Source organism: Phyllostomus hastatus, unplaced genomic scaffold (assembly GCF_019186645.2).
Source record: "Phyllostomus hastatus isolate PE091 unplaced genomic scaffold, TTU_PhHast_1.1 phas_scaffold_216, whole genome shotgun sequence".
Classification (NCBI taxonomy): domain Eukaryota; kingdom Metazoa; phylum Chordata; class Mammalia; order Chiroptera; family Phyllostomidae; genus Phyllostomus; species Phyllostomus hastatus.
The window spans coordinates 15,740,804-15,878,947 of NW_025334018.1; the positions used below are offsets into that span (position 1 = coordinate 15,740,804).

A 138,144-nucleotide genomic window follows, 5' to 3' on the forward strand; every position below is an offset into this window, starting at 1 on the left:
GGTTACCATGGGGACCGTCGAGGGATCGCGGTGCTTGTGTTCTTGTGACCCTACTTTCCTTCACGATGGCCCAATGCCATCCGCATGACTCTTATTACAACATATTGCTATAATTGTTCTGTTTAATTATTAGTTCCTGTTATCTCTAACTGAGCCGACTTCATACGCTAAGCCTGTAAGTATTCACCATGTACATATAGAAAAAAACTTTGTACGCATGGGTTTGGTATTATCCTCGGTTTCAGCTGTCCCGTGGAGCTCTCGGGCCATACCTCCCGTGGAGAAGGGGACTACTGTACATACAGCGGACTGTTTTTTAGCGTCAGGAAAGGAGGAAGTTCTGCCACATGCTACAATGTGAAGGAGCTTGGAGGACAGTATGCTAAGCCAGTCACAAAAGGGCACATACTGCGTGGTTCCACCGACAGGAGGCACAGGAAGGGGAAGGTGGCTGGCGGGGGGGGGGGGGGGGACGGAGGGAGGGGAGGCCCGGAGCTGTTGGCGGACAGGCTCAGTGTTTCACTCTCACAAGCTGAAAAGAGTTACAAGGATAAATGGCGGGATGGTCATACAACACTCTCAATGTGCTCAGCACCCTGGAACGGTGCATTTTATGTAGATTTCACCACAATAAAAAATATGTGCTTTTATTCTCCTTCTCCAGCAGCAAAGCCTCTGTGAACATTTCTTTTGTGTGTGAGGACAGTGGACAGGGCAGGCTTGGTGTGACACTTCTGAAAGGTCACCACTCTGCATTTGCTGCCTGACTGCCGGCGGGCCCCGCCCAGACCCCAGGGCGGGGTTGCCGAGTCCCTGTCGGGGTGAGGCCACAGAGTCCGGGCCTCAGGCTCCTGGAGGAAACTGGATTCGGCTGGAGCTGCGCAGAGAGTGGATTAGCATTCACCGAGCTTCCCCTGTGAGCCCCAGCGAAGCGCTCAGCTGGTGCCAGGCATACAAATGACACGTTTAGGCCCTCCAGGAATTCGCAATCAACCTCCGCCCCTACCTGCCGGTGGCCCCTCCCACTGTGGAGACGGAGAGCGGGGGTCAGGGGAGGAGACAGTGTTTTGCAGTTGTCTGCCTGGATGCAGGCTCCTGAGACTGTCCAGACCCCCTCCTGAGCCCAGCCCTGCCTCTGAGCTCCACCACGAAGGTGCTCCTGTACCCAGACCGGCGTGGGCAGTCAGCGTGGCCTGTTGGGACCTCACAGTGCAGTGGGCGGCGAGAGCCCAGGCCAGGGGGACAGCTGGGGCAGAGAGACCTATCTGGGTGCCCTGCTTCCAGCAGCATCCTGGGGGGAGCTAGGAGGACCCCCCCTTTGAGCTGACTGAAGGGACTTGCTTTGGCTAACATCCCTTCAGGGTCCCCCAAAAACAGAGAATCTTCATGGGGACCACCCAGATAGTTCGGGGTCCTGAAAAGAGGGTCTCCTCTTTCCTGTCGTGCATGCCCCGACCCCGGGCATATGGCAGAAAAGTATCTCGCCACACACTGTGGTTGGAAGTTTAAACATAAGGTCCCACCACCAAGCAGGCGCTTTCATTCCTTCAACATTTACCCAGCCTCTGTTTCATCCAGGTGTGTCAATAATTCGATGTCCGTTCTCATCCTGGACAGGAGACAGAGACCTGTCCAAGCAGAACTTCCAAGAGGTTGAAAGCATGCGTCTCATACAAATACAGAGTGACCACGTGGCAAAGATGTTCCTGAGCGCGTCCATTAACGAGAGAACCGATGCGATGACACAGCTGGCTGGGAGCGCCCTCCAGGAGCTAGGGTGTAAAAGAAGGGCACAGCGAAACGTTTTTGGTGAAGTTGGAGACAGATCTGGCATATGTATGACACAACTGGGGTGACCTCTCCTACCGGACAGAAACCATCTGGATCTCTGCCAGATGAGAACCTCCAAGTCCGCGGGTAGCTCTGCGGTCTGAGCCCCTCCTTACTAACAGCGAAGGGCAGAGGGGAACAACGAAACCGTCCTCTGGCGCTGTCCAGTAGATAGGTAACCATGCTTGTAAAATTTGAATTTTCCTGGCAGCCTCATTAAAAAGGAAACACGAACAGGTGAAATTTATTTCGACAGGATGTTTTATGTAACCCAACCTGTCCAAATATTGTCCAAGTGCTCAGTAGCCGTGTGGTTACAGCGCGGTTCTAGAGAGTTCACTAACCTTCGTGCGGGTCTGTTACGCAAAGCTTCACTAAGACTCCGAAGGCAGAGAATGACACAGGCATTCTCTTGGCCTTATCTAAAGCTCAGGTAATTTTTCCTAGCACAGCTACCCAGGTCTCTATGACCCCGTTGGCAGGGGGTCAGGACAGATGAGTCCAAGCTGAGGGCCCCAGTAACAGGGTCTGTGCCAGGCGGTCGGGTGAACACCTAGCACAACAGACGCCCCTGGGCAGGGGCATCAACGACACAGAATTCTGCTGGCGGAAGGGGGTGGGTCGGAGAAGACGTCATGGAGGACGAGCGGGCTTCACTCCGGGCAAAGGGAAGGGTGGGCGTGCTCGGGCGTGTGGAGAGGGAGGGACGGGGGCCCAGGCCTGAGAGCCCAGCTGGGACCGGACGGGCGAGGGTCTTGGGGAGTCACACAGAGGCATCATCACCCAAGAGGGAGCCATAAAGGGCTTGCAGAAAAGGAAGGGCGTGACCAGGCCTGTCCTTCAAGGAGCCTTGGCCTTGGGGCTTGCCGGCGGGGCCTTCCAGGTTCCTACCCTCCAGCCGCCCGGTTGTGAATGGGGATGAGGCTGGCGTCATGGCTGGCAGCTAAAAATATTCTCCGCACCTCAGGTTACAGCTGGGGCGTCCAAATCCAGAGGGAAGAAAGCAGGGGGGCGGGTGGCCTCTGAGGTCAGGACAGAGTGGAGATGACTTTTATGGGCCGGTGGTTCGGTAGCTGACACCCTGGCAGCCTGGGGGGCGGGCTGGTAAGGGTCAGAGAATGCCCAGCCTGGCGTCAACTCAGGCGCTGGCCTAGGGAGGCAAGAGAGAGCACGTGCTTGGGCCGCTCTGCTCGAGTCACCGGGAGGGACACGAGGGCCGGCCTGGCTCTCTCCGGCCCTTCCCAGCTGAGGAACCTGGCATCCCTGGGGCACTGCCTCAGATGCTGGGCTCGGGCTCCCGCTGCTGCAGGAGGAGGGTCCAACAAGGGCAGGCAGAGCCGGAACAGGCCCGCACAGCACCAAGAACCAAGAGCTCTGGAGTTTTCTGAAACATCCCCTTTCCTTTGTCCCCCACCTCCTCACGGCCGGAAAGGAGGAAGTTGCCAGGCCTTCCTTCCAGGCGACCCTACCCGACAGGCACGGGCAAGCCACTTCGGGTCGCGAGGAAGAGGAGAGACCGAGCCAGGACCGGGAGACTCTGGGACGGCTTTTCCATCCAGGGTCCCTCGGCGGGGGATGGGTGCGTGCATGCGCCCAGGACTGTCCCCAACTTCACAAATGGGGGACTGAGCTCAGCCACGTCAAGCCAATGGCCACAGCCTGCACGGCCAGGCCAGGGGTGGGTGCAAGGCCGGAGTCCCAGCCCCTGACTCCTGTCCACCTCGAGTCCCAAGTCAGAGCTGGTCCGAGCTCTAGAGAATTCCACGATGAAGCAAAAGCTCCAAAGTGAGGAAGACTCCTTGGGCCAGACGGAACAGCAGCCGCCAGGGGCCAAGGGCGCCCGCTGTCTTCACAGCCGGGGCTGGGCCCCCGTCTCACGCCTGGAAATCAGTTCTCCATTCTGGGGCAGGGGTGGGGCTGGGTGCAAAATCCTCGGAGAGTCTGATGGGAGGGCTGGACCCTGTTTCTAGAAGATGCACATCCACGCACACATACACACAACTTCGGCTTGAACTTGACGGGTTCCCTGGGCCCCAAGAGTCAGCGAATTCTCTTTACGACGCAGGAGTCTCCGCGGGGGCCTAGTTGGGGAAAGGGAGAGAAAGCGCTGGGAAGAGGGGAGGGACAGGGTGCTGCGCAGCTGGTGCGGAGGGAGGGAGGCGGCCCGCGCACCTGCCAGGGTGAAGTTCACGGCGTCAAGTCCGGTCATCCAGAGACATGGGGGCCCTGGGGGGCTAAGAGAGGCTGCCCCCCTCCCCCCGCCAGCCAGTCCTGAGCCTTCCGAGAACTGGGTTTTGTTCTAATAAGGGAGGTGGTATCCAGTGACACCACTCAGATTCCTAAACCTCCTTTTGGAGCGCGGATTAAGGTCCCTTTCCCTGAAGTCAGCAGCGTCCACAGTTAGAACCAAAGCCCCGAGTGGTCTTGGTTTCAGAGTCCCCCGAAGCTGCCACCTGCCAAGGATGGGGTGGCGTCAGGCTAGCCCAGCAACCCAGTTAAAAATAACGATTACATAAAGAAAACGTTCTCAGGAAAAACAAGAAAACAAAAAAACCCAGCTAATCTGGGCCGGGCTGGGCCAGGCTGGGCTGGGTGGCATGCCTCCTCCCGTCCCCACCTGCCTCTGCGGTGACAGGACCTATTCCTTCCTTGAACTGCGCCCCCAGTTCTGTTCATCCACGTGCTCGCCCAGCAGACACCCAAACAGAGCGCTTGGGGTTCGCCCCGCTGTTCTATTTCCAGCCTGTTCGGTTCATCCTAGGTCCCACTGCCGGGACCCATCCCTCTTCCTCCCCCTCCTCCCCTCCCAGTCTCTCCCTTCCCGCTTTTTTCCTCCTCCCGCCGGTTTCCCCTCCCACACCTCCAGCTTCCACTCCTGCTTTCTCCCTGCTCTCTCCTCCCCTCTCCTCTCCTCCCCTCCCCATGCTCTCCCCCTCCTCCCCTCCTCCTCTTCCTTATCTCCTGAGATCTCTCTCTCCCCCCCTCCCCCCATGGTGCTTCCTCTCACCTCCCCACCTCCTCGCTCGCCATTCCCAGGGGCTCCCACTTGTGTGTGGGGAACAGACCCGGGGCGGCTCCTGACCCCAGGCCCCCGGGAGAGAGGAGTAGGTGCGACAGAGGCGCCCCCAGCACAGGCGGCGGTAGCCTTGGGCGCCGCAGCCTCTTTGAGGGCTCCCCTCTGACTTCCCACTGCTTTGGGGAGCGGGTACACAGGTGGCACTGCTTCTGAGTCACCGAGAGGGAAGTGGCAGTGCCAGTGAGTCATCTCACGGGCACTCACGTCCCCCGGCCCTGCATCGAGCTGGACACAGCCACCGTCCTGTCACCCCATAGTGAGTGGCCCTAGCGAGGGCATTCTGGAAAAGAGCTTCCAGTACTTTCTGTTGCAGAAGCCAGGCCGGCCCACCCCCACCCCCTGGACCGTTTCTCCAAGTGGAAATGGGGCAGGACGCGCACTGAGCGCGTTCCCCTGCCTGAGTCTGGCTCGCTGCTCCTGGCAAAGTCTGCAGAAGATAAACAATTCCCCCACTTCACAGAGGGAGGGCCCTGCTCAGAGAGGTTAAGTCATTTACCCCATGTCACACGGCTCATGAGCGACAACGCCGGTGGCAGTAAATCAGTAAGAGTGGTGCTGAGGCCCAGCTCCTGCCCGTGGCCGTGGGTGGCCATGGAGCCAGGGGCGGGAGCACAGGGGGCCGGAGCCAGGCTGGCTGGGTTCGGGTCAACACCAGGCTGTGGAATCTACCGCCCGGGAGACGTCTGTCAAGGTCATCCCTGGGCCTTGGTCTCCTCATCTGTACAATGGGAGTGGCTGCAGGAGCCCTGACCTCCTGGGTGTGTTCGGAGGGTTCATCTGCAGAGAGGGCTTAGCACGGTGCCCCGCCCGTCTCCTGCTGCTCGTTCCAAGGCCCCAGCTCTCTGGCTCCAGAGCTCCCCCAAGACCCGTCCACCTGCTTTCTCCTTTGCCCTTCACACCACCCTTGCATAAGAGCAAGAAGCGGATGCCCCCGTCACAGACGTGGAACCTCCAGTCCAGCGGTGTCATGGGACTGGCTCGGTCCCCGTGGGAATGACCCTTCTGGCCTCTCAGGCCACTTAACAGCAGGGTTTCTGCCCAAGAGGGCGAACCCGAGCAGCCACACTGGCGCCTGGAGAGCTCGGGAGAGCACGAGGCTCCGGAAAGAACACCCCCATGAAGACTGAGGAGGAGGAGGATGGAGACGAAGAACCCAGGACACGAGCCCCTGGGGTCCCAAGTGGACTCCGGTGCCAGTCCAAAGCCATTAGCACCAGGAGAGGGAGCCCAGCCTGGGTCTCAGAGGCTGGGAGGCTGAGGGGAGTTGGGGTAGGCTTGGCTGGCACGCACTGGCCAGGTGGTAGAGGGTTGTTTTGGACAAATTATGAGACCCAGACTTGGGCTGGAGTGGCAGGGATGAATGACAGAAGTCAGCAGCAAGCTGCTACTTCCTTCCTGCCTGCCTTTTCCCTTCCTTCCTCCCTTCACTGTTGAGGTCCTGAACTCTGAGCAGGGGCTGGAGACAGAAGTGTTGCCCCATGGAGCGTCTATAAGTGAGAAAACAAGCAACACACCATCGCTGTGGTAAGTCTAGTGGAGGTGCTGGGAGAGCTTAAAGGAAGAGTCCAGGAAGGCTTCTCAGAGTAGGTGACAGTTGAGTGGGCTTTGAGGCATGAATAAGAGCTTGCCAGACAATGGCCTCAATACTGGAATATCAAAGGGGAACAAAAAAGAGAGGACCTTCTGTCTAGAGGCAACTTCTATTGTACACCCTTTCTGATTTCCCTTTCACACTTTGTTTTCTTTCTTGTTGATGAGGGCCAGGCCAGAACTTCTTGTAGGGCCCTGGACTCTGACTCACACAAGGAAGCCCCTGCTTTCTTTATCCTCTGAACAACAAAGTATGTACTCTGTTTGGAGCTCTCTGGTGCTCAGGGTGCTAGGGTTTCCTGTAACAGAGAACAAGGTTCTCATTCCATAAATTGAGAGGAGGTCTAGTAATTCCATGTCCTAGGAAATAAAATACACATGGGTCCTCATTTATACTAGAATGTGGTTGACTGATACAAGATACTTTCCTCTGCATGGATTAGAAAATGAAGAGAAGGACCCTGGAAGTGTGTGTGTGTGTGTGTGTGTGTGTGTGTGTGTGTGTGTTTAAGGGTCAGTAAGATGGTAGCAGTTAGTGAGAGCCCCTGGCAAGGGGAGAGAAAAACCCAACAGGAGAGATGAAGAGAACTAGAGACCAATTTTCTAGTCCTGTCCAGGGAAGCCCAACCTGTCGCAATCCAGCACACTGAGGCCTGGAGGGTGAGTGGTACCACTGGAACCTTCTTACCTACCCCGTAGGTTCCACATCCCGCCCCCAGGCTCCCAGGAGCTGGTTGCCACCTGCAGTGGGGTCCTGAGGGAACCGAGGTCCCTGATCGATTTGCCAGGAGCACAAACAGTGTCGGCCCTCGGGGGAGGAGGCGGTCCTGGGGCGCAAGGCTGGATGCAGCAGGGGTGTCAAGAAGGGGGCTGGTTCTGACTCCTGTCCCTTGGTCTTGCGTGGCCCAGTGCACTGAGAGGATGTCACAGTCTGGCCACCAGGTTTGAGGATCTCGGGGCAGCCTCGCCAGGGGGGTGTTGGTGGCCATGGCATGGTTCGGCTCTCCGTAGCAGCTTGGGAGCCACCACCCCAGGGAGGCCCGTCGTGGCTACAGCTAGTCCAGGAGCAGCGTCTCGGGGCCTCAGAGCCTCCTGGGCTCACCCCTGCTCTTCCCGAGGGGCACCTGGCCCGGCCCGGGGCCCTGCGGGTGGGGCTCAGGGTTTTTGTTTGGTTCCCTTTGTCCGCTCTGAACATGTGATCACCGCTACTGAGTCTGAAGTAACTGACCTTAGGCCTGGGGCCTCAATATGGGCACCTGGAAGGAGGTGCTGGGTGGGGGGGATCTCTAGGGACATTAGGAATGCAGTGGTGCCTGGGGTGAAGGGATCTCAGCTCCGTCCCTGCAGAGGTCCCCAGAGGCCCCGGGGTCTGCGTGCCCAGGCTCAGGGTGCTGCTGGGGGGGCGTTCCCCTGCCCCACCCAGAGTCCTACGCGGGATCAGGAGGCTCTGCGTTCAGGAAGGACTGCCTGGGGGTGGGGGGACTGGCCTAAGGGCCACGCTGGGCCAGGCGAGTCCTAGCTCCAGGTTTTCCTTCCCTCCACCCTTACGTTCCTCTCTCCATCACTGCCTTCAAGGCCCCTCCCTCTTCTTCCTCTTTCCTCCCCTTCTTCCTCATCTCTTCCTTTTTCCACCCCTTTCTCTGTTCCCTGGGACACTTCCCAGAGCACTTGCTGTTCTTGGAGCAGCAGGGCCCCAGGGGGAGCCAGGATGAAGCGGCTCCCTGGGGGGCTCACCGTGGGGGAGGGGGGAGCCTACAGGAACCTGAACCACCAGGTACCAACGCCAGGTTCCAAAGGAAGAGAAAGGAAGAGCTCTGGGAACTCTCCTCCCCGCCCCCTTGCCACCCTCATTATCCCGACAGTTGCTCGGGCAGGAAATGCATAATGCAGAGAGGAGAGCTTTCCCGTGTTCCCCCACGGCTCTCAGGAATGCCCTAGAAGTGAAGTGCAGAGCCAGCTGCCGCCCGAGCCGGGCGGGGAGGAGGGAGGCTGGCGTGCAGCAGGGCCCTCTCCACCTGGTCGTTCATTCGTGAAAGATCGATGGGGCCCCGGCACCGCGCTGGGCCCAGGCTCTTACAGGGAGGCAGGCCACAAACAAACACGCCGCCACCATTCCAAGGGGTCTCCATGCCCTGGGGAAAATGAGCCAGCTGCGGCGACAAACAAACACACGGTGGGGGAGGAGAGGGGGGGCCTACAGAGGAAGTGACATGTGAAGCCAGACTTGAAGGGTGAGAATGCAGCCCGGTAAAGGGGTCGGCGTGCATAAGCCACGAATGGTGGAAGAGATGGTGAAAAAAAAAAAAGGTTCAAAATGCTGGCAGGCTGGGCGGGAGGTGGGGGCGGAGGACTGAGGGAGGGGCAGGAAGGGCCCCAGCGAGCCTGGAGCCTGCTGCTGGGCTGCCACCGAGGGTTTCAGCAGGGGAACTGGACCGGTTTCCACTTTCAGAAGCCCTGTCCCGGGCTGCTGGGTGGACCTGGGGGACCAGGTGAGAGGTCCTGCGCTGCTGGGTGGAGCCTGGGGGAGAGAGGAGAACAGGGGATGAAGGGCGTGCGAATATATATATCAGAGCCAGGAGACACAGCTTGCTCATGGGCTGGAATGCGGGTGGAAGACACGGTGTTTCTGTTTCATCGACTGGTCTTTGGGGCGTCTGCCCCACTGGACGGTGAGCCCCTGAGGGCAGCGACCCTGTTGGCCTCGTTCACTCTCGGCTCCCCCGGACACGGTGCAGGCATTTAATAAAGACTGAACGCATGGGGAGTGAGGGGATCGATGAATGAGAGGGCGGGCCTAACGACGGCACCCCATGTTCCGGTCAGCCTCGGGGAGGCTGGGGGTAGCCCACACAGAGGGGGGGCCTGGGGCAGAGAGCTGAGGTCCAAGCCCAGTGTCAGGGAGGCAGTGGAGGGGCCAGTGAGGGGCCCAGAGAGCAGGGAGGGGACGGGGGTTGGCTGTTTGGGTCACTTTCGTCCCTCCGGCATGGAGAGCGGGAGCTGGAATAGAGAACAAGCTCGATATGGGTTTGTTGGATGGACGGACGGACGGACACACGGACGGATGGGGGGATGGGGTTGAGAGCCGAGTTCTGGGCTGGAGCTGGGCTTGTGGCTGTCCCCAGGGCCTGGAAGGCGTTTAAGGCCGTGGGAGTGAAGGAGGTCACCTGGGAAAGAGCGTGGAGAGAGAAAGGAAGGGACGCTCGCTAGCCAGCCCGTCGCCCCAAGTCCGGTATTGCTGATTTGGGAAGCAGAACCTCTGACTCGGCCAAAGGCCGCGCCCTGCAGCTGTGGAGTGGCCCCAGAAGCAGGCAAACAGGGCAGAGGGCAGGGCCGGTTCCACAGCCCCGTGGGGAAAGGAGAAGCTTCCGGCACCAGCAGAGGCCTCTGCCCCGTATGACCTGCAGCCACAGGTCTCCCCTGGCTCCCTCTCCTCGGACTACGATGCCCAGCAGGCGCTACCCAGGTGAGAGCAGGTGCCCGAATCTCCCGCCGCCTTTGCTGGCCTCTGGAGCAACACTCGCTGTCTGGGACCCAGGTGTGGCTACCGCAGGCCCCGGGGACACAGCCAGCTCACGTGTCCCCCACCGTGTGGGTACCAGAGCATGCATGTACGGTGGCTTGGAGCTGGGACAGGAAGGCGGTGCTCACCGTGATTACGCTGTAGGGGAAGGCGTGCCAGGTATAGGTGGTCAACCCAGGCCCAAATCACCCAAGTCCCTTGGGACTGGCCACACCACCAGTGCTGGCCCCCACCCTGGCCTCCACCGGGGCTGGCCGGGGAGAGGCAGACAGGGAGTCTAGCTGGGAATTCCACCCAGAGTTTAGGATTTTGAAGAAAAGCATGCTGGGAAAGACCTTTTCAGAGTTGTTCTGACCTGGGTTCTGGGCCTGTCCCCACCACTCACGAGCTGGGCGGCCCCCCGTGCGTCGAGACCTCTCCGAAGTGGAAGAGGTCTTCTAACTCCACCTTCCACGCGGAGCAGGGATTCCTCCCACAAACCCGGGCACAGCATCCTCCCGTGTTTCTCTGAACAGCCAGGGGCGGAACCCCTCTGCCCGCAGGGCAGCCCGTTCCTATCTGATGGTTTTGTCAGAAAGCACCCCTTTCTCGAGAGGCCTGGAAGGACCCGGCAGGTGTCGACAGTGTCACCTCCGTCGGGGAGGAGAGCGGGCTTGAGGGAAGGTGGCAGGGGCTGCCCTGTTCGTTTGCTCTGCGATGCCGTGTGTTCAACCTGCTATGGCAAGGACGGCAAGCAAGCTTCCTCGTCTGAACCCCGTCTGCTCTCCTGACACTCCCGCCCTCTGGGCCCAGGTCTGCTGCCCGGGACGAGAGACCAATCTAACCGTCTCCTCTCGGATGCTCAGCAAGTACCTGGGCGGGGGTCTCGTCTCCAACGAGTGTCCTAACTTGGTTTCCAGACAGGTCGCCACCGGTCGTCCCCTTCAGAGCAGAGACAATGCGACGCAGCGGGGTGCAGAAGGGAGGAAGCAGCCGCTCCCTGGGCTGGGTGTGACCTCCTGCTAAGTAATTAAGGAAGCCTGGGGAGACAGCCTCCTCGCGTTTGTGTCGTGTGTGGGGTGGGTGGGGCAGGGGTGACTGGGTCCTGCCGCTCCCTTCCTCGAGCCTCCGCGTCCCGTCTACACAGGTGGGAAGCCACACCTTGGCTATGAGGATCCACTGACAGTGAGAACGTGAAAACCTTAAAAGGCACTCACCCCCACCCCAGGGGTTACGACTTAGGTGCCCGTTCCATTCACGCAGCAGCTGAGCGGCGGCCCCTAGAGCCAGGCTCCTCGGGTTCAAGCCCAGCTCTGCCGCCTGCCTACGGGCTGTGTGACCTTGGAGACGCAACCTGACATTGCGGGGCCGTTTTGTCCAGGATGACGACACCACGCAGCTCGGAATGCATTTGGAGGAGCATTAGAGGCCAGGCCCGGAGTACCATAAACATCCGCTGTTTGCTATTATTACCCCGTCTTACTCCTCCATCGGGAAGTGAGGGCGTCACCAAAATGAGGCTAATTCACGGCACCTGTTTGAAAGGTGCGGTCGTTCCCCCACACCGGTCGTGGTTATTGGGGTGAGTTGTTCCCCAACCCCCTCCCCCATATTGGTGAGCAGTGACTCGTGAGGCAGGCACTGTCTCTGGGCTCCCAGGTCCCGCTCACTGAACTCTCCCCTCGGCCCCGGGCCATAGCGGCATCATTACTGTCACATCCCCATTTGACAGATGAGGAAGTCGAGGGTCACTCAGCTTGTCATTTGCCCAAAGTTGCACCACTAGGAGGTGACGGAGCCAGGGCTCGAACCCGAGTCTCTCTGACTACTGAAGTCAGTCTCGGTCACCAGGGTCCTGCCCTTTTAACCAGCTCCCCAGCCGGGGCTCCCTTCCGGCCGTGGGGACCACAGGAAGCCAAGCCCGGTCCTGCTTGACAGAGGGCCTGCAGTTTCTGGGAGGGGGCAGGGGGGGCGCTCCTACTTCTCACTGAGCTCCCTGCCCTCCTGTACCTGGCCCCTGTCCCCTCCAGGGATCTGATGGTGTCACTGGGACTCCAGCTGCATCTCCTGGGGTCCCTGCAGGGCCACCCTGGTGTCTGGTACCCCAGGGCTGCTTATTGGTTGGGTTCTCGGCCCCTGATCATGAAATGGTTCCACATGATCTCCAAAAGGAAAAAGGGGAAAAAAAAAAAAAACCAACCCAGCCATTTTGGACGTGGGCCCTGATGCGTAACATCATCATGGAGCCAACCGAGTGTCCTGCCCCATTATCGCCTGCCAAGCTTCTGCGCGGCGAGCCGGGCTGCAAATGGCTTTCTCCTGCCGGAGGGGGCAGAAGCCCGGCTTGCCCTCTGCTGCCGGAGGAGGAGAGGTTTTATCTTTAATTGACGACTGGCCGCCTGCCACGCCTTGCCTCTGCGGGCCCAGGCTCCGGCCCGAGTTCCCCTCACGCTTCAGGAACAGGCTTCCCCTCGCGCCTTCCCTGCCCTCGGCCCTGCCCTGGTCCCCACTCTGCCCCCCAGTGTGCTCCTGTCCTCTCTTGCCGTGGTGGGTCGAGGAAATGGCAGAAACCTGGGGACGAATGGCTGAGAACTCCAGGAAAAGGGTGGGGCAGGAGCGAATGCCTTCTTGCATCTACTGCAGGTCGTGTAGAGATAAAGGGCCCTGAAATAGAGGCTACCACCGTTATCCCCATTCTACGGACAGGGAAACTGAGGTTCCCAAGTTGTCCCAAGGGACCCACCTAGGAAGTGGCAGGCCAAGACTTTAACCTGAGGCCCGTGTGGCTGGCTCTCTTGTGTCTGGAGTAGGAGTAAGAAGCCGGGAGAGAGCAAGGAGAACAAACATGCACCCAGGCCTGAATACGTAATTCTCCGGGCCCAGCGCAAAGTGAAAACCCAGGGCCCCTTCTTCAGTCGTCACTCGCCACTTCAGGATGGCGACAGCCCAGAGCGTAGGGGCCCTTGTGAGCAACGGCCCTGGCTCCCCGCCTGTGAAGCCAGCCCTGCGTGTGCCCCTCTGAGTGTGACGTTGAGGGACCACGTCTGACTGCCCCTTCCCACGACCCCAGCGTCCCCTCTCCGGGCCCTGGAGGCATTTGTTCGCCGGTCCTCCGTGGTCCCGCTGCGCCACCAGTGCCTTGGCAGCCGCGCTTCGCCAGCCATCCAGCATCTCAGCGACGCTGGCGTCCCTCCCCGGGGCCCTGGCCCACATAGAAACGGTGCGATTTCCGGAGGAGAGGAGGGGCCCCGGTGCCGCCGAGGCGGAACACGGTGGATCTCCCTACACAAACAGCGGCCTCGGCTTCCACGGGACGGTGGGGGGCGGGGTCCGAACGCTGCCTGTGGGCGGGGGTCCCCGGCTGAGCGCGCGGCCTCGGCCAGCTCACTTTTCCTCCCAGGGCATCCGTGCCCAGCTCTAAAGGGACCCTTGCTGGTGGGGGGCGGGGTTAGGCCAGGAGGGCGGCGCCTGTCTCCGGGGTTGGGACGGAAGCCCAGGGAGGTCCCCACGGACGCAGAGCCGGAAGGAGAGGCGGAGGCAGTCACGGGTGCAGCAGGAGCGGCGGACGCCCCGGGTGTCTTTATTGAGAGTGGAGCACGGCATGACAGTCGAAGGCATGCAGACAGGGCGGCGGGGCGGCGGGCCCCGGCCGCGGCTTGCCTCGGACACACGGGAGGACACAGCTTTAGAAAAGGACCGACACCGGGGTGGGGCGGGGCAGGCGGGGAGTGCGGCAGGGGGGCAGGAGGGCTGAGGGAGGGGCAGAGGCCAAGGTCGAAGGGGTCACCTGGCCTCTGCTATTGCACGCGTCCTCTGGCCACCGGCCAGGAAGTACAGTATTGCAACTGGTCTCCGCTCGCCCAAGGCTTCCCCTTCTCAGACCCCTGAGCCTGATGGGCAGACCGAGCCCTTCCCTGCCCGTCTGCCCAGCAGCATCTTAAAAACAAGTGGACGAGAGAGACAGAAAAACCCAACGTAAAAAAAAAAAAAAGACAAAATGCCCCCTCAGTCAAGGTCACAGGTAAGGGGGGAGTGGGAGAAGCTGCGGAGAAGCCCCTGGAAGTCCCCCCACAACTGGGGCGTGGGGTGGGAGGTAGAACCCCAATCTGGGGTGGGGTGGGGCCAGTGGAGCAGCGACCCTGGGGGGCAGTCTGGCCTTCCACAAGCCACCGGCCCACAGAGGTCACACCCCCAACGGAGTCCAGCCTGGGACCACCCAGCTGGACCGGCAGTTCCAGCCCCACTTTTCCCGGGACGCCCCACACATACATACAGCAGAAATGAGGAGTCGGTGGAGGGGAGGAAATGGGGCCTGGGGGAGGGACAAGGGCTTGGGGAGACAGCCTAACGAAGACAGACCACCAATAGCACGTGCACTACACACATGAGTATAGTATGTATGAATATAGATACTATATGTGCATATATATCTCTTCAATGTACAACAGAACAAAACGGCAGGCCCGGCTGGTTCCAGGCCCCGAGGGCCACACGGGAGGTTTTCCGTCAGTCTTGTGCAAACAAGGGTATCTGCGTCTCTCCCAGCGAGAGGTTCTTGCCTAGGCGCCAGAGTCCCCCTGAGCCTCTGGCTCCTGTCTGTCTGCCTGTCTCTCTCACGCTGCTGCCGCTTTAAGAGAGGGTGAGCACTTCAGCCTGGGCATAGTTGGACGAGAGGGCGTCTTGGCAGGTCTCTGTGTTTAAAGAGCACAGGTGTGAGACACTGGGACGCGCGCTTTCGGCCCAACACTGCCTTCTGGGGGGGCAGGGCAGGGCATTCAGCAAAAGGAAAGGAGACATACAGAATGAGAAGTCAGAAGGCAGGCAGCTGCCGACCCCCGGTCTGTGGGCGGGCGAGCAGGCCAGGAGCACAGCCGGACAGCACGGGGGCCCAGGGCTAAGAGGCCAGGAAAGGCAGGAATGGGTCGGGGTACGGGGGAAGCCCCTTCATGGTTCCTCTGCCCACCCAGCTCCGGGCCGATGGGCCTCCCAGGTGATGTCACAGCTCATCTCCACACGTGCTGAGGGAGCGAACTCCGGGAACCAGCAGCCCGGGTCTTCGAAGCTCCGCTGCAGTGGAGACAGGGGCCCCAGCTGTGCAGCCTGGCATGAGGCGGGGGGTGGAGGGAGGTTCCTGCTTGGCTTTAACCCACAAGCCATCACCGAGCTGCCGCCTGCCCCACTTGGGCTTCCCCCCACGGCTCCATCTGTCACCGCCACCTGGGGCCCTGCCATTGTTCCACGGGCTGCCACAGCCTGCCCAGCCCCCTTCCCCGATCTGGCGGGAGCACGGGGAGGGTCAGGAGAGAAGGCCAGAAAGCAAAGCCCTTGGGAGCCCTCTGGGCATTCCCCGCCAGCCCACGAGGTCAGTGGCCCGGGCCTGCCCTTCCCCCACCCTCCCAGTGCAGGGACAGCTGGGACAGGCAGGGAGGCTGCTGCAGGGGCAGGGACTTTGGAAGGTGACGCTCTCTGCCAAGATCAGAGGCCCTCCTCTCCCGGGAAGCCTGTGAACCGCAGCCCCCATCCCAACCCCCCCCCCCCCAACAGCCAGGGCTCTGGGCTGAACGGACACCTTCCCCTCCGGTTCCAGCTCACGGCCACTCCTCTCAGAAGCCATAGGGGCTGAGAAGTGGCCTCTAGGGTCGCCAGGAGCCCTGGCACAAGCGGGGAGGTAAGGCTAACAACTCCTACCAGGCTGCTTCCCTGCTCTGCAGGAGAGGCTGAGCCCCAGCTATAGAGGAAAGGCTTCTAGAAGCCAAGCACAGGTCCAAGTCAGGACGCAAGGTGAAGGAGACACAGCCCTCAGACTGTCGAGGAAGGGAGGACCTTCCGGGAGGCCCTGCAGGCACGGCCTCCCCAGGCAGAGCCCAGGGTCTCTGTGAGTTCCAGAACCTTCCGCAGCGCCCTGGTAAGGCCGAGGTCCTGAGAAGTGGAGGCGCAGACAGCCTACTCAGCTCTCCCGTTTGCTAGGGTCTGGGTCTCCCCCACGGGGGCCACAGGGCTGGGGGGGATGTGTGGGAGCCTCACTCCCCAGGCACTGGGGGCCCCAGCCTGGCGCTCCTGCATCACGTCGCCCAGGGACATCTGTGCCTGCCACAGGGGTGCTGTGAGCACGCCCGTCCCCGTGGGAGGGGAGGAGGCGGTGGGTGCCGTGGAAACCTGGGCTCCTGACAACTGCAGGGCCGCCGCCGAAATAGCCACCTCAGTTCCCCGGAGAGAAAGGCAAGCCAGAGCGGGGCGGAGAGCTGTGGGGCCCGCGCTGAACTGGACACCTCGCTCACCACACGTCCCTGTCGCAGCCAGGCCCCCAGAGCCGGGGAGCCCTGCGGGGGCCGAGCTGAGGCTGTCCTCACGCAGGAGCAGCTGGGCCCTCGCACTCGGCGAGGGGAGAAGCTTCCTGGCATCTCCATCCTCATCCACAGGGCTTTCCTGTCCCCGTCCCTTAAAGGGACCTGTGCCTTCTTCACGGTGGTCGCATGGATACCCCTGTATCTTCCCACCTCTTAAAGCAAGTGGGAGGCGGCCCTGGAGACTGCAGCAGGGCTGGGCCATCCCAGCTCCCACCTGGGATGGGCCTTTCTGGAAGGCACATTCCGGTCTGCCTGAAGCTAAAGGACACGCAGACCTGGGGAGGCTGCCGGCCCTCCAGGAGATGATCTGACCCTTCTGCCCAGTTCGCCTTCTGGTCTGGCCCCCAGATTTCCCAGCATCCTCCCGAATACTGTCCTGCCATACCTATCCCTGCCCACCCTGGACGAGGCAGCTACTGCCTTTACTTAGTCATTCCCTCCACGAAGTTGCATAATCTGACTCTAAAAATGGCCAGGCGCACGGCTCTGCTGTCAGGTCTCATTCCCATCAGGTGGAGGGCAAACGACGCCCCTCCATCGCCAGGCTTCGGAGGGCCTGCCGGGGTGCCCTGCTCCGTGCACCGCTGGGGGGTGGGGCAGGGTGGGGGGCTGGGGCTCAGCCCTCCCTGGGAGTGGCGGGGTGCCCGTGCAGGAGGGGCGGGGGCGGGACGGCTGTCCCCACACCACCCTGCAGCTGCCCCTGCCCAGGGTGCACCCCGATCCCACAGTGACTCACAAATCTGTTGTGCTCCTGGGCTCGTTAGGTAAATGAATACACTTAATTATAGAAATTAGATGAGTCTCTGGTTCTGGCAGCAACACAGAGCGCAGAGGCTGGGTGGGAGCGGCAGGCGACTCAGAGGCTGGGCTGGGCGTGTGAGGCAGTGGAGTGGGGGGGGGGAACTGTCGTGGAAGCAGAGGAGGGAGCAGCGCGGGGAGGGTGCTGAGGCGCGGAGGGGCGCAGATGGGATGCTGGGCCCGAGGCCTGCTGGGCGTCACCTGGAAAGGAGGGGCTCCCCAGGCCGGGCGGCCTATCCTGGGGCTCGGACTCCAGGGACCCCACCTGCGCCCCAGGCCAGAGCTGGAGAATAGCAGCCTCTTTTCCGAGGGGCGGGGGGCACTGCTCCCCTCGGGAGAGAGGGCCCCTGGACACCAGCCAAGATGCCCCACGGGACAGCCTTATGCCTTGCTGGTCTGGGTGTGGGATGGACAGACAGACAGACAGAGATGTTTGGTTGCAGGCTGTTTGCTTACTGGTTGAAGGCCACCGGGAATGGAAATGTGTTTGCTGGGATTAAGGTGGGACCCTGTGGGGGAGGCAGGGCTCAGGGTCACAGGTCCTGGGGGCGTGCCAGCCCATCCAGCTCAGGATGGAGGCCGAGAGTGATCTCCCCCTGCTCTCGGGCCCAGACCCGAGCATTCTGGGGAGCTGGGTGCTGTGGAGGAAGCTCAGGGGCCTAAATTCTCTCGCCTCTGGCCCAGGTGTCTGGGGCCCCCGGAGGAAGGGGGCTGGCAGGCATGAGTGCGCTGCCTGTGAGTGCGAGCCCAGAGGCTGGAGGGCCGAGGCGCGGCTACGAGGCCGAGTGCCCGGGGGGTGGGGTGGGGAGGGGGTGGGTGGGGAGGGGGAACAGGAGCTTTCTCGCAGGGTAGGGCGAGCTGAATCTCGTTGCCAGTGGAGACAGCCCCAGGCTGGTTGCAGCCGCTGCTGATAGGTTGTTTAGACTCCTGGACTTTTCACAGCCTTGGTGAAGAAAAGGCACAGGGGTCAGAGGGCGGGCTCCTCACCCGAGCAGCTCCGGGACATCCACGCTCCAGGGAGCCCCGCAGGGCAGGCCTACCTGGGAAAGGCTCCCTGACTTTCCCTGGTCTCTGGGTCGCCTGGGCTCCTCAGGACGGACTCCAGGACCGCATGCCCAGCTGACCTTTGCCCTGTTGTGTCCCCAGCCGAGTGCCTCTCCAGCTGCATGCACCCTCCTTCCCCAGCCCTTGGAAACCTCAGTGAGCACCTGCCACCTTCCTCCCAGGGAGCTCTCACTCTGATGGGCGTGCAGCTACAGGCGGACAAGGGGGTCCGCGCCAGTGCCTGGCAGAGGCCCGCGCCCACCCACTCCTGGTCCTGCGTGAAGCCTGGGCGCGGAGAAGTGAGCACGGCAGAGTCTGGCACAGGGAAAAGTTGCCGAGCGAGCTGCACGGCCTGTTTCCCGGCAACCCACCTGTTCCCTCTCGAAGGTTACTCTAATTGGCTGAGCTGCACGGTTGTTGCCAAGAAGCAGTGTGGAGGCATCTTGAAAATAGAGCAGCCAGGCCCCACGAGCACCCAGAGAGCTTTGGTGGTGGGGCGCAGGTGCCACCTCGCCCGAGTGTGACCCCTTCCCCAGGGGCCACCCGCTCCCCATACCTTGCGGTCCCTCCCGACTCGCACCCTCACGGCCTCTTCCACTGCGCTACCACCCCGGGGGCCCCTCACAACGCTGGGGCGCAAGCAGGCCTGCTCGAGTCCTGCGCGAGAGCAGGGGGGCCCCCTCCTCACACTCTGGGCTGGCGACTGTATGCCCCAGCCAGGGCAGGGGCCGGGACTGACCAGGACACAGTGGAGCCTCTGCGTGTTTGGAGTAGGGAGCAGGGAAGAGAGAGAACCCCGGAGCCAGAGGACTGGGGCACGCAGAGGCCAGGGGTGACCAGGGGTACACGGGAGAAGGTGCAGCAGTCTGGGCACAGCCACTTGCCGCCCTTCGGCGGGGGGCCTCTCCTCTGGGCCACCTCCTTCTAGCTGCCAGGTCGCAGCCTCCGCTTCTGACAGCCAGCAGGGCTTAGGCTGACACCCGCCCCTCAGGGCCCGGCCAGGGTCTGGGTGCGCTGGGGATCCTGTGGGAGCGGAGGCGCCGAGAGGGCCAGGGCCAGGGGCCTGGAAAGGTGGCTCTGGAGGCTGCATGGCTGGACAGGCCAGGAGACACCCTTGGGAGGACCAAGATACCACAGGCTGTTCCTACAGCAGCCACTGCCCGTGCCTCAGTCAACCCAGACTTGGTCCGGGATTTGGGGACAGTGAGAGGCGGCAGGGGGAATGGGCTGGAGGAGGGCTCGTTAGGAGGTGGCCCAAGAACCAGGGCACGGCTTTGTTTTGGGGCAGTCGGGGTGGATCCTGAAACCAGACAGGGTGTTTAGGGAGGTTGGGTCCCCGGTCAGGGCAAGAAAGACAAGGAAAGTAACTGGGGGCTGGGTGGAAGGAGCACTTGGGCCTGAGGCCCCGGCTCCAGCCACCACCCCCACCCCCTGCCCTCGGCCGTCCTTGGTGGTTCCTGCCCCTTGCAGGCCAGGAACCCCGGCTCCAGCGCCCGGGCCTGTGCACTGGTGGCACTGCAGCCTTCCGGGACAGGAGGCCATGGGCGGCGCCCCCGAGCTCTCCAAGTTCTTCAGAGCACTCCTTGGAGGGGACCCGCTCTCTCCCTACCCCCCACCCCTGGTCACATCACCCTGTGGCTCTACTCAAGTCACATCCCAGCGGCTTGCAGAGCTGGGTCAGCCCCTCTTGGGCTCCAGGCCCCCCAGGGCAGGACGGAGGAGTGGGCCTCCTCAGCGCTGACGGGACTGCTTACTCGGGGAGCCTCAGCCGGGCGTAAGGGAGGCCGAAGGAAAGGCAGGCTGTGACCCCGGGAAGCGGGGCCTGAAGGTGTCAGCAGGAGCCAGAGGGGCGGAAGGTAACAGACTGGGGGGTGGGGTCCCCTTGTGGTCAGGGGCACCTGTCTTCCCCGGGGGCACCTGGGGAGCGGGCTGGGGGTACCTTCTGAGAATGCCACAGGCCTTTCTAGGGAAATCGGGGGCTGGGGGTCCTAAAAGTGGGGGCTCGCCCAAGGCAGAGGAGATGGAGGCCACTGCCTCGGGGGCGGAGGGGACCTCGAGCTCTGTGGGGGACACCGAGGAGCCCCAGCTCCGTGGGGGCGCGCCCCCAGCCCTGCCTGGGGAGCCGTACCTTTCCGGACGCTCCCGTCGGCACAGGCGTAGTCCCCAGCGCTGAGCAGGAAGCAGGCGGCGGCCTTCTTGTTCCTGTCGCGCGTGCCGGAGCGGCGCAGGGCCCGGCGTTCCTCGGGGCTGGGGGCGGAGGCCAGCGGCTGGGTGAGGCCGGCTGCCTCCTCGTCGGACAGCACCGCGTTGGCCTCGCCGTTCTGCTTGGAATCTGCGGGGGGGGCGGACGGAAGGGCCGCCGCGTGAGGGCCATGGACCCTCCTCACGGGGTCACTTGGGTGGGTTCGATCCCAGACCAGGGTGTCGCTTCCCCCTGAGGAGGGGACCCAGGGCGGGGACCTGGGCCTGGGGGCAGGGGGCAGGGGGCAGGTGCTGGCTTCCCTCCCGGCCTCGGCCGGGCGTCCTTCCTGGGAGAAGGTGCCACGAGCAGGGAGGCCCAGGTCGGCTGCGGCTGCCCTGGGAGACGGGCCGGGCGGGCGGCGGCAGGCCCTGCTCCCTCCTTGGGTCTGGCTCAGGCTGACCCTTGACGAGCGCACTCCCTCAGAGGATGCCTGGCTTGCTGGGGTGCTGGGGGGCCTTGCCACGGCTGTCCGCCCAGACCCCCTGAAGGCGGTTCCCCTTGTTCACCAGGCATCTGAGCTAGAGAGCCCTCTGAGCTTGGGGCTCCCCTGGGTCTGGGGGACCCTGGGGTGGAGGAGGCCCCATTCAGCTCTGGCTGCTGTGGGCTCTTCGCCCCGGGCTCCCTCAGGCAGCGGCCCAGGCGAAGGGGAGCCCTTGGATCTGGAGAAGGGGGGCGCTCCTCCAGAAGGCAGCGGCCGGGCATTGGCCCGTGATGCCCTGACTGTGGCCTCGCGGGGAGGGCCCGGCTCAGGCGTGGCCGACGGCCACAGGTCAGCGAACGCCGAGCGCTGGCCTGCGGACCTGCACACTGCGACACCGGGTTTCCCTCTGAGCCCTGACGGGCCTCGGGGTGCGGCGGAAAGTCCCTGGGGCACCGGCCCGGGGATCTCTATTCAGGGGTAGGGAGGGGGTAGCACTTTGGTGGGGGGGCGGAGGGGAGCATGATGGGTACGGAGTCCCAGGCCCCGAACAGCTGAGGCACGAGTGGCTTCGGCGTGTGTGATGGGCACCCACCGACAGGCCACAGGTGAGAGTGTACCCGGTCAGGCACCTGCCCCGGTGGACAAGTCCCACTCTGCCCACAGAGCCTAGCCAGGGGCTGCTACCTCAGTGTCCTGGCCCACCCCTAAGTCCCCAACGGCCCCCCATACCAAGAATCCCACTTCCCTTAGGAGGCTGTTCCACACCCACCAGTGAGGTGCCCCCTCTGACCGAGCTCCACCTCGCCAGGGGTTAAGTGAGCCAACCTCCTTTCCCGTCTCCTGACTCAGGTGGTAGGGAGGTTCCCGGGGGGTCCCTCCCGCCCTTGAGAAACAGGGTTCAGACACGCGGGCCCTCCCTGTCCAGGACGCGGGGACCAGCTGCTGCAACCTTTCCCAGCCCTGCCTGGGCCACTGCCTCTGGGGTCCCCTCGGTGCCCCGTGAGTCCCTGAGCCCAGGACTCGATCTAGACTGTGCCGTGCAGAAGGCAGCTTCCCGCTGCTGTTACGTCAGCACGTTTCTCGGGCCGAGAGATGGCAGACCCGACCGTGTGGAGAGCTGTGATTCCTGTGTCCACGCCCCTCAGAAGAACAGCGTGCTGCCCTCCCTCCGGCCAACAACGACAGCGTCTGAGATTTGCAGAGTGCGTTTGACGTCTCAGAGGACTTTCGTTCCTGTCATTTGTTTGGGTCTTGTCAAAGGCCTGGGGACAGGGTATGAATATCATCCCCATTTCACAGGGGAGGCATCTCTGCCCAGAGAGGGTGAGCGACTGGCCTCAGAGCACACAGCAGAAGGGGCAAGATGAGATCAGAAACCTAGGCCTCCACCTCACAGCCCCAGGTGCAGCCCATCACAGCCTGTTCGGCGGGACACTCACGCCACAGACCCTGACGCTCGGGAAGCTATCAGAGAACCAAAGGGGAGAGAGAGTCGGCCTCAGCAGTGTGCCCTCACAAAGGCACGGGCTACACTTCGGGCGGCCCAGAGCAGGCAAGCGCAATTCCAGATTCCGAGGGCGGAGGATCACGGCAGGGGGACGCCCTCGGCCATGGCCACGGCGGGAGAGGCGGCCTTCCCGCCCGACCCGCAGCCTCACCTGCCCGCTTCCTCTCGACCAGGCCCTCTTCCTGGGCAGGGGGGCTGGTGTCGCTGTAGGTGCTGTCCCGGGGCGAGGTCTCCTCCGACTTGCAGTACACGGGCGACTCGAGCTGGGGCGGCCGCGGCACATGCTTCTTCCGCTTCTTGGGCAGCTTCTGCTTGGCCATGGCCAGGGAGTAGTACATACCGAAGTTGTTGACGATGACCGGCACGGGCATGGCGATGGTGAGCACCCCGGCCAGCGCACACAGCGCCCCGACCAGCATCCCCGACCACGTCTTGGGGTACATGTCCCCGTAGCCCAGCGTCGTCATGGTGACCACGGCCCACCAGAAGCCGATGGGGATGTTCTTGAAGTCGGTGTGGTCGTTGCCCCGCGGGTCGGAGGGCCTGGCGCCGATGCGCTCGGCGTAGTAGATCATGGTGGCGAAGATGAGCACGCCCAGCGCCAGGAAGATGATGAGCAGCAGGAACTCGTTGGTGCTGGCGCGCAGGGTGTGGCCCAGCACGCGCAGCCCCACGAAGTGGCGCGTGAGCTTGAAGATGCGCAGGATGCGCACGAAGCGCACCACGCGCAGGAAGCCCAGCACGTCGCGGGCCGCCTTGGACGACAGGCCGCTCAGCCCGACCTCCAGGTAGAAGGGCAGGATGGCCACGAAGTCGATGATGTTCAGCAGGTTCTTGACGAAGTCCAGCGTGTCCGGGCAGCACACGATGCGCACCAGGAACTCCAGCGTGAACCACAGCACGCACACGCCCTCGATGTAGGTCAGGATGGGCTCGGTCTCCATCTCGTGCCGCCAGTGCACGCTGGTGGTGTTCCCCACGTGGAGGATCTCCGACACGTTGCGGTTGATGTTGAAGGCCTCGTGCGTCTCCAGGCAGAAGGTGGTGATGGAGACCAGGATGAAGAAGAGGGAGGCGAAGGCCACCACCTGCGGGTGGGGGAGGGAGTGGGGACAGCTTTAAGACAGGGAGCTCTGCGTGGAGAGGGTGGGGACCCGGGCCACCGGTAGGGCTGGGGAGGGCTGGGATAAAGCACACAGTCAGGAGCTGGAATCCCTCGTGCAGGGTCTTCATCCACCCCCGTGGGGGCTTTCGGGCCGCATTTCCCAGTCACTGCCACAGCGCCTCGAAGTTCGAGGCTGCTCCTGGCTGGAAGCCCCTGAGGACGGCTGCCCTGCCCCACTCACTGCCCAGCTCTGCCCACCTGTAACCAGGTGTGCTGCAAGGCTTCTCTGTCATGGGGGGTGAGTCACTGGAACTTTGTTAGAATGCCATTCTGATCCTGGAGGTCGGGGTGGGACCTGGGACTCTGCACTTCTAACGAGCTCCTGGGCCAGGCTGCCTGCCCGCACACCAGCCTGACTTTGAGGCCATGCTCCTCCAGGTGGGACCTGGGACCGGCAGCAGAGCACCGCCAGGGACCTAGTTAGGAGTGCCAGTTCTCAGCCCCTACCCGAAGCCCCTGAATGAGAGATGCTTGGGGGAGGGCCCCACAGTCTGCTCTAACACACCTTCCAGATGACTTGGAGGCATGCTTAATTTTAGGGCCCACTGCATCATGGGAAACGCCCCGAGGCAGGTGGCTGGAGGGAATGACCCCGGGCCTCTTTCTGCCAGCTGAGCCTATTGAGTGCCAGCCGCGACCCACCTGCAGAAGCCCCAAGTCCGAGCCCCTCTTTCTTGCCTCCCCCCTTGGGGCGTCCCAACTGACCGCCCCGCCAGTGGGCAGCACCCGAGGGAAGACAATGCGCCAGAAAGGGCGGTCTGGCCGGAGTAGCCATCCCTCCCCCTCCCGAGAGCGGGCCCTTCCTGGGCCCTGAGCTCTGAAGAAGAACTGCCCGCACCAGGATCCAAGCACGGCAGCAGCCGGCCCCCACAGCTGCCGGGGTCTCGAGGAGAACCTCAGGGGCACCCGGCAGAGCAACGGCCGGGCTTAAGTGCCCAATCATCATGAATGGAGATGAAATGCATGTGTAATAGCACCAATTATGGAGCCTTCGCCTGTGATTCATGCCATGCCATTCACCACTGTCAGGGCAGCGGGAGCGGGGTCCAGGGCCCACCATGCCACACCGCCTGTTCTGCTTGGTGGGTGGATGGCTGGGGGGGGCTTCCTCCCGGAACACAGGGTTGAGCCGAAGTTGGTGGGTGAGAGAGGACGTGGCACCCCCGCGTCTGCCCCATACCCGATTTCCTCCCCGCCATGGCGCTGCCCTGCCTAGTGAATGACGCCTCTCGGAGCTGCTCCCCTCCCAGGGAGTCTGCACCAGGAGGGGGCGGTGTGGGGCACGCGCCTTGCTCCTCCTGCCACTGAACACCGACGGACAACTCGGGACGTCCAGGGCCCTGGAGCAGGAGCAAGTCTGAGGAGGGAACTTTGGGGATGAACCCGCATCAGCTGTCTCTTCTGTGCCTGACACAGTGGGGCCCTCTGTGCGTTGTCGCTTTCCGTCCTCCCCGGGGACCCGGGAGGCAGGCCCCTCTTCCCACTTTACGGAGGAGGAACCGAGGATCAGAGAGGTTAGACACCTGCCTAACGTCCCACAGCCTGGAAAGCACGGAGACGACTTGAACTCAGCGCTGCTTCACGTCAGAGGCTGTGCCTTCTCTTCACACCCCTCCCCACCCGCTCCCGGGCAGGGCCGGTTCGCAGGCCCCGGGCAGCCTTCTCGGAGCTGTGGCTGCTGCTCCCAGCCAGCTCCCTGAGGACCATGCCACCCTCCGGGACGTGGGCCTGCATCTTAGGACAGACACCCGCCACACGCTGGGACTTCTTTACACTTGAACATGGGCGGGCTGACCAGATAGAGCGCAGAAGAAGGGGGTGGCAGACACTTCCTCCACTTGACCACTTTGCCAGAGCTTCTCCTGCCTGCTTGTCCCCACGGAGGTGAACTTCAACCTCCTTTCCCAGCCTCGATGTTCGTCCCCCGGAAGCAACGGGGGTCGGGGTGAGGGGTGGGGACAGCACGTCCCAGCGCTGCCAGGAAGCACGGGAAGCCGTCACTCGCTCCCTCCCAGGAGAAGCGAGCCAGGAGAGCGGCCCCCCTGGGAGCCCCGTGTGACCGTAATTAGTGATTCTTAGTGATTCGGAAAAACAAGCTCGGGAGGAGCTGCCCAGGGGTGGGGCGGAGCGGGGAGGGCCGGGAGGGCCGTGTGGCTGGGCCACAGCCACCTGCAAGGCCCGGGAGCCCGCCTGGGGCCTCCCTCCACTGCTGCCCCAGGTCCTCCTGCGGCAGCCTGGCGAGTGCCGAGCACCCGGCCTGAGTTAGGGTTTACCCCCCGAGTTCCTGCCATGTTCACTCACTTTAGCTTTTTGTCTTTTTTAACACTGAGCTGTCCCATCCTGTCACCTCTACCCCTCGCCCGCCACCACCTCTCAGGAGATGGGGGCAGGCAAAGGGCAGCCACACGTGTCCGCTTCTCACGGGCAACAGCGGTGTAAGAGGGGGCAAAAGGCTCGCTCGGGGTGGACCTGCGGCCAGGCCCCCTGCCCCTCAGCTGGAGCTCTTTCCAGTCTGGACCTCTGACCAAACACGTGGGGACAGTCCTCTCCTCCCGGATGGCACCTAGAGGGGCCTGCGCCTCCTCTCCCACCTCTCCGGGGCTGGCGGCAGGTGCTAACCCGGCAGGCCCAGGCAGCCCTCCCTCCAAGGAGACAGGGGGACCTGAGGCTGAGCCGTGACAGAGGCGGGGATGCGGACTCTGGCACCCGCCCTTTAGGGCCCCAGTCCTTCCTCTCTCCCCTACGCTACTGTCCGAACATGGCTGCTTGGTGAGTGGGGGCCCTGCCTACAACAGGGGCTGTCACCTCAGCGGGCCGTCCCCTCCGGTGGCAGGCCCAGTGCTTTCCTCCCCCCACTCCTGATGGGGGGCTTCCTGGGGCTGAAAAGAGCCTGGGGAGGAGGTGGCACCACTCTGGTGGGGGGTCAGGGCCTCAAGCCTCCCGTTCGGCCCCCACCGGGCCATCCCAGACAGCTGGCAGCGTGCGTGAAACGTCCTTTCCCACCGGCCCCTACCAAAGGGGACCACTCTCCTCCGAAGAGAACCCAGGACACGACGCTGCTGGAGGTCAGAACTGCCCAGGCGGAAAGCTGCCAACGCGGCCAGGCCCCCGTGCACTGGCTGGGCGGAGTCGGCTCTCTCCTGGCAGCTAGGAGGGTGCAGGGTTGCGTCCCCCAGGACAGGAGGTGCCCCGGCTCTGGGCAGGAGACCGCTGCTTCTCCAAGCTCGCTGCTCCCCGTGGGCCCCTCCCGCTGGCTGCCTGGGGACCCTCCTGTCCCCAGAGCCCCAGGTATTTCGGCTAGTGGCCCAGCCCTGTGACCAGCCTCCTCCACCAAGCTCATCCTAGGACAGTCCTTGGTGAAAACGGAGAGCCACACACTTCTGGGTGCAAGTTGGGCTCCACTGATGACTTCCTGGGAGGCCCTGGGCAAGTTTCTCAACCTCTCTGATCTTTGTTCACCGAACGGAAAACTGAGCACCTACTAGGTGCCAGACACTGTTCTGGGGGCTGAGGAAGAGCAGGACACAAAACGAGACACCCCTGGCCTTGAGACTTTACCTTCTAGTGGAGGGGCACTATCAACACATGAAAAAGCAAAGTATATCAGATGGTGTTTAAGTACCAGGGAGAGAAACAAAGGCAACAGGGGGGTAAGGAGCGTGAGGGTGGGGGAGCCGTTTCAAATAGGGCGCTCAGGCCGGGCCTCAACGCCGAGCTGACACCCAAGCAGAGACTGAAGGAGCTCTGAGAGGACCCAAAGCGGGGGGAGCCGGGGGAACAGGCAGGACCAAGGCCCTGTGGCTTCAGCATGCTCAACGTGCTGAGGGGCTGAGGGTGGTACCTACTTTCTAGGGCCACTTCGAGGATGAGCAGAAATGATATTTGTCAAACTCAGCAGAGAGCCTGGAGTGTCTCGGGAATCTGGCACAGGCCAGGGGGCGGTGGGGAGGTGACAGACACCAGGCACTGGGAACCGAATACAACCCGTGGGGGCAGGGCAGGGGAGCCCGAGGAGGGAGGGCCAAGGAGACAGATGGACAGATAAACATAAGGAGACTCACGCCCGGGAACCTATATTAAGGATGAAGTGTAGGAGAAAAGAAATGTGAGAACACAGCCAAAGGCACTTGCAGAGGAAGCGCCGTGGGGCCGAGACGAGGAGCGGAGCCTTCTGGGGAAGCAGGATCCGGGAAGCCCGGGAAGCGCTGGAAGGAAGTGGGCAGCCCGGAGGGCTACGGGAAGGGGGGGGACGGGCGTCTGCAAGGCAGGGCACCTCCGAGCTGTCCCTGGGCTCCCGGGGGTGGCCCGTCCACCCTAGGAGACCCCGGTTCTAGCCGAGACCCCTGGGGCCCCCAAGGCGGGACCTGGGCCCTCCGACCCACGGCCAGGACCCACACTGGTTCCGGGGTCCAGGGCCAGCCTCTACCTAGTCCCACCCCCGTCACGCCGGCACTTTGGGGCCTCTCGGGGCCACTGAGCTGCAGGCCGCAGTCCACGAGCCCCTGCCCCGGGAGGAACCCAGCCCGGCTCGGACCGCTGGCCTGGAGCTCCAACAGCCGCACGCGGCCCGTCCCTGCCCCCAGCTGTCCTTTCTCTGCTCGAGCTTGTCCCCTGGCCAGAAGTCCCCCCTTCCCTCAGTCTGCACGGGTAGACACCACCCACATCGAAAACTTATTTATTTATAACCTGCCTCCTTCTAAAAATTACCTCAGGGAGCCAGGTCGCCACCCTGCAGGGCTCGCAGCTCACTGCCCCCACCCCCACCCCCGCTTCCCCCCGCCTCCCCTGAACTCTATCTTCTAAGACACCTGGGACGCCGCTCCTGACCTGTCCTGTGTCGTCATCGCTGTGTCTTGTCACCTAACTTCCCTCCACTGCCACCAGCTGCCCCTGACCTGGCCCTCTACCGGACTCGTCTCTGCACTGACAGAGCCTGGCCTGGCGTCCGGCGGTAAATGTTTTCTGAATGACGGGGGCCCAGCGGGCGGCCCGCCCTCTCCCCTGGCCCCAGGGGGCTGTCTTGAGGAGAGATGGTCAGCCCCGCTCGCTGGGGCTCTCAGTGTCTGTGGCTCTCCGGGTTGGGCCCTGTCTACCGCCTGACAGGGGCCCCTGACAGGGACCCCTGCTGGGGGCCGGGTAACCATCACCCACCCGGCCGGGAGTGGGCAGAGGTCGTGGCCAGCGGCTCGTCCAGGCACAAGGACCGCACCAGTGCACGGGGCCCAGGCCCACGCTGTCCGTGGGGCGGGGGAGGGGCCTGGGGGCTGCCTGTTCCCTAGGCCCAGCCGTGCCTGCCCCTCCCCTGACTCTCCAAAATAGCCCAAGTTTATGTTATCCCCTCCCCCACTTCACACCCAACCCCAACCAGCGACAGAAACACCTCGTCATCCAGGGACAAGATGTTCAAGAGGCAAATGGGCCAGAGAGAAAAACACAGAATCAGCCCAGGAGGACACAGAGGCTGCTGCCTCGGGGCAGGTGGAGGGTGGAGGGTGGAGGGTGGCTGCAGCCTCCGCCCGACACCCCTTTACCCCTGGAGGCCGTGCAGGGGCTGCACTAGGGCCTGCTGGCACCGCCCCTCCGGGGAGCTGCAGGAGGCAGGGCAGCCAGCACCCGGGCTCGGCTGGCTGGCTCTCCCTAGCCTGGACGGGAGGGACCAGTGACCCCGTCCTCATTCTGAAGCTTGTCATGCCCACTGGGCAGCGGGTCCCAGGCAACGCCCGGGCCTGGGGGCAGAAGCACTGGGCCCTGCATTTCCTCTCTAGAAGGCCTCGGTTCCAGTCCTCAGCCTGGGCCGGGGATGCCTAGTCTTGTCTTTGGTCCTGTGGAAGTCCTACGGTGAGAAAACACAGAGCAAGCTCAGACTCGGGCACTTCTGGGGACGGAGGAGACGGGGGCTTTCGTGTGGAGGGCAAAGTGAGGGAAGGGACAGCGGGACAGCAGGGGGGCCCCTCCGAGCCCCCCTAAGTCAGAGGGCCCCCGGGCCGCAGCCCCAGGAGGTGCCCAGGCAGCCACGTAAGCGGACGTGGATTCACAGCTTTGAGTCTCGTTTACCACTGAGGGGCGACCTTGAACAAGCCCCTCTGGGCCTCAGTTTCCTTCTCCACACACTGAGGCCAACAATCCCTGCCTGCCATGGGCCGGATGAGACGTTCCAAGAAAGCAGAGGGGGCAGCAGCCGACACACAGCGGATGCTTCATCGGCGTGCAGACCCAGCCCCAGCCGCCTGCGGGGCGGCGGGGACCCTGCGGGCCACATCCTCTCCTCGGAAGGGAAGCCTCCTGGGGAAACTCTTCCCTGGGACCGATTTAGCCAAAGGAGGGCTCTCATCCTTAAGAGGGTTGGTAAGTGAGCTAGGCTGGCCCCGCCCCCGGGACCTCTGCAATGTGGGTGCGAGGGAGGGAGTGTCCCCCGTGCCATCCATCAGCCTCCGGCCCGCCCTCAGGAGAGGAGGAAGGCCGGATTCTACAGCTCTGGCTGCTGCCCGAACCGCCGCCGGTCTCTCTCGGCCTGCAAAGCCACCCTGGCTGTCGCCGAGCCCCACTCTACCTGGGACTGAGGACAGTGGGCAGGTGGGGACAGGACCAGCTTATGCTCGCCGCCAGCTCCGGCCAGAGAAACGGAACCACAGCACCTCGGCCCGTGGGCCCGGCTGCAGTGAGGGGAGCAGGGGTGAGCACCTCCTGCCTGACCTGGGCCGGGCTGGTAGCTAGGCAACAGGCTCCCATGGTCAGCTCAGCTCACTTCCCGTTGGAGTCTGGTCTGCTCCCGTCATAACATGTTACTCAAACCAGACGCTGCGGGTGGAGAGATGCCCGGGGCAGAGTCCCACTCCTGGGCCCCGCCGGCCCTCAGTGAGGACCCCACGGCCGTGGGCACAGCGCTGCCGGTCCCTGCCAGGGAAGGCACGCACACAGACCCGGGTGACAGAGTGGGGAGAGCCCAGGCCCAGAAGGGTAAGAGAGGAAGTGCCACCGTCTGCCCTGGGGCTTTCCAGTGTCATCCACAGGAAGTACAGACCCTCAGACCACCTTCTGCACCGAGTGAGAAAGGAGCCAGCTCCCCACCATCAGTGGAAAAGCATGTTGTAAAGTGTGGGGGGGTGGTGGCTGGGGGTCCAGAGCCCTGGCTCTGACTCACGGCCCGCCGCCACCAGGTGGCTGTGTGATCTTGGGCCCCTGTTTACCCTGTCACGGCCTCGGTCCATTAGTGGGGATAACACCTCCACTGTAAATTCATTGGGAGGATTAGAGTCCAGTGCCAACTACACGCATGGAGTGCTCAGTAAGTCGCAATTGTCATTAGTTAATTTAAAAAAAAATTCTGTATCTTCACTGGAGTCCCAGGAACAGCTGAAGGCCCCCTTCACCTGGGCTCCTGCGCGGGAGGCCAGGGCCCGGTGGCTGGGGCCTCCCCCAAGCCCCAGGCAGCGGTCTCAAGGACCAGAAGCCGGAAACCCGCAGTGGGCTACTGGCTCTGCTATTGGCCCAGTGCCTTCGACACGATGCTGAACAGCTCCCGAATCCTGGTCTCCGAGTTGCCTCCATGGGGACCCGGGCTGACCCCAAACTTCCCACCTCAACCGGAATGCCCTGGCTGATGTGACTCTACAGCAAAGGGACACTGGGCCTGGAGGACCTCAAGGGGCTGAGTGAGCTCAGAGCCCCTGGCCGGGCCCACTTCCCAGTGAGGGGAGGAGGAAATAAACTCACTGATGGCACAGCCCCTTGGAATCCAAGGGGGAAGAACCTGAGAAGGTGCAAAGTCGCCAGAGAGCCTGGAGCACTCAGGAATAGGGCCTAGCTCCCCCGGCACCTCACTCACTCCCCCTGGCTCGTCCCATCTCCATCAGGCTAAATCTGCCCCCCTCCCCCGCCCCCCACTTCGGAAGAGCCTGAATTGTCTGCACTTGTCTCTCCCCCCCCAGGGCACACAGCCAAGGGAAGACACCAGCAGGGTCAGGGAACTGCGCTGAGGGGCCCATGGGACTCACAGCAGACCCAGGCCAGGGCGTGACCTCGCCTTCTGAGCTGGCGTGGGGGCCGCAGGGGAAGGAACTAGGGCAGCTGACCCTGGCTTCACTCTCTGCCCTGGAGCAGGTCCCTGCCTTCCAGCCCTGGGACACCTGCAGCCCCAGCAAGGCCTGCCACAGCCACGGCCATGGAGACCTCTGCTCCTCCCTTGTCTTCCAGGCAGGAGATCCACCCGCCCTGGTCTAGCAAGCCTGCCTGGCCCCTGCCTGCACCCACCGCCCTATCTCCCGCCCTCGCCCAGAGTGGGTGTGCAGTGAAACTCTTCCTTCCACGACCAGGGGGAGGCTCAGCCCCAAAGGTGCTGGGGACGGCAGCAGGGCTCTGAGACTCAGCAGCATAACAACCTGGGACGCCAGAGGTGACAGAGCCAGTCCCTAGACCCAACACACAGTGTCCCAGAGAGACCCCGGCCAGGCTTCCGCCGCCAGCCATGAGCCCAGACGCCAGCCCAGGGCTCCCCTTTCAAAGAGTCTAAAGCCACCCTGCAGGGCTGCTTCCCACCGCCCCACCACCTCTCCCACCCAGGGGCGTCTAGGGTACCCAGATTGACTTAGGGAAGGAGGGCTGGGGATGGACTAGGCCGCCCCCAGCCCGCCCTGTTCACCCATTTCAAGCAGAACCCCGCATGAGGGCTCCCCGGGAAGCCAGGCAGTGCTGCGGCAGCAGGGAGAAGCGGCGGCAACCCTGGGCTCATCCCCAGGCAGCCTGTGGCCAGCCACCGGCTGTGGGGGCCTGCAGGGCCCAGGCAGCAGGCCCCTCCTGAGTAACTCTCCCCTCACCTGGACACCGAGGTGTCCAGGAAGTCTCCGGGGCAGGCATCTTGTCACCCTGATAAGAGACCTTTCCCAAACCTAGGATCACAGGCCTAGGTTCTGGTCCCAGCCCTGCCTTTTATGAGCAGAGGAGGCCGAAGCCGGCGCCCCCCTCGCTGAAACTCCTGGTTCCCGGCACTCTGAGCTGCGGGAGGGTGTCAGAGAGGTGGCGCACCTGGACGCAGCTCACCAAGGGCACGCGACAGAGTGGGCGCTGAACATACTCTGTAGTTTTCTTCCCCTGAACCCAGCCCGACCCCGGCAGAAGGCCCAAGAGCGGCTCCCTTCCAGGGCTCTGACCCTGTGGGGGAGTGGGGGTGCACCAACACAGGGGGCCTGTGCAGACAGGAGTGGGGGAGAGCTCAGCAAAGGCACCCCCAAGTGCTGGGACAGCAAAGTGGCCCAACCCAAGTAGTAAGTCAAGTGTGTGCCGTCTCCTGATGAGGTGTGCAGGGGACAGGGCGGGGTGTGCTACTAGAGGCCTAAGGAAGGCAGGGGCAATGGGAGGGAAGTGAAGGAAAGCTAGGTCAGTTCGGGTGAGGATTCTCCCTGCCTCTCCCCACCACCACCCCAGCCCCCTTGCAGGCCTGAGAGATGGCCCAGGCTCCTGCCACTCACCCTGGCCGCCCTGGAGGAGTAGGGATCCTCGAAGAGTGCCCACATGCGGGGCTGCCAGCCGCGGCAGCCCCCGGCCCCAGCTCCTGGGCCCGCGCCTCCCTCGTGGGGCCCCAGGCGCTGCAGGGCCAGCTCCCGCTCCTCATCGCCGACCTCATCGCCCTGTCCCGCGCCACTGCCGCCCCCGTCCGGGCTCTCGAAGATGTCCAGCGCCTCTTCGGCGTCGCGGTGCTGCCGGTAGGTCATCCAGCAGCAGGGCTCCACGTCGGTCTCGTCGATGCCCCAGAAGGTGAGCTCCTCCTCAAACAGCGGCCCGCACACGTCGGCGGGGCAGTGCAGCTTGCCAGTGCGGTAGTAGTTGAGCACGTACGCAAAGACGCCCGGGTGCCGGTCGAAGAAGAACTCGCAGCCCCCGCCGCCGCTGCTGCCGCTGCTGCCCGCGCCGCCGCCATCGGACTCCGGCCGGCCCCCGCCATCCGGATCAGCCAGCCAGGCGAGGCGGGTGCCCGGCAGGGTGCGCAGGGTGCTGCGGTAGGTCTCATGTCGCGTGCCGCCCACGTTGATGATGATCTTCTCCGACGCCTCGCCCTTGGCCATCTCCTCCTTCAGACATGTTTTGGACGGAGGCTTGTTCCCCGACTTGCGCCCGCGGTAGGAGGAGACACACACCGAGCTGATCATAAGAAGCGCTGCGGGGCTTCGGCTTGGGGCGGCCGCTGCCCTCCAAACACCCTTCCCGAGGAGGCAGCGTCAGACGGGGGAGGGGGAGGAGACGACGAGGAGGCAGGAGGCGGCGGCAGCCCCCTCTGCGGCGTGGCCCTGCCCCTGCCTCCCCCCCGGGGCGCGGAGCGGGCGGAGTTGGTGCACAGGTGGTTGGGGCTTGGGCAGGCAGCCCAGGGAGGGAGGCAGGAGGGGGGAAGGAGAGCCGAGAACCCCAGCGAAGGGCCGGAGGCGGCGGGGGTGGAGCAGGGGCTAGCACACACAAGCTCCCCCGCTAGGACTGGACACTCCGACGCTCTGCGCCCGGGACACACCCCCACTTTACCCCCCAAAAGGCGAGGAGGCGCACAGTACCCGCGCACCGCGAGGCTCCGGGGCGCGCGCGCGCTCACACTCACACGGGCCACCTTCTGGCTCCCCGACCGCGCCGAGCCCCGGTAGCGGCCGGCTTCCCCGCGGTGGCGGCGGCAGCGCAGCAGCAACAAGTCTTCCGACCGGCTGCCGGGGCCGGGCCGACGCTCTCACGGCAGCCGGAGCTCCGCGGGCCCGGGCTCTGTGCGGTCAACACAAGGCGGCGGCGGCGGCATGTGGCCTCTATCCCCCATTCATAAATCCAGCGCAGGGCACGGATGGCGGGCGGGGCTGAGCTGAGCGCGGCGATCGGGCGGGCGGGGGCTGCGCAGGGCGAGGCGACGGCAGGAAAACAAGCGCGCCCGCAGGAGCGAGCCTCAGGTCCTGCGTCCGCGGCTCGGCAGCGGCTGGGAACGGCGCTGGGCTGAGTGCTGCGCGGCGGAGGCTGCGCTGGGGCGAAGGGGGCCTCAGACGGGGCGTCCTGGATGCGCCGAGCCCAGGGGGCGGGACTGCTCCGGGGAGCTGGGATCTGGGCACTGGCGAAGAAGTCTCCCGGGCGGCGGCCAAGCGGCCAAGGACACCTGCAGGCTTCCCGGGATGCGCCAAGTGGGAGCCTCAGCGCAGCGCCCCGGCACCGGGCTCCTGTGATCTGGCGGCGCTGGGAGCCATGCCATCCACGCGTCTGCCCATCTCCAAGCGGGGAGCCGGCCTTGGCTCGCAGCAGGGGGCGGGCGAGAGGTGGCCTAGCGAGTGGGAGGGGGACGCCGCGGCGGCGGTGGGCTGGGGCTCAAGGGGTTCTCTGCCTCTCTCCGGCGATGCTAGCGGACACCATTCTCCGGTGGCGCCTTTTCCTCTCGGCCCCGCCTCGCCCGGGCGCGCCCTCGGCTGGGCGGGGTGGGCGGGGCGCGGCGCGGGTCGGTTAGGGCCAGCTGCAGGGCTTCGGCGGCTCGATCTCAGCCTTCCTCGTCCAGGCCGAGCCCAGCCGAGGCGCGTAACCCTCTCGCCGCCAGGGCCCAGCCCAGCGCGCCACCCTTGCGCGCCTCCGCCACCTTCTCCGCTCGCCCCACTCCGCCCGGCTCCCCGCCTCCCCCGAGCCCGCAGCTCCTCCCACTGCAGCCCCGGTGACAGAGAAGCGCTCTCCACCCCTGACCTCTAACCTCCGCTCTCCCCTTCTGGCGGTTTCCGTAGCCCCCTCCCCGCCAAGCTGGTCTTATTGTTGCGGTTTCATTGCGGCTGACTGGAGGCGGGATAAGAGAGTGGAGAGATGGTGTCCCCTTCTGCCCCAGACGCCGTGCTGGGCCTCCTGACCACCCCGCCCCCATCCTCCGCCTACCAGGCCCAGCCAGGCCCAACCAGGCCCAATTGCCCCGTGTCTCGATGCTTACCGCCTCTGTCACACTCACGGAAGCCCCCGCGTTGGAATGGGGACCATGCTGGCTCCTGGTCTGGGGGAAGGGAACTGGAGTCCTGGCGCTGTTACGGGTGTCGGGTGGCTGGGCCTGGAAGACGATTAAGTTAAGCCCGGGCTCGTCGTTGCCGGCCCTGCCCCGGGACCCGGTCCTGTTTCTGCTGCCGTTTCTCCCACTGCAATGGGACTGTGCCCTTGCTGCGTGCCGTCCACCTCTCTGACCCCAGCTCCCCCAGGCACTGCGTTTCCATCTTGCTCTCTCCCACAGCGCCTGCCTCAGAGAACTTGTTTGCTAAGTGATTGAGAAGCCGCTATGCCCAAAGCATTAGGCACCAACCGACTTGACTGGCCTCATCCCAAAAGCAGTTTCCAGATTATTTGTTTTTAAGTCCAGAACCTCTTCTACATCTTTCAATTAAGCCTCCTCTTAATTTTCATTTTATTTTTTCACAGTCTCGGGCAGCCTCCAGGTCCGTCTGGGTGATGTGAGGAGGATCTTAAGGCAGAAATGCAAGGCGGCTGACACACCTGGCGGGACACCTGCCAGGACACCTGCACGCCATCGGATTTCCGGACCAGGAGCACTGGCAGTGCTGGGCAAGCAAGACCAGGGCCCGGGGGTGCGCCGAGGGAGGGTAAAAGCCCCGTGCTCATTCAAGGGATTCTCATAAGCCAAAGGCTCCTTAATGATGGAGCGAGAAAACCAAAATGACGATGATCTGTGAGGATCTACATTAATAGGCAGAGGAGGTGGGGCGTCTGGTCCGCAGCCAGAAACACACACTTACGGGCACCCCGTCTGTGTCTCGTCCCCCTGGCCCTCGGACCTGACGTCTGCATGTGAGAGTTTAGCTGGCCTTGAGTTGCCTGCGGCAAAAAAGAAAAACCCCAAGTACCACTGGGAAGAGAAGATCCAGGCCTGGCCGTAAGCTGGAGCGAGGAAGGAAGGACTATAGCGAGGATATGAACGACTGGACCGCAATGAGCAGCAGTCAAGGCCAGCCTGGTTGTGCACTGCAAACTCCCTTGTGGTCTGGCCCCGCCCCTCCCCCCGTTCTGTTCTTCAGGCGGCCTGAACTCAATCATCCCACGAAATGGAGAGGCTGGTGGGAGAGGGGAAAACCCATCTTACTGCTGAGTCATTTGTTCATTCAATTAGTATTTCTGGAGTCCTACTATGTGCCAGAAGCTGTTCTGGTCTCTGGAAATCAATCAGGACGACAGAGCCCCACCCCATCCTTTCCCTGGTGAATCTCCGCGCTGTTGGTGCTTCCATTCCGCGGTGTTTGCGGATCATGATTGACAAGTAGGGGGTGGGGGGAGGAAGAAAGCTGCCCAGGGAAAAAGGAGCCCTGGAGAGGAGGTCAGAAAGCTGACGCTGACAGTAAGGGAACCTCGGAAGAGCCAACGGAATCCGAGGGCCCAGCCTGGGAGGCACAGGAGGATGAAGGTGCCGGGGGCGGGAGGGCCCCTGACTCAGGTGCTGACGAGCTCCTGATTTAGGGACCTCAGCCTCAGACCACTGGCCTCCAGAGAAAGCCTCAGCACTGGCTGAAGGTTTATTCTAGAGCTCTGGGCTAATCTCTTCTGGAGTTTTCTGGGGGCTTCAGTATGCTGCAGTTGGCATCCTAGGGCTCGTCTCCCATCAGTTCTGCGTGTATGAGGTCATGCTATTTCCCCAAAGCACAGAACCCAGGAAGCGAGGAGAGCCCCCTGCCTAACCCGCAGTGAGTCCATTCTGGATGGGTGGGTGCTGCCCCCTGGTGGTGCGTAGAGACCTTGCGCCAACCCTCCCCTCCACTCGGGGCTGTGTTGATCAAGAGAAAAGGGGGCGAACCGATGGGGTGGTAACTGATTCTGGACTTCCCATCAGTCCCACGACCTCGTGTATCTCTGCCGGCATGACCCTCCCATCTGGGACTCTGCCTGCTCCTTCCCTTTTCCGTCCTTGATGACTGACAGGCTGAAGCAAGGCTGAAGCACTCACAGTTGGAAATTCCTAATTCCGCGAGCTTCTTTCCCTCGGTTACCCCCTCTTCTCCACGCTAGTTCCCTTGGGGCCTGACATCTCTGTCCAGGAGCGGGTTCAGGCCGTAGTGTCGGCCACCACGGGCTTCCCTCACTGGGAGTCTGAGCGTGGCAAAGGTCTGGGAGAAGCACGTTTGGGTCCAGAGTGGCACGAGGGGCCCTTCCGAGCACCTGCAGCTTTTCCGCAGCCCCTCAGACAGGGCCCTTGTTCTCAGAGAGGAGGCTGGTCCCACCAGGGCAAGCTGGGGAGCCTGACATCAAAGCCATTGCCCCCCCACCCCACATGGAGCTTGGTGTGGGGCTCAGCCACTTCCAGGTGACGGGAAATCTCTCCTTTCTCTCTGCATGCGGTCTCTCCTTTGGACTCTGTTCGTCTGGAGGCTCCAGGCCCCGTAGCCAGCCCCGTGGCTGCCAGAGCCAGATCCTGTCCTGTCCTTTGCTACCCGCGCCTCCCTCCGCTGTCATTCTGGCTCCTGCCAGGGACCACCCCCTTCTCCCTCAGGTCTGGGTCCAGGAGCCGGCACCCTTTCCCGGCCTGCCCTGCTCCCCAGCCGGGTTAATTGAATTGCTTTATCGGCCATCATCACTGAGGGGAGGCTGGTAGGGCCCTGCCACTCCTGGATGGAGAAAGGGAGGGAGGTTGAGAGGAGGCTGCAAGCCTCTAGCTTGTTTATCAGTTCATGTAGCCCTGCCTCCCACCCCCTCCACCCCTCCCCCGCCCCCCTCCCCCCCAGCCTGTAGAGATGAGCAGGCTCCAGATCAAAGTGGAGAGCTTTCCCAGGAGGGGTCTGAGGAGGACCCAGCGGTGTAGACGACAGCCCAAGGGTCCTGTGGGCTCAGCTAGAATGGCTCTGCACCAGGGCTGAAGTCAGGGTTTGGGCTGCTGGGAAAATTTGCTTGAAGGTGTATCTGGGGCTCTGGGGGTCTCCAGGTGTGGCCTTTGATGGCCCAGTTCTTTAAGGGAAAGGACCAGAAGGGTGCGGGCCACAAACTCAGGCCTGGCCAGGACTCCAGGCTTGTGAACCATGGACTTGGAACCAATGGGCCAGAAGGGACCTGAGTGCCAGCTTGCAGGCACTGTCTTGGAGAGGGATTTCGGAGGAGCAACAGTGAGCTCTGGGAGACCAGGCTGGGCCTGGGCCTGGGTCGAGGGCAGAGCGCGACACAGGGGCCCACATGGCCTCTGCGTGTAGAACGGTGATCACGGGAGTCACACGGCCAAGGCCAGCCAAGGCCCTCCCTCTGGGAGGGACACCCAGAACCCCCCTTGCTCAAGGCAGCTGCGGTAGACACCCAGCCTGCATCCAGAGAAGGTGCACGCACACACAGGTCAGCGTGGGGCCCAGCTGGCGAGACTCGTTTGGCATGCAGCCTGCCTCCGTCTTCAGAAGTGCAGATTCCTCCCACCCGGGCTAAACTCCAGCAAAACTGGTTCATTTCATCAGCATAGTTAATTAGCCCTGATGGACCCGGTCCCCTCCAGCAGTGTCCTGGGGGAAGGGGAGGAAATTGTCTGGAGAGGCTGACCAAACTCGGGCTCCTCTGCGGTGCTCTCGAAGCCCGGGGACCCTCCCCTGCTCGGGCCAGCCTGGGAGGAATGAAGACCCCGTCCCCAGCCGCGCCCAGGCTGGGGAGCCGCAGGGCGGATCAGCACTGTATTCCACTCCGCCGCTCCTGTGCCTGGCACGGTGTAACCATAACAATGGTTGGTTTGCTGTTGAGGGACAGACGTCGTTTTCTCCTCACTTCCCGGGCTTCTTGCTGCAGGAGATGATGTAAGTCAAGAACGCAGTGGTGCGCCTGGCACCGGGGGCTATGAGCGTGGCAGGTCGTTCCGAGTCAGGTGGTGACTGCCACTAGGAGGCAGGGCGCTGCCTGGCCCTTCTCTGTGTGTTCTCAGTGACTGGCACAGACCTGGGCACTCAGAACACTCCGCTCGTGCCTGATGCGTGGACTTGATGAGGAGCGGGGCCGGGGAGCAGGGGAGAGCCCTTCCTGTTGGCAGCTTGCCATCCTGGAGGGAGCACAGGGCGGAGTCAAGAAACCCGGGGCTTTGACCCAGTGTCCCCCCTGCTTGGTTGTGGGAATTCTGGGTAGAACCCTTCCCTCTCTGGGCCTCAGTTTCCCCAACCGTTCTACGAGGGTGTTGGGCCAGGGAATCACTAAGGTATTGTGGTTACGATTGCTGTGAAGCAAATTATCCGCCCAGTTTCGTGGTGTAAACCCAGCAAGCATTTTATTTGGCTCATGGTTTTATGGGTCAGGAGGTTAGGGGGGCTCAGTTGGACCGTTCCATGCGGGTCCGTGAACGCTGGGAGGTCAGCTGGGCTGCATGCTCACTAGGCTGCGTCCACCAGGGCGCGTTCACCTGGCTGGCCGTCGATACTGGTGGTCGGCTTGGGTTTCAGCTGAAACTGTCGACCCAAGCACCTGCGAACACACAGCTTCTCCAGCATGGGCGGCCTCAGGGCAGCTGGCCTTGTTATGTGGCAGCTGGGTCCCCGCAGAACCTGTAACCCTTGAATACCTCCAAAGTCACAGAGCATCACTTCTGTTATAACGTGCTGGTCAGAGGAGGCATCTTTTTCTCCGATTCCAAGAGGGCGCGCCGTATTAGTGAGACCCCCCCACCCCACAGTCTGATACTTCCTTTCCTGGAAACAGTGCCTTCCCTTGCCTCTTTGCAGGGCTCCCTTGGGTTTGAGGCTGGAACCATTCTTTCTGAATAGCTCTGGGAGAAGTCTCCTTGCCTGGGGGACTTCTGGGTGACAAGCCTCCAGAAGGAAGCAGGCCATGGACTTACAGGTACAGGAAGGAAGTTCATGTTTAATGAGCACCTATTATGTTCCAGCTGGAAAGAATTCTACACTATATCCTGGAGTAGGTACTCCAGGAGTTCATTTTTTTTTCTCATACCATTTCTGCAGGAAAGAGATTTTTGTTGTCATTCTCCTTTTACATTAGAAAACGGAGGTTCAGAGAGTTAAGTGACGTGCCAAAGGTCGTGCAGCTGGGGACAAAGCCGTGACTCAAACCTGCCTTGTGGCCCCCACGTCTGGAGCACACGAGGCAGAGGGAGCCGGCTCCCCTGCCCACTGCTCGTGTTTCCTGTCCTCCCTGCCTGCTCCCTCCACCCGGGCCCCGACACAGCCACTCACCTCTCTCTGTGAGTGTCCCCATCCGGTGCCTCTAAGCTGACACCCCCTTAGGAGAAAGTACCCTCACAGGGGCTGATGACTGGGAGTCCCTAGCCCCCTGGAACAGACCCATCACATGGGCAGCCACAGATTCTTTGCCCCGCTTCCTCCCACCTACAAGTGGGCTCTCGCTGCCTTCCCATGAACCTGGGGCAGTAGCTGTGACCCACAGAACACAACTGAAGTGACACGGAGCCACTGTCAAGGCCCAGGCCTTAAGAAGTGGCAGCACCCACCTCCCGTCCCTTGATACGGTCTCTCTGAGCCACCACGGAAGAAGTCTGCCCCCGCCCCCCAGAGGAGAGCGATGTTGGAGCGGTCAGCGGTGGACGCGCCTCCGGAGACACGCCGAGGCCGGCCCTGCGGCGGTTCTCACCCACGTGCCAGCGTCTGCCCGAACATGCGTGAGGCTGCCCTCGGCCCTCTAGGCCAGCCCGCCTGCCGCTGAATGCCACCGAGTGACCTCAGCTGCCACTAGGGGAGTCACTCACAAGCTCTGCCTGAATCCCTCATGCGAAACCCCATGAGACGCGATAAAGCAGTTGTTTTAAGCCACTGGGATCTGGGGTAGCTGGATACATAGCAAGATGTGCCAGCTTGGTTCAACCCTCTCATTAGACCTACTTTACAGACCGGGAAACGTAAGCTCAGAGGCATCGAATAACTTGCTCTGGAGCTCCCAAGAAGCGGAAGGCCTGGCTGGCGTTTGAACTTGAACTTGGGAAGGCCAGCTCCACATCTCCCTCAAACCCAAGGCCTTGTTATACTGCTTCGTAGTGCACTTGTGCGTCCCTCCTGGCAGGAGGGTTGACATTTCAACCAAAACCTTTACTTTCAACCAGAGGGTTGAGTAAATTTTCCGGGAGTGATATTTGTAGCATCGAGACATTCCCCATGCGGGAGGCATGTGAGGAGATCGGGAGTCGGGAGCGGGGGAGGAGGGGTTCCCTTCCCCTCCCCACACTCCGAACGGTGGGGGATGATTCATCTCTCTTTGTGAGTCCATAGCTGGCACAGAGCCTGTCACAGCGGATGCTTAATAAATATTTGTTTAACGAATAAACTGGCCCACAAAGGCGTGAAGTGATGGAGTTGGGAGTGGACCAAGAGCTGGATAGAAAGGTTTTCCTGCCATCTGCTGGCTGTTCGTGGAACAGCACTGTCTTCTCCGGCCGGAGGAGGAAGTGGAAGGTGCCTGGGGGACTGGGCTGCGTGTGTCCGCCCAGGCAGCAGCATCCCACCCAGGCTGGAGAGGGCCCGGTGGGAGTGGGGGGGCCTTCCCCTCCCCCAGGAGCCAAATCTGCTTCTTCCACTGTCTGGGCTCCTTGCTGGAGAGGCAAGAAGCAGCACCTCCCCTTCCCACAACCCTTCCAGTACTTCATAAATACTTGAGATTGAAATTTGAGAAAGTAGGTAATGCGCCCTGGCTGGTGTAGCTCAGTGGATTGAGAGCGGGCTGAGAACCAAAGTGTTGCAGGTTCGATTCCCAGTCAGAGTACATGCCTGGGTTGCAGGCAATGACCCCCAGCAACCGCACATTGATGTTTCTCTCTCTCTCCCTCCCCTCCTCTAAAAATAAATACATAAAATCCTTTTTAAAAAGAGAGGAAGTAGGTAATGGCAAATCCAGTATTTCATCTTCACCTTGTGCTTGAAGAGAGGGGTGGGGCCGCTCACTCGCAGCTTAGAAGGTGGCTCGCTCCCATGAACCCTCAAGTCCCCTGCTGGCCCCTACCTGGCTCCCAGGCCTTCCCAGCCACCCCCCCCTCCACCCCTTCCCTGTGGGGGCCCCCACACACCGGAGTCCTGCAGAGCTGACAGGTATAGCCCTTCCTGGCAGCAAGGCGGGGCAGGAATTCCCCCCTCGAGGCCCTGTAAGTGGACACCAAACACCGTCCTTACATCGGACGCAAAAACCTGACAGCCAGCTGACCCTTGGACAACGCAGCCAAAAATGCAGGCGGGAGCAGGCTCTGTCTGTAGAACAGCACAGAACGGCCAGAGTCCGGCTTCCCCGCTGCACACAGACGGGAGGCTCTGCCTTCCCCCGAGCTGCTTCCCCCCGCCCCCCGCAGTCCAGTGAACTCACAGAAGTGAACCCCGCGGGCACAAGGGCCCGGCCGGCCGTGTATTCACTGGGAAAACCCGCATGTAAGTGGCGCCGTGCACTGAGAACCCCTGCTGCCCGAGGGCCGGCTGGGTCCGCCTCGGAGAGCCGGCTGTCTCAAACACCACACACAATGGCCGGCGTGGAGCCCCCGGAGCCCGGTGAGGCCCGCTGCAAGGACACCAGGACAGTTCCCAGGGGAGTGGGTCCATGTCCCTCCTCACTCTTCCCAAGTCCCCAGCCGGCCAGCCGCGCCCGCAGCTCCCACAGCCTCCCATCCACGCTCTCACCCCAACACTGCCCCCACCCCCACCCGGGCCGGTCAGAGAGGCAAGAGGGGGTTGGTAAGAACAGACACTTTATTGTACACCATGGGGGGAGCAGAGAGGAAGGAGGGGCTCCAGGGTGGCAATACCTCGTCCCCTCCCCTGGGCTGAGTGGTCTTGACCTACCCAGGGCTCCGGCCGGCCATGGGCACACGGACTCAAACCTGCACCAGGACCTAGGGATGCTCTCAGTGTGTACTCGGGTCTGTCCAAAGCGGCGCTTGGGATGAGGAGGGGCCCTGGGCGCCCTTCCGCAGCCCCAGTCACCAGGCCCCACCGATGGGGCAGCAGGCCCCCAGCTTCGGGGCCTAGCGGTCGCTCAGTGGGTCAGGTGCCTTCCAACCTGCCTGTCTCTCCTCTTCTCCACCGTGGGGACCGCTCTGGGGGCAGTGGCAGGGGTGCAGCTGTAAGGACAGGCGGAAGGGCACCCCAGCCCGGAATACTGCAGGCCTGCCCAGGGTCCGGGACCATCCAGCCCCCCGTCCCCAGCCCCTCGGCTTCCCCTTGCACTAGTGCAGGGACCATCTCTACAGATTTATGGCCGAAGGGCAAGACCAGCCTCACTGGCATCGACCTGTGCGCCCTGCCTGTCCAGACCCACCTGGGCTTCCAGCTGCCTCAGCCGAGACGGCTCCCTGAGCACTACGCTGGTGATCGGGCCACAGGGCAGGGAGCAGGGGAGTCTCGGGCACGCCCTGCCCTGGAGCCCACCGTCTCCCGTGGGTGCTGCGGGACAGCACCACAGCCAGGGCTGGCGGGGACCCCGCACAGGAATGTGGTGCTGCCTCCTGCTCCCCTGGGAAACCTGGGGCTGGGTCGCACCTCGTCAAAGGCCCCACCTGCCCTGGACCGGCCCCGCCTCCAGCCCCCCGAGGCCTGGGCGAAGGTGTGCGTGCCAGCAGCCCGGGGGCCGGGCGCACGCAGCTCCCTTCTGAACTCGGTCGGGACTGTCCCAGAGACACATGCAGGGCCAGGTGCTGTGAGAGGCCTTCCCGGGGCCGCACCACCCTAAGGAGCCCGGGATTTTCCTCGGGACGAGGAACTTGGGACTCTGGTGGAGACAGCAGGAGGCTGACTGGAAAATAAATGCGGGGGCTCCCCTGGCCTCAGCAGGTCCCGCCTTCCCGGCAGTGCGAAGGCAACAGGTCCCGGCAAGGAACGCCCGCCTTGCCCAGGCAGGGAGCTTCCGGCAGGCTGGCCCCGAGGCCTGACTGAGAGGAGCAGGGGGAGGTGAGGAGGGCGGCGGGGTCTTCGGGGGCACGGTGAACACCGGGGTCCACAAGTCAGCACCCTACACGCAGCCACACGCACGTAGGCGCACACGCTACACACGCACACGCGCGCGCACACACACACACGCACGCAAGCTCCAAGCCCTACGGCTAACACAGCAGACACAGCCGGGACAGGCCAGGCGCGCCCCCAGCCCGCAGGACCGAGCGGCTGCCCCGCTCAGTCCCCGAGGCAGGCTGGTGGGCTGGGGCCTGGCCTAGCCACAAGCTACAAAATTAAAAATATATTAGATATACAATGAAAATAGATCTGTACAGCATTGAGGATGGAGAGAGTCCGCCAGCCGCAGGATACTATCGGGGTTGTCATTGACAGCACGGACACCCCCATGTCCAGACTGACTACACAACAGAAGTGGGGTACACGGAGGAGGATGTATAGTGGGGTATCTCTCCTGGGGCCTGGCCTCTCCTGTTGCTAAATCGGCTGGGACTGGGCTTGGGGCCACGGAAGGGGTGCTGCCGGGCGAGGGGGCCTGAGGCGGGACGTTGTGCTCCAAAGGCTGGGGTCTCTGGGGAGACCTGGGTCTCTCCTCTCCCCTCAGGTCAGGGAGGTGGGTGGGGCTGAGAGGGCCAGAAGTGGGGGGAGGGAGGGAGGGGTGGGTAAGGAAAATGGTGGGATGGGGGATGGCTCCCCAGGCAAGGGAGTGGGCAAGGGACTATGGAGGGAAGGAGGGAACCCTGGGTCTAGTCTGTCCCCACCCCAAGTGACCCAGAACCCTCTGTCCAGGTGCCCAGGCCTAGGATGTGGCCTGTTCCCTCCCTTCCCGCCACAGCTCTCCAGAGGTTCGCTGTGCCAGCCAGTCTACCCTCCCTCCTACCTTCCATCCTCCACCCCCACCTCCCTACTCATCCATCACCCATCCACCCACCAATCCACCTGCCCATCCATCACCCATCCATCCATCCATCACTCATCCATCCATCCATCACCCAACCATCACCCACTCGTCTATCCATCCTTCCATTGGTCCATCCGTCCCTCCCAGCCTTACTCTGAGGGCAGCCATACTCCAGGGTCAGCCAGAAGGTAAGAGTTGGGGTGGGGAATGCTGGGGGGCTGCACCCCAGGACAGAGACCCAGCACGCCCCACCCCGGGCAACCTGCAGGGTCCACAGCAATGCCTGTGGCCCTGGTCAACGTGGGCCAGGTGGCTTGGGAAAGGTTCCCGGGGCGTCTGTCCACGACAGGCACCCGGGGAGCTGTGCTCACACAACAGAGGGTGAGGGACGGCCCAGAGGGGCAGAGGAATTCTCTTTGCCCAGGTGTCGGGTGTCCTGGGCGTGGGCCCCAGAACCCCAGGGACCCCGTTCCAGGGGAGAAGCTGCCGCTAGAGAGAGAGTAGGGGCCCCGGGGGAGTGAGGGGATGTGCTTTGCAGCCGTGCTGCCCACCGTCTGAGTTGTGCTGTGGGCACGTGTGCTCTGGAAACCTCGGGGGAAAGCAGGGGCCGCCACTCTGGGCTCCAGGTTGGGGGTGGGGGTGGGGAGGGGACAGGGAGACGGCGAAGCCCTCACGGAGGTAGGCAGGCTCCGGCCTCGTCATCACCCGCCCAGGCAGAACCCAGGACACCAGAGATCGCACCTGGAGCTGGGGGTAGGGGCGCCCCCTTACCCCTCTGCTGTCGGGGCACCATGTGCCCCACACCACCCCGCGCCTGAGCCCCGGGTGCAGACACGCCTGCCCCATCTCCAGCCTTCAGTCCGGCAGCCTCTGGGGCACCCCAACCCTGCCCGCAGCCTGCCTGTCGCCTGCACCACCGCCCGGCAGCACAGAGGGACTCCGAGACCTCAGAACTGTAGGCAGCAGGTTAGGGGGAGGGGAAGAGGGCGAAGTGACCCCAAAAGTGGTCACTTGGAGTTTCCCCTGTGCTGGGAATCAGAACTTCAGGATTATTCCAATTACGTGGCCACCATCTGGGGAGATCTCAGAGGCTTAGATGGTGCGGCCCCCACCCAGGTCTGGGGAGCAGAATCAGCTGGGACTGGGGTGGGGGAAGAGTCAGGGTGGACCCCTCTCTGGGGAGGGGAGAACAGGCTGGGGCGGGGGCTGGCTGGGTGTGGAGGGGAGGCGGGCGGTGCTGGGGACCGGCGGTCACAGCTCTGACTCGGGGGTGCTGGCCAGGAGGTAGCCGCTCCCATAGCGTCCGTTGGGGTCCCCGCCGGGCTCCAGGGGCGATGTGCTGCCGGGCCCCAGGTAGGAGCGGTGCGTGGGCATGGGGGAGGGCGCCTCGCTGGGCACCTTGTTGAGGATGAAGCGGGTCTCGTCGTTCTCCTCCAGGTTGGAGATGTCCTTCATCATGCGGCCCTTCTTGTAGGACACGGAGAGGGTGTTGGAGCCGTCGGACAGCAGGTGGAAGTGCCGCAGGACGAACACCACGGGGATGGGCAGGGTCGCCACCAGGATGAGGATGATCAGGAGGGCCATGGCCCAGTTGGGGAAATACAGGTAGCGCTCGGCAGCCTGGGGGCAGACGGGGGGGGGGGGCCGCTGCCTCACAGGGCACGCTGCCCCACAGGGCACGCTGCCCCAGCCTCTTCCCGCCCTCTCCAGCTGCCCCACCCACTGGCCCGCCCCTGCAGGGGTCCTTACTTAAGTTAGCTGGTCACCTGCGTCCCGGTCTCTACACTTGTACAAGGGAAGGGTGATGTCACTCCCCACACACGGGGACAAAACACGGGTTAGAGAGACGGGATCGGTGCACTAACCCTCCTGACCCTCCGTCCTGAGGGTCCCGGCGGCCACCCTCACCTCCTCTTTGATCCAGGCGCTGTAGCCCGGGGGCGTGACCCCCAGCTGGATGACGCTGGCCGTGGTGAGCACGGCCATGCACAGGGGAGACACGAACTTCCACATGTAGAAATAGAAGCGGTAGGGCCGGAAGCCCAGCATCTCCGTCAGCTCCTGCATGAACCTGCCAGGGGCGGCAGAGGGCCCAGAGGTCGTGGCCTGTTCCTCCAGTTGTATTCCTCCAGAGCCGCTTCCTCCAGGAAGCCTTCCCTGACCACTCCATCCCTCCCAGGCTCTCCCATTCTTTGTCTTCAAGGCTCCTGGTGTATTATCTGTGGCCCCGCTGGCCTCTGGGCAGGCTCTGCCGCCTTCCTCTAACCTCCTCTGACCACATCAAGTCACAGCCCACCCAAGGCTACCTACCATACAACCCATGGGGCACACCAGAGGGCTGTGTGCTCTGGGCGCCCCCACCCCCCCCCACTCACAATGGCCTGGCTCTAGACTCCCCCTGCTGGAATAGAGGTGGCAGGGCACCTTCCCCAGTGTCCAGAAGGCTCTCTGACTCAGGGGTTTCTCACTACCCCGCCAGTGGGTGGAATTCTGGGGGGCCAGCTGGCTGTGCCCAGGAATGGCGTTAAAACATCACCTTTACCTCAATAATACCTCACTGCGATATCACATTTCATTTCTATTATAAATGCAAGCAACCACGGCAGTATTAACAGCACCTGGGACTCTGCCAGTAACAGATTAAACCTCAGATATTTCCCTATCACATCGCGGTGGAAATTACCTGCACATATCACTGGTTCTCATCGCTCATTTAAAGTTGCCACTGTTATTAGACCCACAGCTAGATCTCGCAACTTAATGCGGTAAAAATGAAGTACACAAATATTACATCTCTGGTTTTCAACAGTGTGCTAATTTTCAATAAATCGAGTTACCTGCACAATACTACACATTTTATCATATGCATTTAAAAATAACGTTCTGAGAAGGGGCTCACGAGTCAGCGCCTTCCAGAAGTGCGTCCCAGCCCTGGCTCGAGGGTTGTTCCCCGCCTTCTCACGGGGCCCCCCCGCCCCGCACCCTCCCAGAGGTGGGCGGCTCTCTCAGGGACGGGGAGAGAGCCTGGTTCTAAGGCCAGGTCCAGACATCAGGGGAGGGTCAGGCTGAGGGGGCCAGTGGAGCCCTGGCCTTCAGCAAGGGAGAGGGGCCCAGTCCTGGGGCCTTCTGGGGGTACTGTTTGGTCCTTACATGAGGAATGAGGCCGGGGTGGACAGTGAGCACAGGTCTGCCCCAGGCTCAGGCCACGAGACCCCATCCCTTCTCATTGCTGAATCCCCTTACCCACCAGACCCCCAGCTCGGGCCCCAGCCACAGCCCGCCTCTCACCCCTGTGCAAACAGCCTTAAAGCCGTGAGTCGGGCTGCTGGAGTCTACCAGCGCTTGGGAGGCAGGGGCCCCTCGCACACCCACTAGGCGCCTCAGCTTCAGAAAGTCCTGAGCAGTCGGCACCCAGGAGAGGTGCTGTGGTCACTGCAGGCAGTGGAGGGTGGCGTCAGGGCCTGAGCCCGGGAGACGCATGCCCTCAGCCTGGCTCTGCCTCTCACCAGCCAGGGTGCCTCCCTCTGGGCCTCAGTTTCGCTAAAGGACCCCTGAGAGCACCTTCGGCTCTGTGACCCCCTGCCCACTCACAGCAGCCTTGGGAACACGGCACTCTCGGGGGAGCCACGCTTGCTGGGACAGACCCCTCCTCCTGTCCACACCCCTCCCCCACGGCCCCCTTACTTCTTGGTTCCATAGATCCAGGCCACGGCGATGTTCTCGAGGATGACAATGAGGGTGAGCGGCAGGGTGGCCGAGTAGTCGTCAAACATGGTGACAAAGTAGTTTCCGGAGCGCTGGACGAACAACAGCCCCACGAAGAATGCAAAGACACAGCAGCCCACTACAGAGAGCCGGGAGGCCGGTGTGGGGGCAGAGGTGCAGGTGGGCGGGGCCCGGGGGTCTCAGGGGCGCCCAGGCCCCTCCCATCACACCGCTCCCTCCAGCAGGCCCCGCCCCGTGGGTCAGGAGTGACTCTGTCAGAGCCACAGCCCCGCCGCTGTCCCTGGGGCCGCCCGCAGGCCAGGAGCAGTTACCTGTGAACATCTCCTTGGGCACCTTGAAGGTGTCGATGATGGGCGTGGTGATGCCGGCCATGGTCCCGATCATGCTGCCCAGGCCCAGGTTGATGAGCATCAGGAAGAACATGACGGACCAGAACGGGGACGCGGGGAAGTGCGTCATGGCCTCGGTGAAGGCGATGAAGGCCAGGCCTGTGCCCTGCACGGACTGGGGGGGGGGGGGGCGGGGCGGGGGCGGGGCTTCGTGAGGGCCGGGCCCGCGTCCGCCCTGCAGCGGCGGGCTTCACCACCTCTGTCTGCCCTCAGAGCTTCAGGACTTTCCCAGGGGTCCCCACCCCCACTAGGTCCAGCTGCTTTGGCCGGTGTGTCTCAGATTTGAGTGGGCATCAGAATCCATCCCCCCAAAGGTAGTAAAACACCAACCGACTCAAGAGTTCAGCTGCGGGGCCTAGAACCCTCCAGCTGTGGCAGGACCCCAGTTGATTCAGACGAAGATGCCCCCTTTTAGAAACACACTCAGCTCAAGGCACTCCTCCTCTAAGAAGTCCTCCCAGATTGCTCCCAGCTCTGGTCTCCAGGCCTCAATGGCGTGATCTCAGCCGCAGCTGCCCCACGGGATCACAGTGGGGCCTTTAAAAACACCTGCGCCTAGGTCTCACCCCAGGGACAACGATCGGATTGGTCTGGGAGTAAAGCTGGGCATCCAGGTATCACAGAGCCCCCAGCTGGCTCAGACGGGCAGCCAGGTAGAGAACCCCAGCACTGATGCTTGGGCCCCGCTCTGGGGGTGACTGACCACACCTGCCCACTGACCGACCCCACCTCCCCGTGGTCCTGTGACGTCCCGTGGCCGCGGGAGCAGCTCCCCACGGTGTGAGTGTGCAGTGTTGTCGTGTGGGTGTGGTCAAAGGGGAAGCACCGGAAACACTGCTGCGGTCCTGGCTTTGTTCCAAGGACCAGGCCTCGCCCGTGAGAACGGGGCGGGGTGCTAGGGGGAGGGGCAGGTCCTGGAGGCTGCTGGTCACCTGGGGGAGAGACAGGCAGGGGTCCCCGGACAGAGCCCCTGTGCTCATGCTCACACGGGAACAGGTCAGGGGGACGGGGTGCAGCTCCCCCAGTGCTCCGGTGGTGCCTGGAGGGGCCAGCTGACTTAACGTGGAGCTCGGGTGTCCACGGGGGTGTCACCATCCCTACCCTCCCCGGCAAGGGCAAGGGGAGCTGGCTCTGCCCCCTGTGAGCACCAGCCAGGTCCCGGAACCTGTGGGCACGTTTCTCTCCTGTTCCCACTTCTCACGAACAGTCGTTGGGAAAGCTTCCAGTTGTACAAACAGGGATAGAACGGGGTGTCTGAACCCGGGCCTGGGCATTAATGAGGGAGTGGCACCCCCATGCCCTACCCCAGGGTCTGAGGGCCCTGGTGGCCATGGGCGCCAGAGTGGGCAGTGGGGACAGCTGGGGGAGGTGGCAGAAGCATCAAGGGGTGACTCAGCACTTGGCGGCTTGAACCCTGGGACCCCTACTGACTAGGTGACCCTGACCGAGCTGCCATTGCAGGCTCCTCACCCCCAACACTGGGACAATACTAACTCCTGACTCTGGGCACATCTCGAGCGCCGGAGGGGACAGACAGCAAAGGGCAGGCGCTGCTACGAACCGTTGTTTTCTGTCTGCCGTGTGCAAGGCACTGTCCTCAGTGTGTGACACGTGGCAGTGACCGGTGCACAGGAAGCCCACTCAATAAACGTGAGAGTCGGTCGTCCCACACGCTCCCTGTGACTGCTGTGACGAGTATGCCAGCCTCGTTCCCTCACCGAGACTCAGCCCACCTCAGGGCAGGGGTTTGAGCTGACACCGTCCCCTCCCCTTGTCTGGACACGCAGGAGGCCCTGCGCATCAGGTACACGAATGAGCCCCACGGCCCGTCCGCCTCCCAGCCCGCTCGGGAGGGGCAGCCTGTCCCGCACCTTGTCCAGCTCGTCCTCCAGCAGGCAGGGGTCGAGGCCCAGGGCTGGGAAACGGTCCTCCTTCACAGTCATGATGACCTTGTACATCTCCGCGTAGTCCTTGGTGGTCAGGTGGGAGAAATTCACATGGGGAGGGATGAGGTCCCGGCTCAGGACGTTGGTGTGGAGGTACCCCAGGATTTTCTCAGCATTCCTGCAGCAAAAAGGGGGGGGGGGAGGACCCAGGAAAAAGGCAGCGGTGAGCTCGATCCTGGGGGCACCTCCCCGGCAGGACCTCCCTCCGCCTGGCCATCAACACAGATATCTGTGACACCTCGTGGTCCAGGGCTGGGGCTGGAGAGCTCCTCTGGCCTGGGACACAGGGACTCCCCACCCACAGCCCGCCCACCACCCTCCCGGGTGGTGCGGACAGGGAGGAGAAAGGATGGGGTGGGGGGGAAGGGCCACCTACTCGACCACGCATTTCTCGTTCATGATGTTGGCCTTGAAGCCCAGCACAGCAAACACCACGAGGGTGGCCAGCACCGAGGTGAAGAAGTTGATGAAGGACACCAGGGCGGCGTCAAAGTGGCAGTTGTTGTCCTGCTTGTTGTAGCTGGAGAAGGCGATGACGCCCCCGAAACCCAGCCCCAGGGCGAAGAAGACCTGCGTGGCTGCCTCCCGCCACACCTGCGGGTCCAGCATCTTGTCCAGCTATGTGGGAGGGGACCGTGGGGGGGGGGAGAAAAGGGACACACGGCAACAGTTTTGTTCAAGTGCACTGGAGGTCCCACCGCACCACCTTTCCTCAGTGGAGTTCAGAGGCTCCTTGGTGCAGTGGGAAAGAGCCAGGTGACCCGGGCATTTTCCCGAGCCCATCTGTAACCATTTCCCCACGTGTAAAACACAGATACCAAGAGTATCAACTTCAGAGCATCACCGTCAGGCTTGGGTAAGAAAATAAACACTGCGTGCTTGCAGACTCTGTTCATTCTAATTGCTGTCATTGCTTACCACGGAGACATCGTATAAAGGGACATCACCAGGGCCATCAGTATAACGCGTAGTACACAGCTCCAGGGAGTGCCACTCACTTAGACTAGAGTGTGAGTGGTGCCTCCTGGAGCTGCTTGGGGTACAGCCTGCACAACAGCACAAGAGAACTAAGAACATCAAGGTGTCCTTCCACTTCAAACCATGAAAAAAGATACCAGCGTCTTCCCCCTGCCTACCCACTCTCCCTCTTCCCAGAACTAAAAGGCCCAGTGCTCATTCACACACACCTGCAGGCTCCAGGTCACAGAGGAACCCCCTCCCCCTGCTCCACCCCTCCTGGAGAGGGGCAGCCCCTGCCTGACCCCCCACCTGCTCCCAGACCAACAGGAGCCTGAACCACAGCAGTGTCTGGAAGGCAGGGGGCAATTTCCAAAGCGTTTTCACGACCGTGGCCGTTCTCCTTTCACAGACGAGGAGGCAGGGACCAGGGCCTGGACCCAGCCTGGGGCTTCAGAGTCAGACCAGCAGTCTGCCTACACCGCTGGACTCCCACCTTCAGTCAGCTGAGAACACAGGCAAGCTGTCGTGCCTGTTCTAGCAGCCTCGGGTTCCTCACCAGGAATGTGGGAATACCAAGTCTCCCTCCCAGAGCCACGGCGAGCATCAGATGGACAGCCGCCGGTCATGTCTGGCCCCTCGCAGCACTTAACCCTGAAAAAATGCTTCAGCCCTCATCGGGACAGAGGACTTTGGGGGGTGGGGTGCCGGGATTGCGATTCACACTTTGCAGAGCAGACAGAGGCCCACAGGCGCAATGACTTGCTCCAAGCCCCGGCACTCACAGGCCAGGGCAAGGCGTTCCTAAACTACAGATCACCTCATTCCGGGCCGTGGTGCCCTCCTAACACCGCCCCCGACCCGCTGGCCCGTGAAGCAGCGGAGGAATCATCTGCTGGGGGCCAGGGTGCTGGGAGGGGCAGTCTGGACGTGCAGGCCGGTGAAGTAGTTTAAAATGGTCACAGCGGAGCACGCACGGAGCATGCACAGAGCGACGCCTGCGGGAGAAACCGAGCAGGTCCTCTTCTTTCCCCAAGTGCAAGCACACAGGCCCGCCTTTCCTTCTGGAGCCGCCCGGGGCCGGGCTGGTTCTGGAAATCAGGCTTTTGTTCCCGGCTGTGCTGTGGACAGGTGATACAGCGCAAGTGCCAGCCAATCACACGGCGCCCCAGGGGGGTCTGGGACAGGCCTGCAATCGAACCCATCCGCGGTTCTGCGGCAGACTATGAATATCCTCACGGAGAGAATCAATAGCGACTAAAAATAGCCTCGTATCTGCTCAGGTCATTCTGACACAAAACGAGTTCTGGGAAAAGGAAAGAAAACACCTTTGTTTTTCCGGGCTCTTTGGATTCAGGCATTGTGGGTAAGGACACGGGGCCTCTACACGCTCCTGACAGGGGTGTGAGATGATAAAAAAGAACAGAACACAGTCGCCCTCCCTTATTGGCGGTTTTGCTTCCCACAGTTTCAGTGACCTATGCTCAACAGCATCCGGAAACATTAAATGGAACATTCCAGAAATAAATAATCCACAAGTTTTAAGTCGTGCGCCATTCTGGGGAGTGTGGTGAAACGTCACGCCGTCTGGCCCGGGATGGGACCCGTCCCTGCGTCCGGCGGGCCCCTCTGCACGCGGGACCAGGCGTCAGTCCCTGCAGCCACCTCGGTTATGGGCTGGACCGTCACGCGGTATTGCATATTCGTGTTCGAGTCACTCTTATTCTACCTAATCATGTCCCCAAAGTGCAGGAGCAGTGAGGCTGGCGATTCGGGTGCGCCGAGGAGAGCTGTAAGGTGTTGGCCGTGAGTGAACAGTTGTGTGTAGGCACAGCGAACAGCGACGGTGCGTAAGGTTCGGTGCTGTCCGCGGTTTCTGGCATCCACTGCGGGGTCCTGGGACGTATCCCCTGCAGGTTTCGGGGGGGCTGCTGTAACCCTAGTCCTACTGGTAGCTCTTCTGCACCTCCCCTCTCCTGGGTGGGTTTTGTTTTTTTTTTAAATCCTCCCAGAAAGTCCAGAAATGGGCGGAGGGATTTCTCACGCCAGCATTCATTGATACAATAGATGTCAATCATGACCATTCGATCAATCCGGAACCTGGGCACCCCTCTCAGGCTAGAAACCTGGACTTAGTGGGAGGGCTCTGGGTAGTTGGCTGAGTTCCAACCACAGAGCAGCAGAAGGTTCTGGAACAGAGGCAGGTTGAGAGGGACCTAGCTCTGGTCGCGTCATTTGCGTGTTGAAGTGTCTTTGTTGGTTCTCTGCTGTTGGCTGGAAAATCTTTCCCGCTCCGTATGAACGCTCCGACTGCAGTGGACTTACGACTCTTCAAAAGCACCACCATCTCCTCCTGCCTGTGGTTTTTGCCCAGTATATTCCCCCTGCCTGGAATTTCCTTCCTCCTGTGCATTTGCTGGTGAACTCCTATGAATACCTCAAAACCCAGCACAAATATCACCTCCTCTTAGAAGCTTTTCATGACTGCCTCTAGCAGAACTAGTCATGGTCCTGGGCTCTCACAGCTCACACCTCACTTACAGGTGAATGTGTCTGTCTCCAACACTTTGTGCTTCTTAGGGATGGAGCCCACCTGGGCCATCTTTGCATGAGCAGCGCCTGACCCACGAGAGAGAAGGCAGGATTGGGGGAGTAGGGAGGGGAGGACAAGAGAGAGAGACAGGCTGAGGCTGACCTGTGTCCTAAGGTGAGCCGAGCCAGGCACCTTCAGTACGGAATGCCGGTGCGCCCTGAACTCAGAGGGGACCTTTCAGGGGTCCCGGGGTGATGGAGCATGACTCCAGCAAGGTCCTGACCACAGGGTCAGCGAGAACGAACCCACGGCCAGACCTCAGGAAGCCCGGCGCCCTCTCCGGACACCAGAATGAGACTGCAGGGGAGAGGTGGGGAGGGGCCGCTGCACCGAGGGTGAGGCTCACACCCGCCCCAAGGGGGCGCTCCCCCAGTGGTCTCCTGTCCCGTCCTCGGCAGGACAACTGACTCACTCCTCACACAGGAAGGAGAGGTCCGCGGCATCTGACTCGGGGGCATGGAGATGCTGTTTGACTCCACGAGCTGCGGCTGAGTGCGCGGCCCGGGTGGGTCTGTGACGGGAGCACACGCCTTCGTCCCCTCGCACACCCGCCCGTGCGAGAGCCAGGTGGGACTGCGGGACACCAGCTGGCACTGGAGCTCCGGGTGCCACTGCCTGAGGGCAGAGTCACCTTTAGAGGGATGGGAGTAACAATACTGATGCTCCCGGGGGCCTCTCCTGACGCTGTGATGGAGCCGCTGTGCTTCGCCCGTCTTGCAGCTGCAGCAAGAGACAGGCTGAGGAGCTTGCCCTGAGACTGCTGAGCCGTGCTCTGGGACGGGACCCAGGCTTCGGGCTCAGGGCGCCCCCTCTGGTGACAGGCTGGGCTGCCCGCCTCATCCCGCTCTAGCTGTGGAGCAGAAAAGTCCCACGGAGGACCTCCACGCCCGGCCTTCAGGGCTTGCAGGGGCCCCACTTCTCTTCTCTCGGGGTTCCAGCCCACCCCTGACCCCGCGGCCAGTCTGGCTTGCTGGTTGGGAGCTCGCTTGTCTGGAGCCCGGGGGCGGCGATGCCCACAGCTCCGCGAGCACGGGGCCCACCGAGTCCAGTGCCCGGAGACTGGTGTGGCTCCTCCCAGAGTGGCTGCTGGGAAGCGCTGCAGTCTCGTGGTTTGAAGCTCAACAGGCAAAACAGGGTCCACGGTAAGGTCTCCCTTTCGTCACCTCTGTAGCCCAGACGCCCTGTTCCCTTCCCTAGACAGAGCCATGACGTCAGCTTCTTGCACACCCTGCCGGTGATATTAATGCGGTATATTTACACACACACACACACACACACACATCTGTGCACATACCCATGTGGGTGTGTATTCGCCCCCTTCCCCCACTGTCCACACCAGAGATGTCCGTGGAGCTCTGCACCCTCCTGGGCCACCGCCCTCGACCCCAGTCTCGGCACCCCCTCAGTGTGCTGAGCTGGGAACCCGTGGCATTCCAGGGCTCCTGGCCGGCTGCCCCCTCTCTGCCTCGCCCCCTCGGTCTGCCCACGGGGCCACCAGGCCTGGCTCTGCAGTCCCTGGGCCCCATGGACCTCAGCGGCTGCAAGACGTCCATGACCCCAGGGCTGTCCTTCTTCGTCTGGACTGCACCTGGGATGACCAGGCCTGTCTCCGGCTCCGGCCCGAGCCCGCACCCCTTCCTCACCACTGGCACCCTGCTCCACCCAGCGGGGGGGCGGGGGGGGCTCAGTCTACCACCAGCAAAACCCCCAACTCGCCACCCTTCCCTGCAGCCCCCTCACCTCCCTGTCCTGACGCCTGGGTTCTCCAGCCTGGATGCAGGTTAGAAGCCCCTGGAGAGCTTGGAAGAGACTGGACACCATATGCAGTGGTCGGGGTAGTTAGTTCCCTCACTCAGCTGTGAGTAGCAGGAGCGGGCCTGATGACTGGCCCGTCTGCCCTGCTGCCAGGGCTCCCAGGGGCACCTCCTGGGCGGGGGGAGGGGCTGAGTGAGCCTGGCTCCACCCTGAGCCCTGGGTTTCCACGTGGCTCTGTCAGGGGAAGGCACGCCCTCCCTCGGGGCATCGGGGCCTGCAGCAGCCGGGGTGCCCCGCCCCGCACTGCACCGCACTGCGCTGCACCACCTCCTCTCCCCAGTGCGAGCCCCACCAGCGCCCTGGGCGGCTCCAGCGTCCACGTCGGTGAGCCTTTCAACATCTGCCTCTCGGGCCCTTCACTGCCTCCCTTCCGGGCTCTTGCCCCTCCCCGACCCCTGTGGTCACGCCGTGGCCTCTGTTGTGACATCTGCACTCCAATGGTAACCTCAGCGTTAAGGACCCCACACTCCAGACACCCTGTCTTTCCAGCTCACTTCCTCTGGCATCTGGACCCCAAAAAGTCTTCTGTCCCCCTGGGCCCCACCTCTGCTTCCTGCCATCCGCCCTGGCTGTGCCCTCGCTTCCCTTCCTCACCAGCTGAGTGACGGCCCATCCTTCCCGTCCCTCCCTTGCTGACACTCTGAACTCCCCTGCCATCCCCCCCGTTGTCATCTCTCAGTAAACTCCCCACCCTGGGGACATCCAAGCCTCCGTCTCCTCAGGGCTTGGCCCCTACGTGGCCAAACACGTAACTCACCCCTGGCGCCCTGGACAGGGGCGAACTTGGACAGGCCGCCGACTCTCCCTGCCCTGCAGTTTCCCACGTGCAAAACGGAGGCGACAGCGATGCCATGTCTAGGCTTGGAATGTGTTCAAATGAGCTCATGTACAGAAGGTGCGTGTGACAGTGCCCAGCACGTAGGGAGCACCGTCGCGTAAAACACGTGACGGTTCTAAGTCCCATGCCAGCGCACTTCACCAGCGCACACGCCCCGACCCCTAACCTCCGGGAGCCCACCTTGCCCTCTGCCCTCCTCAGGCCTCCAGCCGCCCTCCACCACTCTCTCCCCCTCCGTCATTCTCCCTCCTGCTCCTCAGAGAAGGAAGACACGATCGGGAGGGGAGGCCTGCTGTCAGCAGCTGCCAGCACGGGCCAGCCTGTCCCTCCAGTCCCTGTGGGGACAGCGTGTGCTCCCCGCGGCTGAGATGCACCCCTCCACTTGGGCAGCGGGTCCCATCCTCCCGCTCACTCAAGGGCATTGTTTGCCTCCTGTCTCGCAGCACCAACTCCCCGCCAGTTGGATTTTTTCAGTGTATAATTCAGTGGTTGTTAGTAGACCAGGGTTGGCAGCTGCGGCCTTGTGACCGAAAAACTATTTGGTCTTCATCCACAGCCCCGTCACGGCTCCTGATACCCTGGGAGTTTCCTAAGTGTGCGGAGCGAGAAAGGTGCCTTGTGTTATGTGAGCGAAGCTGCCGCGGGGACCAACTGTGTGGTGAGACGAGGCGTGAGGGGCTGGGGAGGGAGTCCGTGGCCGGGGGCTGATGCTTCGTGTCTGTGTAATGAAGCCTCCGTAACAACCAAAGAGGACGGATCCCGAGAACTTCCAGGCTGGCGGACACATGGAGAAGGGGAGGGAGCAGCTCACCTGCGGGCGTGGCAGCTCCGCACCGTTCCCCACGCCCGGTCCCACGCAGCTCTTGCTGCTCCTGAGTTACAGCCTCTCCCGATAAACCCATGATCTGCTAAGTAACACGCATCTCTGAGTTCTGTGAGCCATTCTGGCAAATGCATCGAACCCAAGGAGGGGGTTGTGGGAACCTCTTATCAATAGCCCGGAGGTCAGAGGTCAGAGGTTCAGGTAACAGCCTGGGCTGTGGCTGGCATCTGGGGACAGGGGGCAGTCTGTGGGACCGAACCCCTGACCTGCGACATTGGACGCTATCTCTGAGGAGTGTCAGAATTGAGTTAAATTGAACTGAATTCTCAGACACTGGGCTGGCGTTCCGAGAATTGCTGGTTGGAGGTATGGGGATCACCTCCCCCCACGCTGGAAATTGAGCCTCAGAACGCAACGTAATGGCCATCACCACCATCAATCTTAGAACATCTAGCGGCCATTACCACGGTCGATTTTAGAGCACCCTCGTCACCCCCAAACAAAGCCCGTGCCCATTAGCAGCCAGCCGCTCCCCACATGCCCCCACAACCGCCCCACAAGCCCCACCCTGAGCCAGCCCCACAGACCACTGTTTCCCCCCAGATCCGCCTGTTCTGCAACCACATACTGTGTGGCCTTTCGTGACAGGCTTCTCTCGTGCACGTCATGTTTTCGAGATTCACCCACGCTGCAGCGTGGATTGGTACCCCGCTCCCTTGGATGGCTGGGTGCTATTCCGCCGTGTGGATGTACCATCCCCGACCCGTCCATCCACCCGTGATGGACATTTGAGTTGCTCCTACTTTTTGGCTATTGCCGACAGTGCTGCCGTGAACGCCTGGGTATGAGTTTCTGGGGGGACATGGGTTTTCAGCTGACGTGGCCCCGTGCCCAGGAGTGGGGCTGCCGGGTCACAGCTAGCTCTGCCTGGCCGTCCGAGGCACTGCTGGATTCTTCTCCCAAAGCGGCCGCACCGTCTTACATCCCCGCCGGCCGGGCGGGGCGGATCGTGTTTATCAGCTGAAATAACACCTCTGGTCCCACAGCCCGGTCCGGCCAGCACCCCATTCTCGTGCCTCTGCACCCCTGTACGGCACAACTGAAAATAAATGGCCTCCATTACTCACTTCCAATTTCTCACCTCCAGTTTCCCCTGGGGCCCCTGACTAGGAGACTCTGTCCCCGGCACTCCACTGAAACAGCTCCTGGCGGGATCGCCAGCGGCCCCTCCCTCTGTGGCTACGTGTGCCAGCCGTTTCCCGGTTGCATTACCTGGTCTCTCTGCAGCTGTGGGCTGGCCGTTCCCTCCTCCTTGGAGCACCTTCTCCTTTTTGTCTCTGGATGGACGCCTCCCTCCTCTGCCTCCTCCCTCACGGGCGCTCTCTCCCGCAACCTCTCAACCCCGGGACCCCACTGTTCGGGGTCCAGACCTCCCCTCTGTCCACTTTCGCTCTCACAGTGCCTGTAACCAGTCCTCGACTTTAAATTCTTGGACTCCCAAACTTACACGTCCACCCAACCCGCACACTCCTGTACCTAACCACCCGCCCAGCATCTCCACCCACCAACCGGCTGCGGCCAAAACAGTGCTCCCTACAAACCCGGCTCCTCCCACCGTCCTCCCTGTGTCATCCATGTCAATCCGCCCTCCTTGCTGCTCTCGGGCAAAAGACCTTGATGTCATCCTGGGGCCCCGCCCCCTGTCACGGCTCACAGCCAATCCAACAGCGACCCTGCCTGACGTCACTGCCTTCACAAGCCCATCGCCACACCCAGGCTCCCACCGCGGGCACCACGCACCCAGAGTGAATTCCAGCCCCTGGGTGAATTCACCTGGAGGCCGCCTTCCAGCAGGTCTCCCTGCTACGCCCTGGACCCCTCAGATTCTCCATGGCAACCAGAGCGACCCTTAGGAGACGAAGTCAGAGCAAGTCACAGAGCAGATGGCTCCAGCGGCTCCCAGAACAAACTCCAAAGGCCTTGCCTGGCCCACAGACCCTCAGGATCTGCTCCCCACAGCCCCTGGTCTGCACGTCCGACCACCTACCCCTCCACTCCAGCAATGCCAGCCGCCCTGCATGCACCAGCCACGTCCTATCTCAAGGCCTTTCGTTTGTCCTCCGTGTCTGCAGGGGAACCTGGCACCTCCACACAGCCACACCACGGCCTGCTCCCTCACCTCCTTCGGTCTCCCCGCAAACGTCGCCTCCTCAGCGAGGCCTCCCTGAGCACGTTGTCTAAAGCAACCCCTCCCCCAGCCCTTCTGGCTCTGCTTCATTTCCCTCCTCACCCATACCCCCCAGCACCTCCTTCGTCTTGCACTGTCTGTCTCCCTCCACGAGCACCCAGGCTGCCCAGCGGCCGGGAAGTCCGCCTGCTGTGCTCACGGCCGGGTCCCAGGCCCCCACCAGTGCCCAGAACATCCCAGGCACTCGGTGAACCTCTGCCGCAGGAGGCAACACATGAATGACAGTCATTTGGGCTGCTTTCAGTCTCTTGCTACTAAAACAAAATGCTGTAATGACCCATACTGGGCACAGGTCACTTTGCTTGTGGGTGAGTCTGTCGGCGGGACAAGTACCCGGAAGTGGAATCGCTGGGCCGGAGGGCAGGAGCACCGATCATTGTGATGACTGTTCCCTCGAATTTTTGAGAGCTAAATATACCATCACCCACCGAGTTGTGTTGAGCAAACCACACGATTAATGGCAGGGCGCAAACCCCCACACTGACTTGGGTTTTAACTGGACGGGAACAAGAAATCAGGACAGAAATGGCTTGAGGAATTTGAGAAGCCCATTCGCCATTAACATGAGTCCAGGTCCCATCCAAAATGCTAGTGGCCATCGTGGTATCCTGACCATGGGGCATCTGTCATGCTCAGCAACTGCCTGGAGTCATGGACAGGAAGTCTGGGTCCTATGGCCTCGACTGCCTCTGCTGTCGGAAGGCTTTGTGGGAGGAAGAAAAGACTTTACGTCCAGGGCACTCAGCACGCCCGCAGAGAGCCTGTGCTTCCCTCAGGGCGCTGAGACGCCCTGGCCGAAAACCTTCTTGGCCTCTGCCATGGCTGCCCAATGTCAAGGCCCCTGTCATGTCCCCTGTGGCCGGTGGCAGTGGGGCAGGGCACAGCCCGGGCGGCTGTGTGCACCCCCAGCCCTGACACTCGGTGGCACCAGTCCAGGGCGGGAACTCGCAACAGTTCCAGGGGTCCTCCCGTCTCCCTGTCCTGTCCTGGACCTGGCCCAGCCCCGCCCCGCCCGGGCTGTCAGACAGCTGCTTCTGGGAGCAGGCCTTGTGCAGACGGCGGGAAGGATTCGTCGACAGGAACCTCCCCCAGACATCGCTGCTGGCCTCACCTGCCTCGGACAGTGACACAGGCTCTGGTCCTGGATGGAGGACGTCCCCTAAGGCCCGCAGGCCCCCCTTCCCTGCTGAACACATCCCCCCAGGGTCAAGGGCAGGGGCTGCCCCACAGAACTGTGCGGTAGGCAGGGTCTCGGGATGGGCCCACAGATTCCATCCAGACGGAAAGTCACAAGAGCTAAGTGGGCCAGGGGCCACACCGGCCGGGTCCCGGTGGCCTGGCTCCTCCAGGGCCTTCTGGACTTAGTTCCTTATCCTTCATCTCCGAAAGACTCCGGCCTATGCAGGTGCACAAGTGCTATTACACGGTTTCCCCCAACACCCAGGAGGGGGGTTTGGAAAGGGCAGCCCCCTGCTATTCAAAGTGCACCCCTACCACCTGTGCCCACCTGCTCGACAGTAACGGAAGTCTAATGGACCGGGGCAGCGTGAGTGGAGGCCACCACTCTGCAGAGCAATTTGGCCAACACCTCCTGGAGCTGGAGATACGCCCACCCTTTGGGATGGCAATTCCACTCCTGAATACATATGCCCTAGAGAGACCTGTGCACACGAAGACCTGAGTAACCATGGTTACCATGGCATTGTTAGCAATGGTGAGCACTGGAACAATAAACTTAGAAATGAAAAAAAAAAACAACCTTAGTGTGGTGCTACAGTGGAATACTATGTAGGAGCAAAGATGGATGCACTAGGCTACATATGTTTGTATAGCTAAACCTCAAAAAAGACTACTGGACGGCCCTGGCTGGTGTGGCTCAGGGGAGTGAGTGCCAGCCTATGAACCGAAAGGTCGATGGTTCGATCCCCAGTCAGGGGGCATGCCTGGGTTGCAGGCTGGTTCCCAGTTGGGGGCACTCGAGAGGCAACCACACATTGATGTTTCTCTCTCTCTATTTCTCTCTCCCTTCCTCTCTCTCTAAAAATAAATAAATCTTTGCATATATATAAAAAAGATGTTTCCAACAGCCTCTGATTCAAATAGGGAGCAGTGCGTGTGCAGGGACGGGCAGCCGATGCCACGATTTGGTTCCCTTGCTCCTGGAATTCGACGCCAGGCCTTCCTAGCACCACGGGGGGCCCTCTGGGGGCCTGTGCGCATCGCCGCATTTATGACCACCTCCAGAGCGTGTCGTTTCCTCGTGGATTCAGCAGAGTGTGACTGAGAGACTCAAGTGTGGGCGTCAGACTGACTCTAGGGACAGAGTTGAAGTGATTCATAAACCAGCGTGCTTCCTCCTCATGGCCGGCAGCCCCTGAAGAAACCAGGTTTGCACTATCTTCCCTCGTCAGACACCTCGTGTTCACAGCAACCCGGGGCCAGCCACGTGGCCCGCTCATGCCTCTGGAGATTCACCAAGGGCCTTATAAAGTGGACCTCCGTGGCTGTTCCCATAGAAACCTCAGAAGTAACTTCCCAGCATGCTGAGGGCCGGTGTCTGCCGTCGGGTGTATAGGGAGCAAGTGCGTCCTGCCCAGCACCACCCACCAGAGGGAGCAGGGAGGGGATGGGGACTCCTCGCCCTGTGTCACCAGGATGCACTTTCTGTGTGAGTGTGTGTGTGTGTGTGTGTGTGTGTGTACACGTGAGACACAGCACTACTGAGGGCCAAGGTCGGGGGCCTCAACCTTGCAGGCTTCTGACCTGTGCGCGTGGACTGGAGTGTTGCCAGGCCCTGCCGGTGGCTGATCTGTCAGCTGGCATTTGAAGGTGGACTTCCCAGCCTGCCCAGCGGGGTTGCTAATTACATGGCTCGGGGCACCTTGAAGGACATCCCAGCTTGCGCTGAAATTCTCTTACTCCTCAGGGACTGGCTCAGGCCAGCCGTGCCCAGAGGTCTCAAGGGGAACCACCTGGCAGGGGCACATGGCGGGCAGAGACCTCCAGCAGGAACCCTGGGTGACCACCTTCGGGACACCTGTGCGGCAGGCCCGGGAGAGGGGCGCAGTGGTCCTGCTCGGCCCCTCCCTGGGCTTCTGGGAGGACGGAATCAGAGGAGATGTGGATGGATTCTGTGAGGGCACTAACCATGCGATCTCTTATCCCTACAGTGACATTGCTCCCCTGATCCGGGTACAGGCTGGGATTCCCGGGGGCAGCTTCCCTGTCCTAGGCACCTTGGTTTCTGCTGTCCCAGACGCGTCCCCTGAAAGCCCCACCCGCCCCCCGTCCCTGAGCCCCAGCCAACCCTGACGCCCCCCACGGCCTCAAGCATGCCCAGTGCTTTTCCACACTCTTGCCCACATGGGCCCTTTGGCCGCACTGTCCCGCCGCTCACAGAAACCCTATCTGCTCCTGGAGGCTCAGCTCACCCATCACCTCCTCCCTGAAGCTTCTTCTGGTCTCACCCAAATGAACACGATGTCCTTCTCCTGGGACGCCCACGGCAGGGCCGAGGCTCCGCCTCCAGCACACCCCTCCAGGGCCTGACGCACAGTGGGTCCCCCCCACGAGCGCAACAATGCCAGAGGCCGCCGGGCGCCTACCTTGGGGGTGAACATGTGCAGGATGCCGTCGATGGCGCCTCGCAGCAGCAGCCCCCGGACCAGGAAGCAGGCCAGCACCACGTAGGGGAAGAGGGAGCTGAAATACATCACCTGCGGAGAAGACAGGGACCCACCACGGGGCCGGCCCCCCCTCAGCCGCCAGCTCCCTCCCTGCTCACAGCTGGGGCACACGGGCCTCCTCTGATAGCTGCAGAAAGCAGAGCCCCGGGACCCCCGGGCACGGGGCCAACCCCACCACCCGCCCGCCTGGCCCAGAGCCAAGGCAGAAACAGGAGCGCGGAAAAGCCGGAGTCAGCAGGGCTGGGCCTGGGGCTGCCTTTCTCCTTGCAGGGGCTGGCTGGGCTGGGCCCCAGGCCTCCCTGTCCCCGAGGGCCACCAAGGGGGCAAGGAGCCCTTCGCTCCCCTTCCTCACTTTTTTCCACGTCCCTGGCTCCCCCCTGAGGATCTCCCCTGTCCTCAGAGCTCCTCTGACAGAAGGCAGCCAGGAGGTCGCAGTCAGGGCTCCCAAGCCAAAGATCAGAAGGAGGTCCTGCCTCTCGAGGTTATAAATCGTACCCCATTTTCCAGCATGTGTGTTTCTTGCGCCTTTGAATGTCCCCACGTGCCTGGCACAGAGTGTCACACAAGGAAGACACACACACACAGTGTCTGCAGCACCGAAACGGATCGGGAGGGCTGCTTGGGCCCGGTGGGGTGCAGTCAGGGGCGTGGGTGTCTGCAGAGCGTCCGTGTCTGCAGCCAGACCACCTGTGTTCTCCTGGCTCTACCACTTACGGAGCACATGACCTTGGAGTATTTACTTAGCCTCAGCTTGCCTCCTTCTCTTCATCTATAAAACGGGCACAATAACTCCTAACTCAAAAAGTCACTGTGGACCAAATGCATGCCGACACTGGTAAGGGGCACAGAGCGTGGGCTAGGGTCCTGGCCCTCAGAGAGCGCAGGGGCGGTGGCTGAGGCCACGCCACCGTTCCAAGGCTTCCCTGCTCGTCGAGTCTGGTAAAGAGCCTGGGGCCCAGACAGACAGCCAGGGCGCTAACTCCAGCCCCGAGGTGGACAGACTGGCCGCGTGATCTAGGCAAGCTGCTTCCCCCTCTCTCGGCCACCTTTCCCTCTTCTGAAAAACGAGCGGACTGGGCGACAGGACCGCTAGCGCCCTTTCCGGCCCCGCAGTCCACACACACCGACACATGACAGAGGAGCATGAGCCCTTATCTGAAGGAGATCCGACTGTGGGGAGGAGTGAGGGCCTCGGCTGGTCTGCACCCGCAGAGACCCGTGTGGAGCCCCCTCAGGGGGGCGACAATACTGCAGCAGGGACTCTCCATCCCACCCTTGGGGGGCCTGTGTCCTCACCCTGAGTCACCCAGAGGCCAAGTCCACCCACGGGACCCTGCGAGGGGCAGCCCAGATTTCTCAGGCCCCCGCTCTCCCTACTTTTCGCAGACTTCTGGGGTCTGGCTGCCCCTCCCACTCACCTTCCCTGAGGACTGGATGCCCTTGACGACGGCCAGGCCCACAATGGTCCAGGCCACGAGGAGGCACAGGGTCATCTTCCAGTTGAGGCCGCCACTCTCGGAGATGGAGTTGGAGATGTCCAGGGCCTCTCGGTACCAGAAGTAGGTGGTGGCTGAGCTCTTCTCGCACTCGGTCTCCACCACTGTGCCAGCAGCAGAGGTCTCAGCGGCGGGGCCGCAGGACCCGCGCCCCTGCGGGCCCCCACCCGGGCAGCAGTGGGTGAGCGTGCAGCAGGGAGGGGCTGGGCCTGCGCTGCGTCGGCCACCAGGGCACATCGACCTCAATTCCCACTGATGCCACGCCCTGTCCACATCCAGGCAGCAAGGGTCAGGTGGCCCCGGCCCCTGGTTCTTCAGGAAGGGCCTGAGCTGGGAGCTGACGGCCTGGGTTCCCATCCCCTGGTTAAATTGGTGGTCTGACCATGGGAGAGTGGTTTCCGGGCCTCAGTTTACCTGCCTGTGAGTGGGACGAATCGCCCAGCCTTTTACGGAAACAGCACACAGATTGAGGCCGTTTCCAGAGAGGAAGGGGGCATGGTCAGAGCAGAGCAGTGGGCAACAGCTAGAGAAAAGCTGCCATTTCCAGAGCTTCACCTGCACTCACTAGCTGGTTCAGTCCCCATCAGACTCTGGGGGGCAGGCTGGTGAGCGGGCGCCCGAAGGGGCAATGTGGATCAGAGAGGGTGGGTGTCTTATCCGAGGTGACACAGCGCTCAGTGCAGCCCTGAAGCCGTGCCGAAGCCCCCTCGGCTCACCTGGCTCCCTCCCGGGACAGGGCCGGCTGGGGTCCCTGGCTGGTGACACTCGGGGGGCGGGGGGAGCCCGTACTTGCCTGCCACGGTCCCATTCCTGATGACAGGGCACTCGCTCCAGGGCAGCGGGTACTGGAAGGACTTGAAGAAGTAGAAGATGCTCCAGCCGATAATCACGTTGTAATACAGCCCGACGAAGAGGCAGACCTGGGGGCGAGGGTCCGTGCCAGGGGTCACGGAGGCGGCAGGGCACTCCCCGGCCCATCCCCCACCCCACCCAAGGCTCAGCACCAGGCGGACCGCACACGGAACACAGCACAGCCTCGGAGGAGGAGGAGGGACGAGACTGGGCAGCCGGAGACCCCTCCTGACCCTCCCACCACCCGGTATTCAAAGAATCCAGAGAGGAATGTTTCTGATATTAAAGTTCTCTCCTTTAGGCAATACACTCTTAACACGTTCATTGTTTCCAGTGTGAAATCCTTCTAAGATGCTCTAAAGCACTTCCCCATCCTTGGCCGATGCCTCAGCATCACAGCTCCAGAGCTGCCCCGGGACCCTGGGGACACGCACGGCGTCAGCCTCCGTGGTCAGCTACCCCCAGACTGCGGTGCTTTTCGAGGTTTTCTGGATGCTTCTCATTGGCTCCCTGGGCCCTCTCTGCTGTCGGGACACTCCTCTCCCTCGGCACTGCCCGCGGCCCACCGTCGGCGGGGGGCGTCGTGCTCGTGTTCCGGAAGCACGGTAACTAACGTGGGGGGGACGGACTGAGGGTCCAAGGTGCTGCCCTGCAAGCAGTGCTTTCTGGTGCACGGATCTGCTGCAGGGACGGCGGCAGGTCCCTTCTGCCTTCCGGGGCCCGGCTGTCCTACCCATCGGTGACACTGCCGGTCAGTGTGACAGCTGAGGGCCCCTGGCCTTGTCGATGTCACCTGCACCCTGGCGTGCAGGGGCAGACACCCTACAGTATCCTTTAGGGGGTACAGAGGAAGAGGGCCCCCACCACCTTTACTGGCTGTTTTCAGTCTAAGCAGGGACCCCACTCAGCCACGGCCAGCCCAGCAGGGGGCCATACTCGGCCGTGTTCCCGTGCACAGGTGACACTGGCAGAGAGGGGTGGCTGCACAGACCCTCCTTGGCTTCTGCCTGAGCCAGGGTTGGGCAGGCCCTGCGGCCACGCCCGACGGAATCCTCCGTCCCGTCCAGAGGCAGGTCCCGGTTTTGAGCCCAGGTGTGAGCGTGGGCCCCTGTGCGCTCTGCCCCAAGGGAGCTCGGTATCGCCACCTAGAGTGCTAAACCAGGCCCTGTGGATGGGCCGAGGCCCTCATGACACTCCCCACCCAGGGGTCTCCCTGCCTCCCACTGTTCCCAAGCCTCACCGGTCCCGGGCGGGTCCTGTTAGAGCCACCCTCCGGCTCTGCTCACACGCGCAGCCAAATGGCCGGGAGACCCTGTGCCACCCACGAGCCCAGCTGAAACGCCCTTTGACCAAGGACAGAGAAAGGGCCTCCCTTGTGGGAGCTGACGGGCGGGCAAGCAGAGCGTGGTCTCCAGGGTGGTCTCCCTGTCCCCAGAGAGCTCCAGCAGAGGTGTCCCAGGGACCCCCTGGGCTCACATCCCCCCTTTTCCTCTCAGTGACACCCCCAATTTAGATCCCGCTTCAGGCCGTGGAGCCAACTTTCGGTTGAGGGCATCCGTGGTCCCGAGTCGCCCGCCAGCTGGGAGCAGTCCTCATGTGGGGGGGGGGGGTGCCTCCCTGCCCTCAGCCTGGCCCGGGACTCCGGCCTGCAGACCCTGTGCCCCAGAGCCGCGTCCCCCCACCCCCCAGGAAGGACGTGCCGGGGCCAGCCCCCGACTCACGATGCAGCTGGAGAAGCCGATGCCCCCCAGGCGGGGGCACACGTAGTGCCACACGCCGATGCTGCCCCGGCGGATCCTCTGGCCCACCGCCAGCTCCAGGAAGAAGAGCGGGATCCCGATGACGATCAGCAGCACCAGGTAGGGCACCAGGTAGGCACCTGTGGGGAGGGAGGGGCGTCACAGGGTGTCCGGCCATGGCGCAGTGTCCTGCCCACCTCTCTGGTCGTCTCGAGCTGTCACTGGTCCTTGGGCTCCTCGGGAACGGTCTGGCTCATACCTGTGACGACTCCCCCGACCTGAAGCACTGAGGGAGGATCCAGGCGTGCCGCAGTGCCTCCCGCTTACAAGGCTGGACCCACAGGCAGGCAGGCAGGCGGGTGGGCAGGCTCCGTCCTGCCTCTGAGAACCCACACGTCAAGTCACACGCCACAGACACACTCACCTCCTGATCTACTCTGTGGACCTGCTCACAACCCCTGCCACCCACGGAGCCTCGGCCCAGAGGGAGTGGGCCCCCCAGAGGCACAGGCCCCGGGCAGAGCCTTCCCCGCCTCTGTGCCAGTCGCAGCAGGCGGGCAGCCCCGGCGAAGTGGGGCCTGGAAGCTCTCCAGGGAGAGGGGTCTGACCAGCGTGGCCAGGAATCTACAGCTACCCGGGAGGGACGGGAGGGAAATGAGCGGCTCAGGAAGGCGGCGCTGAGAGGATCATACAGGACAGAATGGATACCGCCAAAGATTCCAAAGGATAAATTAAACTCGCTGTCCTGGGCCTCGCTGCACACACAGTCTCATTTCCAAGTGACAGGGCATTTAGCAGGAGAATTAAAACCGAGTCTGGACACGGTCGAGCGCCCCCCAGAGAGCTGTGCCAATGACTCAGTCCTGTTAGCAGAGCCGCTGGCCCAGCCCTGCCTGTCCATCAAACGGCATCAGGCCAGCGCGGTCACCAGTGTCCTGCTGGTCGCCCCAGGCCATGCCCTGCGAGCTGAGAGTCCCCAGGAGACCCTCCAGCCACACCGCTCTGCCCCAGACAACACGACGGCCCACATGCTCCCCAGTGTGTGCTCGGCCTGCCCACAAACCCAGGGCGGGGGTCGGCACCTTCCAGGCATAAGACCCAGCCTTGGCCACTGTCAGGTGTTGGCCACCCCGCACCAGGCCCACGCAGGGAGGGCACGTCAGGACAACGGAGGGCTCAGGCGCTCTCCTGGGCGAGCTGGCAGGTCCTTCAGACTCACGTGAGCAGTGTCAGCACACACGTACACACACACACACACATACACACGCACGTCACACAGAACCAGCTCAGCACACACGCGCTGAGAGGCCGAGAGAGCCCATTGGGAAAGGTTTCCCGGGGAGGCAGCCCACTGAGCCCACACAACAGCCTCCAGCTCACACACACACACACACACACACACACACACACACAGTCACGTGCACGCACAAATTCCACACGTCACCAACCAGCAGCCCCAGAGGCCGTGGCGCTAAAAGGAGGGAAGGTCCGTCCCTGCACCGCGTCCTGGCTCTCGGCCTTGGGCCAGGGAAACGGAAGGGAGAGCGGTGACCTGCGGGGCAGCAAAGGGCCACGGCCTGGCTGGCTCCGAGTTTCGCCCGAGTGGCCTTGGGTGGGCCAGGCGTTTGGGGAGTGGGCGTCAGGGCGTCGGAGGAGGCGGTTGACTTCTTCTCCAGGTGCGCCTCTCCCCTCCCGAGAGCCAGGAGAGCCTCCAGGTGCGCACAGTCCAGAGAGGGGCCTGCAGCAAGGACCGGCCACCTGCCACCCGCCACCCACCACCCTTCACTCAGGCCCATCCACCTCCGCTGGGCTCCAGGGTGCTGCCTTGATACCGGTCTCTGCAGCGGGCAGAGGCCTCACCCACCGGAGGGCCCGGGGGATGCGGGCTGGGTGGGCAGGATTTCTGGGTAATCAGAGGTACTTTTTTCTATCAACCTTTGTTGAGATCACTGGTAAATGCACCCTCTTCCACCCCCAGAAAATACAAGTTAGGGACACACTGGACTTCCTTTGAGGTTCCTGAACCGCGGGAGCCTCGGGCCACCCCGCTGAAGGGCAGGAGCACCGCTCAGGGTTAGGGAGTTTAGCGGAGGATGGCTGCGGGGACCGGCTCTGGAGGTCTCCTGGATCTCACACCATCACTGACAGTCTATGTCTCAGCCTACACTTGGGGTCTCGTTTCTGGCCAACCCTGAGGTTATTTCTGGGATTGGAAAGACTGCCTTGGGCTCTGGTTGGTGTGGCTCAGTGGAGTGAGTGCCAACCTGAGAACCAAAAGGTCACGTACCTGGGTTGCAGGCCAGGTCCCCAGTAGGGGGTATGCATAAGATAACCGCACACTGATGTTTATCTCCCTCTCTTCCCCTCTCTCCAAAAGTAAGTAAATAAAATCTTTAAAAAGAAAAAGAAAGTGGTCTCAGCCTGTTGAGATGCATACTGAGCAGGACGGGCTGCGACCCCGGGCAGAAGGGGCGTGATACTGCAGTAAGACCTTGTAGGGGGATTCGAACTCAGGGCCCCCCTACCTGGGAGGCAGTATATGTGGGGACTGCATGCTCAGACTTGGGGCCACGCTGTCCCGGCTTGCATCCTGACTTTATCACTAGCTGTGTGACCCTGAGCAAGTCATTGAACCTCTCTGTGCCTCAGCGGCGCAGTCTCTAAAATGAGGGTGATACTGACATGGGGTTGCTGGGGCATCCGATGGTTGATGGTTGAACCGTAGGAGACTAGTGCTTTGATCGTTTCAAGATGCTCAAGTATCGGCGGTTTCGTCTATTTCAGCCTAATAACACCTAGTAAATACCTAGGACGGTGCCTGGCGCCGCCTAGTAAGTGTTTAATCATAACGGCCCGAAGCTGCTCCCTACAGTGTGTAAGATCCCGTGCTCAGCATGCCTCATGTCAACCTGCTTTCGTCCTCCCAGCCACCCTGCTCAGGTGGGAATCACTATTATCCTCATTGTGCATGCGGACGAGGTGCAGAGCGAGACGCCGCACCGCAGACTGCTGACTGCAGGACGGGGACTTGAACCCCAGCCGGCCAGGATCTCAGTAGGTCTCAGCGCTTAGCAAGTCCTGGGGAGCCTCACTCTCATCCTGAGCCCCGGCCTGCAAGGGTTCCAGTTCCGCCTCGGACAGGGGGTGTTCCTCGTCGCCCCTCAGCCCAGCCGATTGGCAGGGCACCCCGCGGCCCGCCGGCCCGCCGCTTACCGCCTCCGTTTTTCTGGCACAGGTAGGGGAACCTCCAGATGTTGCCGAGGCCCACGGAGAAGCCGATCTGGGCCAGGATGTACTGCAGCTTGCTGTTCCAGGCCGGCCGGTCCTCGGCGTCCAGCTCCTCGTCCACTGCCTGCTTGCCGCCCACCCCGCCCGCCACATTCAGGACGCTCTGCTTGTAGTCCACGGGCTCCTCCAGGGCCAGCAGGTCGGCCACCGACTCCGTGACATGCTCGTTGCTGTGCTCGCGCTGGGTCACCTTGCTGTTCTTCGGCATCGGTGCCACCGGGGCCGCGCGGCCCTGCTGCCCGGTGCGCAGAGAAGGCGGGACCCGGCTGTGGTCAGCTGCTTCTCATCCGGGACCTGTGAAGCCAGGCGGGTGGGAGAGGGTTAGCTGGCCAGCCCAGAGGGGTGAGAGGCTCAGGCGGGCACAGCCGAACCACCCCCTTGTCACGCACGCGGGGCTGGTCGGTGGCGTGGAATACTGGGCTGGCCTGTCTCCCTGTCAGGGGTGTCCCCCGAGGAGCCCGGGGTCTGCAGCCTCAGTTTCCCCCCAGGCCTTCTGGGAGCATCAGTAGAGGGCAAATCTGATGAGGCCGAAGAGGCCACAGCAGACACCAAACCCCAACCCGAGGCCGCCCATGGAGCCGTGTTCTCTCCCATAAGAGCAGATCCGAGTGGAGTAGGGTGGCCCCACGGCCATCGGCAACCAGGGTCGAGCAGGTTGTGCCAAGGCCAAGGCCAAGCCCTCTGGTTCTCATGAGCCTAAAGCATCTGGTGGGGCCCAGGGAAGCCAGCGGCTGCCTTCTCGAGGGTCCTTCCGCTCAAAACGTCTCCATGGGTCTGAGGCATCACCGGCGCTGGTTAGGAATGCAGAGTGCCAGGCTCGCTCCAGCCCTGCTCAGCCTCTCTCTGTACTTTTGCAGGATCCCCAGGTGATTCGAAGGGATGTCAACATGGGGAGGGGCTGTTGTTGTCACCGTGGGGCCCCTGGACGCCAGCCCCTGTGGCCCCTTCGTCCCCAGGCAGGAGCGCTGAGCAGGCTCAGGGTTCTGGCACCGGAGTCCTGGAGGTGTGTGCTCGGTGCCAACAAATCCTGGGTCATCGCTCACCGATGACATTATCTGAGGGCCACCGCGGCCAAGAACCGGCTCTCCATCCTTCAGGGGCAGTTTGACAGCAGACGCTGTCTGCTCCCCAGGGGCGGCGGGGGGGGCCGGGAAGGCGGCACCTTCCCCACTATTCCTCATCCACCTTCCCTGCTGCCCCATACACAGATAAAGCCCCCCTCCCCCGGAAGTGAGCCCTTCGAAGGACCAGCGTTCTGCTCTATTTCAAAGCACCTCCTCGTTAGGGGGAGGCAGAGGATTGTAAACTAAGCACATGGACACCTGGCCTGCCGTTGCCCTGCATCTTTCTAGGGATGTAACCTGCCCGGCTCCGTCGTTACTTAACTAAGCGACGCTCTGCCTCTGGAAGCCGGCTCCCGTCTGCTGTCCTGGGGCGGGCCGCCTGAACCGCACAGACAAGGGCGCGGCGCAGCAGAGGCGTGCCCAGCTGCCCTCCCCGCTGGACTTGACCCAGACCTTCCGGCTTACTCCAGCAAAGACCGCCCTTTGAGGGGACCCGGCTGGCCAGGTCCTGCTGCTGAAACAGGGAGGCCTGGCAGATGGGGATCACCGTTCACGCCGGTCTGTGGGGTTAGCCAACCCTCCCAGGCCAGGCCTTGGGCCACATGCAGGCAGGTGACACTTCCCTGTCCTCTTCATCCAAGGGGGACAGGGAGTCCTTAGTGACTGCCCCCTGCCACCCCAGGAACAGTCAGGGTCTTGGGCTTTGGAGTGACCGGGACGGAGCCACCTGCCTAGAAGACCCCAGAGTTCCCTAGAAGAAATGCAGCTCTCTGCTGGGACTCCACAGTGGGTCAGCTGACTGTCCCGTTGTGTCCTGGAGTCCCCCCAAGGAGGGACTGTGTGTCCGTGGGCCCTCCAGCCCTCGGCCTGCCTGGGCTGCTGCAGAAGCAAACAGCACCCCAGGGCACCAGCTGTGGGGGGGCCCCGTGTGCCCGAGGGGCTCCCAGGATGAGCCCCGCCCCCCGCCCCCAGGGCCCTGAAAGGGAGTGAACCTGAGGCGCCTGCAATGGCTGTCATCTAGCTTCTCCTACAGCTGTCGCGGAGAATTTTCATCAACACTGGACAGGGGAGAAGGGTCGGGGTCCCGCTGGAGACCGCGTGGGTGGGGCGCCTCAGCGCAGAGCCCGTCTCCAGCTTCCCGGCCGCAGCGGGATCTGATCAGAGCGACCTGCAGTGCATCAGGCTTGGTTTGCTGCACGTCCTGCCACCACGGGAGACAAGCAAGGGGGATTCCGCAAGTCTGCAGAATTCATCTCGATGCTGACTCCGTACACAGCCCCGTGAGTGGCAGCTCTGGTGGCCAACGTGAGAAAGGGCTGGGGGTGGGGACGCTTCACTTTCCACCAGGAGGACTCAAGGGCAGAATCAGCAGGCTATGGTAGGGCCCGAGCTACCTCGGCAGCACCGCAGGAAACAGCTCGACAGGAGCGGCTCCTTTCTCCCCAGACGGCACTGCCCTCACCCCGGTGGGTCGAGCACCCTGCATTTCGGCGGGGGGGGGGCAGGGGCCTCCGGGCAGCGGCAGCTCTGCAGGACGCAGGGTGCTGGCTGCACCGTGCAGGCCGAGGCTCGGGGCTGGGCTGCGGTCGCAGCTAGAACCTTCTGTGCTCAGGTGACAACCCCCGACTCTGACACTTAAAATGTGAGGGCTCGAGGGACCCTAGCACCATTCCCAGCTTATGTATGAGGCCACGGAGGCCCAGAGAGAGCGCGCCAACAGCCCAGCGGCGCTGGGCCAGACCCTGGGGGACGAGCACTGGACGAAGGCGGTGATGGCGAAGACCGGGGGCTTCGAAGCCAGACAGGCCTGGATGTGAGCGCTCCCACTCCTTTCTTTCTTTCCTTCACCCATTCATTCCGTCCCTCATTCCCCGAGTGCCTCTGCGCAAATGTCCCCTCCCCAGGGATGCCTTTCCGGACCACAGAATGGCAGCCCTCCGGGTCCCAGCCCCGCAGCCCACCCCGTGCGTGCTCTGTCTGCAGCAAGTACCACCCCTGGCCCGCCGATGTCCTTTCTTCCTTTAGTGCCTGGACCTCCTACAGGAGGGATGAATCCCACAAGAGGAAACACTCGGCTTACTTCCTGCACTGCTGCACCCCATGCACCTAGAACAGGGAAGGCAGGCACGGCCCACGGGTCTCCTCGCTCTGGGGCTCTCTCCACAATTTTAAAGGGGAGGTGGCGCCAGCAGCGACTGGGAACAACCCTCCCTCCTCACCTCACCCGCCGCCTGGGGTCCCTGTGCTGGCCAAGGCCAGCTTTCAGGCCCGCACACGGAATCCAACGTGCACGCAGCCAGTGACCCCGAAGCATGACCTGGGACAAGCACCAGGGTCAGCGAAGGACCCAGGAGGGGAGCCAGCCACGATCCAGGCATCAGAAGGTGCTGGGCATCAGAAGGTGCGAGCTGCTGGGCCCGACCCACCACCAACCAACCGCGCAAACTGGCAAACCGGCACGGCGGGCCTGACCTCTGGGGCCTCGGTTGCCCTGTGAGTGAAAGGGGGTGGTCTGGGTGGCCTCTGAGTCCCCTTCAGCTCTGCATCTGTCCAGGGAGTGCCCCCATGCGCCCGGGTGACAGGGAGGCCTGGCGTGCCCCAGGCTCTGGCTGCTGCAGGCTCTTGGGCCTGTCTGTCAGGCCACCCTCACCCGCGGACGGCGCGCTGGGGCGTCGTGGGGACACTTTGACAGCCGCCCCAGCTGTACTGGAATCCCCCCGGGGGTAGCTGGGCGGGTTGGGAGGTTGCTTTGGGGAGCAGCACGTGAGGTGCCGTTCCGTGGCATTCTCTGGCAGGGACGCGTCCATCGCTCCAAGCACCATGCGGAGGGGCTGGACAGCCAGGAAGCCTGTCACCTAGCAACCGTGCGGCTCACAGCTCAGAAAAGCGCACGTGAGGGGGGCAGGACTGAGCCGCCGAACTGTGCATCTTCCTAAAAAGAGAAGAAAAACACCGACTGGGAGGCAGACAGGGAAAAACATCTCCTGTCTGGGGGCGGAGGGCTTCTCGACAACTTTCCAAGCACAGCTCTCAGCCAGCACCTCAAGGGGTGCGGGCAGCTGCTCTCCCCAGACCAGGCTGAGCCGGAGCCCCTCCACCCCTCACAGCAGCCAGCGCCCTCTGAGCCGCCTGCTGGGGTCGAGGTGGGGGCTCTCCCTTGGGAAGGTCTTACTGTGTAACTCAAGGGAGCCTCTAATCGTCCAAGTCAGACCCCTAGGGAGCCGAGTGGAGAGGCCACGTCTTTGGGAAAGCAAGCAGCCAAGGTGGCCGCAGACCCCGAGCCCCAGGGGGCGGGCCTAGCCAGCTGCCCTCGGGTCTCTCTGCTCTGGAAAGAGCGCTCTGCATTTTTTTTAAAGATTTAATTAATTTATTTTTTTTAGAGAGGGAAGGGAGGGAGAAAGAGAGACAGAGACAGAAACATCAATGTGTGGTTGCTGGGGGTCATGGCCTGCAACCCAGGCATGTGCCCTGACTGGGAATCGAACCTGCGATGCTTTGGTTCGCAGCCCGCGGTCAATCCACTGAGCTACGCCAGCCAGGGCTGCATTTTTAAGTGCAAACCTCTGCATCAGGGAAGCCGAGCCGTGAACAGGCCCCAGACCCCAGGCCCTCAAAACAAGGGCCAGTCGGAGGCTGCCGTGGGCGAAGAAGGCAGCGGGGTCGGGGCCTCTCTCGGAGACCTTGCCGGCCCCCTGGCTTCCGCGTGACAAGCCGTGTCGGCCTCGACAAACTCCCCTAATTACCTCAGGGCCTTGGGGCTTCCACCGAGCCCAAACCAGGTCACCGTGATCAGAGACACAAATTGTCCTCCAAATTATTTTTAATTGTTTCGCTGAAACCTCGGGCAGTCACCTGGAGCACACTGCTGCTGGCAGGCCCTGGCCTCGACCGGGCGGCTGCCCGCCTTGCGTTTCCTGGCCCAGGACACCCAGGCGGGCGCGCGAGCACCGTTCCTGACCTCTCCGTCCTGCATCCTCCACCCAAAAGTCACCGAGGCCTGTCAGCGAGGCCCAATGGGCCCTCTTTCCCACCCGCCCCATCTCCGGTCCCGACCCCCCTCTGCTGGACGCTGAGCAGGCTCCCCGCGCACTTCTCCTCCAGGCCTTCGGGGGCAGCTCCCTGAAATGCCATGGGGCCCGGTGCCGACTAGCTGTGGCATTTACAGCTCCCCCCTGGACCCCCGCCTGCCCTCCACTCCCACCGCGTGAATCCCGCCCCATCCTCTGCCTCCTGAAGCCTCCTGTCTTTGGAGGGGCGGCTCAAGGTCCACCGCCTGGCCTCCACGACGCCATCTGCCGTCCCTAAGTGAGAATGAATGTCCTTTCTTTCCCCTTCCCAGCCCGCTCCCTGGGACACTCTTCTAGGCTTTTGCCATCTGGCCTTCTCATGCAGCTGGTTGTTTCCACGGCTGCTTCCCTTCCTGAGTGCCATGCCCGGCCCACAGGGGACCGAATGTGGCACTTCACGAATGTCCCAGGGTCCCTGCCTCCCCAAGAACCACCTGCTGCCACCAACAGTGCAATCTCTCTCCCCGCTGCCTTTACCTCTGAAACACAGAGGCGGCCCGGGGAGCTCACAGATCTGCAGAGAGAGCCGGCTGAACCTCCAGGGGAGCTGCGTGCCCAGCCGGGGCGGGGGACTCTGACGGAGTGTAGCCCCGGCGCCCATGTGGGGAGGACCCCGGCCTTGGAAGCTGGCTCTCCGTTCCTGCTGCATCTGCACACCAGGGGCCGGGGCCCACCTCCCGACTATGTCTGGTTACCACATGGAGGGAAGGGGGAAGACAAGGAAAGGCTGACTGAGAAGCTGAATAACCGGAGCGGTCACCTCTCACTCCGCTTCCCGGATTTACGGGGTCTGAAACCACCCTGGCTTCCGCGAGGCCACGTCCTGGTGTCTTACTATGACACGTGCACAGGAAATGATATGAATGGACTCAATGAGCGAATTGAGGGCCTGATGCTTGAGCTCCCCAATTTTTCTAGAGTCTGATGTAATTCCCAGCTTCCACTTTGTTCCCGTTTGCGGCTGCGACGTTCTGATCTCAGGAACACCAGATGCCCACGGATGCCCCGAGCGGCAGTTCAAAGCTAAGGCCTGACCCTTGCTCACTGACTGCGGGCTTCTTACAAAGGAGCGACTCTCCTCTGCCCCACTTTCTCCGCTTTGTAGGCGGCATCCATCCTCCCCGCCGGGAAACACGCACCGGATGGGCACAGGCTCAGCCCCGAGTGTCCCGGGGGCTGGGGGGCAGGTCCAAACGGCAGCTCGGGCTCAGGAGCCAGTGCGCGGTCTGCAGCACAGCGCACCTTCCCGTCCCGTGCTCCTGCATGTTCTCAGCAGTCGGCGTTTTGTTTTTCTCCGTCAAGAGGAAGAGAAGCAAGAAAACGGGCAGATGGTCGGCAGGGGTGGGGGCAGGAACCGGCACCGGAAAACGTGGGCGGGCCAGTGCCAGCCCAGTCTTTTGGTTCAGTTTCACCGCTTCACGTGGGGGAAATACGTGCCCGGGGGGGAGGCAGCGAGACCAGCACCACGGACGCCCCAGGGACGCATGACCTTGTGCTGGAGTTCGGGTGCTGAGGGAACTTCCGACGGCACAGCAGGTGTGGTGACAGTGACACGGACAACAGCGGCAGGCAGGCGGCGCCCCTGAGGGCGGACTCTGGAGCAGGCATCACCTGCTGTAACCCCCCCCGCCAGCGGTGTGGGGTTGGGACCACGATCACTCCCGTCGACAAACGAGGCAGGAGAGGCTTAGAGGGATGGACGACCTACATTCCCTTGACCTTCAGGCCCTTTGATGCTGGTACTTTCTGGAACTCACTGGAAAGGGCCAATGGAAGGTTTTCACCCAACTAGGTCCCCACAGCCTCCTGACCAACAGCCAATCTGAGGTGTCGCTGACTGTGCGTCACGTCCTGACTTGAAGACGGGACAGTGCACACAAGTACGGACCGTGGAACCGACACGATGAGGAGCACCGTCGGGAAGTGGAGGCCCCGGGTCCCCGCCGACCGTCTGACTCCAAAACCACACGGCTGTCACAGAAGGGTCATGGGCTTTGGACCCAGGAAACCCGGGTTCGAGCCCCGGGGCCTCTGGCTAGCCGTGAGTCTTCAGGAAAGCACACAGCCTCTCTCGGGTTCAGCTCCCGGCCCTGAGATGATGGGAACGGGGCTCCGACCTCACAGGGAGGCACGGGGATCAGATGAGATCGCACAGGGGACACGCCACAGGCCAGCGCCAGGTTCACGGGAACACAGGGGGAGGGGGCTCAACCAGGGACAGAGGTGCGCCCACCCGCTGTCCCGCGGTGTCCTGGCCCCGACATGGCACAGCAGCAGGTGCCCGGGGACGCAGGGGCAGGTGGCTGGATGCAGGAGCTCAGGGCTCCCACGGACCACCCGCCTCCCTCGTGGGCTGAAGGAGAAGGGGGCCCGGAGACCCCCGTGAACTAGAGATTCTGCTGAAGTGTAACTAGGGGATCCTGAAAACCCCTCTCCGCATCTCCCCCTCCTTCTCCCCCTCCTTCCTTTCCTCTCCTTCCTCCACAAATATTTACTGAACACTGAGCATGGTCCAGGCCCTAGCAGGGCACAGAACCGAGCAAATAATGTTCCTGCCCTGTGGGATCTATATCCTGGTGCAAAGGGACAGATACCGCAGACAAATGTGTAATTAACAGGGCACAGGAATATACTGTGTCTGTAACACATACAAAGATACCAGGTAAATATGTAATAGAGGGGTAGGAGGGGATAGGGTGAGGCGGGGAGGCTGCAATGCAGAGGGGGTTGGGGCGAGCAGCTCTGGGCGAGGCCGGGTAGAGCCGTGTGCACGTGCCGGGGAAGCACCCAGGGCTGCACTGACAGGGAGTGCAAAGGCCCCGAGGCAGGACCGGGCGCCTCTGACGAGTAGAAGGGCAGGAAGAAGGGGTCCACGCCCAGAGCGTCCCGAGCAAGGGGGGCGGGGTGCTGAGACGGGGGCGAGCCGGAGCCCCGAGCAGGCAGGACTCGGGGGCCACGGAAAGCACCGGGGTGGAGGGGGGGTTGCTCTCAGGGCCAACGGGAAGCTGGTGGCCGCTCCTGGGACGGGGAGTAAGGGGACCCGCCTGTGTTCACAGGGATCGCGGTTGCACCAGGGAATAGACAGGGAGGGTGGGTGGGTAAGAGAGGGCGGGGCCCCGGGCCAGGCTGGTAGAAGAGCCCCAGGTTTCAGAGAGGTAAGCGGATGACTCGAGGGCGCTGAAGGGTGCGCCAGGGCGCGGACAGGTAGACCGTCCCAATCTGGAAACCGGAATATTTTTAAAGACGAGATGTGAAAATAAAATGTCCAGGAGCGACGCGTGAAGGCCTCGCTCTCCTTCTCTCACGCACAGGAGGCGCTGGGTGGTGACAGATGGGTCCTCACGGCATCTGCCCAGCTCCTCTGACCTGGATTTCCTGAAAGCCACTTCTTCTCTCTTGTCTCGGACAGAGCGGCAGACATGGAGGGAGCCAAGGGTGTCCAATTACCTGAGCTACCCACCCGACCGCTGAAGAGCCCTTGAAGAAGCAGCGGTGAGGAACCCTTAATTACCGCCCACCATGACGCCTCTTTCCTGAGAACCAGGAACGTTCGTCTGCTTCCTCGCCGGCAGCTTCGTGAAGGGCCGGGCAGAAAAGAGCTCCCATCAGGACCGGCCGCAGGACACAGCGGAGGGAGCCGGCATTTTTGAAGTCCTACTATGCTTACAGATGTTATTTATTCCCCACCAACTTGGGGCAAACTGTTATTCCCATTTTACAGACAAAGAAGCCTGGGCAAGATAAATATCAGGTCCAAGATTACCCAGCCATGCCCTGGCCAAGTGGCTCAGTTGGTCAAAGCATCGTCCCATGCACCAAAAGTGTGCAGGTTCGATTCCCTGGTCCGGGTGCATGAGGGAGGCAACCGATCAATGTTTCCCTCTCTCCCTCTCTCTCTCTCCCCCCACCCTCTCTGACCCCCTCTCTAAAATCAATAAACATATCCTCAGGTGAGAACTAAAAAAATTAAATAAGATGACTCACCATGAATGGGGGAGAATGGGGACTTGAACCATGGTCTCCCTAACTCTGCAGCCCACGTTCTTCCCGCTACAGGAGAGCTTCCCAGTCTTTTGCATGCATGTCTGACCCGCAGAGGGGAGTGAACTGGCATGGCACACCGGGGCACGTGGAGGGGGCTCCAGCACCCTAGGCAGCTCCAGGCTACTCCAAAGGATGAGGGCGTCCTGCCTACTGGGCCACGTGCCACCCACCTGTGGCACCAGTCAGGGAGTTCCCCAACACACCAAGCCTCGTCGCAAAGCGTTCACCCGAGTCTCACCCAGCAAGCCGACGGACGGTGGGACAGTCTGGCCTCCACCATTTCTCCCTGAGGTCAGGAGCCTCCTCCACTCACTGGCCCCTTTCCCAAAGCCAGCAACATAATGCAATTTGGGGAACCGGTCAAGGAGATTCCTTCCAGCTGTTCTAAAGGAGTCCCCAAGTGACCAGCAGGCAGGGTGTCTCAGCGGCGTGCCAGGACCGTGGACAGCGCCCGCCGGGCCACCCTGGGAGCCAGTCCATATCGCCCAGCGCAGGAGAACCCCCACTCTGCCCTGTAGACACGCGGGGAAGGAAAAGGTCCGTGTCCTCACTGCATATTCACCTGGGAACACCTGAGGAAGCCACTCCACCAGATGAGTTCACATCTCTTGAAAGGCAGCGTTATCAAACAGCACTCCCCACCCGGAGTGGGGTTTAAAGCCGCAGGAGCCCAGGTGTCTTGTAATTAAAGGGACGGTGCAACCAGTGGGAATTTGGGGTGTGCACCAGTGAATTCTGTTTGCAGCTGGGATAGGTGGCAAATTAGCGGTGCACAGAACCCTGCAGAAATGCTCGTTAAACCAGCAGTTAGAAACGATGGGCTGCAGCGAGAGGCAGCTCACCTTCCAGGGAGCCCTGAGTCGGTTCTGGAAGGTGGGGTGGCGGCTCGGTGGGATTGGCGCTGCTGGCGAGGTGACCCCAGGCCGGGGAGCGGGGGCCTGACTTCCCCGGGCCCTCTGCTTGCCCGAGGGGCCACAGAGCAAACAGGCCCGCATCTCACCTCCCAGACTGGGAGCCAGGGCTGCCCGGCACTCACCTGACCCAGAGCCATTCCCTAAGGAGTGTGCCTGGTTCCAAACGCGAGAATAAGGTCATCCGGCAATCCAGCTTGTGCCTGAGCTTCTGTTCTCACGAGTCTCCTGCACCCTGAATATCTAATTATGTTTTTTAATACCTGGATTTATTCATAGATGCACAATGTTTATATTTTTAAAATGACTTGTGCTGGGGTGGGGGGTGGGATTATCGAGGGGCTCCACACACATGTCCACAAAATGGCTGCCTGGGGGGCAGGGGTGTCTGGGAAGAACCCCTTGTGTCCTCGGGGGCGGGGTGGGGCAACATTAGTGCTTCTGGTGCAACTATCCACCCGCAGGTACAGGAACTTCCCGCCCAGAGCGAGGTGGCTTGGAGGTGCTGGGCAGGCTGGGGTGGTGTGGGCCTGTTCCTTGGGCATGGAGATTTATTTCTCAGAGAGAGAAGAGATGGGGAGAAGCACACGCCAGGTTTCCCAGAACTGCCTAGGATGCAAAGTGGCAGAGCCCTGAAGGCGAGGAGGGTGGGCTCTCCGGGGGAGGAGCTCTGGACCCCAGCAGCGACCCTCTGGGCAGCTGACGCCATTCGGGCAGCTGCTGTAAACACCCCTGGAGCTGTGTCCGCAGCTCTGCTCCAGGATCTCAGCGGGACCTGCTGCGCACGTCCTGGCTCGTGCTCGCCAGCAGAGAAACCTGACACACCAGGGTTCCCACCTGACTCTGCAGATGCAGAAACCCTCCCGGCCACAGCCAGCCTGTTCCAGCCCCAGCCCCAGCCCCAGCCCCAGCCCCGGCCCCGGGCAAACTGTGAGGGAATGAGGTGGGGGCGGGGGCGGCAAGAAGTCAGGGAGAGAAATGCACACGTGACAACAAGGCACCCAGACACAGCCTGGAACCTTCTTCTGGATGGATTCCAGCCCACGCGGAACCACGGACTGCATTCCCCAAACCTTTCTCGAGTGGAGGTCCGTTCATTCTGTACCAACTTCCCACTGGCGGAGGCTCCCTGCCTCCTTCCTCCGGGCCTGAGCTTTGAGAACGGGACCCTCGGGCTTAGACAACCTCGTGTGGGTAAGTGCTGGGGGCCGGCAAACGTGAGTACAGGACTTAGGATGGAGACATAGCACATCATCGTCAAGGGCACGAAGTTTGGAACCTCACAGACCGGAGTTCAAACTCTCAGGGCGCCGCTCGCCTCTTGGGCGACCTTGACCAAGTTATTTAACCTCTGTGAACCTCAAGTCCCACATCTTCAAAACTGCCGAGTGCAGCATCTGTCTCCTGGGATGGAGTGGAGATTAAACAAGATGGTGTATGAATAAAGCACTTAGCACAGCACGGAAGCCTCCGTGAAAATCTGGATATTAGCGCTGGGTGCCGAGTGCGGCGTGCGCTGTTAGACTCCAGGATGGTACCCGCCCTCCTACGAGCTGGGGAAGCGGGCATGTCCCCACAGCCTCTGTCCCGGTACGGGGGAGTGCGCTAATGCAGATCTGCCCGTGGGGCTGTGCTTTTGCCCTTGGAACTTGGGGGGACACCAGCTGAGGGAGGCCTATGTGAGACCACTTTGCAGGGGCCGAGTGACAATTTTCTTTGTCCTGTCCCCGCGCTCCAGATGTGTGACGGTGAGGACTTCCAGCAGCCCAGCCTGGGAGCGAGCGATAACTCAGACCTGGTTTGGGGAGGGGGGGGAAAGCCCAAATTCATCTTCCCTTTAAAGTATGTGGCTGCTTATCTTAGCGGCTTTAAAGGGATTAGTGATGAATCGTCCTCCTGCAGCTCAGCCAGACAGGAAAGGGGCCTGAGGGAGGGAAGGTGCCCAGGGAGAGAAGCCTGCTTCTCGGCCTCCTCTCCTCTCTGTCCCTAGCACCCTCGGAGTTCGCCAGATCGCACGGGGAGGGCATTGATTTCCAGGGTGCACAGCACCCCCCCATGTGCGCAAACACATGCACGTGTTTCCAGGAGCAAACAAGAGTGCCCTGGGTCTGCAGGGCCTCCTTGCTGCCCTGGGGATCCCCTTACCTCCTCCACTCTTGAGCAAGCACATCCTAGCGCAGCACCAAGTCCAGACACACTCCAGAGGGGGGAGCCAGGGGCCCGGGATCCCTCAGGGCAGGCAGGGGGCGCACTCCTTCCCCCTTGGGAAGGGCCAGCCTCACCCCGCCCCGACAGCGGTCTTGCAGCTTCTGACTCCACTACAGATGGGACAGGTGGGGAGCAGGATGGCAAGACCAGATCAGAGGGCAAGGGCCCCTGACGTCCTCCCAGCAGGTGCCACAAGCTGGGACCAGGCCACAGCCAGGCACAATCCTCAAGAGTCACGGTCTCTGCAGGAGCCACTGCAGCCGGCCCAGGGCATCCGCAGACCCAACAGGAAGCCTTGCCCGCCCCTCCCCCGCCGCCGGGCCCTTCCTCAGGCTTCTCCGTTCAGGGTCTCCTGGGGAGAAGTGAGGGTCAGAGGTAGGTCGGTTTGCAGCTGAGCTACCGAGTCCTTCTCAACAACCACGAGTGAAGCCTGTCACTTCCTTTCGTCTCCACCCCCCCTCACACCAAGGAGCAAGGGCAGGGAGAGAGAGAACGCTCCGGTTAAGGCCCCAGAAGGAAGAGGTGGGGAAATCACATTTAACAACGGCGCATCTGCTACCTGTCTGGCACATCCGCCACCTGCCCGCACTGGGCTCAGAATGAGCCTGCGGCAAAGGCACCTCAGGCATCCTTGGTTTTCCACCGAGGAAGCCCAGGCTCCAGAGGTAGAAAGGCTCGCCCAAGGTCACCCTCCTGGCACGTGGCAGAGCAGAGCACCAGTCCGTCTGAGCACAACCACAAGCCTCCCCCTCACCCCCAACCTGGACCCGCTTGCCCTTCCCAGGGTTCAGCGCCCGAGGACCCTTGCCCAGGATCCAGGCAGCCTGAGCTCCGCTTAGCTCCCCCTGAGGACCTGCCCACCCCCGACGTTGGCGTCAGGGGCCCCCATTGCCGGCCATCCCCACTCCCGAGTCCTGGCACTGAACTCCATTCAGCTCACAAGCAGCGGAGGCAATTCCGTGTGTGACTCAGGCCAAGCCAGCTCCCTCCGAGCGGGGCGGGCGGCACGATTTGCCTCCTGCACTGAGTCACCTCCAGGCCAGGGATTCACTGACACTCACCACCTACTTAGCCACAGCTGCTGCATTTGAGAAAAAGCCAGCAGAGAGGCTGGAGCCTCTGACCGTCCCCGTGGAGGGGCTACAGCCAAGGACAACCAGGTGGGACCTCAAAGCCTTCTTGCCCAGCGCTGGGCCCACCTCACCAGATCACCGATAATGTAAGCACGGCCGGAGACACGGGAAGCCCCCGTGGCTAACCTCCGCACACTCTGACCGTGTTCTCCAGACAGACGGATGTCCATCAGTGCGTCCTGCACAGCCTGCACAGGACCTAACTAAAGTTTTGATTGATTTTTTTTTTGAGCCATTACAGGATCTTCTTAGTTTCTAGAAGTTCCTGTTCACAAGGGCCAGTGCCCTCAAAAGATCTCCCCAACCCCACCTGCCTCGTGCTCACAGCAGAATGGCCCCAAATATAGCTCCGGTTAGAAAGTCCCTAATCCAAAGAACTCGTTATAATATTTACCAAAGGAAAGAGGAGGGGGGTCAAATTGTTTTGTTTTTTTTTTTTAATACCTCTCGACAGAGACTGGGTTCTCCTCTAAGCGGAGTGACCTCGGATTTCTGACACTCGCGGCCCCAGAGAGCTGTTCGGGCTTTAAAAGGAAACACCGAGCTTCCTTCCGGCGGCAGCGCCCCTGGAGCATTGCGAGCGTCGCTAGAGAGCCGAGCCCCCTGCGCGCAGGTATAAACGTGGCAGAGGCCTCTCTCCCGAGGCGGCGCCCCCTCCAGACCTGTACCCCGCGCACGTTCCCCGTCTCCGCCATTCCGCTCCCAGATGCGCCTCCCTCGAGGGAGGATAGGCTTCCCGCTAGCTCCGAATCCAGCGAGGACCAGCCCCAGAACGGGGGATTAAATATTCATCTCGGGCGTGAGCGCTCTGCTCCTCCTGCCAATGATACTGTCAAGGTCACGGGCCTGAAGCCTAGCCGCTCGGCTGGGGTCTCCAGCCGCGCCGATGCCTCCCCGCAGGAACTGCGCCCTGGGCGCGCAGCTCCAGGATGCGAGACCCGCGGGGCCTCCTCCCGGCTACCCCCGGGCGCTTGTCTCTGCAAGTCTGCCCCATTTCCTCCGGAGTTCTTGGGCCCATCAGGGCCCCGGAAGCTGGCGTCAGGTGTCCAACTCGTGAGCACGGCGCTAGGCACCCCGGAAACGCCGGAGGAGCGCAGCCCCCGGGCTCCGTCGCCAGGCAACGGAGGCAGGAGAGGCGGGAGGGGCCAGGGCCCGCGCAGAGCCGGGCGGATACAAGAGCAGTGCCGCCTTGCACCCGGGTTCTTAGGCCTTCCTGGCTGGGGCGGGGCCGGAACAGCTAAAGTTGCGGTGGCTGACCTGGCAAAGCCAGGCAGGGCGCGGCCCACGACTCACCTGTCCCGCGTGGGCCGTCGCACGGACTGGACCCCTGCACTCCCGGGAGCACCTGCGGTCCCCGACGGGTGGCGGGCGCACGGCCCCTCCCACAGTCAGCTGGAGTCTGGCGGCGACGGGCAGGGGCCGGGGCTGGGAGGGCACCCGGAGCCGCGCGTCCGCGACTCTGCTCGCTTCTCGCTCCCTCCCTCGCCGCTGGTCCCGGCCCAGCTCCCTCCCGCGGCTCGCTCAGTGCTCCGGGGAGCGGTCCGGGAACCCAGGTGCAGCGGCAGAGGGAGCGCGTGGGGTTGCAGAAGTCGGAGCCTGGTCACGCCGGGCTCTGCGGAGCGGAACGAAGCTGGGCGGAGCGCAGCGCGCACTGTTCCCTCGCTTTCCGAAAGGCCACCCTGGCGGCGGGGCGCCGTGACGCAGGCTTGACTCACGCGCGGGCCCGCGTCAATGCGAGGCTTTGGGGCCGCAAGCGAGGCTCTGATAGCCGACGCAGGCGGAGGGGCGGGGGGCGGGCAGGAGGAGGGACAGGGGCTGCCCAGAGCACCAGCCTCTTGAGGCTCCTCGCCAAGGAGCCGAGACCCTGGAGAGGAGTCGCCTGGGCTTCAGCCCTCAGAGGGGAATTAGACCTCAATGGCCAAGGCCCCCCTGAGTCCTGGGCCTCGTTTCTTCACCTTTTCAGTCCCAGCCCTTTCCGTCCACCTTCGTGATCTCCGTGGCACCCGAAGTGCTTGCTCCCCCTGCCCTGGCAACTTGCACCTTCCTGCCTTTTTTTCCCCCCTCTTCTCTCCTGGAATGCCTTTCCTGCTCCAGGGCCCTTCCATCCCACCTCCGGCGGGACCAATCGCTGTGCAATTCACCTCCTCAACGTGTCCCTCGTCTAGTGGGCTCCTGCGGAAGGCACGTGCTCCAGGGGTCGAGAGCATGGAGACCATGGTGGGAGACCTCCGGGAGAGGCAGAGTGGGGTCTGCCCAGCAGCCACAAGACACAGCAGAAGGACAGAAGACTCTAGAAGATGAGGAGAGTGGGGGACAGTGAGGGGAGACTGGGCTCTAGGAAGACCTCATGGAGGAGGGGAGACAGGGTCCTGGCCTCAGAAGGTGGAAGGAGAGGAGGGTGCCCCTTGCAGAGGGCACAGCTCAGCAAGAGCAAAGCTGCAAGAGAGTGGCCGTGGGCCTGCCATGGTTTCCTGGATGCTACCTCAGGGGTAGTGACCGCCTGAGCTGGAGCAGGGGTGAGGGTAGGGAGGTAGGCGCCGGGCTCCAGGGCTGTGGAGGACCATGCGGGGAGTCTGGGGTGAATTCTCTCTGCTCTAGAGGACGTTAAGGGGAGCCTGGCATGAGAGGCAGGTGTTTGGCAAGGATGGGACATGGGGGGTGTCTCAGCGGCTCTACTGAAAGGCAGTAAGTGGGACCGTTGTCATGAACTGAGGGCTCAGAGACTTTACCTTTTCTTTCTGACAAGGTGGCCTGCCGTGGTTTCCTGGATGCTGGCAGGAGACACGAGACTCCCGGGCCCGAGACAAAGGACTTGACTACTCAAGGCACAGCAGGCAGCTTGCGCCTCCCGGTCAGATCAGTCTACCTCAACGCCAAGTCCAAGGCAGGAGCCTGGGGCCGTGCCCAGGTGATACTGCGCGTGCAGGGGAACCCTGAGCTTAGGAAACCCCAGCCTCCTACCACGGGCTTTGAGCAAACCCGCCCAACCTTCGCCCCGATGTGGTTACACGTATGACCATTATGACACTGGACCACAAACACGCCTATCCTCCACTGGGGAGACCCTGTCTCCAGCTTCCAAAGCTGCCTGCTATGCAAACACCCTAAAAGGATAGTTCTGGAACAACAAGCCATCCGTGCCTCCTCCTTTAGAAGCATGACGAGGAGCAGCCTTCTCAAGCTTGCAGTTGTGTCCCCCTCTCTAACGAGCGCTCCCCACCCCCAGCTGCATTCCATGTTGCTGTCCCCCGGCCCCTCCTGCAGCCCACCACCGACACCTCCGCTTGCCCACTGCGTCCTGACTCAGCCCTCCGCCCCCTCGCCTCGGACCCGAATTCTTCAAGCCTCTCCTGACCACGGAGAGGAATTTGGTCAGCCTCCTGGGTGGACATGTCCTCTCCTTAGTGGCCTTTGTCACGATCATAGTTAAGTGCTCAACGGTGTGACAGCCCCCGGCGGGTGTGCACGCCCCGCAGGGCGGAGACCGTGCCCGGCTCCCACACCGAACGGCCCCCCCGTGAAGATTTGCTGACACACACGAGGGGGTTGCCCGAGGGGTTGAGGGGGTGCTGGGTGAAGGGGAGCAAACGGGAAAAAATTGGGACGACTGTAATAGCCTAAACAATAACATATACTTTTTAAAAAGAGACAAAAAAAAAGATTTTCTGAAAGAATAAATAAAGAACAGCTAGACATGTGGCTACTGAGTCCCGGAGAGTGGACTGGAGACGGACTTGGGGTCACAAGCATAAACGGCAGAGGGAAAGAGAGAGCCCTCCAGGGAAGGGTGGGGAAGACGGGCAGAGGCCAGAGCTGGGGCGGGGGCGGGGCAGAGAGGAAGGGTCGGGAGGACACGGCCGCCCCGGAAGACCCAGACGCGGCCGGGTGGAGGAGGAGCGGGCAGTCCGCGGTGTCCAGACCTGCGGGCAGGTTTCAGGGGAGGCCTGGAAGTTGTCCTTGCCAAAGGCGCCCATGGGTGGCGGGCAGGGCACCCTATTGAAGACCCTGAGATGGCTACAGGAAGGAAGGCTTCCATCATGAAGTCTTCCAGAACCTTCCAGCTCTCGGTGGACTCTCTAGAACACTGATTCTGCCTGCTACCAGGCCTACAGAAATATATTTAAATGATATGGTTTTAATATCAACAGTATGAGGTAAGCACCATCAGTCTCCCCACCTTGCTAATGGGGAAACTGAGGCTTAGTGTCTAAATGATCTCTCCAAGTCAGAGAGTGACATCTGTCCTGGCCCGAAATCCTTGCTCTGAACCTTGACATTCAGGGCTGTAGAGTGCAGGCCCCTCCCCGTGTGTCTACTCGCTGCCTGCTGTGTCCGAGTGTGGTGCTTACAGGCGGGACCCTCCTCACTCAGGCCCCCACGCCTGCGTCCCCAGCACGGTGACGGCACCCAGCAGGCGCTCCGCCCGAGCTTACAGGCTGGCCAGCCCCTCACACCCCGCAGGTTGGACCTGGCCACCTGAGTCTGTGTTTCTGAGTATCTTACAGACACAGACAGTGAAGAAGCTGTGAGCTCGCCTTCGTTCTACGTGGAGCAACTGTCCATTTTCCCAGCGTCTTCCCCCCAGTTCTTTGACCCCAGTGTCTCCAAGAAGGGAAACCCATACGTCCCCGCTTTGAGGCTGGGCTCCGAGACTCCGTGAACGAGAGCAGTCCTGCCATGTCTGTCCACTGTGTCCAGACCCAGGCTGTGAGCCAGTGGCGGCGTCCACTCATTCTCTCGCAGGACGCTTGCTCTTTGCACTTAACTCCTATTCTGTGCGGAAGCCCACACTGCCCACGGAGAGGCCCACGCAGAGAGGAACTGAGGCCCGGCCCTGGCTGTGCTCCTGACCTGCAGCTGGCCCTGCCACACTGGCCCTGGGAAGGAGTCCCCTTGGAGGCGGATCCTCCAGCCCGGTCAGGCCTCCCAGCTGGCACTGCATGGAGCAGAGACCAACGGAGTCCTTCCCAAATGCCCGGCCCACGGAAACCGTGAGAGAGAGAGAGAGAAATAATTACTGTTTTAAACCACCAAGCTTTAGGGTGTTTTGAAACACAGCAATAAGTAACCAGAACAGCCCTGTAATTGCTGAATAATTATGGGAGTAGCAAGCAGGTCTGGCCCACGTGCTGCTCTTGCACCTTGCAGTCTCAGAGACCCCATCCTCCCGACAAACTGTGTTCAATCAGCAAAGAGCAAGAGCCAACCTCGCCCATTCAGGGCACAAGGCCCAAACAAAACACAGCTGATGAGCCCCCACCCGCCTCTGGTGTGGTGAATGTGCAGAGGACACACCAGGTTCACCGCGGTTCCTTGAGAGACGTTACCCGAGGAAGGAGCCGGTCCCTGTGCGCGGTGGAATTCTACCTGCTGGAAGGGGGCAGGTGCCGGGGTGACTCCCCGGGGGAAACAGAAACTGGAAGCAAGAACTTGAGCCGAGTGCCTCCAGGGCTGGCCCACATCCCTGGCACTTCTGACTCCTTGCTCCCCTTCCTGCCCTGGGGCCGCCGTCCCTAACAAGAGGCGGCTTGCTGTCCCATGGAGCCCCCACTTGGCTACCCTGTGTCTCGCCAGTCTGCTGGAGTCACAGGCCGTCGTCTCAGTCCTGCGTCAGGATATGAGTGAGGGAGGGAGGTCTCGGCCCCGCGAGGCAGGGGGACAGAGAGCAGCACGGTCCCTGCCAGTGTAGCGCAGTAGGTAGCACGGTGTGTGTGTGTGAGGTTCAGAGCTTGGTCCCTGTGGTCGTGGTCACAGCCTCGCCCCTCAGCACCAGCCTGGGACCCCTCGGGGCCGGAGTGTCCTCACCTGGGAAACAGGAGTAGTAACAGTGCCCCCTTCACAGATGTTGACTATTAAATGGGACCTTCCCAAGTAACACCTTTATAATGGCCAACAGCCAACTTGGCCCATAGTGAGGACCGCATACACGTACACTCTTGCCGCTGTGACGATGATGGTGGTGGTGATGATGATAATGGTGACACAGTGAGGAGCTGGGCCAGGAGCTTGAAGGGGCTGCTTCAGGCCGGGGCTCTTTGTCCTGGGGTCCTCTGCAGAAGGAGCGGAACTCGGAGCCCGAGGAGGCGGCTGTCCAGAGGGTCCCCTGTCCAGACTGGAGCCATGTGGCGAGGAGGGAACAGTGAGAACTGAACAGGGAAGGGACTTCCCTGGGTAGACGCAGGACACCGCAGACAGACGGCCCTCCCCACCTGACTCACCTGCTACCAACCTCGGGGCACGGCGGCCCTTCCCACCGCCCAGAGCCCACCTGCTGCGGCCGACACACAGCAGTCAAGTTTTCAGGTCCAACTGGGTCACACTCAGGGAAAGTCCCCGGGGCCAGTGCTCAGGTAAGTCAGCTCGTGGCGCGTCCAGGGCAGGGTCATCAACCAGAGGACAGCTTGCAGGGTGTAGTCAAGGAGCTCAACAGCTTTCCTGTGTGGAGGCCCGAGCCTGACAAAGGCCCTGAAGCAGCCCCCGAGGTGAGGGGACAACCACGACCTTCATCCAAGTGAAAAGCACCTACAGGGTGCGTCCAGCCCATTTTTGCTCTGAGTATTATGTCACTTGGAAGAGGGAATAGGATTATCATCCTTCCTTCCTCCCTCCCTCTCTCTCTCTCTGTCTCCAAAGATTCAAGTAAGAATCTTTGTAGAAACAGCACAGATGAGTTCATTCTGTCACACTGCTGTTTCTTCTCAAAACCCATTATCCTCAGTTTCATTGGAGTTGATACAAAAAAATTACTGGAGTTTCTTTTATTTCAAGCTAAAACAATGAAGCAACGAGGTGCGATGGCTGCTCAGACAGAAGCACCACATTTCAGAAGCAACCGAAGTTCGAGCTGCATTCACGGAACCCTAGCTGGCAGGTGCAGGGTGGGGAACACCGAGTTCTCGCTTCCCGCCCGGAGCTGGAGGACCGCCGCAAGGAAATGAAGAGCCACGGGAGCAGGCTCGTGCTGGAATTCCCCACGTCCCCGACCTCCGGGCCTGGGCCCAGCCAGGCTGTTTAGACGCCTGGGCCCGAGGGACACGTGGGAGAGAAGGCCGGAAGGAGTGGACGTCTCCGAGGTGGAGCCTGGCCTCTGCTTCTCCTGGGAGGTACCAAGGCAGCCACACAAACGCAGGCCCGGCCCGGCCTTTCACTTTAATTACGACTCATTGGTCTCAAAAGCGGCCCAGTGATTCTGAATCCGCAGAACGGAGCAGGGTGGGGAGCCCCAGCTAACCACACGCTCGCGTGAACACGCAGAAGACACACCCAGGGGAGTGGTTCCAAAGGGCCCTCCCCTTCGCCAAAGGACTGGCCTCGTCCCTCGTCCTGAGACGGCGGGATGTGCGGTGTCGGAGAAACCTGGGTTCCAACCCAGCACTGCCCGACAAACGGCCTCTGACAAACCAGTTCGCATCTCTGACCTTTGGGTTCTTTGCCTGGAAAATGGAAGGAAAAATCTGTTCTCTGTCGTCCCGGGGTCGTCGCGAGGATTTAATGGGACAAGACCCTGTGTGTAAACTCGAGGCCGTGTTAGGACGGTCGGTATCACCAGTAGCTTGTTAGACGCGCAGGGCACTGTTCTAAACATCTACACTCATGAACTCGCTGAATTAAGAAACAGTCATTTACCCTGGGGCTTGGGGCGGGGGGAGTTCGCTATAATGTGCATTTTCCCCTTAAAGTCTGAGAGCTTTATTTAAAAAATAATTCACATCTAAAAAAAAACATAAAAAGAATATAACTCAGCGATGTGATTGGATGCAAAATTAGCATGTGAAATATCATAACCTTCAAATACACCAACCAGTGAGAAGATACAAGAAATGCTTCAGCAACAAGGGCAATAACCAAAAAAGAAAAATACTGGGAATAAACTTTAAAAGACGTGTAGAGAATCTTACACAATCTCACTCATACGTGGAATCTAAGGAACAACATAAAGTGACAAACACAGGAAGACCAGAGGCAGGGACACACGGAACAGACCGGCAGATCTCAGAGGGGAGGGGGTGCAGGGACTGGAAGACATCAGCCGAAGAAGAGACACGCACAGCCCGCAGACACAGAGGACAGTGTGGCGAAGGCGGGGGTGGGGGCGTGGGCCTGGGGGCTTGGTGGAGGGGGGCCGAGGGGGAAAATGGGGGACACCTGTCACAGTGTTAACACTATAAACAAAGAAAGCACCTGAACGCCACTGAGAGATCGCAAAGGACACTAGGACATAAGAAACGACATGTTCTTTTGTGGAAGAGAAAACGTGAATATGTTAATTCACTCTAAATTAATCTATAGTTCTAAAATGACTTGATGGCAATAACAAAAGGGTGAGCTATTTTTTCCTTTTCAACCAGACCAGCTGACTGGAAGGTTCGCACGGAAAAAGAAACAAGCAATTAGCCAGGGAAATCACCAGGGGAAGCGCGGGGCGTGGCGGGAATTCGCCCGCCAGCCGGTGAAGCACATCATCAAGCCACGAGTCTACGCCGTGAGAAGCATGGGAGGCAGAGCCCGGGGTCCAGAGGTGAACCCAGATCCTGTCACTGAGGACGTGATAAGGATTACGTTCCAAGCAGTGGGGGAAAGGCCGATTTTGAACACAGGGAACTGGTTCGACCATCCAAAAACAAGTACATCTGAAGAATCCTTTCCGTACGCCTTCTGCCAATATACATTGTAGACGTATCAAAATTAACAAACATATGAAAATGGGCCATAGGAAGGCATCTAAAGCAGTACTTCGGGGGACACTTATCACCTTCAGTGGATATGGTAAAAAGAAAAAGACTGCAAATCAGTGAACCCAGCCACCATCTCAAGACCTCAGGACAAGGAGACCGCGGAAGCAAGGATACAAGCAATGCAGGGCTTAGTAACACGGGGAACCCAAGGTACACCAGACGGGGTCCTCCAAGTCGGAACCTTGGCGTCGAAAAGTCTAATTTTGTTCAATGAAATCAGGAAAGTACTACAAGAAAAGACGGGAGAGACTGTGGTGATTCTGAGTGAGGAAGACCTAAGTGTGATAGAGTCACAGCTCTCCCTCTTCCTTCTGCCTTTTTGTCCTCCACGCCGCTGACCGCCACCTGGCACTCAGTTCGCCGTCCCGTTTATCTGCTTGTTGTTGGCTCCCCAGCTAGACAAACGCGGTGTCACCCACGCCGGGAACCGTCCTACCCTGCGCGGGGCATCCAGTGGCATCTGCTGAGTGGCTGCTTAGAAAGCAGGGGAGGTAAACGAATTCCTAAAAATCAGTAAGAAGAGAGAAGAATATGAATAGAAAGTTCATAGAAAATAAAATGCAAGTGGCTCTTATACACATAAAAAGGTATGGAGCCCTGCCTAGTGTGGCTCAGTGGATTGAGCACGGGCCTGCGAACCAAAGGGTCGTTGGTTTGATTCCCAGTCAGGGCACATGCCTGGGTTGCGGGCCAGGTCCTCAGGGAATGAATATGAGAGACAACTACACATTGATATCTCTCTCTCTCTCTTTCTCCTTCCCTTCTCATATCTCTAAAAATAAATAAATAAAATCTTAAAAAACATAAAAAAGGTGTGCAATTTCATTCATAGCAGAAAAGTGAAAAATGAAAAACGAGACACCATTTTTTAACTTATCATGTTGGCAAATAATTTTGTTAAAAGGTCAATAACACGTATATGCTAATGGAAGAATTTAAGTGCACAGTCTCTGTGGAAGATAATTAAAACATTATTTATCAAAATTACCCAGGTGCATACCCATGGTCCATTAGTGTATACCAGTGATTTTCAACCTTTTCCACCTCATGGCACACACAAACTAATTACGAAAATTCTGCGGCACACCAAAAAAATGTTATGTTTTTTGCCAATAGGCATAATGTTGATTGATTTACAATAAAAATAAGAGTAATTACCTACCCTTTTTGTTGCAAAGTGACTTTTCAAAAAATCAGATGACTGTACTTGCACTTAAGGATTCTGGTACCAAGAATTAACCAATCAGACGCAACCCAATTACGCAACGTAAACAATAAGATGCAACTCTCTGATAAGACCTACACCTTTGTGGTCCCAGACAGGGCGTTCACGCTGGATGGCTATTGCTGCGTTGGCTGTTGTCTTCTTTTTATTTGACAACAGAATGGAAAAGAGGTCAGTGCCCCCGACTGAACAGTCAGGCGGTGCATGTTCTAAAAACTGTTGAAAATCGCTGGCGTCTCTCTGTCAGAGTTTTGCAGGCACGGGCTTTATGTGTTTCTGCGTGTGTGCTGTTTAAAGACATGCATTTAAAGATACTCCTTGTAGCTGTGCTCAAAATGTTAAAAAAATGGAAACAATTTAGATGCCTATCCACAAGGATCCATTTAAATAATGTGTGGTACCTCCATGCACCGAAATTCTTTGCAATCATTACAATAAACAAGTCTGGGGGTGCTTGGGCTGGGGGAGGTTGGTGGGGAGAAAGTGGAAACAATTGTGCTTGAATAATATTAAATTTAAAAAAAAATGAACAAGTGTGCTCTCTATGTTCTGATCGAAACATCTCCAAACACACAGTTAAACGAAATAAGGGCGCAAAATGGCGGGGAGGGCATGGCCATGTGGGCAAGAGGCACGTGCTTGGAGGGAAACACAGGAACCGTTTCTGGAACGACATCTCAGAAACCGGTGTGGTGCTTGCCTCTGGGGGGAGGAACTGTGTGGCAGGGGCAAGCACGGGAGGAAGGTTCACCTTTCATCCGGCACCTCTGGAATTTCATGCCGTGTTCTGTGCCACGCACAATATAGCCCCACATCTCTGTCTGCTTCTACACGAGCAGGAGACTTCTGGAAACCGACGCCCGAAACTGCCCCCAGTGGCAGCCCCTGCAGAGCGGAGGGAGGCTGGAGGACCCTGGAAAGGGAAATTGGTATTGGACTTACCTCGGTTTTAATTTTTCTCGGAGCCTGTGCATTTATTACCCGTTTGTTAAAATGGCAAGATGCGTTTCTCCTTGCTTTTCTAGGCTGCCCCTCTACCTCCCCTGGGTCCCCTGCCCCCTCCGCTCAGGCACACTTTGCAGGGACGGAGAGTCAGACAGGTCAGTGTCCCCATCTGTGGAATGGGGATGACAGCAGCATCTCTACCATTGGACGAGACAGCAGACACCGTGAGCGCTCAATAACCAATAGTTACCGAGAGCATTACCTCGCTTTTCTGGGAGTGGCTCTAACCCCTGCAGGGCCGGGCAGCTGACCCCGTCCCAGTCTTGTTCTCTGCTTCTTCCTCCGTTTAGCAGTTCCCCCCAAACTCAGAAGGAAGAAAGAAGTGGCCAAGCCTTTGAGTAACCACAGTGTCTTCTACTATTTCCTGAGAGCTGCAAGGACATTGCTCTTGTTGGTACCTGAGGGGAGTGGTGAAGTAGGGTGTCCTGGTACCCAGTTGCCCAGCTACCCGGCATCCTGGGGCCCCAAACTCCCAAGCTGGGAGGAAGCCCGGTTTGTAAACAGAAGGGGGTGGGGTCTGCACTAGTGAGAGCAGCAGCAGCTGGGAGGGGGTGCGGAAGGGGCGGTGCCAGGACACAGAGGAAGGGAGGGGGCTGCGCGCCCCCGCCCAGATGTAAAACCCGCGTGCCCCCGGGGCCAGCGTGGAGCTTTCCTACCTGAGTCAAATATAGACCCATTTCCATAAAAGCACCAGACTGCTTCTATAAATACCTCAGCCAGTTTTCCGGGGCTCTCATGTGACTTTGATGACTACCTCGGCTGCGGGGATCCGTCGCCATGGTGACCAGGCCACGTGACCAGCCACTCTTCATTCATGGCAAGTTGCCGCATTGCGAGGTGGGGGTGGGGTGGTGAGGGGTGGTGAGGGGTGGGGGCTAGAGAGAGGGCCGGGAGAGGGAGCAGGAGATGAACAATGAATAAAAATCAGGTGCCATTGGTCCTAGGGGGAGACTGCAGAATTCTCGCTTGACTGCAAGGGCGCTCTGACAGAATTATTGATCTGCCCAAGCTGCCGGTCAGGGGAGGGACGTTTTATTTGTGCAGCTATAGGCATCTTGTGTTTGCGTGGGAGGAGCAGAGGTTCTGGACTGAAGCACCTCAGGAGTCCCCTGGGCCACCACTCTTGCTGTCAGATGAAGAAAATCAGGCCCAGCAAGGTGGAGTGCCTTGTCCAAGGTCACACAGCAAGTCAGTTGCTAAACTAGGGCAAGAACAGGGTTTGTGTCCTTAACAGGCGCCCTCTGCACCTAGTGCAGGCCCGGCTCTGGGCTGGGGCTGGCTCCGGGGAGCGGGACTTTAGATACCTTTATCTCCAGGTCATCCCAGCTGGCTGGAGTCGGGTGGAAACAGCTCAGTGAGTCTGTACCAGGACTCAGCCCTGCCCCCCACCCCCGCCTCGGCTGATAAATGAGGAGAGAGAACGGATACATCCCTGAGAAGCCCCTCTGTGTGAGCAGAGGCAGATGCCCTCCTCGGTAACCTATGGGCATTTTTTTTATCAGAACACCCCAGATCTGCCCCCATCTGTCTAAACCCTTCAGACATCACCCTGTTCTTTGTCCATCCTGGCTCGGTGCAGGGGAGGAGAGGAAAAGGCAGGAAAAGACCCGTTGGGCCCTCATGGGGCTCCTGCTCAGGTGCGCACGGGGAAGGAAACAGAAGAGAAGCGTGTTGACCACCGGCCGTGTTCCAGGGGCGGTCAGGTCTGGAGACAAGGTGGGTCACGTCATGGAAGTCGGGGAAGGCTTCCAGGGGGAGGTGGGAAGGAGGGTCCAGCCTGGCAGGTGGATGGGAGCCCTCTCGGAGATGCCTGGTGGTGGCACAGGCGCTGATGGGTGTCCGGGCAAAGGGACAGCGCTCTGGCCGCGGTGGGCTGCGGGGAATGCTGGCCCAGCCTCGGGGTGGGACGCTGCCGACTCCGGAGCTCACTCACGCGGTCCGGTCACATGCGCTCGAGCGGCCAGCAGCAAGGGTCCGGGGGTAGACGGATTCTGATTAGACGAGAAACACTCACTCATCTTGGAAAATTCCTGAAGGAGATGGAGAGCCAAAGCAGATGTGAGCCGCAGACTCTGCCACCACCCTGCCGTGGGAGAGATGTCCAGCGGCCCCCACGGAGACGCAAACCCACTGGAGGCTGGTGGCCGCGGCAGTGGCCCAGGGCAAGGCTCGGTCTCCCTTGTTCGTCACCTGTGTGCCATCTCCACGGAGCTGAGGACACAGCCCACCCGCCCTGTCCCCCCGAGGGCTGGCCTGCCACACAGTGGGCTGGCCCCGCCTCGAAGGTGAGAGCAGTTGGTCTGAGGAGGGAGGCTGGGCCAGCCCGTGTGCGGGCAACAGCCAGCTGGGCCCCCGGTGGACTTACCAAGACCGCCGGCTGCCCGAGTCCAGGGACAGTGCCCCCCTATTTCCATCGCCGCCCCCCACGCACAGCAGGGCCATGGCCCGGAAGCGTGAACTCACTCCTGGCTGGTTGGTGTTAGCGCAGTGGGTGCCGGTAGAGCCGCTTTGGAGACGGACCCGAGTCAGTCCTGGCTGTGTCCCTGCTCGTGTGGCCTTGGGGAGCTTGTGGAGACTCTGTGGGCCCTGGCTGCTTACCTGTAAAAGGGGACAGTGTTGCCTACTTTGAAGAGCAGTCGTGAACATTGGGGACAGTGGTTACGGAGTGGCTGGCACGCAGAAGTGATTTGGAAACCCATCGCCTCTGTTCCCACAGGTGGGTGACAAAGTGCACATCCTCGTGGGTGCCCAGCGCCCATGGCCACTCGCCCCAGAATTCTGTGGGGCCTTCCCGCCTGGTGCCTTCCTGGGCTCCGTCCAGTCGGCTTCGAAGCTCCTCCCACTTGCCTTCACTCATCAGAAGCCTTTCTGTCCTTCAAAGCCCCCTTTCAATGCCACTGTCTCCCGCTGTCCTGCCCGGTCCCCTCCAGCCCACAGGAGGCCCTGCAGTGACTCTGTCTGTCAGTACCGGCTACTGGCCACGGTGCCTTCCTTCCGCACAGGGTGGACCCCGCCTTTAGTCGCAGCGATGACAAGAACTGCCACTCTGGAGCACCTTGACTGCGCCGAGACCCTGACATGCGTGAGACTTGCGGAGGGCGAGAGGCTCGTCCGCGGTCTCACAGCTAACAGGTGGCGAGGGTGACGTACCCCAAGCCCACCAGGATCCACAGCTCCTGGGTCCTCACTGCTGCGTGTCCTCTCCCTCTGTCCCATGAGTGTGTAAGCCTGTGCGATGTGGCAGAAACACCACAGACCCTGGAGTCTGCTAGAAATGGGTTCGAAGCTCACCTTTGCCACTGACCGGTCGAGCGGGCGCCCTTGCCTAAGCCCCTGCCCTCTGCAAACCCACTTCCTCGCCTGGAGTCGTGAGCGGGTGGGCCGGATGCTGTGACACACAGCCCCGGGCCAGCCGGGGGCGAGGTCAGGTCTGGAACTCAGGGCTCCCACACCCAGCGCTCCACTTTCTCCCTCGCTCCCCGCTGCTCACGCTGAGCCTCAGGAAGGAGTCGGGACCGGGGCCAGGAAGCCTCCAGCCATGGAGGAATTTGCTTTGAAGACAAAGGATGACTGACTCCTGGCAAGGAGCGTCGCTCCTATTTCTGCGCCAGACAAATGGGAAGCTGCCACACAGCCCGTGATAAATCTTTTTGCTAAAGACGGCGCACCGCTCTGGGCTGGTTATGTGCAGTCTTTGGATGCGATACAAGTCAATTACTGGGACCAAGTTCCCAGCACTGAGCAGAGAGAGACGTTTTCATTGAGGGGCTGTCTTGGAGCCAGAACTTCCCAGGGACCCGGCCGGGAAGTGGGTGCACTTCGAGGTGGATGGGGGTGACTGCACAGCAGTGGGACCTGCCGAGGAGCCCCGCGGGGAAGGTGTCCCCCAGTCCCATGTGATGGCTTCCCTCTGTGTGGGTCCCTGAAGCCACCACGGGCTGCTGGGCCGGCCAGGACCGGGCTGCCCACGTTAGAAACACCAGCCTCACGTGCCCTCGCTCCCAGCTGCCTGGATTTGCAGAAATGAGTTCCCGTCCCAGCAGAGCTGCACACAGGACCTTGCTCCCCCCACCCCGTCTCAGAAGCACTTCCTTATACCCTGAGGTGCTCCTTACCTGAGCCCGGAGCCTGGCCAGGTCATCACTGTGCCCCCCCCCCACCCCCCTAAGCCTCTCAAGCATCACAGCTTGCTGAGGCAGACCCCGGAAACTGCTCCGGGCCAGCAACTCTGGCCTCCCTCACGCGCCCAGACCCCAGCTGAAGCTCACGTGCTGGTCCTCCGAGGCCAGAAAATTTAAAACTGATATGTTTGTTGCTCCAAAAGGGCCTTCCCCTGGTCTCACGGTGGAGTTCGGTGTTCCCAGACCGACGGCTGAGGTCCTAGCAAGGAGCCCGGCCTGGGCGGCGTGAGCCTCACTTGCTGCTGTGTGCCTTTGGGCAGGCCATTCACCTTTCTAAAAAACGTAGCCAGTGGTTCTTCCCAGCTCCAAAAGGTGCTACAATTTCATCCTTGGGGTTTCCAAGAAGGCCGCTGGAGATGGCTGGGGCATAAGATGAGGGGGCGGGGGTGGTGAGAAATACGGAGGGGAAAGATTAGACACAGAGGGCAGTGGTCTGAATCACGGAGAGCTTGAATGTCACGCTTCAAAGCTCAGGTTTTATTTTTAAAGCTCACAGAGGACCGGGGAATATTTTTAAGCATGGGAAGGAGAGTTGCCGGATTTAGCAAATAAAAAATACCAGACATCCAGACAAATGTATACTGGGCACTCTGCGTTTTATCGGGCAGCTGTGCACGGTGCGAGTGGCAGAGAGAGCATTTGACCACTGAGTGGAGACCGTGTGGGAGGGGACCCAACGGGGGGGCAGAGAGACTGTTGGGGGGGCGTTACCATGCTCCAGGCAACAGCCACAGAAGGTCATCTCTGCTGAGCGCGTGTTTCTGCCAGGCGCTGTGCCAGGGATTTTGTGTGTGTATAAAGTCATCGGAGTCTCATGACGAAGTGTGGTATCGAGCATCGGTCCCATTGCACAGGCGAGGAGACCGCAGCCCAGAGAGGTTCAGTGACTTGCCCAGGTCACACAGCTGGTTAGTGGCAGAACTGAGATGGGAGTCCCAAGCCCACGTGCTTCACCACGGAGACACAGTGCCACCCCCAGGTGCCAGGAGAGCCTGACCCCAGGCCATGCAGTGGGAATGGGGTGACCGTTAGAAGCAGTTTTGAATCCGGCCCTGGTCCCCGGGGACGAGTGAAGAAGGGAGCAGGGAGGCCCGCCAGTCTGGCGGCATCCAAGTCCTGGGTTCAGATCGCTTGATAACTTTCAAGGCAGGAAGAGAGGCTGGTAAGAAAGAAAACCACCAACAATCCTCGGCATTGACCAGATGCCAGGAGACACCGTCCACAGGATGTGAGGGGAGAGGGGCATGAGGGGGGACTCGGGGCTCTGGTTGGGGAGGGCTGGGGGCCTCGTTAACCAGAGAGAGCCTTTGGGAGGATGGGCAGCGTGGGGGTCTGTGCCTGCAGTGTGGGGGTTGTAGAGAAGATGAGGTCAGTCCGGGACGTGCTACACTTATTGGATCCAAGACAATGAGGCCGTGGAGACCCAGAGAGGTTAGGTGACTACCAGGGAGTCACGCGGAAGGTTGGTGTTAGGGCAGGGACTGGAACTGGAGTCTGGACTGCACCTGGGGTGCCTGGCACAGACAGGGCCCTAGCCTAGGTTCAGAAATGGGGTGAGGATGGAGACACCCCCAAACCCAGTATTCGGGGGCCACTGTCCGATGCCACACACTCAGCTCTGGGAGCAGGTCCTGCCCTTCAGCTCTGACTCTGCCGCCAAAGCCAAGGTCCGGGCTGGGCCGAGTTTCGGGCGCCGTGAGCCCAAAGGAGTCTTTCTGCAAAGATTTTTCTCCATCTGTGAAAAATGGAGTGACACCCACAACAAAGTCATTACAAGGATTAAAGGAGCGAACTAAATGGGAAAGCGATGCCCCGGGCACATGTAATTAGTGACTGTGCCATTAGCGGACTCGCCTGCCTCTGCCGCTGCTGTCACCCCTTCCATCCTGCTCCATCTCCCCCCTCCCAACTCCAGCCTCCCGTGGCCCCCTCTTCCCTCCCTCGCCGGAGGCCCTGGGCAGAGCCCAGTCCAGGGAGTGTGGGCAGGGGAGCCACCTCCAGCCCAACCTGCCAACTCCCCCACCCCACCCATTTCCACCCTCGCACGCACGGAGCAGCGCCCCCTCACCTCCTTTTCTCCAGGTGACGCACCGGGAGGACTCCCCTCCCCCCACACCCGCCCCCTCCCCCACCCCGCTCAGGGAGCCCCGCCCACTGTTGCCCAGGGAACCGCCAGAGGTGGCGGAAGGGACCACAGGAGAAGCCCGAGGGGATGGGGAGGCTCTGGCCCCTGATGGGCTGACGAAGTACAAAGCCTGTCCCTGGGGACGAAGCGAGGGACTGACGTCAAACCGAGGCTGAAAATACAGTCTAGAAAGTCACGCGGCTCCGTGAAAAACTAGCCGCTTGCCCGCCGGAGGCCGGAGACGGGGAAGAGACACAAACGGCGGCCCGTTCGAGTCCCCGCATCACGGCTGGCCCCTGGGACCCTCTAGGATGCCTGCTGAGAGGTCTCAGGGTCACCAACACCCCGTTCACAGACCAGGGCGCCCACAGCACCCCACGCCCCAGAGAACAGCCGGTGTCCTGAGACTGGAGGGGCACAAGGTTCCAGGGGTGGCCCGCCACCCCTCTCCCACCCTGGCCCAAGCCGCAATGCCGTGGGAACACCCAGGGGGCCCAGAGAGCCAGGAGCAGTGCCTCCTGGGGGGGGGGGCCAGGTCCCTGCTGGCACTGAGCTGTGACATCCTTGTCTCCTAGGAAGACGCCTTCCTATCTCGTTCCCCCCCGCCCACCCCAAGGACTTAGGAGTTGCCCCTTTCCTGCAGGAGAGGCTGAGGTCTTGAGTTCTTGAGTGGCCTGGTGCCCTCAGGCAGTCCATGTCACCAGGGCCCCAGAATCCTCTGGGGCACGTGGTCCTCAGGGAGAGACTTCCTGCAACCCTCAGACGTCCAAGTGTCCCCTTGGACTGGTGTGAAAGGGGCAGAGGACCCCTAGGCCGTGAGGCCCAGCCCTGGGCTCGGGGCTTTCTGACAACCAGGGCGGGCGCCGTCCAAGGCAGAGAGCCCCGCCCCCATCCCTGCCCCTACCAAGCCCCACCCCTCCCCCTCCCCACATCCCCAACCCCCCACCCCCACTTCTCGGCTCTCCTTAATCTCCTAGGAAGTAAAACAGTCCCAGGGAAAGTGACAGGGGTTTCCTCCCAAAGTTTTCATCACTCTGTAGCAATAAAGACACGGGAGCTATTTTAACAAAATAAAGAAAACGTGAGTTCTCTCACCCCGGGGTTGGAGATCCAGGCTCTTACCTTCTGCACGCATTCCCCGCACTGTCTCTCTCCTGCCCCGGCCCTCCGGCCCTCCTTTAACCCCACCCCCACCCCCGGCTCCCAGTCCTCCGCCGCCGCCTGCCTCCCCCCACCCACTCCCCACCCCCAGCAGGACCCCTCCGCAAGGAACTGCTCTCCGCTCTGAGCGCTCTGAGCTTCTCCTCCACAGACGGCACCCTCCCCTGGGGGTGCGGGGCTTTTCCCAGGCAGGGTCCAGCCCAGCCCAGCCCAGCCCAGCCCAGCCTGCAGGGTCACGGAGCCCTAACCAAACAGGCCTCCCTGGGGACGGCTGCGGGGCTCCTGCTGGTGCCCTGAGAGCGCTCCGCTCTTCCCACAGGCCCGGGGCGTCTGCCCGAGCAGCGGCTTCTCCCACGAGGCCTGCGCGAGCCTGAGCATCGCGTGGGACAGCCGGGTCCCGCCAGGAAGGCCAACTCCAGCCCGCAGCTTCCCGGGGTCCGGCATTGGCCTTCCCCCTGCCCTACACCCCGCCTGTGTGTGTGGACTTGAGCTCCATTCGGGGGACCGGAAGGATGTGACTGCCCTCTCTTAGGTCCCCAATTCCAGTGCTGGTGCCAGGCGCAGGGGAGACACACAGGTGCTGGAGCCCTCTCTGTTACCCCAACTCTCACCAAAGCTCCCACGGAGCCTCTGTGCTAGTGCGTGGGCGTGGAAGGAAGGGGTGTGCATTCGGGGTTGGTCAGGGAGGCAGTCGGAGGGGGCTAGAGAGCATCCTTCAAGGTGAAGTGGCAGCCATGGCCTGAGGTTTTCTGGATGCGAGGAGGGGCCTCCCCCTGCCTCTCTGATGGACAGGGGCTTTGATCCTGGGGTCTGCGGCGAATAAATAATGGCCCGGCGCGGGTGCGCTGGGACTCCTCGGGGGCAGCTGGCTGACAAGGTCGTCTCGTCGGGCAGACCAGATCTCACTGCAGCGGGCTGTGACAGGTTTAAAGCTGGCCAGCAGACAGTAGTTACCTCAGATTTATCACCCGTCCACGAGGCCAGAGGGAGCCCTTAAATCACCGTGACACGGGAAAGGCTGTCGGAGGGGGCGCAGGGCAGGTCGGCGGGAGCCATCCTGGAGGCCGGGGCTTCCTGCCGGCCCCTCGGGTTGCAGTCCTTTCCAGAGGGGGATTTACAGCCCAGGGCTGAGTAGCTGCCTGGTAGCTCCTCGGGAGGAGCCAGGAGGACTGCAGGAGCCGAGCCAGGAGGAGGAGGAGGAGGAGGAGGAGGAGGGTGCCCGGTGCCAGCTGGGCCGGGCTGGGCAGAGCCGTGCCAGGAAATACAGGGACTCAGCACCCAAAGTGCTGGCCGCTGCAGTTGGGAGAGGCGGCTTGCTGCCACCGCTGACCGTGCCTGGCCAGTCCCACCCACCCGGTAGCATGTCCGGCAGCATGTCCTGCTGTGAGCAGCCCCGTGTGGGAGGATAAATGTCTGGGCTTTTTCTCTGGCTGTGGTCTGTTTTGAGGCTTATATCAGCAGAAAAGTGCATATGTGCAGTGAGGCCATTTTGCGTGGTACCTGAGCCCTGGGCTGGGTGGAGGCACCTGAGGATCGGTAGCGCAGGTGCGGTGGTGGGCGGTGGGGGTGAGGATGTACCCAAAGGTAGTGGGATCTGGGTCCCTCCTGTCCACGCCTGCTCACTGCGAGAATCTGGGTAAAAATGAGAGAAAAAGACGCTAGAAGACAGAAGAAAAGCTGGTGGTGTTAATCCAAGGGCAGCCACAGATGAAAGAAATGGGGGGGCGGGGCTGGGAAGCAGGGGACACAGGAACAGAGAAAGAGCTGAGAGGAATCACCCAGATGTCCACGTGACTAAGTTCAAGTGTGGCCAGGGAGAACGGGAGGGGAAGGGAGAAGCGGTGCAGGAGGAAAACCAGAAAAGACGAGAAGAGGAGAAAGGCGACCCAAGAGGGAAGGAGGGACGAGACAGCGGAGGGAGCCCCATCTGCTCCCGAGGGCCCCAGGCCCAGACTCTGCAGCTGCTCTCGCCTCAGCCGTGTCCGTGCGCGACAGCTGGTGGGGCAGGACCCTCCCCCAGCGTGGCCGGCCGTCCGGTCACCCCCCTGCCACAGGCTGGCCGCCACCCAGGCCCAGCTCAGGCCACCGGTAGGGTGACCCAGTCTGAGGCAGGGGCCCGGAAGGCCAGCGGGTGCCACCTTGCAGAATCCCCACAGAGAAGGCATCGCTGTCCTCAGACAGACGTGGACTGACTACGCACACAGGCACCCTTGTAAGCCCCACAGCCACCCAGCACGCAGACCTGTGTCCCACGTGTCCCTTCACATGTCCCTACACATCCTGTAGACACCCCTGTCCAGATGACGGGAGGCAGGGGCCACTCACACACAGCACAGTCGGTCCCGGCCCTCAAAGTCCCGACACGCTCGAGGTTCCTGCCTCTGCAGCCTTCCTTTCTGCCCTTGAACGTGCTGCATGGGATCTTCCGGACCAGCTGCCCCGGCCAGGTGGGTCAGCTGGGCTCCAGCAGCCTGAGCCCTGAAAGGCACGGTCTGGACTCCGGTGCCAAAGTGGAGCACAGCCCACAGCGCCTTCCTGCAAACCCAGCTCCACCACGGCAGGCCCCACGCAGTGGGTGCGAGCAGTTGGGGGCGCCTGCGTGTCTGTGGCCATGCACCTGAGGGGTGTCTCCCTGTCTTGTGTCTCTGAGGGTCGCAAGGCACCCAGCAAGTCCAGAGGCCAGTGTGCTGAGCCAAGCGACAGGTCTCCAGGGGTGACGTGGGAACCTCTGGGTGTCAAGAAAAGTCCCCCAGGAGCCCTTTCCATCCTCCACCAGCTCAAATGCCACCTCCTCCTTGAAGCCTCCCTGAGACTCAGCTGTGCTCCCACAGCTCCTGGACTGAACCTGACACTTTAATTGGCTTATTACCAGTGATTTCACTCATGCACGCAAAGTATTTGACACAGTCACCACCTGCTGTGGCGGACAGACCTCTGATTGATGTACAGGCCTTTGCGAGATCCCCTCACTCTGAATGTGGGAAGGGTCTATGACTCTCTGGAGCTCTTGGAATATTTTAAACCCCCTCCTTCTCCAAGATCTTCGAGAATTTCATTCTGATGAACAATTCCCAGCCCCATCACTCAGGACAATGGTCCAAAGCAACATCGCTAAGTAACAGCACAGCACCGCATGTCAAACCTGGACAGCAGGGGGCGCACTTCTCTCTAACTGGCCTCCTCTGGAGACAGGCTCCCTCCTCCGCCACCAACCTCAGTCCCTAGCACATACTAGGGCCGCCATCAGTGTATATTGATGGAAGAATAAAGGACTGATGGCCTGGCCAGTGTGTCTCGGTTGGTTGGAGCGTTGTCCCACAACCAAGAGGCTGCAGGTTCGATTCCCAGCCAAGGCATATACCTGGGTTGTGGGTCGATCCTGGGTTGGAGGAGGCTGCCAATCAATGCTTCCCTCTTGCATGGATATTTCTCTCTCTCCTTTCCTCTCTCCCTAAAATCAATTTTTAAAAAAGTCCTCAGGTGAGGATAAAAAATATAAAATAAAATACAATAAAAATAAAAGACCAATGAAATAGCGCACGAACCAGAAAGACTGTTTTCCGGGAACCTGTGCGCCGAGGGGTGTGGCCTTCAGGGGGTGCAGGGCGGGGCGGGGAGGGGCCAGGCTGTTCTGCGGGCGGGAGCACTACACTGGACCACGGTGGGGGGGGGGGGTGGCGGGCCGTCCTGAGGGGCCTGCTGCTTCAGCGAAGTTGTTGCTAGTGGGGACCCGAGTGTCCTTCCCTGGTAGGAGGGAGGTGCTGTGGGCCTCAGGTTAAAGAGTGCCATCCCCATCCCCACTGTCTCTCAAGCGGTGACAGCAGGAAAGGGCCCAGGGAGGCTCCAGCTGGTTTGATGGCACAGGTTCGAATCCACCTTTGGGACACGAGGAACCTGGGCACGGAGCAGGCTGTCCACGGCAGGCAGCCCACGAGCTGGGGGTCTCCTCACAGAGTGGGATTCGAACCCACTGCTGGGGCATGAGGGGCGGCTCTGCCTGCAGCCTCCCCGTAGACCCCCACCTCCAAGTCCATCCAGGAGAGGACAGAGCCTGTCACCTCCCAGTGGGAAACGCAAGCCTGTCCTTGGGAAGAGGTGACAGACAAGTTCCTGCTGAGCTCCAGGGGCTGGTGTGTCCTGTCCTGCCTCAGCTTTTGTGGGGACGGGAGCTGGGGTGGGAGGGGGCTTGGGAGGGCGGGGGTGGGGTGGGAGGCAGCCAAGGCCCCGAAGGACGGGACAGCTTTCCCTCCTCCTGGTTTGGGGCTGGAGCTCCACTCAGGACAGAAGCGGGGAGGGGGCTGCTCTCAGCCCGTCCTGACACTCCCACTAACCAGAGAGAAAAATAAAGGCTCCCCCCATCCTTCCGTCCAGCTTCTCTCTGCAAAGGAAACCAAACGGCCCACTTACTTTTATCGCTCACAGATTTCCTGGGAAATGGGCTATTAGTTCCCCTAATGGGGAGATAACGGGCTCATCCCCCTTGCAAATGGAACGGCCCCAGAACCAAGGTGCGCAGGGCCAGTGGGAGGCTCTTCTGCCAGGAGGACGCAGGGCCAGGCGGCAGGCAGGCGGGGGCCAGGACCCTTTGGGGAACCCGGGGGCGGGCTGGGGCTCCCACGGCCTGGCTGCAGCCACCCAGGACAGAGTCCATCCTGCGCCAGGAAAGGTCACTTCTGTCCTCGGACACCCCGACTGTCCTCTCCTCTTGGCTGATGGGGCAGGAGATGGTCCTTAGGTGACCGAGGGCGTCTCTCACTCTGGGAGGGGGGAGGACCGCTGCTAAGCAGGCTCGCAGAGCCAGAGAGAGGGCTCCCGGGTCTCTCCCGGCCTCTGTCGCTGGTCTCACCCCAGAAGACACCGCACAGTCAGTCGTACAGTGTTCACATCTGACCCTCAGCGACACCTGGGGGTACGTGGGCGCTCTGAGAGTGAGCCCGAACCCACAGGTGGAAACCGTGAGCCTCAGGCGGGAGGAACAAAGGCCGTGCAGCAAGGTGAGGCCGGAGCCAGGACTGGACTCGAACCCCAGCCCCAAAGGCCCAGCACAGAATGGGAATGTGAGCCTCACCCGTTTCTTTCCAGAAATTGTCTTCGCCTCCTTCCCTCTGTCTCCTTCACCCGGGATGGAGTCGCTGCAGTGGAAGCACTTTGGGGACCTTGCCGGGGGACCGGGGTCTCAGTGAATTCCCTGCCCCCCCCCCATCCCGTGCACACCGAGCACTTTCCCACACCGAGAACAGAGGGAGGGGCAGGCCTGGCCCCTCCCCACCGAGGCCAGGGTCCTGTGTCCTGCGAGGCGGTGGCGGGTGCCTGGGCCTGTAGTCACACGGGCTGTCCTCGACCTCTATGTTGCTGCTGTACTTGTCACCGGTGGCCTGTCCCTCCCTCTGGGCTGCACGCCTGGGAAGGCAGGGGCCCTGACTGGCACCATTTTGCCCTGTGGGAGCCTGGACGGTGTGGGGCAGGGAATGGGGCCTCCGTGACAGCGGTGGACGGGTGACCTGGGGCAGACGTGAGCCATGGGACCTGGCTCTGGGCACGCTGGACGTGGTGAGGGGGTGACTGTGCAAACCGCCCTTTCGGCCCGAGTCTCAGTTTCCTGCTGTCCCTGGTATGTACGTATCTCCCTGTGATCTCCCGGCCTGGCACACAGTAGGTGCTCTCCTTCCACTCCTACCTGGCGGTCCCTGTCCCTGAAGCTGTGAGGGCACAAGCAGGCGGACAGCAGGGGCAGCCTGACCCAGAGGGCAAGGGGCAGCTTCCTGCCATTCCCCTTCTCTCAGCTGTCGGGGCCGGCGGGCCGGCTCCGTGGCCCAAGGATGGAGGACAGTGAACCCACATCACCTTCCTGATCCAAAGGAGAGAGAGGCTCTGTCTGGAGCCTTAAAGCTTTGCTAGCGGGGTGCTAAGAGGGCACTGGACGTGCTTGGCAAACTGCCCAGCCCAGGAGGAGGCGGTGCCCTGCCTACGAGGGGGAGACAGCCTTCCCACCACACTTCCGGGCTGCCCATGGGGTCATCTGAACCCCTTCTAGGGGGTGGGGATGGTGGGATCATCCCACGTTTCCAAGGGGCAACCACAGGCCCAAGAGGGGACGCAGGGGCCCCAAAGTCCTCCAGCTGCCTCAACGTTTCCAAAAGGGGCAAGGAGACAGCGACACCCGTGGACACTAGCGGGGAAGCCCCAGGGAACACACACAAGGACGAGGCTGGGCAAATTTGAGCGTGCAAATGAGTAGGATGGCTGGTTTACTGGTCAGTCCCGCCCTCCCCCACTCCCTGCCCCTCTTCTCCGGGCACCGAGGCCACAGCCTGAGAGGACTCCTCCCCCGACGGCGGCTCCTCCAGCAGCTCCTCCTCGGTCAGGAGGTCCCGCGCCAGCTGCTCCAGGTGCCCCAGGCTGATCCTCCGCAGCCGCGCCTCGTGCTCCTGCCTCAGCAGCTGCAGCACCGCCTTGGCGTCCTGGGGCCCGAAGTGCTTGGCCAGGACCTGGCGCAGCTGGTGCCACAGCGGCTGGGGCTGCAGGGGCTGCAGGGGCTGCTGGGGCTGCAGGGTCTCGGCGGGTGCGGGCACCGGCACCGTCTTCTCCGGGGGCCGCATGATGACGTTGATGGAGGCATTGGGCCCGATGCAGTAGTCGGAGAGACGCTTGTCATCCGCCAGCAGCTGGCCGCGGAAGAGCAGGTGCTGCTGCTCCTCGGGCACCTGCAGCCGCTCCGACACCAGCTTCTTCAGCGTGGCCACGCTCTCCTGCCCCGACACCTGCACGCTGCATCTCCGGCCCAGGAGGAGCTTGACCGTGAGGAACATCGGTGGGGAGCAGAGTCAGGGGGGACCCATGCTCCGGTGGCTGCCCTGAGGGTGAAGGGGCCAGCAGGAGGTGGCCGCTGCTCCCGGTCAGTGACAGGTGGCGGCCCCACAAGGCCAAGAACCCAGCCCGGGCGGCAGGCATTGGCTAATGCCCAGTGATGTCACAATGGCACAGCAGAGCTCTAACTTTGGGACATTAGAGGGACATTTGGGGCAGAGAGTGTCCTTCCTCTGTGAGGGGAGAAAGGAGGAGAGGAGAAGAAAAGAGGGGGTTCAGGAGAGGAAGCAAAGGATGGAGAGGAAGAGGAGCAGGATCGGGTATGGGTGGGTCAGAAGGACAGGGCGGCGGGAGGGAACTCGGCCACATCAGTGTCCGCTCTGCCAGGGCCAGCCCTGCGGAGAGACGGCCTCGCTGTGGACACCCCTGCCCTGGGGAGGGGGCGGGGAGGGGGCTCCCGTCTGCGAGCCCTCGGCCTAGCAGTCCAGCGTCTTCCTCCGGCCACACCCTTCGCACGCTCTTCTGGACGGGCTTTCCCAGAAGCGGACCCTGGGACACAGGTTCCAGGGCACGGATTCCGCTGGGAGGCGACCCCAGGAGGCACCGGTAGGGGGTGTGGAGGCAAGCCCAGGAGGGGGGAAGCCGCCAGCTGTGCCAATGCGCAGGTTGCCTTTGGGAGCCACCGAAAGCCTTCGGTGCCCCTGGGCGCTCTGGGTGAGCTCTGCGGAGGCAGGCGCCGCCTTCACCTCCGTTCGCTAGAGAGCCGGTGGGGCAAGCCCCTCAGCGCCGGCCTCCCCCGCCCCCATGCGCTGCCTCCTGAAACACTGAGCAGGCACCCGCGGGCCAAGGTGAACGAGGGAAGGGACACTCCTGGGGACGCCGTTGTGCCGGCCACTTCCGGTGCACGGGCAGCTCTCCGTCCCACTCGACGACGGTCTCCTGGGCCAGGTCCTCACGTGGCCCGGCACAGGTGAGTGTGCGAGGACGGCGTTGTCATCTCATTTTAGAGATGGGTGAGCCTGGAGAAGACCTCGCGGATGCCCCGCAGTGGCTGGGCGGTTTGGCAGGGGTCCCCTCGGCCAGCAGCCCCCCCATCCCTCTTCCCCTCCTGCTTCCTCCTCCCCCTGCAGCCTGGACTGCACTTGAATGACGCTGTCCCCGACACCCTTGGACTTCCCAGGCCTTGCCCGTCCCCAGCCAGCGCCCACCCTGACCCCTCCCCGCCCCGCGCCAGAGTTGCTCCAACCTCCGGCCCTCTCTCCTGGCCCTGGCAGCCTCCTGGGGCACCACAGACTCAGCTGGCCCTCCCCTGCCCTGCCCTGCCGCATGGTCTCACAGTTGGCAGGCGACCCGAATCCTGGTCCAGAGAAACTAAGTTCTCGAGTCAGGAGTCCCCTAACATCCTGCCCTTCCTCCCCCCACCCGTGTGCTGCTCGGTCCAGCCGCACCTCCCGCCTCCCGGCTCCTCTCTCCCCTGCCAGCCGGTCCTCCTCTTGTTTCCGTTCTTCCTCCAACGTCTCCAGAGCCCAGAACCCACAGGCGGCTCCCTGGGGCTCAGCACCTGCAGATCCCCTCCTGTGTCCGGTCCCACCCCCATGGGCCCATTCCTGCGACAGCCAGCGTATGTCCGTCCGTCTGGCCGTCCCTCGGAGCACACGCCATCTGCTTTAATCCTCTTTGCTCTGGGAGTCCAACCCAGCTTCTCACTTCGGAGACCGGCCCCCGAAGGCGTCCTGGCCCGGCCTGCTTCCCCAGCCTTCACTCCAGCCACACCCGCCTGCCACTTCCTCTGCCTCCTCGTCTCGTTTGGACTCTTCCAGCTTCTCCTGCAAAACCCTGGTGAAAAACTGCTTCCTCGAGCCCTGGCTGGCGTAGCTCAGTGGATTGAGTACGGGCTGTGAACCAAAGCATCACAGGTTTGATTCCCAGTCAGGGCACTTGCCTGGGTTGCAGGCCAGGTCCCCAGTGGGGACCATGTGAGAGGCAACCACACATTGATTCTCTCTCTCTCTCTCTCTCTCTCCTTCTCTTCCCCTCTCTAAAAATAAATAAGTAAAATCTTAAAAAAAAAAACAACAACTGCTTCCTCCAGGAAGCTTTCCTTGCTTTCCTCAGCCCTGGACAGAGGTAATCCCCCTTCCCTCTCTACCACCGAGAGTCCTCTTGAACATCCCCGTGTGGAAGCACCCAGGGAGTGGGACGAGACCCCCAAAGGTCTCTTCCATCTTGGCATCCCCACCTCCGGCAGACGGGCCTGGTCCACAGAAGGCCGCAAAAACGTGACTGTTGAATGACGAAGACCGACACTTAGACACGCTGAGCCCTGCAGGAGAAGGCGGCTGTGGAAAGAGAGAAACCTGCCTGTCTCTCTCCCTTACCGCCACCCCCTTCTGCCCTGGAGATGAAAATCCAAAATTACATTAAAAATAAATCAGAGGGATCCCAGTCTTTACCAAAGGATCTTCTGTAGTATTCTTTAAACAGCCAACTCCCTCGGTGAATTTGGAATGAGATGGAATTTGCAAACGTGCATACAGTGCATGGGGCCCCTCGACGCCGTGGTGGCAGACGGAGCAGAGGCGAACAAGGTCTCCCTGCCGCCACCTGGGAGCTCCCGGCCTCTGGAAGAGGGGATGTGGGGTGGACAGGCCTCAGGAGGGACTTGCCTGGGGACATACCATGGGAGACGCCCAGAGCAGAGCTAATCCAGGAAGGCTTCCTGGAGGAGGGGGGTTTGAGTAATCTTCTGAAAGAGATGAAAGGAAGGTGAAATGGGACTTCTGAGGAAGAAGGGCCAGGAGCCAGAGCTCTGGGCGTGGGGGCAGCTGAGGCCCGGCCGCTCCTCCTCGGCCTGGTCTGCCCGAGACACTGGCAGGCGTGGGGAAGACGAGTCAGGCCTGGGCTTCTAGAAGCACAACTCGGGTCCCGTGTCTCCAAGGCCAGTGGCCGCTTGCAGGCAGGTAACCCTGTGACAGGCTGTGAGGGCTGCAGCTGCCGAGTCCCGCTTTTCCAAACCAGGCCCCCTGGGTCAGGGAGTCCCGTGTGCTAAGGGGCCACACGGACAAAAGCTTCAGAATTAGGGGAGCCCCAGGAAGCTGAGAGAGATGGTCACCACCTAACCCCTCCTCCATGCCTGGAGTTCACACGGCCCTCCCCAAGGGGGACAGTGGGGGCTCCTTCCCGGGCCCTCAAATCATATTTGCAGCTTGGAAATTTCATAATTTCCCCCGCGTTATTACTGCTTGTCTTAATTACGGAATTAGCATGAGAAGATGCAGTTGTGTAATCAGCCCATGCAATCAGACAATGATTGCCATAATTAGGGGGAAGATTAGCAGGAATGGGGGCCTCTGTGGCTGCAGCGGGAGCAACAGCTGTGTGCAGAGAAAGCACAGGGAGGTGGTGGGCTCGGGCCCCTCTCACCAACAAGTGCATGCACAACTGTGTCACAGAAACACGTACAACGTTGGGGGTGGGGCCGGGGTGCTTTGGGGCAGGTCTGTGAATGCGCAGCTACCTGCCGCCTTTGGCCGTGCTCCTGGGGGGGGACCGGCAGTCGGCACCCTGAGAGCGTGAGTCTCAGAGAAGCAAAGCCTGCGTCCGGCTGCCAGCCTGGGGCTCGCCTGGAGCAGGCCGGCTCCTGGAGTCTCATTGGCCTCCTCTGTCTAATGGGACTGTGGTCACTGCGCAGCACCCCCAGCAGGGCGGCTGTGAGGGCCAAAAGAAGCAGGTCATGCCCCTCAGGACCCAGCAGAGCGCCTGACCCATAAAGACCTTCAGTGCGGACTTGCACAGACTCGTACAGGTGCTCGCTGTCACTCCCAGCTGTCAGGGAAGACCCCGTGCCTGCCAAGGGGTGATGACGCCCCCAGGCCAGGACAGCCCGCTCGCACAGGTGAGCAGATCACAGCAGCCCGGAGCAGAGCTGGCCAGCCTCGGGGAGGGGGCGCCGAGGAGGGCTTGCGATGGTGGGTGGGCAGGCAGCCTGGGCTTCGAGGGGTCTCCGACCACCCCCTGGGGCTGCAAGACAGGCTCAGCAGAAAGACCTGCTATGCCCCCGACCCACCTGCCTCCCGGGCAGGGTGCCGAGCTACTGCAGTAGGGCTGGCCTTCCAGGCAGGGCTGGGGGTGAGTGGAGAGAGACACTGCGCTGGAGACAAAGCCACAAAGCCGGCCGAGGACAGACAGACACACGGAGCGGCAGGAACAGTGGACAGGGCGGGGCGGGAAGCACAGGGAGGAGGTGGGCCAGGAGACGCGTACACAGGGACTGGGTGTGGGGGGAGGAGCGGGGGGGAGGGGAGGAGAGAAGGGGCCGGGCAGGAAGGTCTACAGGACACCTGTGCCAGGAAGACAGACAAGGTGGGGTGGAGGGAAGGAGGGACAGAAAGGAATCATTCCTGGAAAAAAAAAAGTACAATATTTCTGCAGGTCCCCTGGCAAGCCAGGTCCTGCCCTGCACCACCGTCCTGCAGCCTGGGAGACAAGACAGGTGCCACACACACGGGCTGGGGCAGCTCGGAAGCCCAGCCAAGAGACGGTGTGGGACCAGACTCACCTTCTGGAAAACCTCGTGGGGCTGCATCCTGCTGTGGCCACTAGATGTCACTGGTGACCTCCCAGGCCAGCTCAGCATCTGAGGCCAGTTCCCAGCTGGGGCTCCCACCCCTTGGGGCCTGCACACCCAGGACTGGACCAGGCCCCTGCCTCACTCAGGGACCAGCCCCCTCCTCCAGCACATGCCCGTCCTCCCCTGCCCGCCCTCACGGCTGTGTTCTGAGCACAGACATCCGTGCCCCCTGCGCTGGGCACTGGGCCAGGGGCTGAGGCAGGAGGGGAGAATAGGGGACACGCCCCTCTGCTGGGGACACACACGTAAACCTGTCATCGTAGCCCGTGCACAGACTGGGTCGTGGAGGGAGGGAACCCCTGGTCGAAGGGGAAAGAGGCCGGGTCAGAGATGCTTCCCCAGGGAAGGGTCCTGAGTGGGTCAAGGAGGAGCTGTCCCAGGGAGGAAGGCGACAAGGGCAGCCTGGCTGAGGGCCCGGCACACGTGGGCCACATGGACGTGCATGGGATCAGTGGGGGACGAGACGGGTGGGGACGAGAGACCGGGCGGGATGGAGCAGGCAGGGCCCAGCCACCTTCAGAGAAGTGTTCTGACTGGGGGCCCAGACTCTCCTGAGTTAAACAGGTCACATGCTAGACCCCCGTGGTGCACATGGGGGTCCCAAAGGAGCAGCCCACAGCTATGCCTCGCTCCCTGCCGTGCACACACATGCACAGGCGCACACACACACAAATGTGTGCACACACAGGCACATGCATACAGGGTATACAAACACACATGCACACATTCATATGTGCACACAAATTCATTTGTATATACACAAATGTATGTACATATCCACACACTTGTGTACATGCATATGCATGCATGCACATGTGGGCATACAAATGTGTGTGCACACGTGTGCATGTGTACACACACACACACACACACACACAGAGGCATGCATGCACTCATGGGCACGCACTCACCACCCACCTAAGCAGGGGCCAGTGCAGGAGCTTCCTTCTGCCACCAGGGCTGTAGGGACACCATGGGGAGGATTCTGGTTCATGGGGTCCATGACTCGCCCCGTGTCCTCTAGCTCCTTACTGCTGTGTTCCCCTTAGAGAGCGCTTCCCGAAAAGCCTACAAGCCCGTCTCAGTTACAACAATAAGGAACAGAGATGCATTCACATCGGGGCCAGACTCAGTGGAGAAGCAAAGGGGCTCCCCGGCCAGGCGGAACGCTGGCAGCTACGAGACCCAGCGAGGGCCGCGGGCTCCTGGAGGCCTGACATTGACGGGCACCCCCCGCCCAGGGATGGCTTTGATGAACTCCCCCCTCCTCCAGGGGTGACACTGCTTTGAAGATCAGAGTCATCAATCAGAGTGGCAGGAACCCTCCGCCACGCAGCCGAGATCAAACACGACGCATGAGACTCGGGGACAGAGGAGGTGCCCTCGGTGCCCCGTCCTGGGCACCTCCTGCCCGTGCTGGTCTGCAGGTCCGCAGCCAGGCTGGGCGGAAAGGCCGGTGGCCACTCGAAGGACGCCGCTGCGCTGGTTCCCAAGGAGCTCCGTGCTGCTCCCGGAGAGATGCTGAGGCCGGTCCTTCAACAGGGCAGCCTGCGCCGGCCTCTCCGCCTGGCCGTTGGCCTGAGGGTGCTGCGGCCAGTCCTTGGGGAGGCCGGGCTGGGTGCTTTGCCAGACGGGAACCCATGGCCCCAAAGTGGGGTCTGGTGGGCATCCCGTGGGTCGGCAGACAGGCCTTCCTCTCCAGGAGGCTTCAGGGTCACAGAGTGCTTGGGGTCCGAAGCACAGTGCGCTCCCCCAAGCTCCCACTTACCTCTGACCCTTCCCTCCCTCCCTCTAAGGGCCAGGCTGGGGAGACAGGTGAGGAGACACGTACGTGCGGAAGCGCTGAGAATAATGTTGAGACAGACATTTCCGACAGGAGGCTGGGATGCTGTGTCCCGTACACTTTTAGCAATAGAGAGAACAAGCCCTGTTTAATGGGACCCATTGGCCAGAAGCAGGGGGAGGGGCGAGATGACCTTGACCAGCAGGTGACCTCGACCAGCCTGCATGGGGAGCTCAGACAGGGCTGCCCAGACAGGAAGACCCCTGCACGCTTGTCCACCGGGCCTCACGCCGACGCAGCAGGAAAAGGCCCATGGAGATGGCACCATCGCCTCGTGCCCAAGGGAAGAGGTGACCAAATGGCCCTGCTGCAGCCCAGCCCGGGGACCCCGGGTTGTCAGAGGGGAAGGGGGGCTGACACGGCGAGTCCTGCTGCCCCATCAGGGAGCGGGGCCCAGAGAGGGCACTTGCTCACTCCGGCCCTCATTTGGGGGGATCGTCATGCCCAGGGAGCCCTGGGGACAGTGCCTTCCAGGAGAGGGGCCGGCACGGAGCCCCAGGACGTGAGGCAAGGCAGCCGCGGGGAGCGGGGTGTGGGGGACGGCCCCCCCAGGCCCCGGCCAAGTTTCTGGGCCCCAGATGAGGAGTGAATCACTGGTTCCCCCTGGAGGAAACCAGTCAGTCACTCCGTAAAAGTTTATTTTTGTTCATGTCTGATCTATTTCACATCCGCTCCGATATTTTGACACACGTACAGGAAATGGGACTCTCGCCCAGATGGCATGTTTGCTTGACCAGGCACGGGGAAACCCAATCGGGTCACAGGGGCGCGGGGGAGCTGCCGCGGCGGGAGAGAATGCCAGAGGCCCGCGGCCGCGGTGGGCACCTGGGGCCCCCCGGTGGCCGGGAACAGGGATCATGGTGAGGTCGGCGCAGAAGCCCCTGCCCTGGGTGCAGGTCCCAGGGCTCCGCCCCCAGGCGCCTGGGTGTGCTCTGTCTGTGTGTCCCCAGCGGGGAGGGGCTGAGGAGGGCAAGCGGCCCAGGGGATGGACAGCCAGAAAGACAGGGACAAAGGTGGACATAGCACAGCGTCGGCAGAGGCGCAGGGCTCCAGCCCAGTGTCCAGAGCACACAGAGGTCAGGAGGCCGCCAGCTCAGGTGAAACAAAGGGACAGGGGAAGGGCTCCCCCCTGGCATGGGCACTGCCCACCCGGACCGTCCACAGGTCACCGAGTCTGTGGGCCTCAGTCCCCTCACGCGCACACTGGGCGTGGTGCCCCGCTCCGGGGTGGCCAGTGGCCGTGGCTCTCTCCTTCAGCTCCGGGCAACAGGCACCGAGCTGACAGTCCGGAGGGAGGGGGACCCCGGTGGGCCTTTAACGTAGGTGCACAGGCCCTGCGGGGGTGTGAGCTCAGAACACTGTGGAAGACCAGGGAGGGGCACCGCCCACAGGGGTCAGAGAGGGTCTGTCTGAGCGTTCCCAGAGAGGAAACTAAACTCAGTAACCTGCTGACTTGGCCACCACCTTCCTACAGGTGTCCCCTGGGGCAGGCTCCCGGGTGGGACTTGTGAGCTCGGGAAGCCGAGATGGGGCGGATGCCCGGCTCTCTCCAGGGTCCCCTGGTGCTGGGATCAGACCCGGGGTGTGGGCAAGGCTGGCCGTGGAGCAGTCTCTCTGGGGGAAGCCACGGGGGCCGGCCCAGTCCCTACGTTAAAACCCCCGGGGCCGCCGGACCTCTGCCTGCTGGGGGCCCTGCCTCTGTCTCCAGGGGGCCTTCCCCCCCGCTGTGGGCCCTGCTGGCCTGGAATATGTCACTGCCTCGGCCACCACTGCCCCGGGGGGCCGGCTCAGGATGTCGGAGGACCAACGTGGAGCCTCACGGTCCCTGCGAGGGACCTGGAGCGTGAGAGCCCAGAAACGGCTGAGCGCCCCAGGTCCCAAACAGCCCTGGGGATCGCCCGGGTCGGTGGAGGCTGCACTTGGCCTCCCCTCACCCCGGCCCCACCCCTGCCCTGTAAATCCCCACACGACGGGAAGGCCTTTAACTAGGCACATAAAAGCGCTCCGGCCTTTCACAGGCCCGCTCTGCACCTACGGGAGCCTGAGGCTTTTACGGGCCCTTTCCAGCCGCTTCCCGTGACCCACAGACGTGGCTTGGTCTCTAGCTGGGGGTGGGGGGGGACTGGCCCGGCCCAAGCCCAGTGATCACGGGGCGGGGGAAGGGTGAGAGACCCCTGAGCCTGGAAGGCGAGGCTCCCCGCCAAGGCCGGGCCGGGCCATCTGCTAGGCCCCCCTGACTGGCCACCCCCACCCCACCCTCCAGAGGGGGCACAGAAGACGTGGTTGTTTACCCATCGACCGACCTGCCGCCATAGTAACTGCAGGTCCATCCTGGAAGGGGCCCAGCAGACGCCCCTGGAGGGCAGTGAGGGTCTTGCCCTAGGAGGGGCTCGGCCCGGCCCATCCTGCAGGCAGCCACCAGCTGTCCAGGCTGGGACTCACACAGTGGGTCTTCGGTATCTAGCCCGAAAGACTTCTGAGGATTTGGGGGAAAGAATTATGGAGCGTCTGTCCAGGGCAGAGCTAGGACCTCCCCAGGCCAGCGGTCTCGCAGAAGGACCTCTGATCCCAGCTGGGCCAGGACCTCGATGGCTGTAAGAGGGCGGGGGCTTGGGGAGGGGCGGCCTCCTGGTCCAGAGCTTCGAGAAGGCGGTTGGAGGTGAAGGAATGGCCAGGACCTTGGCCCGTGCTGCCCTCTCCTGCGCAGAGACTGCAGCCTGCGGGACATCCCATCCCTGCAGGCATGGGGTGGACGCTGAGACCCTCCCTGGGGTGTGCCCACCGGCCCCTCTCTCTGGGCCCCTCCCTTCTGGACTCTCCTCTGTCCAGCTCTTTTTCTCTGCCTTTTCTGTTTCCTTCTTTGTTTTCAGCAGTTTTTTCTCTATCCCCCTTACTTCTGGACTCCGAGTCTTTAGCCTCATTCCTGCAGCCACTCTCTGAGCCATTCTGTTATGTTTGTGCCTTTCTCGTCTCCTCTTTCCCTTCCTGTCCTTTTCTAAAAGACTTTACTTATTTATTTTTAGAGAGAGGGGAAAGGAAGGAGAAAGAGAGGGAGAGGAGAGAGAAGGGAAGGAGAAAGGGAAGGAAAGAAGGGAGGGAGAAAGAAAGAGAGAGAAACGCCAATGTGTGGTTACCTCTCATGTGCCCCCACCAGAAACCGAGGCACGTGCCCTGACTGGGAATCGAACCTGTAACCCTTTGGTCTGCAAGCCTGCACTCGATCCACTGGGCCACACCAGCCAGGGCCCTTCCTGTCTTTTCATTTGACTTATCTCCTTCCCTCCTATCCTAGACAAGACTGCCACCAAAGGTCTCACTCAGCAATGAAATCACCGAACACCTGAGGTTCAGGAGACACGTGCCATGCTCGGGGGCAGGCCCTTCCGTGCTCCTTACAGCAGTCGAAGCGCAGCACCCTCCTCGGAGGAGGCCAAGCCTGCTCCCATTCCACAGGCGCGGAGCTGAGGCGCGGAGAGCAGGCGTCGTCGGCGTAGAATGGCACAGCTGTCGGGCCACGGACCCAGGACTCCCTCCCCCCGCCTTCAGAGATAACGGGAATGGTCAAGACTCCCTCTGGCAGTGTGTCGTGCGGGGCCAGAACCGAGCACGGCGTCCCCCAAACAGCCAACTCGGCGCAGCACACAGCCCGGGGCCCGACGCCGTTCTCAGTGTGAGTGCGGAGCACGCACCTCTTCCCGGCACCCCCGAGGTAGGAGCCCCTCCGCCCCCCACTGCGCGGACAGCGAAACTGCGGTGCAAAGAGATCCGAGGACTTGCTCACGGTGCCACCACGCGAGGGCATCAGAGCGAGACTCGAACCCGGGCACGCGGCCTCCTCACCCACCGCCGGACTCTCCGTCGTCGTCGTTGCCTCTGAGCTCTGGGACGGGAGGTGCCTCCATCGGGAAATCCGGCCTCTGGTGCAGACAGTTGCAGAGTTCTCTGGGTCCCGGACAGACAGGGCTCTCTCCCGGTGACAGGGAAAGGGACCCACAGGGTGCGTCTGGGTCTGTGTCCTGAGGGACTCCAAGGCCAAGTGCCGGGGAGAGACGCCACAGGGTCAGGGGTCAGCTGAGACAAGAGGAGCCTGTCCTGCTCCCAGACTGGAGGATAAAGGCCTTTATTGGGAGCCCCCGGCTGGGAGCCCTCCTCCTGCCCTGCGGGGCAGCAGCTGAGGCAGCCATTGTCGGGCGCCCCCACTAGGGCCCACGGGCTCCCCAGCCCCCAGGGGCTGCTCGGCCCCTACCTGGGCTGGGTCCCCCCACCCCCGGCCCCTGCACAGCCAGGAATGGGCTCCTGTCATTCTATCCTCCCTCCCCGACCCCAGCCCAGCGCAGAATTGGATTAAGAACAAAAATATGAGCTGTGTTTGTTTTAATCAGCTTCAAGACGTGGGGGCTTTTCCAGGGAAGGCGAGCAGGCCGGAGCTGGCCCCGGGGCAGGCGGCCGGGCGGCATGGGCCCGCCGGGGTCGGGAGCACGCTGAGCAGGGAGTGCATCTGCGGGTCAGATCCTGGGGCCGATAAGGGCTGCCAGTGAGGGGACCTGGGGGCCGAGGGTGGGGGCGGAGAGGGGACGGGGAGGCTGGGGAGGAGGGGGCAAAGACGCAGGTTTTCCCTGGGAGCAGCCACTCCCCCCACCCTGCGGTGAGGAGGGGGGCGGCTGAGGGAGCCCCCCAGGCAGAAGAGCACCAACAAGGAGTGATTCTTCCAGGGGAGGGGCTTCCTCCTGGTCTTGGGATTGAGAGACAATGGGAAGGAGGTGAGCGAAGGTCAGAGACAGCCTCCGCCATCCGACCCCAGGAAGAGCCCGCGTGTCCAGGGGCGCAAAGGTGTCCGGGCTCCAGCTGTGCGCCCAGCTGTGCCAGCACCGGGGGGTCAGGTGCTCGTGTGAAGTCGAACACGCCGCACCCGGTGGAAACCGGGAGGCGCGAGGGCCCGGTTGAGGGAACGAAGGCCGGATGCAGCAACAGGCTGGGAGAGAAACCGACACCCCTGCCCGGACTTCAAGTTCAAGAAGGCCTGGAGGCTGGGGGTGTGGGGGCGGAGCTCTGAAGTGGGAGCCAGCCACCTGGGTGCTCTGGGGTCCGGACACTTAGCGCCTTCTAACAGAAGCCCCGGCGGCCAGACCACTGTGCACTGGCCGTGAGTGGCTCCACTCACGTTAGCCCCATGAGCCAACGGGAGGGCCGGGGACTGGCCCGGTCACTCAGCCAAGAGGAGCAGAGGCTGGCATCACTCACTATAAAAGGCTCAGGCTGCCTGGGCTGCGCTCCGTCCCCTCAGGTCACGCCCTTGGCCGGTTCTCAGGTCCAGGCCTCCGGGCAGAAACAGTGACGCCAGGAGGGCAGGGCTCCCTCCCTTCTTCCCACAAGCCTGCTGCTCCCCAGCCTGCAGGGCCCGGGCTGGCTCCGGCCGCACACCAGTCCCCCTCCAACACCCTGGGCCCCTCGCTGGGGGCGGGAGTGGGGGGGCTGCGAGGTGGTGGTGGAGGGTGGGACCAGTGCCTGAACCCCCCCCCCCGCCCCCAGAGCGGGACACGGACTCCCTGGGACACAGCTGGGTCTGCTGCTCCAGGTCCACGGAAGGGGCGGGGTTCCCGTGGTTGCGTTTCCCAGTCTGAGGCGAAGGGGGACAGTCGGTAGTGGGTTCTTTATAACGGAGAGTGCCACCCCCTTCCTGATGTAAAAGGCTCTGTCCTCGTCACAAACCACGTCGAAAGGAGGGCTTCTAGAAAGTCTTCTTGGCAAAATTAAAATGGTCAAATCTCTGGCCATTCCTTCCGTGAAAAGCGATTTTTAATTGGTCCACACCACCCCCAAGCTTGGGAGCAGCTTGGGACCAGGGGCCAGCCTCCGAGCCCCCTCCCCCGGTGAGCCAGGCAGCCCACCACCCCTGCAGGTCGAGATGGCCTGACCCAGCGCAGCAGCACGTGACTTGGCCCCTCCGCTGTGCCCGGGGGGGCAGGGGGGCGGCACACGCGTTCTCCGGGAGGGAACCCAGTGCCCACGGTAGCCCCGAGTCGTTCCAATTCAGAACACACGCTTTCACGGGCACCCACTGCATCCAAGCCTGTAAGGCGCAATGAGACTCAACCACACATGGCCCGTCTCCAGCCTCAAGGACCTGTCCTTGGAAAATAGCCCTGCTGCCCTGAAGGGGACACAGGAGGGAGGGGGGACGCAGTCTTCCCGGGGGAGCACTCTGGCCGGCAGAGAAAGTGCGTGTCCCCCATGACCCAGCAACAAGGTCGAACCAGAGGCAGAGGTGCGGCCTGCTGGCCGGCCACCCCAGGGATGAAGCCACCGCTCTGAGTGCTGGAGCGAGGTGAGAGTGGGGAGGGAGGGGTACAGCCACTCCGCCCCTCCCTGAGGCAGGGTCCTCGTCCCCACGGGGGGACAAGGGCTCTGCCTGTCCAGCGGGGCACCGTCACCCCAGGCACTGCCTCCAGGTGTGGGCGACTTCTTCCAGCCTTTCCTGGAAGCAGTGAAGAGGTATCTTTTCCAGGATCCCATGATGCTGCGGGTGGGGTGGGGTGGGCACAAATGCCTCCATCAGTGCGAAAGGGCTGGGGCAGCTGTGGGGGGGTGGCGGCAGCGGCCGCCTCCCACCCCCAGGGCGGCCAGCTCTGCACAGTCTCAGCCCCAGTCCCCAGGCGCCGAGGGACACCCGCCGCTGACACCAGCGCATTGGGTTTCCCCGGGCTGGCTCAGGCTACTGTCACCCGGCCTGCCAGGAAATTGTTACTGACGCTCGGGACGGCCCCGGGAGTGGGGAGGCTGGGATTGTGAGGTCGGGGAGCTCTGAGCAGCCTGGGCAGGGAGGCGGCCGTGGGACTGAGGGAGGTTCCGGACACGGCCCCGAGTCCCCATCCGGGTCCTGCCCCCCTGGCTTCCCCAGCAGGCCAGGTAATCTTGGAGCCTGTGGCCAGCTCGGCTTCGTGGGGGGAGCTGGAGGGCAAGGGGCAGCGGTGTCTGAGGGTCCCAGGACCCCCCTCCACATCCCCACCCCCACAGTCCCACAAATGTGCCCCTTAGCTTCCATCCGGAAGGGCACCCCCAGGTAGGACCCCTGGGTCCTGGACTCTGACGTGGTCCGTGGCGTTGACCCTGGGCTGCCCCGAACCCCAGGCGGGAGGAGGAGGAAAGAAGGCCAGAGGCAGGAGCAGGCCCAGAGGAGGGGCAGGAAGGGGCTGGGCCTGCTGGGAGAAAGCTGCCTCACTGCCCGGCTACAGGGTGGAGGTGATGATGGGGGCGGGGCTGTGGGGGGTGGCGAGCATCTGCACAAGTATGGGGTGCGGTTGAGAGAGTCCAGCCAGGGTCCCCAGAAGGCGGTGGGCAGTTCACAGCACCAGGCTGGCATCCGGGGCTCTCGACCTCACCAAGCGGCACCTGGGGAGCCTCCAGCCCAGACGAAGGCGGCCCCCTTCAAGGGCAGGAAGGGTCATCTACCTGGCAGACCAATCCATCCGTCCACCCACCCACCCACGAGCAGGCGTTTGAAAGACCTGCCGCGGGCCTGACGCTGCAATGAACACGCAGAATTGTCCCCCAGTCCCCCCACCCCTGTCAGAATGGCTGCCACCCACCAATCAACACACACGCGCGGGTGCGGGCGTGGGGAACAGGGAGCCCTCGTGCCCTGCCGGTGGGAACGCAGACTGGTGAGCCGCCGTGGGAAGCAGCATGGGGATTCCTTCAAAAACTAAAAATGGAACTGCCCTTTGACCCAGTGATTGCACTTCTGGGAATATACCCTAAGAATCTCAAGACACCAGTCAGAAAGAATATATGTGCCCCTATGTTCATAGCATCATTATTTACAATCACCAAGCCCCGGAAACAGCCTAAGTGCCCATCGGTAAAAGAGTGAATAAGGAAGCTGTGGTACAGTCCTGGCTGGTGTGGCTTAGTGGATTGAGTGCCAGCCTGCAAACCAAAGGGTTGCTGGTTCGATTCCCAGTCAGGGCACATGCCGGGGATGCAGGCCGGGTCCCCAGTAGGGGGCGCACAAGAGACAACCACATACTGATATTCCTCTCCCTCTCTTTCTCCCTGCCTGCCCCTCTCTCTAAAAACAAATAACATCTTAAAAAGAAAAAAAGAAGCTGTGGTACATTTACACAATGGAATATTACACAACTGTAAAAAAAAAAAAAAAAGAAGGAACTCCGCATTTTCCACAGCATGGATGGACCTGGATGGACCTGGAGAGCATTACGCTAAGGCAGTCAGAGGAAGACAAATACCATATGATCTCACTCATATGTGGAATCTAATGAACAAAATAAACTGACAAACACAATAAAACCAGAAGCATGGGTACATGGAGCAGACTGGCCGATCTCCGAGGGGAGGGAGACAGGGAGGACTGGAAGAGATTAGCCAGAGAACATGCGTGCGGTGTCCGAAGCCCACAGACACGGACAACAGCGCGGTGACGGCTGGGGGCGGGGCCTCGGTAGGGGGCGGGACTGGGGCGGGGCCAGGGTGGGGCGGGGCTCGGTAGAGGGCGGCCAAGTTGGGTAAGGGCACATCTATAACAGCGTCGACACCAAAAATTTGGGCTGTGGGGAGGAGGAGGAACTCTTCTGAATCAAAACAGACCTACGAGCTCTGTTGAACAAAAAAAGAAAAAAGAAAGAAAGAATAGCTCCCCGGAAGCCCACCTCTCCCTCAGTCTAGGAGACTCAGGCGGGCAGTGTGGAGCAGGGTGGGCTGAGGGGCTACCTCACTGGTTCCCATATTTGCCATTAATGGACCGTGACATTATAATGTAATGTTCTCACTTTTCATTTAACCAAGTAAGGACATTAAAAAACTGATGACAGTTATTTTAACACTTTATTTTTAAATAAAAAAAAGGTGTTTTACATCTGCTTGTGTAGCTCAGTGGACTGAGCCCGGGTGTCTGAACCAAAGGGTCTCTGGTTCGATTCCCAGTCCGGGCACACGCCTGGGTTGCGGGCCAGGTCCCCAGTGGGGGGCACGTGAGAGGCAACCACACATTGGTGTTTCTCTCTCTCTGTCCTTCCCTTCCTTTCTCTCTAAAAATAAGTAAATAAATCCTTTTTTAAAAATAAGAAAATAAAGAGGATAAAATAAAAGGCAGTCCTTCCTAATATCAATGGGAGATAAAGGTAGGTTAAACTCGGGGTTACGGTGGGGCACGGACTGAAAGGCACCCCAGGAGGCCCAGGGCACTAGGGACGGACTAGCTCCAGACCCGGGAGGTGGCCGCGCGGGTGTGGGAGGCACAGAAGTGAGCCCGTCAGTACCTACCGCAGTGTCAACGGAGGACCCCAAGCAGGACGAGTACCCACAGTCCACACCTGGGCACGCCACTCTCAGACTGCAGAAAATCCAGACGAACAGCCAACCGTGAAAGACGGCAGAGGGAAAAAATGCTCTACCCGAGGAGGAACAAGGACGAGCATCACGTGGGACTCCCTTTCAGACACCAGGCCGGCCGGACGCCAGTGGAACGAACCATGTCAGCTGTGGAAAGAAGATAAAACCGGCCTAAGCCCTGGCTGGCGTGGCTCAGTGGATTGAGCGCGGGCTGCGAACCACAGTGTCGCAGGTTCGATTCCCAGCCAGGACACATGCCTGGGTTTCAGGCCACAGCCCCCAGCAACCGCACATTGATGTTTCTCTCTCTCTCTTTCTCCCTCCCTTCCCTCTCTAAAAAATAAATAAAATCTTAAAAAACAAAAACCAGGCCTAGATGTGCGTATCTCATGAAACTGTCCTTCAAAAGTGAAGAGAAACGAAGACCCTCCCTGAACGTAAAAGCAGGTGGAGGAGTCAGAGGAGAGCTCAGCATCCCTTGCTAAGGAGGGGCTGTTTCACCGAGGGCCGTAACGAGGAGCACAGGGGTCAGGGAGAGAGCGCTCCAGGCAGAGGGACAGAGGGACGGCGGGGCAAAGGCCCTGGGGCAGGGGGGGAGGGTGGGGACACAGTGGGGGGGGTGCTGAGGTGAGGAAGGGCAGGCGTGGGGCCCGGGTCGTGGACAGAGCCTGGATCTTGTCCCAGGAGACATGAGAAGCCCCTGGAGGTACCTAAACGGAGGGTGTACGCTCTGACCCATCTCTTCAGAACTCTCTGGGCTCTGGTGCGCAGAACAGGGTGGGCGGGGAGACACGTTGTCCAGGCAGGAGAGGGCAGGGCATGGCCCAGGGCAGTGGCAGAAGGGTTAGAGGAGTCACTGAATTTGGGATGCTTTGGGGAGGCGGAGCCAATACGACAATGCAGGGGCTGGACCCGGTGTAAGTACAGCAAAGTGGCCACGTGGGGGTCCTGGCTCGAGCCACTGGGGCGTGGCACAGCCTCCGGCTGAGAGGGGCCCGGGGAGAGAAACAGGCTCAGGGCGGGAATCCAGGGTTCTGCTTTGTTTGGGCATGCCGAGTTTGTGATGCCTGACAGGCCTGCACATGGGACAGACAAACGGACAGCTGGACGGACACGGCCGGAACTCAGGGGCGTGGGCAGAGCTGAAAATATCCTCTGACGACCGTCAGCAGCGGACAGTGTCACTCTAGCACCCTGCTGGCTCCTGTGATGGGGCTTTTCTTGTACCCAGGACCGGACACGCCCCGTAGCTCTGTGCAGGGAAGCGGGAACAGTCTTTCTAGGGTGGTCTCCTTAAGGCTGGAATATTCTGGGTGACGTCAGAGAAAGCCAGACTGCTCCCCACCCCCAACCCGGTCTCCAGCGACTCCACCAGGTCAGCCCTCTCCCTGGGAGCAGGTCTGAGGGCAGAGGGTCCTGGGACGGCAGGGTCAGGCGTTAGCTTTGAGGGACGCTGCCGGCCAGCGGCCAGGGAGCGGTTCCTCCCAGGCAGGCAGGCTGGCTGGGCGCCCCTGGGCAGACCTGGACAGTCTTAGGCAGCGCCCTGAGGTGTGAGAAAATAGTTCCTTTCCAATTCTCTTTCATATGTGATTACGACCTGCCCTTTTAATAACAGCTGCACCTGGTCACTAAAACCATGGCCGGTGGGGCTTTCACACCCTCTAACACTTGCTAACATGCCTGGCCCAGGGAGGAAAGCAAACCTTCGCCTCGGAGCCCTCCCCACGCCACTCTAGCGGCAGTGTAATCACGCGGCTACGATTTCGTTTTATTTGTTTTTACGGCGACTCTGTTTATGACAAGTGCTACTAGTCTTCCATTTATGGTAAGGACGTAAAACTTCCTCTTAAAAGATGTGTGTGCGCGCGCGCTGAGTTAATTTAAAGAAAAATGTTAATAGTACAAGTGGCACTCAGATGTGGACGAAATCGTGAAGGTGCTATTCACGTGACTAAATCTGGGGGGGGGGACCCCAACAAAAACCGTGGCTGTAAAAGACGCAGGGATGCAAATAAGAGCTCTGAGCCTCATATTCATACCCAAAGCTCATAATCACCCAAACCACCCCAAGATCAAGGGCAGAAACACTTCCTTTTCCCTGCGCGGCCCCTGCAGGCTGCAGGTGGCCCACCCTTCCCTCTCTCGCGTTGCTTCTGGTATTCGCCGCGACCGGACCTCACCAGCGGGGAAAACTCTCTGAACATCCCGTTCTCACCACCTCTAGGTCCCCAAATTGATGTTGTTACCGAGGACACCCCCCCCCCAAACGCTGCAAATTCAAGAAATGCCTTCTGAATCGACAAAGATTACAACGTGCCCTTTATTTTATTTTATTTTTTTTTAAAGATTTTATTTATTTATATTTATTTTTAGAGAGGGAAGGGAGGGAGAAAGAGAGAGAGAGAAACATCAATGTGCGGTTGCTGGGGGTTATGGCCTGCAACCTAGGAATGTACCCTGGCTGGGAATCGAACCTGGGACACTTTGGTTCCCAGCCCGTGCTCAATCCACTGAGCTATGCCAGCCAGGACAATGTGCCCTTTAAATGACAGCTGCGTCCGGTCACACAGCCGGAGTTTCGGACAATAATGTCCCCAGATGCTGGATCTGGGCATGACTCAGGACCCCGGCCTAGACCAGACCTGAGGTGGCCCAGGCACGGCACCGCTGGCCGGAGTCCGATGACAGTGGCCATGTGGGGTCCACAGATCCAGGCAGAGAACGGGGCTCGGGAGAAAAGGGGAGAGAGGGCATTCAGATGCCAGTCCTGCTGACCTCTTGGGGCCTTCAGAGAAGCCAGCACACCCTCCCCTGGAGACCTTTTGGCCCCGGGATGTTATCCCAAAAGTAGGAAGCAAGCTGGGTCCTGGGCTCTCGGCACCTCCAGCTGTGCAGGCTGAGGGAGGCACAGCTGTCTTGCCCGGGGCTGTGTCTCTCGTGAAGGAGAAACATCCGGCCGATTCCATAAGAATGTCAGTCAGAGTGCAGGGGAGGACTCGGTCAGCTCAGCTGTCCCATCCGGCCGCTCCAGTGTCCTGCGGTTGGGCGCTGGGACCATCCTCGCCCGGGACCGGGAGAGGCCCGTCTCCCAAGGCCGGTGGCCTTTGCAGCCCCCTCACCCCACAGTCCTTGGGCTGGTGGCTGGCAGCCGGGGGAGGCACAGGGACTGTCAGGATGTGACCCAGGATGTGGGGACCCGAGGGCTCCAGATATGCGGAGGTGAAAGGGCAAACCTGTTTCCAGTCTCCTTATCAGGGACAGGCCGAGTGAAAGGGAAGTGGGCAGCCCTGGAGGTCAGAATGGGGGGTCACGGCGGGGACAGGGCTGGGCCCAGGGGCCCTGAGCAGAGACCCTGCTGGGCGGGAGAAGGAGAAAGGGGGCAGGACGGGGGGAGGGCCAGGATGCACCAGCTGCAGGACCCTTTCCCTAGGGGGGCGGGGAGCGGGGAGCAGGAACAGGGGACCACCGTCAGGTGAGCCTGGGGCTGAAGGGCTTCCTCAGAGACAGGGCTTCAGGTTTAAACCCGGAGTGGCAGGTCACCCTGCAAGTGGCCCTGGCCACGGGACTGTCAGACACCTCCCCTCCACTGTCCCTTGTGTGAAAACCCCCCAGCCTCTCCCCACCACCTTTACTTATTCAACACACAGCAACGGGGCGCCTGCGTGGGGCCGGGCACCAGGCCTCAGCAGCGAGCCCGCACACTGTGTCCCTCAGAGCCCCTCTGGGACCCTCTGCTGCCCGCAGCCCAGCCCGCTGCTCGCTGCCTCTGGGCATGTTTCTGGAAAGCTCTTTTTTGTCTGTCCCTCCAGTTCCCCAAGGCGGGGTCTGTGTCTACTCCCTGGCTCTGCCTCCCACTGAGCCCAGCGTGGGGCCCCGGAGCAGGGCAGGAGAGCTAAGGCATTGGGGGCAGGATGCAGCTGGAGACAGCCCTGGGGACCCTAAGCAGAAGCCAGGCAGCTGGGGCACCGCAGGGACTGCTGGGAGGGGAGGGGAAAGTGCTGGAAGGTGCTGGGGTTCCAGCCCCAACAGACTCCGCCGCCGACTGAAGGAGTAAGGACCTGCACCATGGAAGTCACCGGGAGACAGACTGTAAGCCTCTTGCAGGCAGGGTCCCCATGCACTCATCCTCGTCTACCTCGCAGGGAGGTCCTTCCAGGGGACTCCCCACACTGCACGGACAACAGCAGCAAACATCAAGCCTGGCCGGCAGAGAACAGAGCCCCACGTTTCTAGCCTGCCCCCTGGTGGCAGTACATCATATTGCAACTCACGAGATATCAAAAACAGGGCGTGGGATTTCTAACTGTGGCTGAGCTGAGGCCATTAGACACCCCCATATTTGGAACCCAGTCTTGGGGTATCTTTGGGATAGAGCTCATGAGAGTTCTGGGAACAGCTGAAACCCAGTCACTGCTAACAGCGGGGGAGGGGGAGAGAAGGGCAGGGTGTGGGGAGACCACACCAGAGCACACCCGGCCTGGGACCTGGGCTCTGCCCTCGGCCTCGGCAGGCAGAGCCCAGAGGGGAGCTTGGGACGTTTTAAAGTCCACAGTCCGCGCTCACAGTTGGGTTTGGGCCGGGTCTAATCGTAGTCTTTGGTTCCTGATATCTTCTCATGCGTCCAGTTAGTTCATTTTTCTTTCTTTTTTTAAAAATTATTTTATTGATTGATTTTTAGAGAGAAGGGAAGGAGAAAGAGAGGGAGAGAAGTATCAGTGTGTGGTTGCCTCTCAAACACCCCTCACTGGGGGCCTGGCCCACAACCCAGGCATGTGCCCCAACTGGGAATCGAACCGGCGACCCTTTGGCTCACAGGACTGCGCTCAATCCACTGAGCCACACCAGCCAGGGCTCATTTTTCATTTAACCATTTTTCATAATGCACAAGCACCTATGCACTAGGGATTTTCTTTCTTTTTCTTCTTCCCCCTCCTCCCTCCCTCCCTCCCTCCCTTCTTCAGCAGCAGAGCACCCCCTCCTTTTCTTCCAGAGGCAATGTCACGTGGAACCCACTACACGAAACGTGCAACTGCTCTGGTGGCCACTGCCCGCCTGGCCGCCCTTCACTGCCCGGGCAGCCCCGAGTGAGGTGCCCCTTAGAGTTCTGTATCAGATGAGCTCCACCAACCGTGCCCAGAGGGCAGGACCTGTCTCCTCCGTTCCCATCCCCCACCCGCAGCGCCGCCCAGCTCAGTGCCCTGTTCCAGCAAATGCTGGGTGAAAGGAACCGCATGAGAGACACTTGTTCCATCAGCCACCCAGGTCAGGCTGCGGGCAGGGGAGGAGGGGGAACCCCCTGCCTCCAAAGTCTCCCCCATCGGCCTACCACATGTGCTCCAGGACCTCCAGAACAGACACTGCCTCTTCCATGAGGCTTTCCCCGAGGTCCCTGGCCTGGGCCATCTTGCTGCCTTGGAACGCGGGGCCACCTCACTACATCTCTTCCTTCCATTTCCCACACTCCCTCAGCCTTCGGGCCGAGCTGCTGGCTCGCAGGCCTCCCCTCCCCAGCAATGCCAGGGCTGCATTCCTCAAGGGTGGGGCGCCTTTGACTAGCTTTTGCACCCGTCTCTGCGCCTTCACCGGGTAACATTCAGTAAATCTGTCTGAGCAAGAAGGAAAGTCTCCCGATGCTCCTAAGGACCCCGTGTCTGCAGAAGGGCCTGTTAAAATTCTTCAGGAGGGGCACCTGGAACTCATTTGACCCACTAAGCCCTTAGAGTGGTTTATCGACTCCACAAACTGTCACCCAACAGAGAGCATGGGAGGGATTCAGGAGAGGTGTGTTTGGGTGCACAGGAGACACCCAGGGTCCCCCACTCAAGCCAGAGCTGCATGCAGAGCAGGGGTCCCTGGGCCTGAGAAGGAAGCTGAAAGTGTGGCCAGGGAGGAGCTGGGGGAGGGTCCTGAGTCCCGGGGCACTTGAATCTGCTCTGGGAGCCTGCCTCCAGTGCCCCACAGGCTGCGACCCGGCGGGGGTGGGGGGGGACAGACCAGTTCCCTCTTTCTCCCCAGAACATCTGGGGCTGCATCAGACATAACGATCTGGTAAAGAAAATTGTTATGGAAATCTGTAACCGTGAGACGTTATCAAAGGCATCTTGAAACTCCCTTCTCAACCCCCAGCCCGGCGGAGGGAATTGGAAATTGGAAAACCGGGAGACGATTACGGGACCATCAAAGTGGCCGAAATGCAACCCAATCTGCAGGTTTAAGGACGGCTAGCAGGCCGCTGCCCCGGCCCAGAAGGCTGCAAACCCACTGTTTAAAAACCAAATCAACGGCATCACCAGATCCGGGTCTGGAGCAAACAAACGGAGCCCACAAAGGCCGCCCTGGATTTCCCTTGCGTCGGGGAAATCTGAGAAGCCAGGCCCTGGGGAGGCGCTGGGCCTCCAAGGCTCCCAGCGTCTCCTCCCCTCCCCACCCCACCCCACCCCACCCCACCCGCTGCCTGGGCCCAGGCCCTTTGTCTCGCCGCCCCCCTCCCACCCCTTCGTGTCTTCCTTCCCCATCTTTCCGTGCTACCCCTTCTCCGGCCGCCTGTCTCCCCTGCTCCCCTTCCACCTCTCCTCACGTATTTCTTCTTCTATCGGCGTCCTGTCTTTCCTGTCTGCCTCTCACAGCCGGTCCTTCTGTGCCAGGGCCGTCCCTCCTGCGTCTCCCAGTGCTGCACCCGCCTCTCCACGTCCGTCTTCTCTCTGTCGCTCTCACTTTCGTTATTCACACCACCGCCCCTCTCCCTTGAACTCTCTTGCCTTTTTCTGCCCCCTGACCGCCGGCGAGCTGCCGGTCACGTCACACGACATATGAGGAGAAATCCTCCTGGGCGAGTGTGTTTGCCAGTGTGCGTCCTAGGTAGTTCCCCCAGCTGTCCAAGCACAAGTGACCCTCCGTGCTCGCCCACACCCTGTCACCGGGAGCTCCCGAGGCACCGTCACTGGGCCGGCAGCACACGCAAGCACTCCAAACAAACACGTGGTTCCATCTAGGAGCAGGCTGGGCAGACAAGGAAATTTATGTCCTGGGGGTGAGGTGTGCAATGCTACACCACGCAAAACTGATACACACAGAAAACGTCCGAAGTTTACAGTTCCTTTTTTATGTGGGGCGAGAGAGAGAGAGAGAGAGAGAGAGAGAGAGAGAGAGAGAGACTATAACTTTGCTACTAATAAAGTTCTCCAGATTTATCCTCAAGATGTGTGGGTTCGTCTCCATTCACCTCTCTCCTGGTCGGGACCTTGAGGAACGTGGGACGGCCCGTCGCCCGTCCCACCGCGAACCCCGCGGAGGGTCACCGCGCCCTGCGAACTTGGTCAGGGAGCAGGAGAAACAAGCTCGGGAGTGAGTCGTTCACCTTAAAGAATCGGGAACGCAAGAGGAAACCCAAGCACAAGCTTATCGAAGAGGGGGACTGGGGAGGGGCCGGAGAAAACGAAAGCTGACGCCTTGCGGGCGCCGCAGGGGCCAGGGAAGGCGCGGGAGCCCGCGCGGTGCGGTCCACCGACGGGCTCGGCGATCCGATGCCGGCCGCTCCCCGGGGCCTTCGGCCGAACAGGAGCGGCCGCGAGTGCGGCGGGGTCTGGGCAGGCGGCGCCCGTGCGTCTCTGGCCTCCCATCGGGCCGTCTGCCCCTCGCAGGCCCGCGCGCCGCGCTCCCAGCTCCCGGGTCTCCTGGGCCTCCGGCTCCGCGCCCCGCTCGCCTGGCTGCGCGGCCGACGACCTGCGCGCGGCTCTCAGTTCGCGGGCCCCAGGTTCACGGGCGCGGCGCCCTTTCTGCTCGCGCGTACCCGGCGCGTTCTGGCCCGGCTGGAGAGAGGAACGCAGCTCTCTGCGCTCCCCGAGCACCCAGGCGCCGGGAGATCCGGGGAGAAACCGAGCGCCTGTTCCCTTTGATCTGCTTTTATGGAGATTTGATGTTGACATTAAACTGTGAATGCTTTTTTCTCCTTCAATCGCATTCCCGCTTTGGGAGGGGTCCGCCCAACTCTGGGCGCGCGCCCGTGGGACACGGGCTCCGGGCACCAGGACCCACGGGCGGGGCGGCAGGAGGGCGCAGGGCCCGTGCTGGGCGAAGACCCCCACCCACGCGCAACTCCTGCTCGCCTCCGCCGGCACCCCTACCCGCTCTCTCCGCGACGCCGGCGCGGGAGGCCGGTGCTGGGCTGAGGCGCCGCACAAAGGCGCCGGGCACGGAGCAGAGAGGAACCTCAAGCCACCGGCAACACGGCGGCCCTCCGGCGGTAGCCCCTGTACCCAGGCTGAGAGACTCAATGACACGCGTAATTAATAAATCTCCGGGGACGGGAGGCAAGTTCTCAGGGGCCAAACTCAAGTCAGCGGACTCGGCATTCGCAGAGAGAGGGGCTGCCAGACGAGACACCCCCGCTCCTCTCCGCCCGGCTTTGGTGGAGCCGGGAATGGAGATCAGGAACAGGGTGTTTCCTGCCGGGAGGATTCTGCCCTTGTGGTGGCGGCCGAGGGACTTCCTGACTCCGTGCATCTCCCTTCGCCCATCAGGTCCGAGTCAACCAGCGCGTGGCCCGAGCCCTGGCGCCCAGCGCAGAGGCCCCGCAGAAACAGAGAGCGGTGCCCCCGCCCCCCCTTCTCCTGTTCTCCTTTGTCTCCGTCACCCCTCGGCCAAGCCCTCTGGATCCGACATTTCCAAACCCGGCTTTGCAACACTCCGGGGAAGCTCCACTTATCTCCAGGGCTTTGTGAGTGCTTCACGTGAAATAAACGTTAATTCACTGTCACTATTGAACTGCAGGCTAGGACCCCCGATGGGGCGGGAGAAGCAGAGAAGGGTGTTCGCGGGACTCCATCCCGGAGCCCCACACAGCTCAGCCCCCTGCAGGTGGGGGACACTGGCTCCCGAATCTCCGGGCTTCGAAGGAACGCCCCGCTCCCAGGAGGGCAGGGGCTCAGTGAGGAGGCTCTGTAACAAGAGGGGCTGGGGGGGGCCGCTCTGTCCTGCCGTTCTTCCCCCCACCCTCTTGTCAACCATCTTCATGGAGGCGCCCCTCCCCCCTCTGCTCCCACTTCACATCCTTCACTAAGGTCCTCTCCACCCTGGACAAAGCGACCTGGCCCCTTCCCTGTCTGCTAGGGAATCCACGACACTCTGTCTGTCGCAGTGCCGCTAGGTTGGAAGTCACTCCCCCCAAAGTCTCCAAGGGCCCCTCCCTCCCCCTCCCACCACTGGGTCTAGGAAGCTGCCTTTCTTCCGATTCCAGGGGTGGGAGCCCCGAGAGGTGACCGTCGGATGGCCACGGTGGAAGGTGACTTGCTCTCACTGCGGCTGACAAGGGCCACGTGTTGTCCTTACTGGGAACAGACCTGCCCCGGGGACGTGCTGTTCCGCTGGGGAAGCAAACGCCGATGCACTATCGGAACCGCACTGGGCGCTCTGAGAGCCGGCGGGAGAGACGGGTCTTCTCTGTAAGGCAGCCGAGGCCGGGGGGGGCCAAACTGAGCCTGCCGCGTCCCCCCTCGCTCGGCCTGGCAGGTGGAGGGAGGGGGGACTGACCAGAACATCCGCACGGAGCAACCTGTGTGTGTGGGGCTGGCCGTCCGCAGCTTCAGAGGCAGCATCTGGGGGCAGATGGGGGGGGCGGGGGGGGCGCTGGGGACTTGGGGGCGCCGGGCTCAGGCCGACCTGGAGCCCACTTTCCGGAGCCTGAGCTCTGCAGCAATCCCACCCACGGTTTGGGCCCTAGGGACACTGCTGATCGGCACAGCTTATTTATTAACCAATGGAAAATATATAAACACGTAGCAATAGCCTCTAAGAAAGAAATCATTAAAATCCCCCCATGCTATGTGCACAAGAAATAGCCGAGACCATACGAGTGAGGGGGAGTGGTCGAGTCCTTCATCAGCTGTATGCTCTTGGCAAAAGTCCCCTCTCTGGGCCTCCATGTCCTCATTTCGAAATGACGATGACAACCCCCGATCAGTGCTTCTCAAACTGCATCAGTGTCACCCAGAAAAACTGTGTAAAAATAAAGATGGCTGCCCCCCTCCCCCCACTGAGACTGACTGAGCAGGTCTGGGGTAGAGCCAATAATTTGCTTTTCTAGCTCCTTCCTTCCTTCCTTCCTTCCTTCCTTCCTTCCTTCCTTCCTTCCCTTTCTTTCTTTCCTCACCCAAGGACATGCCTATTGATTTTTTTTTTTTTTAGAGAGAGAGGAAGGGAGAGGAGAAAAACATCGATGTGAGAAACATCCATTGGCTGCCTCTCAAATGCACCCCCAGCAGGGATCGAACCTGTAACCTAGGTATGTGCCCTAACTGGGAATCGAACCTCTGACCTCTCAGTCTATGGGACAATGCTCCAAGCAGCTGAGCCACACCGACCAGGGCGCTAACAAGTTTCTTGATGCTGCTGTGCCACCCAGGGAGCACACGTGGTGAACCTTTGGACCAGATGAGGTTCGAGCCGCCGTCCGGGGCTAACATGCGGTTCTCTCTCCACACCTCTGCACTTGCCCCATACCACGCCTGGGAGGGCTGGTGGTTTTGGAACCAACTAGGGGAAGCCTGATGTTTTTACACTCAAGCTTGTAGCCCCTGTCATCAGGACTGAGTAAATCTTTCAGGGGCTGGTCACCCTGCCCACGGAGGGATTCCTGACCCCTCGGCGCCATCATTCCACTTCGAATTAACCCCAGCTGGCCGGCCGCAGGGCCTGCATCTCCATCTCCATCTCCGCGGCGGCGGCGGCAGAGGGCGGTTCTCCTTTCTACCAAGCAGGGACGGCCCCACCGGAGCTACAGCCTGAACAGGCCTGCCGTGGAGACCGCCGCCCTCAGAGCAGCTGGCGGGAGCCCAGGGCACATCTCCGGGCCCTCGATGTGGCCTGGTGTCTGCCAAACACTTGTCCCAGCGCACACACATGGACACGCACGCACTTCGCCACACACGGAACTCCTGGTCGTCAGGAAGGCGCGTCTGACTTTGATGTACCTCTCTCTGCACATTTGTGTCAGCCCCGCTCTTGAAGCCGCGGCCGTATTTATCTTCTTGGCATGGGTTCTTAGAATCCTTGCACTCAGGCAGCGGCGGAATCACTCAGCTCCGCCGTTTTACGAAGTTTATCAAACAGCAAAATATCCGGTCTCTTTGTCCAACGGGTCTGGCGCGAATGTGCCTACAGAATCGCTTCTCCCCAGACATCCCGGGGCCTGTGCGTGCTTGCACACACCCTCCCTGTGTGGACCCCTCGAAGTCTGCCGCTCGCCGGCGTCGGCTGCGAGGGCCCCCCGAAGCAGATGAGGGCTTTGAGGATTCCGCGTCGGAGACCCAGCCACACATCGTCCACACGTGCACACACTATGTTCACACGCCGCCAGCGGGGCCTCTGGCTGCCCCGGCAGGCAGACGAGCCTCCCCCCCACCCCCTGCTGTGCGCCAGCCTCCTGGCTGCCGTAGGGCCCTCAAAGCAGGGGCTGCCTCTAGAGTCCTCACTGTCATCAGGACCCCAGAGTCGGGGACCTTTGTGGAGAGAGACACTTCCCCTGCAGCTGAGGGCCCGGGCCCACCCCTCCGGTTTAAAGGGACCAAGGGTTTTCCTTTCTCCGTTCTCCGCAGGTGGACTCAGACGGACACGGCCCCGCTCTTCGCCACGGCTCACCCCTCCCTGCAAGCATCCTGCCTGCTTCCCAGGAGCCATGCCGACCCCGGGCTGGGCTCTTTACCGCCAGCCCCGCCTGAGGCCTCTCAGCCAGGGCCGGGGGGTGGCCCATGCTCTCTGAGGGGCCAGAGAGCCAGCAGCCAGGCCACCGTCACCCAGTGCCTGGTGTGCCCATGGCTCTCAGCAGGGTGGCACCCATCACAGGACCCCAGGGCCTGGCGAGTGCACGCAGGTCCCTCCTGCCTCTGCCCCCACATGCAGAGAGCGAGCAGCCCGGGGCTTTGCAGACGCCATGACTTTGTAGGTGACACTTATACTCAGTGAAGGACCCCTTTCTGGGTGGACAGGGGTTCAGAATGTCCCCCGGAGACATTAC

General features: G+C 61.6%; 3 protein-coding genes across 5 annotated transcripts; all 3 read right to left on the reverse strand.

The window, feature by feature from the left end:
* Window positions 1-627: 627 nt before the first annotated feature.
* Window positions 628-34,244, reverse strand: KCNC4 (potassium voltage-gated channel subfamily C member 4). Of its 3 annotated transcripts, none has more exons than XM_045817076.1 (4): window positions 32,984-34,244; window positions 22,506-23,442; window positions 20,313-20,516; window positions 628-1,772 (listed from the first exon to the last, which is right to left on the reverse strand). In XM_045817076.1, exons 1-4 carry the CDS (start codon window positions 33,659-33,661, stop codon window positions 1,720-1,722), a joined length of 1,872 nt encoding a protein of 623 aa, XP_045673032.1. In that variant the 5' UTR covers window positions 33,662-34,244; the 3' UTR covers window positions 628-1,719. The 3 variants fall into 3 exon arrangements, with proteins under 3 accessions (XP_045673032.1, XP_045673033.1, XP_045673031.1); XM_045817077.1 differs by lacking the exon at window positions 628-1,772 and adding an exon at window positions 3,812-3,911 and having other exon boundaries at window positions 32,984-34,243; XM_045817075.1 differs by lacking the exon at window positions 628-1,772 and adding an exon at window positions 13,544-14,686 and having other exon boundaries at window positions 32,984-34,224.
* An 8,900-nt stretch (window positions 34,245-43,144) lies between these two features.
* Window positions 43,145-86,759, reverse strand: SLC6A17 (solute carrier family 6 member 17). Its single transcript, XM_045817074.1, has 12 exons — window positions 86,368-86,759; window positions 71,573-71,941; window positions 68,342-68,499; window positions 66,562-66,688; window positions 65,691-65,872; window positions 64,192-64,302; window positions 51,689-51,930; window positions 51,238-51,430; window positions 49,289-49,481; window positions 48,936-49,095; window positions 47,160-47,322; window positions 43,145-46,871 (listed from the first exon to the last, which is right to left on the reverse strand). The coding sequence occupies exons 2-12, from the start codon at window positions 71,853-71,855 to the stop codon at window positions 46,503-46,505; spliced, it is 2,181 nt and encodes a 726-aa protein (XP_045673030.1). The 5' UTR covers window positions 71,856-71,941; window positions 86,368-86,759; the 3' UTR covers window positions 43,145-46,502.
* A 22,995-nt stretch (window positions 86,760-109,754) lies between these two features.
* Window positions 109,755-110,315, reverse strand: UBL4B (ubiquitin like 4B). Its single transcript, XM_045816991.1, has one exon. The coding sequence runs from the start codon at window positions 110,313-110,315 to the stop codon at window positions 109,755-109,757; it is 561 nt and encodes a 186-aa protein (XP_045672947.1).
* Between the last annotated feature and the right edge of the window lie 27,829 nt (window positions 110,316-138,144).

Excerpts from the sequence above, each read along its gene's own strand:
- KCNC4 (XM_045817075.1), bottom strand. The coding sequence starts at position 33,661 with ATGATCAGCTCGGTGTGTGTCTCCTCCTACCGCGGGCGCAAGTCGGGG. Across the intron at positions 20,517-22,505 it reads GGTCGAGAGGAAGCGGGCAG|ATTCCAAGCAGAACGGCGAG; the intron begins GTGAGGCTGCGG and ends CCCCCCCCGCAG. Across the intron at positions 14,687-20,312 it reads CGACGGGAGCGTCCGGAAAG|AGACCTGCCAAGACGCCCTC; the intron begins GTACGGCTCCCC and ends CTTTAAACACAG.
- SLC6A17 (XM_045817074.1), bottom strand. The coding sequence starts at position 71,855 with ATGCCGAAGAACAGCAAGGTGACCCAGCGCGAGCACAGCAACGAGCAT. Across the intron at positions 64,303-65,690 it reads GCATCCAGTCCTCAGGGAAG|GTGATGTATTTCAGCTCCCT; the intron begins GTGAGTGGGAGG and ends TCTTCTCCGCAG. Across the intron at positions 49,482-51,237 it reads TGGAGGACGAGCTGGACAAG|TCCGTGCAGGGCACAGGCCT; the intron begins GTGCGGGACAGG and ends CCCCCCCCCCAG.
- UBL4B (XM_045816991.1), bottom strand. The coding sequence starts at position 110,315 with ATGTTCCTCACGGTCAAGCTCCTCCTGGGCCGGAGATGCAGCGTGCAG.